The sequence below is a fragment of the Oreochromis niloticus genome, linkage group LG4 (assembly GCF_001858045.2).
Source record: "Oreochromis niloticus isolate F11D_XX linkage group LG4, O_niloticus_UMD_NMBU, whole genome shotgun sequence".
Taxonomy (NCBI): Eukaryota; Metazoa; Chordata; class Actinopteri; order Cichliformes; family Cichlidae; genus Oreochromis; species Oreochromis niloticus.
Genome location: NC_031969.2, coordinates 11,014,256 through 11,158,434, shown reverse-complemented (window position 1 = coordinate 11,158,434; position 144,179 = coordinate 11,014,256). Strand labels below are relative to the sequence as shown.

Sequence of the window (144,179 nt, the reverse complement as noted above, 5' to 3'; positions counted from 1 at the left end):
TGTTTAGGGTCATGTTGATTGGGTATAAACTTTTGACCATAATCTGTGGTGTATAGGAAAACTATACTGACAGGTTGAGATGTCTGAATATCTGAATAACTTCTATACACTGGCCTTCTGTTTATAACTCTACTTGCATGTTATTCCACATTTTGTTTGTTCCAGCGCATGTATGCAGTTCTTCTTGGGCCTCTAAGAAATCTATATACCTTCACACATCCACCTTCCTCATCCTCTCACTTTGTGTCCACAAGGAATTGTGAGTTATATAACAGTATACCTAATCCTCCTGGGTTTGCTCTTTCATTCTCTGGAAATGTGTTTTGTCGTTTTATTTGCATACATCAGTTTGTGCCTTTATCATCCCATATATGTGTCTTGTTTCCCCAAAGATAATGCTCACTGCTGTAAATATGAGCTTTGGCACACTTTATTATATTCACTCAGTGAATACTCAGTCTTGCCTACGGCTCTCTTACAGATTAGCTTGTTTGTAATAACGGATCAGTTAAAATGAGAAAGCAGCATGGTTGTGACTTTGTAACTGCTAAGAGGAATCCAAATGTACATAAAGAAGAATTTACCACAATTTTATCACGCAAGGCAATGACAAGGTCATTTTTTAAGTAAAAAAACTTGCTGTATCAAGCTATGCAGTCCTCAGAAGTCCCTTTTCGCTCACCCTAAAAGCAGAACAGATTACAGACTGATGTTTTGGCAGAATATTTATGAAGGACTACGGCCTGAGCAGGTTTCCTAATTGACTCCCTTCATCATGGCATTGCAAAACAACCTAAGTCTCAGTTCAGGATGTAGTTTGTGGGAGTAGCAAGAAAAAAAGGAGGTTCATTAAGAAAAAACTGTCTCCCTTCCTCTGATCTTTCTGTGTCTGGCACATTTCCCAGGCCCTGTCCTTTCCTTCCACTCTCTTTGGCCTGTTAACCTGCCTACCTCCCTTATGTGCTCACCTGCGCCAAGGATACGCTGTGTTGCCAAATAGTGAGTCAGCTGAGCGAGGTTGGGGTCTTTCCTGTTGTACAGCTCCCAGCGAGAGATGCCCAGGTGGAACCGCAGCCAGGGAGGGTGGGTCTCCACATCAGTTGTCCATGTGACTTTGTCATAGCCTTCCTCGTGACTGTTGCTTTGCCTTCAGGATAGTATATACACATAATACTGTAACACCGGCAGAACTGTTTAGTCACAAACAGAAATTCAGATATGAAACAAATTGCAGTTGTAAAATTTTATCAAGAAAATAAGTTAAACCAACTCTGTGGAAAGTTGAGCAACACAGTAATATAAAAAAAGAGCTTCCATTGCATAATATTCATTTGGCAGCATGAAGTGACACAAGCCTCATGGCAAAGAAATAATGGGATGCTGCATTCCTTTAATAGTTATGAAAGTGTGTTTCAAAAGTAATTTGTTGTATACTTTATTCCAATTTAAAGACAGTCAAGTACATCCCATGATTCAGTAACCTCGAGAATCACCTTCAGCTGTAATAACTTTAAGTAATTTGTGCTGTGCTTGGGATCATTGTCCTGTTGACCCAGTTTTAGCCAAGCTTTAGCTGTTGGAGAGACAACCTTATGTTTGACTCTAGAATACTTTGGTATACAGAAGGGTTCACGATCAAAACAGACTGCAAAACAAGCCCAGAATTATCACCCCTCCATCGCCATCGCCATCACCGTGCCTGACAGTTGGTATGAAGAGTTTATGCTGATATGTTGTGTTTGGTTTTCTCCAAACATGGCGTTGTGCATTATGGCCAAACATCTCCACTTTGGTCTGTGCAAAGGATGTTGTTCCAGAAGTCTTGCAGTTAGTTCAGCTATAACTTTGCAAACCTAAGCTGTGCTGCATGGTGATCCTTTCAAAGAAGATATTCTTGTTCACTCTTTTTCTCATCATACCGTCATGACCTTTAACATTTAATAGCTAACTGATGCTTGTAGAGTCTTATGTTGTCAAGACATTTGTCACTTAACAAGATTGTCTTGAATGTTTTCCACTTGTGAATGATCTTTCTCACTGTGGGAAGGGTTGTAATGCCATTTCCAACCACTTTGCTGTCCATTCCTCGACAGCAAAGTGGTTGGAACTGGCATTACAACCCTTCCCACATTGATGGTCAGACATGCAAACCTCTGTATTTATAGAGGCGCCTCAACTTGCTGATGACCAGTTAATAAAATGCATTTGATTAGCAGCACTGGGCTGCTACTTGCCCTCTTAATTCTTAAAGTAGCAGCAAGTGTAAATTAATTTTTTTTATTAAAAAAAAAAAAAAATAATGGTGTCATGGTGTTTGGGGTTGTATTTACTGCATTTTAAGCCCACTGAGAACCAGATTATTTTTATGCTGTCCTGTGCGCTAAACTTTAGAACTGAAAGAAAATGTACTTTCTATTTCACATGATTTTAAAATTCTAAGGGTTAAAACATTAAATGTTTACTTCTAATCGGTTTGTATTAACAGTTTAGTACTGACTATCTATCTAGAAAAACAGAATATTGTTTTTAATTTAGTTTACAAAATTTACAGATCTACACAAATCTAATTTATTATTATAAAATTAATAACAATCAAATCGTGGTTTTACACTAAAGACATGCATGGTGTCACTAGCTGATGAGCATAAAGGTCTGCTGGATGGGACCAATATTTCATAGCTACATCAGTAAAGAAAGTAAAGTAAAGTAACCTTTGAATGTTACCAAATGAAAAGCGGGCTGCTATAATTAGGGCAGTTTCAAGAAGAGCTAATCTTTTAGAAACCAGTGTTAATTATTCTAGGGGAGCTTCACAATGATGCAGAAGTTATTAAAGTGTTTTTGACATCTTTTTTTACTCACCACTCACTATCATCAGGAAAGATGTCTTCCTTCTCTTCTTCCTGACTTTCCGTATCCTTTGCATCTTCTTCTGTTTTCAGCCTCAGCAGCCAATCATCTTGCTGCAGCTCTGGCTGTGGCAGATTGTACAGCGGATGCTCGAACAGTGCCTCAAGCTTAGAAGGACCATCGACTTTCTGAATTATTTTTCCAACTCCAATCAGTTTCTTTGACTTCTCAGTGACCTCATTTAATGAGCCTCGGACTTTACGGTGTAACATGTTTGCAGTCAGTTTGTGACGCACTTCATCGTGGGGGCGCCTCTGCAGTTTGTTTGAGGAGGCAGCATCAGAAGCAGGAGACTGGGAGACAGACTCGTGATGCTGAGTATCTGTTCCGGGGATGGAGGAGGAAGAAGAGGGAAAAACACAGGCAGTCTGGAGGACTGAAAGGCAAAAAAATGCCAGAAGGACATGGAGACTGAGGGACAGACAAGCCAGTCCCAGATAGATGGAGCGAGTGGACTGACCCAGGTTCCGTCTAACCATGCTGGAAGATAAAAAGATAAATCAGACCAAGGAGGCCTGTCAGCATTTCAGACTTGCACGTGATAAAATATTTCCTACATATTGCATAATACACAGACACCCAGATAAACAGCAGCATGTATTTTATGCTTACTTGTAAAAACAGACCTGCCATATACCAGATTTCATGGTAACATGCTGTAATGCAGCTGGACTAGGCAAACTGCTGGTGCTTGCAACATCAGTGTGCTGCTTTGTTTGGTAGGTATGAGATTTACAACTCAAAACAAAATGACAGCCTCATGGTCCGTGTCGCAAGAGGGAAAGTTGGGTGATCATCATCTTCATTAAAATCTGGCATTTTGGAGCCACGAGGATGGTGAAATCCCTGCGGAATTGGGAAAATGTGATAGTTCCTCTAACCATCTGTTGTCAGTGCTTAATATGAGAGCCGCGTTAAAGTCATTAAGCTCAATGAATGTCTGTGTGGTTGTTTCCAAATATGGCAAGCTGACACCATTCAAAGTGTAGTAAATGTTTTTACATCATGATGATCCCATACACATGGACATGTAAAGAAAACAAAAGAGTTAGAAGGATTTCGTAACGTCTCGAATTGTAAAAGGTAACAATATGATTTATTTATGGCTTTAGCTTCATTAATATTAAACATGATATGTGCTTCATTCATGGTAGATTCATATATTTATGCAGTATAAGAGTAAAGCACAACTAAGACACATACACTCTCTGGACACTATATTAGGTACACCTTTCTAGTAACGGGTTGAGTCCCCTTTTGCACTCAGAACTACTTTAACTCTTCATTTCAACAAGATGCTGGAAACATTACTCAGAGATTTTGGTCCATATTAACATGGCAGAATCACAGAGATGCTGCAGATTGTAATCTCCAGTTTCACTGAATCCCAAAGCTTCTCTGTTAGATTGAGATCTGGTGACTGTGGAGGCCACTTGAGTACAGTGAACTCAATGCCATGGCCAAGAAACCAGTTTGAAAGGATATGAGATATGATGTGTTATCCTGCTGGAAGCAGCCATCAGAAGATGAGTAAACTGTAGTTATAAAAGGATGGACATGGTCAGCAACAATACTGAGGGAGGCTGTGAGATTTAAACTATGCTCAGCTGGTGTGAAGGAGCTCTAAGTGCGCCAACAAAATGTCTTCCAAAACCATTACGCCACCACCACCCTGAACCATTGGTAGAAGGCAGGATGGATCCATGATTTCATGCTGTTAATACCAAAGTCTGACCCCACCATCCAAATGCGTCAGCACAAATAGAGACTCATCAGACCAGGTAACACTGTCCAATATTTATTGTCGAATTTTGTTGACGCTGTGTGAACTGTAGCCTTGGTTTCCTGTTCTTAACACCCAGGTGGCCCTCGTGTGGTCTTCTGCTGCTTATCACCTAAAAGCAATTTGGTAATTCTCCTCTGCCCTTCGGCATAAACAAAGCTTTTTCCCCATTCAATGAATATTTTCAGTTTTTTGGACCATACTTTGTAAACATGACAGATGGTCATGTAGGAAAATCCCAGTACACAGCAGTTTCTGAAATACTCAGACCTTCTTGTCTGACACCAACAAACATGCCATGTTCAAAGTTAAAAAATGACCTTTCCCCCCCATTATGATGCTCAGTCAGAGCTCCAGCAGGTTGTCTTGACCATGTCTACATGCCTAAATGTGCTGAGGTACTGCCATGTGATGGGTTGCATTTCCAAGCAGCTGAAACAGGTGTACCTAACAAAGCAGTTAGTGATTGTAAGTCATATAAGAGAAACCAAAAGTATTTACTAAGTTTCTTCTTTTTTTCTCTTCATGTTGATACTACCAGAATCATACTGAACATTTAAAAATTCATGAGCACAATCACCGTTTTTAAGATGCTGTTAAACATCTGCTTGGGTCCTCTAAGTTTAAACATAATTGAAATAATTGTGATTTTAAGGAAAAAGGTGTGAAGCACATTTTACACACAGTAAATTTAAAAAGAAATCCCAGCAAACCCTAAACACAGCTTTTGTGAGGCTAGCTATTCATCCTACTTATTGTCACCAACAGTCCTTAATGCAGAGCACGTACTGCATTGTGTGATTGGAAAGGAAAACAGGTTGAGAGAGACATGCGTGCATGCGTTCACACTGCAGTAGTTAAGCATGAAACTACCAGGCAATCATTTGCATAAAATTCTCAAAGAAAGAAAAGTTCACTAAGAAAATCAATATATTATTGATCAATTTGCTGCTCCCAAATTCTTTATGTGGAGCAGCAGACTGGAGACTTACATCTCTTTCCTGTCAAGACCTTTTTTCTTCCCACTCTCGCTCCGTTCCACTCCCCTGCATGTGTCGACTAGAAAGAATTTAGTAGTAATTTTCTGGTCCTGATCTTACCCAGTAAGACTGGATTTGTGTGTTTGTTTGCTATCATGCGGTCACTGCAGCGCAAACAGAAAACTGGCGTGTTGAGGTGACCCGTGTCTCTGTGACCCAGAGTTACGATATTTTACTTTGGATCAATGTACATTGCATAATTAAGTCAATGCTAAACACAAGTCCTGTTAGAAGTGGCTCTGAGTCATGATGTCACTATTTGTGATTGGTACGTATCACCACGTATTCCAAAACTATGGATCCATTAGTTCTTCCATTGTAGCCCACCTTGCTTCTCTTTACATTTTCTTCTCTTCTCATAGGCCCTGACTTTAAATTAAAAAATCATTTTTGCCCCTGGATTTGACTTTCAAGAGGACACTTGATGCAGTTTGTGGTTTGTGTTTGAGGAGATACATATATATGTGTTTATATACATATACTCCAAGTGATGTCAAATGCAGCAGGCTAGATCCACTTTAGATTAGATTCTGGCAGTGCAGGTGCACACACCCACATAATGAATTGGTATTCTGAAGGAGCTCAGATTAAATCAAATATTCATCCCTTTAACACAGTCTCTTTTGTCTTCTTTCAACCTGCCTCTGTCCTTTATCATAAGCCATCCATCTTGTATTTCATCCCACGGCTTTAAAATCTCCGACTTTCGATATTCGGTCCCTTATGGGGATTGAAAAATTGTTCTCTCCTGCAATCTAATTAGCTAACGAAATGTTCCTATTAATTAGCTCACTTTGCTCTGAGAGACAATGTATTATTTATGTTGAGGCAGGTCCCAGTAGAACAGATTGATGTTTTCCAAGCCTGCGGCAGTATGCTGTGGCATTATAAGACGGTTCCTGCTGTTTCATTACTTGCAAACAACTCTTAAATGTCGCAAATCAGGTTACAGTTAAAACACACATACATAAACACTAGCATGAAGGAAGGGAGAGAAAGAGAATAGATGACTAGTTACAGTTCTCATACTTTAAAATGCATGACGAATTTATTCCAATTACTCATCGTGATGATAATGTCTTTGCAGTCATAAACTGGAATAATACTTGGATGTAATGTGGACTGGAGCCATTAAAGCTTTAATGATTCATGGCCTGATGTGCTAAAGTGCTGTGATGTTTTAATGCATTTTCAATGAAGCATAAAAGTAAAAGTGTGACGAGTGCATCAGAATCTATTTGGATGCATTTTCAGTGTTTGGAGGAGGCTTGCGCTGCACACTGTATGACGTATTGCAGATTAGCAGGGAAGCAAATGCTCTATCTGTTTTATTTTTTGAGCTTAAAAGTTCTTCCAGTTCATCCAGAGGGAAACATTACTTATTATAATTCACGGCTTTTTTTGTAGTGCTGTACAATGACTGTTAAGATGAAATAGCCCTGTAGGCCAATATATAACCCCAACAATACAAACCAGCAACTTGCATGATAACTGGTTTGTTTGCTCTTTCAGTTCAATTCAAGTCAGTTTTATTTATGTAGCACCAAAGCACAACAACAGTCACCTCAGAACGCTTTATATTGTAAAGTAAAGACACTACAATAATAAAGTGGAAACTCCAACAATCAAATGACCCCCTGTGAGCAAGCACTTGGCAACAGTGGGAAGGAAAAACCACCTTTTAACAGGAAGAAAGCTCCGGAAGAACCAGGAAGATGGATTACACGAGCAGAAGACCACACCTGCCACTCCTGTGCGCTAAGAACAGGAGACTGAGACTACCATTCACATAGGTTTCACCAAAACTGGACATTAGATGATTGGAAAAATCCTGCTGTGATGAGTGTTGTTTTCTGCTGCAACAATCAGATAGTGGGATTAAGAAACAACATAAAAGCATGAAACCATAAAAGCATGAAACAACATAAAAGCTTGAAACCATCCAGCCTTGTATCGACGGTTCAGGCTGCTGGTGGTGCTGTAATGATGTGGGGTACGGGAAGGGAACTCCAGGCTTCGAGAGCCAGTGTCCTGCAGGTTTTAGATGCACCCTTGATCCAATACAGCTTCAAATGGCTAAATTATCTCCTCAACATGTCATGAAGTTTTCCAGAGGCCTGGTAATGAACTAATCATTTGATTCAGGTGTGCTGACCCAGGGTGAGATCTAAAACCTGCAGGACACTGGCCCTCTCTTGAGGCCTGGAGTTCCCTACCTCTGGTGTGGGGGATACTTTCTTTGCACACTTTAGGCCCCTTAATACCAACTGAACGTTGTTTAAGTATCACCGCATACCTGAGTATTCTTGGTGATCAAGTCCTTTCCTTTATTACCACAGTGTACTCATCTGCTTCCAGCAGGATAACACACTATGTCACAAATCTCAAATCATCCCAGCTGGATTTTACAGAAACTGTGTGATGCTATCATGTCAATATGGAGCAAAATCTGTGAAGAACTGCTTCCAGCACCTTATGTCGAAAACTTCCAACCCAGTATTAGCAGTAGCATGTAACTGGACATTAGTTGTCATCCTCCAAATTATGTTAAATAGACCATTTGTTTGAAATGACTTGTTTGAAATTATTTTCTGAATGGATGCTAATACATTAGCAAGTATTGAAAGGATAATTACAGTGTATTTCATCATGCTGCACTTCTCATTGACATAGTTAGTGTGGTTCTATTGGTCATGCCAGCTTTTTACAGGGGCCTCCTGTGTAGCAACTTGCTGACTCACCTGTTCCTCTGCAGACAATGAGGAGAGGATGCTTTATAAGATTTTTAAGACTTCAAAACAAGAAAAACATACAACTTACAAACCACCACTGAAGAGGTTTTTCCAAACGGCAAGAGCACCTTTTAAAGTTTGGATGTTGAGCTGTTTCACCAAAGACATATGTGGAGTGCAGCACATTATGCCTGTGCCCCTGTGCCCTCTCGTCCCCATCAAAGGTTGCAGGGTCTGCTGCTTTTAAGGGAAGATTGTTGATGTTTTCAAAGCTGACACAATTCAATGAAATCCAGCACACTCGTTCTAACACTGCTCTGATCACAGGACATCAGCAAATCCATTTTAACACAACATATTTTAAATTTGTGTTGCGTTCCCTTACTTTAAAGCTCGTCCACCATTCTTTTATTGCTTTTCTCTCACTCACCCTCACATAAAACACACCCAAACACTCCCATTCAAACAGTGAAAAACATCCTTCAAAGCTTTGAAGCCCCGTTTCCCTCGCAGCAGTTGCGGCTTAATGTAGGTTGCTTGGAAACAACCCAGAATTTGGCACCTAATTGGAGCGTGCGTGTGCTCCATTCAGCGGGCAGGCGGCTGGCGACTCTGTTGTGCAAACTCAGGATAATTAGACAAAGTGAATTCTAGATCACATCTGCCACAGTGGAGGGAGAATAAGCAGCAGAGGGCCTGTTGGATCATGTGGAGTGTTGACCGCTGAAGGCCTCAGAGATTTAATGGGTCTGTTTTTTTGTCTATGCTTGCGTGCACTTACAAGAGTACTTGCAATTTTATTTGCCTGTGTCCTTATTTGTGTACTAGAGATAGCACATGTGTGTAAATTAGTGTTCTGTGGCACTACTGGCTGCAAAAACTGCTCGACAGGCCTTATGAACACCCAAGGGTGCAAGAGTTTGTGCTTTTTTGAGTACTGAATACAAAGAGGGTGATGTGTTTAATCACGTCGGTCGATGTCTGAAGTGCTGGAGGCGCTATATCTCCCTGTGGTTTTCTTTGTCTTTGTGCTTAACCTACACAATCTGGTTTTACGAGTGTGTGTCTGTGTGTGTGTGTGTGAGACAAATGCGAATGGTACGTTTCATCATGTGTTTCCCGGTGTTTGATGTAGCGTAGGAGCTCCTTAGTCTTTCACTCATCATTCTACTCCCTCTCTTCCTTTCTCACTCCGCCACAGCTCATCTCTCCACCGCTCTCTCTCCCACCTGCTTTCTTTCTGCCTTCACCTCTTCTCTCTCTTCCACCCACTACCTCACTCCCCCCCGCCCCCCCCCCCTCCGTAAGCTCAGAGGCCCGGAGTCTTTGAAAGCTTTGACTCCTGTGGCTCTGGCTGCTGCTGCTGCTGCTACACTCCCAGTATGGATGGGCATGAATATTTCATCTCTGGAGTAAAAGAAGGGAGTGAGAGGTGGTTGGGGGGCAGGGTTGGTCGGAGGCGAGGAGTGAATGATGTGTAAGATGGAGGAGAAAGGGCAGGGGGGAGGGGGGAGACGTGATAGAGCAAGACAGGTGAGTGCAGCAGGTACAAATGATTACAAAGATGAAGAAATGCAAATGTGGACGAGATGAAAAGCTGAAAACAGAGAGAGAGGGGAGTAAACACATGTGGAATACCAACTTGTGTTAGAGCAGTAATGTGTTTGGTGCACTGATACGCACTGTTTGTTTGTTCCTTTGTAAGCACACGTTCAATATCACAGAAAAAACACAGACAACACAGAGTCCCTCTGCTATCCAGTCATTTTTGTATTTGTCTCGAGTAACTCTCATCATCGTCCTCGTCTACGTTCCTTCACTCCTCTTTCTTCCTTTCGGTCTCTCTTTCTCTCGCTCCACGTCTCTTGTCGTCATCCATTTCAAGGTGACAGCTTGTAGGATAATCTAATCTTGCATCTCTCCACATGGGACAATCTGTCACTGGCTCAAACAAAGCATGTAGATATGTGTTGAATATTTGTGTGCATGCTATTGAGTGTGGATGAAAGTGAGAAGAAGAAAAAAGGAAAAGACAAAAGGAATTTGACTACACAGGAACATGATTTTTAATTTAGGGGTTTGATTCAATTTTATTTATGTAGCGCCAAATCACAGCAACAGTTCCCCCAAGGTGCTTTATATAATAAAAAGAAAACAGAGAAAACCCTAATAATTATATGACCCTTTATGAGTGAGTGCTTTGGCGACAGTGGGAAAGAAAAAACCCCGTTTAACAGGAAGAAACCTCTGGCAGAACCAGAGTAAGACAGGACAAAGACATCCGGTGGAAGAGAGTGAGAGAATAATAATAATTAATGATTTGAACAACACGATTCATTTATAACTGTAAAAATATTGCTCTAGGGTAGTGATGTCGCATACGTGACAATCTCCTGATACAGATAGCGTTTCAATATTTTCTACGTTTCTTTAAACACCTGAGCTGTTTGTAAAAATTCGTCATCACCTGTGTTCCTTGTTACTCTTCTCCCTTTGTGTCAAGTCATATCACATGTTTACAAAATAATTAAGTCTAACACTGGCATCAGTGACCATCTTATTTCTTGAGCCGATATAAGCTATTTGCTGATTTATCTGCATTCTTAACAGCTGATAAATGAGAAAAGAAATAAAAAGATGGACGAAATCCCCTTCAAGCATGTTATGTGTTGATGTTGTATAGTTTGTCTGCCAAAGAAACTCTGCAACTGTGCTCTTGGTAACACATATTTGGAATCCTATAAACACAATAACCCGGTGATTGGAGCAGAAAAATCCATGATTTATGACAATTAAACAAGATTTTTTTAACCCGCATTGTCATATTTTCTTCTACACTACACTAAACACATTTTAGGGCAATCTGTTTATGTTTTGTGTGTCTGGAAAAAACAGAACAGATATTTTTGATTATATATCTGATTTTTAAATTGCCAAACTCTGTGTTTTGTACTGTGCATTATTTGAGTTGCCATGGGATACTGTATATTCGCGTGCAACAACAGCTTACAAGAAAAGAAATATTCTCCCAAGGAAAATATAATTACAACATTGTAACAATGAATCCTGAAACAATAAAAGCACACATTCAGGGACTCCCCTGAGAGCTGCAGTTGTTAACAGTTAAATATTTAATCCTGGTACTGGAACACTGAGAAGCTCTAATGATCTACACCGGGAAGAATGCAAGAATACCTGATGTGGGACTAGGAGCTGTTATAACACCCCACCACCACCATGTCTGACAGACATGGTGGTGGTGGGGCTTCCATAACTGGTCATGCTAACGTGATACCAAGGGAGATTTTCTTTTACTATGTTCACTACAACTGCCAACAACTTCTTCTATTTGTCCATAATTAAAGAAACAACATAAACTAAACCAAACTGGGCAACTTATTCAAAGCTAAGCTAAAATCTTTTAAAGTTATTCCACATATTTGCTGTATTATTTGTTTAGTTTCTTTTAATCTTGTCACTCTACCCTTGGGTTTAAGCTAACTAGACAGCATGCTAAATTTGACGCGCTCAACAAAATAATAAATAGTAAAATCTGATTACAGCTGTTCAAAGTGCTGCATTACCTTCACTCTGCTCACACTGTTACCTGTCCCGAGGATTTGATAGCCAGCGCATAACTCTAAGAAAATTTAAAGGCAGGATTCTTTCTACAGAGCTATGAGAGAAGTTTGAGATCTTCACACTGAGCAAACAGAGCCTCAGGTGGTCCGTGATAAAGCAATATGCCTGTCTTTGAAGTGTCTGGCTTTCAGCAATGTAGCACACTCAATATGAGGACAGTGACCCTGGAGTGGGCTTCACTGCACTGAGGCAGTGGTTTCTTTCTACAGTGTATAAATTTCCCCCCAAAAAACATATTGTAACTCATCTATCCTGCCTTCAAGTAATGCAAGAAAAATGTTGTCCTCCCAAACTAAAATACAAACATTGGGGGTCTGCAAGCTAAGCTTACAATGCAGAAACAAAGTGGACAGAAGCTTGTACATAAAAATCATTACTGATGGAGAAACAGTGTTAAAAAAAATTGCAGGGCACAGCACGTAACAGACCACATGGCTCATGAGTCAGAATGCTCCAACTGTGCCGTACTACCAATACGTGCTCGTGATCCTTAATTAATGAGTTTACATGAAGGTGAGTGTGTAGTGCTATTGGAGGATCCATTGCTAATGAAGTGGCTTATTTGTGTCCACTTCCTCGATTGGAATTTTTGAATATGGAGACAATAGCTGAGAGGACTCACAAGGAGAGACAGAGGGAGAGAAAGAGAGGGTAAAAGAGGGAGTAATTTTTAATTTTCTCTGGGCACTCTTGTCAGGAAAAAGCCAAGACTGCAAATTGTGTGTTTGTGCATGCCTACCTACTGTATGATTGCGTATATCCTTCTACCCAGCACATAATTGATTTGGAGCAGATGGCATGAAAAGCCCTCAGAGGACACGAATGCTCGCTCTGAAAATATTTAGAGGACAAAGCAGAAAGCACAGAGATGGATTCATTTTTAAATGGGTCTCTTCAGACACACACACACAAATGCACCTTTTTTTATTATCATTATTCTAATGAACGGCATTGGAGGAAGAGGTACTCAGGCCTTTAGTTTTGTGCCACAGTGTACAAACCCTCCCCCTTCAGTATTACGTGTCTCCTGCCAGTTTGCATGTCTCACCCTTCACCACTGCTTGTACTCAGATTCCACTCATTTTCTCAGCTCTCCACTCATCTTCTGATAGTAATTTATCTTTACACCTCATTTTAGGAATGAGCGTGCAAGGCAGTTTCCAGAAAATTGTATTTAATAAAAAATGCAGGTGTTGATTATGCACAGACTAATGAGAGCATATCAGCTCCAAGCTTCATGTAGACCATGAGTAAGTATACCAGCACGCTACGAGAACTTGCGTTACAGATTTTAAACCAAAGGAACTGATTCTTCACAGATAATAAAGACAAGTGGATGTATGGCACACGTGATCAACTTCGAATGAAGATTTAAAAAGGAATGAATGAATGAAAGGAATGATAGTAAATCATTTAGGATTTCATGAATAAAAAAATAGAACAGAGTGAATTGTCACAGACAGGAAAGTGCGTTCGTGCATACCAAATCTTGTCAACAAAGATGAAGGCTCCCGAGTTACCTACTTCAAAAAATTATGATGCGTCTGCTCACCGCATCACAGAGAAAATGACAAGACAAAAAGATGAAGAAAGAAAAGCAGAGATGTAGTGGAAACATCACAGTGGGATTATGTCAGTGTGGACATACTGTACCTGTACTGGAAACACATTCTGACTCATGAGGAGCAGTTTTGATTCTGCAAGTTACAATTTATTTATTCTGGTGCTGCGCTGTTGCTGCTCGATCGACTGCTGGTCCAGAAGGCTCGGCTCTTAACTGGCTCATGCAAACCCTGATTGGCGTTCTGACACTCTCTGATCTCCTCGCTGATCTTTTAACCCTGCACTCGTGCTAGATCGTTGACATCTGCAGAGCAAATGCTCCTAACTGAGGTACAGTTTCAAACACAGAGGAGTTTGTTACTTTGCAGTAGCTCCTCCTAATTTGTGGCACAAACTGCTGCTTCACCTTAGACATTTTGAAAACCTATTTTTACTCTTTGACTTTTAAAGCAGACTGACATCTGATCATTTTTTTTATTTATGTTGTTTTCTTTGGTTTTGTTTTCTTTTTAAAATTTTTCTTTTTTTAATGTTATTTTACACTTTTATCTGTACAGCACTTCAGATCCAGAGCAGTTACTTAATAAAGACGTAAAACCCAACTGCACTCATAGATCATATTACTCATATCTATATTACTACTATATAAAATACACACCAGTACATTTTATATATATGGTTGTAGATTTATGTTATTTATGTTTTTTTCATCCTATGATTAAGTATTGCACTAATTTCGTGGTGCTTGCATAATAACAGAAATAAGTTACAACATGTGTACAGCTCAAGGATGCCGTCTTAATTACTACATTTCTCAGCAAGTTATTTTGAATATTTATGGTTGCGTAAAGCATGAGAGATCCATCTAAAGGTTTGAGCTGTTTGTGCAACTTATTAACAGAAAACGGGATTATCATGATTTATTCACGCTGCATTTATTCCACTGATGCTTGAAAACACAAAGGCATGGTTTATGAGCGTCGGGATCGCTAATAGGCTACAATTACAAGCATCTTTCATCGTCGACACATGAACCAAAAGCTGGCACAGCACCTAAACAGAATGTATTTCTTGTGGATATTTGGTTTCTATCACCCATCTGCTCACTCTTCCACCAAAATGTGGCCTCCAAAGGGAGCTCTGGTCTTCTTCTTTAAATGAATGCCATATGTACATGGTTTAATGACCAAAGCAATTCAAGTTCCACTGTCAGAAACCTGTTCCTACTTTCTCAAACAAGGGAAAGCAGCCGTTAAGTAAGTTCTTTCCAAAGTGCTACAAAAATATTGATTGGTTGAGACAGCATGGGTTACACAATCAGGTGGGAAACCAACAAATACATCCAGCCCTAATGCTGTGTTCAAAGCAAGAACCTGAACTAAATGAATGAAACATAAAGCAAACCAATGCCGTCTATTTAGAATCAAATAAGCCATTTGGTGTGTAGATTTGTGCCAAGTGCCTCCCACACGGTGTCATGCCTGTATATATTTTTAACGCGCGTTAAAAGAGGAAACAAAACCAACAACTTTGGCAGTATTACAGCTATATACAAAGCCGGTTGCCTGTATGTGAAAGAGTGCTGCGTTAACAAAGCTGTAAAGGATCGGCGAGGGAGGATATGGGTGACATAAACGGAGGAGGGGAAATGCTTGTTCCTGTCCAGATGGAGCCTCTGTGGGAGTTTGGCCTGTGTGTGTGTGTGTGTGTGTGTGTGTGTGGAGGCTGCGTAGGTGAAATACCTACTAAGTTAAATAAGGGAAACTGATGAGTACGCTGATATAAGGATTTCCATAGAAAGTAATTATTGAAATGCACATAGGGTATAAAAATGTTTCTGCTTAGTGTGAGTAAATATCATTTACTCTAAATATCAGCGAGTTATCAATTATTACCTTTAAAATTTTCATGAAGTCATATTTTGCTAAAAGTGTTCATTCATTCAGGACCAGTCAAGTGACCAGAGGGCTTCCTCTAATCAAAAATATGATTATTATTTTATATCTCACAAAACCAGTGCTGGGATCATTACTCAAAAAAGTAATGTATTACACATTACTCAATACTTTTTTTAAAAGTATGGATTACTAGGCATAATTATTCTCCAGAGAAAGTAATTCTATCATGTCTCAAATTACGTTGTCAAAAATGACTATTTAACAAACTAAGCCTGAGGCTACAGTCCCACACACTGACACAGATCCCCATCCTGATGAGGACACACTTTTATTTTTGCCGTTTAAATGCGAAGTCTAAACCACAAAGCAAAGTTGATGACCAGCCCGAGACAGGGGACGGGGCGGATATAGAGAAATTTATGGCAAAATCAAAACCATCTCTTTACACATATCCAGGTGTTACCTTCAGTAATATGTATTATATATGGTTAAAACACATTAAATGCAGTAAGTATACACGTTTCATATAAAAATAGTTTGTAACTTTTTTATCTGCTTTAGTCAAAATAATTAAACATTTTAGTTATGCAAAACATTTAGAATTTGGATTTTAGGTACTGTATAGCCTTTATAATAAATAAGCGTGTAGCCCAATACCTACAAAATCCAGAAAAACTACAAAACATGAGGTGAATCAGTGAGAAATACAAGTCTACCTTAAGTTTCACACTATTTTTATTAGAAATAATCTAACTGTTACATAGATTTACACAAAATGTCAGAAATCTGTCAGAAATCATTGATATGAACAAATTTTTCACCAAAGATTAAAACCTAATTCTTCATGATTTACTGGGTTAATAAAACTCACCTTCATTCCATTTACAAAGTGTAACAATGAACCACCTGAGTTAGAATCTGACATGCCCATGGTGTTGATTCAAAATTTGCTGTGTTGCAATCATAGGTGTTGGTTGCTACTGACAACAGGAAATGAAGCTTTTCAAAATGTGTTATAGACACGGTCAATTCAATTTTATTTATACTGCGTCAAATCACAACAACCTCAAGGTGCTTTATACTGCAAGGTAGACCCTACAATAATACATACCACCGTGTCCATTTCACGCTTTGCCTCTCCAAAACGTGAAGTGTACAGACATCCAGAAAATGCATTAACAGCAGGGGGAGATAATATATTTAAAGCCACGAAGTCGGTAGGAAGCAACAAACATATTAAGTATATAACAGGGTCTTTAATTATCAGAAAAGAAAAATTAAGCTAAGTGGTTAAAATATATATATGAATGTGTAAATAATGTCTGTTTAAATGCTTTCCCGTGATTATTTTCATGTATGCTTGAAATAAAATATCTTCCTCTGCTGTTACTGCAGATTACTGCAACTTCTGCATGTGTGTACATTTCACATTTTGGAGAGGCAAAGCATGAAATTGACACGGTGGACCGGCATGTCTATTACATGTTTTAGTTCGAATCAAACTAGCGTTGGCAAGAGATTATTTTAGGGTGTCACATGCCACCCCATGCACCACAGTAGATCCGCCCCTGACCAGCGAGACTCCAAAGCGATGGCCACAGTATTGAGGGTACAATGCTGCAAGCCTGACTGCTCATCACTGCCTTTGTTACCTTTTGAAGATCAGGCTCTAGGTGCTGGGCTCTGTATAAGCATGCAGCCTGTGCAGGTGTTTGTAAAGTTTCAGTGTTGTGTTAGCAGTATAATGATGGACACAGTTTACATATCACAGTTACATGCTTTTCCTGTCGTAGAAGAGAAAAATAAGAAATATATATATATATATTTGTCTGTGTGTGTGTGTGTGTGTATGTGTGTGTGTGTGTGTGTGTGCAAGAAGAAAAAAAGACAAATTTTAATTTATTTTCTTTCCTTTTTCTGGTCTTTGTCAATTTAGCCAGCTACATTCCACAGTATAAATGGCCATGTTAAATGAGCCAGTATGGCGTCTTTCCAGTAAATTGGTGGAATTTGATACTTACTTCAAAAGCTTAAATTCAGACTGATCACTGTCTTCAACTGCAATACTGAAACACATTTAACCACTTTCAGCATTTTTTAAATTAATTTCAGTGGCCAATGGGACATAAAAACTTAATTTAGAGAATATTATTTTAATCAGATAAGAAAAAATTGCCTAAAAGTAATGTTTTAAGGGCTTTTTCCCCTAGACGTTTTCTTTTTACAAGACTAAACGACATCATAATGCTGCAAATTATCCATTTCAACATGTACTTAATATTGAGTATAAACTTTAACTAACATAAAATGGATAAGTGGAAGGAAATGGATGGATAGAAAATGTCCGGGATGTACACTGCCAAATATCCAAATAACTGAAGCAGCACATTCAGCACTTAAAGACAAATTTAAGCCAATTAGGACATTACATATAAGCTTCAAACTTACAATATATCAAATGTCACTTGCCGAGCAGTCCACACCTTAGAGAAGACTCTGTCATGTTCTTTCTTACATCATTCTCCATCTCTTAGAGTAAAATTATCACACATAAACGTTTTTTTTTCTTCCCTTGAAAAAGTACAGTCACAATCTGTCTGTACTTTTAGCTAGCAGACAGATTGCGTGTCAAACTGCACAGAAGCTATTCGTGTGTCATATTTGTTGAGCTGTTTGAAACATTGAATTTGAAATTACCTGCCACTTCAAAAGAGTTCCTCTTTTATTTATGCTCCTCTTCAGCTTGACGCTGAAGTGAACACAACTTTCTCCCATCTGAACCGTGAACACGTCGCAGGGATGAGCTGGACAAAATCGTGTGTGCAGGTGGACTCGTGGCTCATGACTTACCTGCATCTGTGGCATCAGCTGGAAGAAACACCAAACTGCAACAAAAGCAAAATGAATATGGATGTGAATGAATTAAAAAGAATTTTTTTTAAATCAAGCTGCCTATGTTGTTCGAGATCGTTCCAGCCCAATTTTCACCGGTTATATCAGGTTATATTTGGCAGTATGACAAATATGACGCTTACTAAGTCAGAATCATTAAATGGGTTGCTAAGGGGCTTGCAGATGCACACAAACTGTGGACAGAGCTTGAATTTTCTGTATGTGAAATTACCACTTGGGTTTATTTTCCCCCAAAGACCCTCAAGGACACTCTGAGAAAAATAAAGAATCTGAATTGAATGAATACGCCTGTCTATTGCTTCAACTTGATATCAGGTTATTATGTAATGAATAAAAACATCTCCTCATGCAGACTATTTCCACATGAGGAAAACCTTGTCCTAATTTATCAATATTACCAAAAGAATGACAGGCGAGGTGATAGTTTACTTTAATGGTCCTTCACTCTTCTTATAAAAAAAGAATTGAGTTAATTTGTGCATTGATAATTTTTTATTTCTTAATATTCTGGTTTCTCTGTCTCCTGATCTGGTCACATATGCCTTTCCTCCTGTGCTTGCTGTCAAAGCTCCTATTTCCATGGCCACGGGAAGACCTGCATTAATTTAATCATTTCCACTGTGTTCAAGAGGCTTCAGTGTGATTCAAAAGGATTGTGAAAGACGATTTTCAATTTACACTTCAGGTTAGCGCAAACTCAGTGTCATTTGAGGTGAACAAAATGATGGGTTTTCATGGACACATTTTCATGTTCCTGACAGGACATAATGTAGGCACGTAGACGAGCAAATGATCTTGAAGAGTAAGCCTTCAAGTCTTTATCCAGCTTGTATTTCCAGTGTGACCTCGCCAGTTTGGCCCTTTATTTAAAATGCTGATTTGACAGCTGCCTGGTTTTTGTTATAGACTATGTTGTTTCTATATCTCTGTGGGTATCTTAGCAGAAAGACACAAAATATTCCATGGATGTCTTGCATGTTTATTTGCTCCAGTTTGCCTTCATGCTATATCTCGGGAGTGTTTTACCGTGAAGTATTCAACAGCACACAGAGGCCTAACTTTAGCTTTGTGTTTTCTGTGTAGAGTCTACAGAGACAATGTGTGGGTTCCTCTCACATTGCCAACACAGGGGAGTGAGTAAACAATAGCTTGAATCACTGCCCAGTTCTGCTGACAGTATTCGCCATCATTTGAGCTTCATTTTGATCAGCACTTTATAAACTTACTTTTGGATTTCGTCTTCACATTTAAGGTGCTTTCTGTTGTAATGACAGACCACAGCTCTGATTGGGTGATAGGCAGTGTACATCCTGGACAGGTTACTAGTCCACTGCATGGCAAAAAAGTAGTGGTGTGCGATACTGCATATATTGGTATTGATCCGATACCAAGTAAATACGGGCCAGTATCACCGATACCGATACTTTTCAATAAATAAGGTGGATGCGTCATTGAATTGCTTTTTTTTATTATTAAATAGTTAAAACCCAGGACATAATTAGGACAAAGTTTATAATTAAATAGAAAATGCTTCATTATTGTGGTGGGGTGTGGTCTAATGCCACTGCAGGTGAGATGGACTCACCTGCACGGCATGTGCGCAGCTTGTGTTGTTGTTTTTGGTGGTGATGTGAAGCGGGAGAGCTGCAGCTGTTGAATGTAGTGTTACAGCAACCGTGTAATTATTGTAAGAATAAATGATGCTGCGCAGCATGAAAATGCCATCGGGTCTGCCGTGGTGGTCTACAGTTACAGTTTTGTTTGTTTTTTTAGAAAAATCTTACATAAAAAGTGCACAGAAACCAGTAAACAAATCAAAACAAAAGAGTACTGTTGAGAAACTATAATAAAAAAATTACAATAAAATTCTCAACAACAAAAACAACTGGTGAAAATATAAATAATATGTAAACAACTTAACAACCCCCAAAGCGTCTAAGTCAGTGACAGCGCCACATCTAAACACAAGAGGGGGGAGGGGGAGCAAAGTGTGCCTCTCTGTGCTGACACCGGAGCGGCGAGTCCGACGCCCTGGCTGTTTCATCTTTGCCGAAACCACAGCACAGCAAACAAGAACGGAACTTAAAGCAAAGAATCGATCTCACCAGGCTAGTATCGATCCGATACCGATGCCGACTTGGTATCCATACAATCGATATTTGGATCGATCCGCCCACCACTACAAAATAGGTTGTCAAATTAATGTAAATTCAAAGTTAGTTACCTCTCAATGGAATAGCTCAATAAAGATTTTCCATGGCTGTAAATGAAACACATTTACACAGCTGTGAATGAGACACAGTCCTCCCAGCTGAAAAGAAAAAGAAACATGTTTGATCTCGAGGTTAGAAACTCAAGCTTAGAAAAGCCTGTGCAGTAACTTTAATGGGTGAACTAATGGGGTAGTTCACTTTGTAGCATGTCTGGCTAGAATTGGTACCAGACAAACTCTCCATCCATCCTATGGATTAGATTGGATTACAATCCTAGATGGAACATTATGGATTGGGTTGGGGTGGGTAATCCACTGGGGAATATTAACTTCTGACAGTGGATAATATGTGTTGGACTCTAAAGATGGTCAGAGTGAGAGGTTTAACAGCAACCACAAGGTCACGGGTTAAGTCCTCGCCAAAGCCAAAATATCCATTCCCGTCAAAGTGCCTTTTCACCTCCGCCTCGTGCTGCAGGCGTCACCGTGCTCTCTGTGCAAAAGCACCACTTTCCGAGATTGATGCCTTTGTTTGAGGTGCTAAAACAGAAAAAAAAGTGACAGAGAGATTTTTGAATTAATGTGAAAGAATCACACATTGAAATTGTGTCTCCGCCCACGTGTTTTTCCGTTTGCTGCCTCGGAGAAATGTTGAGAGCGCCGAGAAAGAAATTAACACCAAGCAGCCTGCCAAAAGCAGTTAGAAACTGGCTGTGACAGGCAATTCTGTTAAAGCTACAGCACCACAGCAGGTGTGAGACACGTCGCAACAACAGAAATTAGCTGAGAACATTTTCATATTGCATAATATGGTTCGCTATGTCTAGTCACTGGCTGTACCACTGTAACGCAACACAGCACAGCCTGTTCAGCTGCTACAGACCCAGCAGGAATATTTAGAGTGATGTACTCTAAGAGTTTTTACTTTCTTTTTTCAGTAATATTTAATTGAATATAAACGCGACAGGATTAAAGTGGTTTGTGTTGGGAATATTCTGACTGTGGCAGTGGCTACTGATGGATACCATCAGTGTTAAAATGATGTTCCAACCCAGTACTGAGTATAACCAGCTCCTTGCACACAGCAGCCACACAGTAACAAGGTTAGAGGGGCTTTGACTTAGTTAAGATCTAACTGTGCGACATCAGACAGCTGACTGTGACTGCCAGGCCCAAGCTGGAGAACCTTTAGATGTAAGTCCACCGCTGAAAAAAGAGGATTGTGTCAAAAAGCGGCGCTCAGCTGTGTCGTGCTAATTAGGGATTACAGATTTTTCTCTGTACCTCTCAGTGCCGTAAGCTACCTTCACCTGCAGGTATGATTGTTGCGTTTTTATTAGTAGTCTCTTGACAGATTGTCAAACCGTCACAGTGGTGGTACAAGCAGGCTCGAGAAAGACTCAGAAATGTCATACCATGACTTATGCCTCGAGGCAAAGAAGCATACATAGAGTTACTTTTTGTTAAATCCCTTCTCATGGCTGTGTTTTTACAAATCTTGTACACATGCCTCCCTCATTGTTTGCAAACAAGTCTGTAAAAATGACAGCTTTCTGACAGCAATCTTGAAAACTCGAGCCTTCATGCTGTGTAGGCTCCTCTCTCCCTCTCTCTGTTTTTTTTGGTGTGTTTTTTACAGTAAACTTGAGGGTGACTTGGCTTAGGCAGTGGCTGACAAATGGGACACGGGGAATGTGGGGTTTGGGGAAAAAAGCATGTCACAGTAAACAAGGGGAGAAGAAGGGAGTGTAAAAGAAAGGAAATGTGAGAGAAGGGAAGGAGGAGTGAGAAGATGAGTGGAGGGTGAGAGTGGAGGATGGCAGAGGAGAGGAAGAGCGAACAGTGAGTGAGATATAAATTCTATTCTAATACACAGAAAAATAGGCATTGGGATTGCACAGTTACATCACACGTACAGTAAGATGCACACAGGTGGGGTTTTATCCAATCCAGCAAAAGAGAGCTGCAGTGGAATCAATACTTTATTGGGGAAAGTTTACAGTGTTTATTTTCTTGACATTTTACCTGCTTTCTTGCTTAAAGTTACGTGAGAATAAACTGCTTTCATATCAGTTTAGACTGAAGTCTAAAGGGTTTGTGTCTCATTAAAGCTCACAAAATGTATTTATGTCAATCAAATCATTTAAAAACTGTTCATCTGCAGTGAGTGTTCCCAGAGATCACGCTGACTACAGTCCAGATCCACTTGGTGTCTTTTGCTATCTGGGTCGGCTTGTCAGTGCACTGTTTACCTCAGCTGTCAATACGCCAGGTGTGAAGCTTCCAAGTGTATTTACTCTGGAGGAGGCTGTAGAACTTTGTGAAAGGAGTCTGATATGGGTTGGTGAGTCAGTGATGCTCACTTCTGTCTGATGACAGCGACACTGAGGTGAGCTGTTCGAATATCCTGAACTTTTCAGTCAATAAGCGCCGCTGTTAGCTGCTGTTAGTGAGACTGTCATTGAAGTGGCTCTAACTGTCAGGATCCGAGTGAGCGGCTGTACTTAAGACCAGCGGGGCCATCACTCCTTCAGCTACCTATGGTGGTAACCAGGCCCCTTTGCTCCTTGTGTCTTTACTTTCAGTTGTACTTGTCACGTTTTCCTGTGTCTACAGTTCTCCTCACTGTGCCATCGCTACTCGGCTGCTGTCAATATCTATGGTCTGATCTCTTGGCAAGAATCTCCAAACAACTCCACTTTTCTTCTCTCTGGAATCTGAATATTCCCCGTGCTCACCAGCCTGTCCTCCTGCGCACTGCCTTCTCTGGATCGTCAGGTTGGAATCGCATTCATTCATTCACCTCTTGAACACTCATTTGGTCTTAGAGCCCTTCAGTTCAGGAGATGAGGCTTGAGGTGAGGAGGAAGAGGAGCACGTTTCATCTAGATGCCATTTGCAAAGTTTATTTCCTTCATGTTTTTGCTTCTTTCAAAGAGACCCATTTTCAGATGATAAAACATGTACAGTCAAGGTTTATTTATGAGCACAAAAGTCATTTTTTCTGTTAGAGATACTGAAAAAAAACTAACTGTATGTTTAGTATTAGTCACTACAAACTACTTGGTTAAAACAACTACTTCAGTGTGACAGCCTCATCTCACAAATGAGACAACCCAGCATTGTAACAAAGTAGCACTTTTTTTTCAGACCACAATTTACTAAATAAACATCATTCTGTATTAAAATGACCTCAATGCTATTGAGACCACACACTTCAAATCAAACATTTTTCCAGTTGAATGTGTTGCTCAGTGTTAGGAAGAAAGAACAGAGGTTGAAGGCAAAGCCTCATTGGCCTCAGTTTTTAAAAGTTTAATAAAGTGATTGTATTTTAATGATTATCTAGTAGCTTCTGCAGTCTAACAGCTGAGGGAACAATGACTGCTGTTATTCTCCTCCTGAAGTGAGAGAGGATTTAATCAGTTCTGTCTGTTTATCTCTCTCTCTGCCTGTTTGTTAGCAGTCGATCGTCCACATTTTTCAAGATATATTTTACATTTTGTGTGACAATAGATACCAAAAACAACTCCAGCTGATTTAATTTTGGTGAAAATCAGGTCGAGATCACACCAAAGACAGTAAAACTTCATCTTACCCACAATTCTTTCATTTTCAAACTTCACAACAATGAGCCTTTGACCTTGACCTTCACTGTTAGTGCCCAAGGTCAAAGTTGACCTTCAAAAAAAATTTCAAGAAACCATATTGAGTAATATATCATATGATAGGGCATGAAGAGAGCTGTACAACACAGTTTATTTTTTCAATATGGCAACCTGCGACGTCACAATGACGCCATAATAGCATAATAGCCTAGTAGTATTATAAGAAAAGCAGGCTGACATCAGCAGGTTGCCCTTCAGGGGGAGATGTGCTCTTTGAGTTCTCTTGTTCTTGTTAGATTTGTTACTTTTGGTCAGCACTAGACTAGAAACCAGCATAAAATATAAGTACATTAAAAGTCAATATAGTACCTAGTAAATATATATGGTGACATTGCAGCACTGGGGTATTTTCGCAATGTAACACTGAGAGCCCTCTAACAGCATTGGTTGAAGCAGCACCACGGGAGCCAGTGTGCTAAGTCAGTGGTAGATGTTTGTTTTTTTCTTCTTACAGATACAAAACACTTTCATGTTCAGGAAGTGCTATTGTTGGTGTTTCATTGTAATGAGGTCATAAACCCTTTATGTCTTTTTCCTACAGAAATATAATCTTTTCATTTTAATACTACAAAAACAAATGACTCACTGAGTCTCGCAGTTCCTCAGTTTACTCATCTAGCTACATACACTTGCTACACTTGAGACAAAAGACTCCAAGGTTTTTTTTTCCCTTGAACTCTCTCCTTTAATTTGCTTAAAAGACTTTTTTTGTGCATTAATTAACCTCGCAAATAAAGAAGGATGGTTCTTTTTTCTTCTTTATGGCTGGAGAAACAGTCATTTTTCTTCTGCATTCTGCCAACCTGTCTTACTATAGAATAGTCTGCTCTCCCAGCAGGTTGTATTACTGCTGCTTTTCAGGTCCAGGTGTGTTTGTGGGCTTGTGTGTGTGTCTTTGAACAAAATCTTCATATTTCTCATAGTTTCAATAGACCTTAACTACTACACTTTTGTAGAAAGTGTTAGATATGAAATGATGACATTAACTGCATCTGAAAATTATTACTTTAATAAAGATTTGAATTTTGTACAGGGCACATGTGCAGAACAATACAACACCACACAAGACATGGACATACAGTATTTCAACAACATTAAATCAGACAGATACCAATGCATACAATGGAAAAGAATCAGTTCCAGTAGCTGTAAACAATATAATTCCACACTGCTATCAAAAAGCCCAAACAAAGCTCAGGCGGGAGCTGAACAGACACCAAGCATGACATATAATATCGCCACTGCAGACTGAGAGGCATCATCAAAGACACTATTAGCCACAGCAAGATGATTCTGACCTGATTTAGCATCAGTTTGGCGGCACCGTGCAGACGTTTCAATTAGTGGTGGCGTTTTCGAATGTTTACTTAAACCTCTTACGTCTTCAAAAAAGCCCCGGGGAATTCACAGAAACACAGATGCTTAATTAGTTCAAAATATCTTGCGATGAGAATTTTACATCAGGACAATTCATTTGATGATTTGTTTACATGGGTACAAACACCCTGGCAGGCACTTTCCACTAAGGATCTTTTTTTTATGCTAGGGAGAGCCAGTGTTAGAGGAATGTTGCATCCAACAGCACGTCTCATACACCAGTTGAGAATAATGGTTAGAGGTGGATTTTTCTGAAACTCACTAAGGCATATTACAAACAACAGTACTACTCATGCATGGAATGTATTTCAGCTGAAATAGTTACTGACTGTATCTCATATCCCCGTGTTGTTAGCTTTGCTGCATCCTCATAATAATGTTGGTCCAGAATCAACATTGCAGCTGACTCATCAGGATGTTATGATGTCATAGCTTTGCAATATGGTGAAAAGAAAGTTTTGCTTAATGACGGGCATTTCTTTTTATGTTTTTTTTTTAATTAAGTCATAAAGTATAATAAATATATCATCAAGTTAGGTTTGCTATTTTCTAAAGGTTGCTCATGCGATTTTTTGTGATAATTTTTAAAAGCATTAGCTAACTTCTTGGCTAATGCTAAGAGTGACCTCAGAAAACGTCACTGGTCTGCTGATCCTGGACCGATGTTATTGTGACGACGCAGGGAAAACACCAACGCAGAGACATCATCCGTATTAATGTAGAATCCTTCATTTAAAGGTAAGAGTATAGCCTTTAAGCTAGCTAATCATAAGAGTTCTGGTTAGCTAACCGCTAACGTTACATAAGCTATATAATAATTTTAATTTTATATTTTAATTTTAAAAATGTACTATATGTACCTTAAAAACACAATCTGTTTGCAAACTACGTTTATATTTATCTTATATTGCACAACTCTCTAGACGATAAGAGCATCTGCTGGACCGTTAAGAGTTTCAGAAGTAACCGTAAAGCCCCTTCTCACTTCATATAAATGTATGCCATTAGTTAAAGAGCTTGGAAAGAAAGCAACTTGACTTCTTTAAATTTCACTGAATGCTCAGACAGCATCACTGGATCAACGTTATTATGATGATGCAGGAAGAACACCAGCACAGAGATATCAGATCACCCGTGTTACTGAGTGGCTGCATGTTTAAAATCAAAGAGTATCTAAGAATGTAGATGTGCAGGGCTTTATGTGCCTATCCATTTAAAGAAGATGAGGTATAGTATGATCATCTGATCATCTGAGATTTTATTGATTGGGTGTATTTTTACCTTGATTTCTCAATTTCTCAGGTTAAATAAATGGAGCAAAATTTTTTTCAAGAAATGAGTAAAAACATTAAAAACATTCTGTTTGTGCTGAGGATTTCCTTAGGGAAAAATATTTCTGTAATTTCAGGTAATTACGGGTTAAAACAGACCCCCCTGACCTTTAAAGACAGACACAAAGACAGCCACCTTTGCATGAATGCAAACGCTTCTGTCCTCTTCTGTGAAATCTGTGAGCAACACATTGCAGTGGCAAGACAATAAAAGCATATGAATACATCATGCAGAGGTGAAAACAATGTAGCATCACTTATAACAAGTATCCGATCCATCTCAATCCCCACCTTCTCTTTTCATTCTCTTTCATCATCTACTCCTGGCTGCCACCTACAGCTTAATATTCCTACCACTTTCTCCAGCATTTTTCATCACCTTACCTTGACTCTAAACTCTAAAGCAGTCACAGCCCTTAATTAACTCCTGCCCAACCCTGCTGGGTTTCTGCTGGCTTGACACAACTTCTGGCTTTCATAGCAGAGGTCAGATCTCTGAGACTGAGATCAACTCATTATTTTTCATACAACGTGGCAGCTTAAAAATAAATGAATAAATGGAAAAGTTGCTTATAAAGTAGCACTTTATAATACAGCCTACGACTAACAGTATTCCATTTCAAATGACAGTAAGGGGGTAAAGTTTTTAGAGAAAAGAATAAAGTAATAAAGTAAAGAATAAAGTAAGTAATTTTAGTGGGTGGAAACTTCCACGTGTTTCGGTACAAAACAAACGATATTTCTTTAGTTTATTCTGTGAGTATGCAGTACGTTTATGGATGCAGCCCACATTATAGAGTGGTTTAACCTTCCAACCTTAAATTGTAAATACATGTCAGTTTTTTGGTGCGCATGATGAATTTTTGATAATAGATGTACATATTCCACTTACTAAAAAAGAAAAAGAAAACAAGCATTGGATTATAACCACCCGTTTTAGTGAATCTAAGTATTTATAGGTTAAAAAAATTACATTATAATTTTAGATAAAATACCATATGGTAGAGAATTAAACTGTTAGTAACAGGCCATATTATAAAGTGCTATTGAAAAATTCAATTTTTGCACAGTTCTGACTGCTAGATGACATCATAACCACTACAGGGAGTGCAGAATTATTAGGCAAATAAGTATTTTGTCCACATCATCCTCTTCATGCATGTTGTCTTACTCCAAGCTGTATAGGCTCGAAAGCCTACTACCAATTAAGCATATTAGGTGATGTGCATCTCTGTAATGAGAAGGGGTGTGGTCTAATGACATCAACACCCTATATCAGGTGTGCATAATTATTAGGCAACTTCCTTTCCTTTGGCAAAATGGGTCAAAAGAAGGACTTGACAGGCTCAGAAAAGTCAAAAATAGTGAGATATCTTGCAGAGGGATGCAGCAGTCTTAAAATTGCAAAGCTTCTGAAGCGTGATCATCGAACAATCAAGCGTTTCATTCAAAATAGTCAACAGGGTCGCAAGAAGCGTGTGGAAAAACCAAGGCGCAAAATAACTGCCCATGAACTGAGAAAAGTCAAGTGTGCAGCTGCCAAGATGCCACTTGCCACCAGTTTGGCCATATTTCAGAGCTGCAACATCACTGGAGTGCCCAAAAGCACAAGGTGTGCAATACTCAGAGACATGGCCAAGGTAAGAAAGGCTGAAAGACGACCACCACTGAACAAGACACACAAGCTGAAACGTCAAGACTGGGCCAAGAAATATCTCAAGACTGATTTTTCTAAGGTTTTATGGACTGATGAAATGAGAGTGAGTCTTGATGGGCCAGATGGATGGGCCCGTGGCTGGATTGGTAAAGGGCAGAGAGCTCCAGTCCGACTCAGACGCCAGCAAGGTGGAGGTGGAGTACTGGTTTGGGCTGGTATCATCAAAGATGAGCTTGTGGGGCCTTTTCGGGTTGAGGATGGAGTCAAGCTCAACTCCCAGTCCTACTGCCAGTTTCTGGAAGACACCTTCTTCAAGCAGTGGTACAGGAAGAAGTCTGCATCCTTCAAGAAAAACATGATTTTCATGCAGGACAATGCTCCATCACACGCGTCCAAGTACTCCACAGCGTGGCTGGCAAGAAAGGGTATAAAAGAAGAAAAACCAATGACATGGCCTCCTTGTTCACCTGATCTGAACCCCATTGAGAACCTGTGGTCCATCATCAAATGTGAGATTTACAAGGAGGGAAAACAGTACACCTCTCTGAACAGTGTCTGGGAGGCTGTGGTTGCTGCTGCACGCAATGTTGATGGTGAACAGATCAAAACACTGACAGAATCCATGGATGGCAGGCTTTTGAGTGTCCTTGCAAAGAAAGGTGGCTATATTGGTCGCTGATTTGTTTTTGTTTTGTTTTTGAATGTCAGAAATGTATATTTGTGAATGTGGAGATGTTATATTGGTTTCACTGGTAAAAATAAATAATTGAAATGGGTATATATTTGTTTTTTGTTAAGTTGCCTAATAATTATGCACAGTAATAGTCACCTGCACACACAGATATCCCCCTAAAATAGCTAAAACTAAAAACTACTTCCAAAAACATTCAGCTTTGATATTAATGAGTTTTTTGGGTTCATTGAGAACATGGTTGTTGTTCAATAATAAAATTATTCCTCAAAAATACAACTTGCCTAATAATTCTGCACTCCCTGTATTTTTAGCTGATTTAAGTAAAAGTTTGATGGTTTTGAATTTTCTTTATTTGCTTTCTTGTTAAGACTTTGGTAAGAAGGCGATTGCCAGTCTCACACAATGTATATAATTAACATTACTGCAGCAGCTGGCTAACTTAGCAAAAGTGTTCGAAATACATCATCTGCCACTCTTCAAAAGTTACAGTATCTGCCTGTCAGAGCCATTAAACTCATTCGTATTGTATTTTGTACAAAATCTAGGGAGTGACTACACATCAAATACTTGTCTTACAGAGAAACCAAGATCTTTCACAATGCTGGATAATCATCAGGAGTTTGTTGCAAATCTTGTCACATCAGCTGTAATTCCTTTTTTTCTTGTTAATGTGGTAAATGGTCTGCATTTATATAACACAATTCTACTTTCATTAAACTTTACAATACACCCATTCACTCTTTGTGTTCTTATAACACTTTTACTATGCCATATACATACTAGCAGAACTTTTTGGAGTTCATTATTTTTCCCAATAAAATTTAAGAAGCTTGGATTGCAACCCTGAACTTCCAAATGATGGACAACTTTCTCTACCTCAACAAGCCACTACAGGCATTTTATAAAAACACTGAAATCCACAGAAGCTATTGGAACCTGATAACTCAGTTTCAAATAATACTCATCAGCTATTAGCACTTCTACAATATATGTAAAACTAAAAACTGTCAGTATTGAATGTATTGGCACTAAAATGTATTTCAGTGGTAATACATTTAATTCTGCAGCCTTCAGGACCTACGAAATTCAACTGAACTGAACAAAGTGATTGGGGACTTTCATGTCTGCTTATCTAAGTAAAGAAATTGTTTGGTAAGCTAAGTTAGCTGGCTGCTTTACAACATTCAAATACCCCTGCTCAAAACTCTCAACAAGAAAGTATGTTTTGTAAAATGAGGAGTCATTTATTTATTTAAAGATGGCAGTGTAGCATTTTAGCTAAGTAGTTTTACAAGTTCTAATTAGCTAATAGCTACTGTTATTGCTAACAGTAGCTATTAGTTACTGTTAGCTGCTGTTTTTAAGTGAGCAAATCTACACTGTAATGTTCATTTTATATTCTAATTTAAGAAATGGACTATATATACTTTAAAAATACAATCTGTTTGCATACTACATTTGTATTTATCTTGTACTGCACAACCCTCCAGAGGGTAAGAGCATCTGTTGGACTGTTAGGTGTTTCAGAAGTAACTGTAAAGCCCCTTCTCACTTCATATAAATGTATGCCATTAGTTTCTTTTTCCATGTTACACAACTTTTATCCAATGCCACACAGTTTTAGAAGTTTTTTACTGTTTAGAACGTCCCTTGTTAGTGGTAATACTGGAGATGTGGAATCTTTCCCTTCAAAACCTTCCTCTGTAGTTCACTGAGAACTCCTGCTGTGTTTACTGCAAGGCTCCCCGGGGTCTTTGGTTGCTCCACCATAAACATCAACTCCATTCTCAGCCCAGGGTACCACACTGCCCTGGGTTATTTTGCCACAGCGGGCTAAGCTGGCCACCTGGTTGGACGTCAGGACTCGGTCCCAGAGACCCACCTGGGACAACTCTCCAACCAAGGCTTGGGATGAGTCAAAACCTCCACCCAGGGAATCCTGGAGAAAAAAAAAATACACATACCTAAAATAAAGGCACTTTTATTTCTGATGCCCATGAGCACAGCTTTAGCGTTTTTGCTGCCTTTGGCAAGAGCGTGGATTTGAATTTGGGAAATGAAAAAGGTGTGGTGATCAGTATGAACACAAGCCAAGAAACAAAAGCAGACATGTGAGGCGGGATCTTTTAACTACCAGCTCTGTATCCATCACGCATACACATCTCATTCACAGCATCACGTCTTAGTGCAGTATCTGAATGCAGGCAAGCAGAAAATATAATTCATGGATTTACTAACTTTCTCAAAGTCACTGATGCTTTCATTTTCTAGTTTTAATTACAGCTAACAGAGAAGCCAATAGGTGAGCAGAGCCACAGCCGCAGTGGCTAAACCTTTGACTGCAGTGCTGTACTCAGGAGGACTCACCAAATGAACTTTTTTCTCTAAGCTTCTTGTCTGCTTTCAACCAGCTAAAACTTTAGTTACTTAATTATGTATTTTGTTCACCTGCTCTTGCCCAAGAATGAGCACTCCATCGGGTCGAATGTGATGTCCAGCGGCTAGTCCGTGACCTTCTCCCTTCAGCCTCCCCCTTGGTAGGCCTGCCACACTCCTCCCTTTTGTGTCCAGCTCACACAGATGTGCTGCCAGCTGCCCCTGGAGAGGTTCAGAGGCAACTGAGTCACCTAAGAGGAGGGGAACAAAAGGGCAGTCTGGATGAAGCAGATGTCATTGTGAGAGGTTTTGTGAGTGCCACAATTTTGAAGGTAAGACGGGTCATCAGACAGCTTGTGCTGAGATTGCATTTGCATGAAAGAAATGCAGCTCTAAAGTCATAAGACAGCCCTTAGACACCTTTTGATGCTAAAGTTCTAAAGATGGCTCTTATACAGCTTTTTACTACTACCAAAGACATTCTGTTACCTCCAAGGACACACAACTTTTTCTCCAGGCATCTATTACCATAATGACTTCATTGGATTGTGCCTAAAGCCACTGCACTGCGCTACACTACCCTGCCACCCAAGGTGGTATCTCAGTTTATCATTTAAACACATGAATGCGGTTATTTAGCTTGTCTAAATTGGCTGTTTCGTTTGATGTGTTCTGCTTATTTGTATGCTAATTCAAAGCAGTTTTTCTTCCTCAACAGACAGTAGAAATTCAAATTTAGGCTATAATTTTTTATCTATCCATCCATCTATTCTTAACAGCTTCCTAGCTGTCACAGGGCAAGAGGTGGGGTACACATTGGGCAGGTCGTCAGTCTGTAGCAGGGCTAACACACAGAGAGGCAACCATTCACACCTATAGCCGTTTTTGAACCACCAGTTAACCTAACAAACATGTCTTTGGACGGTGATTGGAAGAGTCCCTGAAGAACATGCAAACTCCACACAGAAAGGCTCCAGCTGACTAGTGGATTCAAACCACCATGCTTTTATTTTTAATGTACCCCACTCGTGGCAAAAACTGTACATGAGAATGAACCATACAGAAAGCAGGGCCTGGCTTTGAGTGCCTTTAAGGTTCTAATCATCAAATAGATCATGGCTCTCTTCCACGGTGTGTCTTTTATCTTGTCTTCCTCCCATCACCCCAAGCTGTCAAAAAATATGGCTGCTCTTCCCCTTTTCTTCCTGTTAAAAGGGAGTTTTTCCTTCCCACTATCACCAACTGCTTTTCAAAGGTGGTTGTTTGATTGTTGAGGTTTTTTCTCTGTTACTGTAGGGTCTTTACAAGATAAATGCATTTGGGTGACTGTTGTCTGATTTGACACTATATAAATAAAACTGAATTGAACTGAAAAATCATTTGAAAAATGGCTGAGAAGCTCCCTTGAAAATCCAGAGGACTACAGAGAAGTTGTGAAATAGATATTCTCTCCCCACACTGTCAGAGACTCTCAGTACCTTGTCATTGATGAGCAGCTCAGCAGGAGCGTGCAGGCCTTGCAGCAGCACCAGTTCATTCGGCTGTTCGGGGACAGCGTACGACACGGGGGTCCCGATGCCTCTCTCCGCGGGGCGCAGCCACAGGCAGATCGTGAAGGCCCGCAGCTTTGGCATGGAGTGCGTCACAACAGCGTACATGTAGTTTGTCCGTGTTGGGAAGGACAGTCTGTAGCCCTCTGGGAAAGAATGCCCTGAGAAACCTGGGGAAGTGACAGAGAGTGTAGAGAAACCAGTTAAGCAGATCAAACAGTTTCCCAGCTTTTATTATATAACTGCATTTTCGTCACAGCATCTGATGTGTTTTTTAAGCTGGGTATGAATTTTATAGTCTTTCTCATCTTTTTTTTCTTTTACACAAGTTGAACATGATTTATTCATTATAATGAAACCCCATGGCTTGATTTGATTAAAAGCAAAAGAAGGTCGAACCTCTAGGGTTATTTTTTATGCCAGATTATTTCTCATCATTAGTAACTTAATTCATTTTGTGAGTGATTAATCAGTCACTCGTCATTTCTCTCATCATTTTAAAATTCTTTTTCATTAAGGCACATTAAAATGCGCCTGCACACAAACGCGAATGTTCTGCTTTTTTCTTCCATTTTTTCCCCCCTTTGCAATGATGCCGTACCTTCCTCCAGCCCTGAGATTCGGTGGTGTAGTTTATTGATGCCCCGCTCGATTTCCTGATTGTGTTTCTCCGTTTCCAGCCTCAAGGCTTTTCTCTCTTTCTCGAGAAGCTGCACCTTCTTCTCCAGCTCGACCTCTAAGTCGTCCATCCTCCAGGAGCTGTCAGAACCAGCTCTATGCCCAGGATCAGGCAACCTTTCTGGGCCGCCAGACATCCCACCTTCCTCTGGCACTCCGGAGGTGTTGCTGTCTGTCTGGTTGTGAGGAAATGGGCCAATATCTGACTGCAGAGGAGTCAGTGGAAGAAAACTTGGTCAGAAAGTGGTTTGTACAGTCTAAGGATGAAATAAAAGTGCACAGTCTCTATGGAAGGGGCTGTTTAGTAATTCTAGCAGTATGGGTATACTGTATGGGTATGAAAAGAAAAGAAGCAGCAACAAGTTCTTCATCCAAACTTCATGTATACCCTAGCTCTGAACTCTAACACTAAAACTTTGTTTTGGGGAAAAGGAAAAAGACACTTCTGGAGAATTTAAAGGACTGATTTAATAAGGAGTCTTTATATGCTGTGGATATGTTTAACCTTTTTTCTACTTAAAAGGACACATCAGCATTTTGGGAAGCATGTTTTATGAGCGTGTGTGAGTCTATTTCTATCCTGTTGCATAGTTTGCTTGGTTAGCATGCAGGCGAAAATAGTCTGGCGCAAACTCCAATAAGAAGAGAAGGTTTTATTTTTATACTTTGGCTATTTATTGCATATATGTAACATACTGTATATCAATCTTAACGGGGGAGGACATCCTCCATGTCACTGCTTCCATCAAGGCTTCTGCATCTGTCCCTGCTTTACTCATATGTGTATGTATATATATGTCACTATCCTCGCCATCAGTGTCTCAGCTTCAGTATTTCCAGATGCCTTTTTTTGGATAAGTACAACTTTCTCAGTTCCCAAAAGGTTGATTCTGTTCATCTTGACGTAGCGTTTTCAGTGGGAGAAACATTTCGTCACTCATCCAAGTGACTTCTTTAGTCTCAGATAACTGCAGGTTTCCCCAACCTTATAAACAGTGCATTTGAATGAACAATGGGCTGTGAGGTCAGTTCCTTGATCATTAACATGCAAATTGTCTCAGTTCTTTGTAAGTTTACTCCAGCTGACTAGACTCATTTTGCATCAAGGTTTATTCTGCTTTTTTCCTGGATTGCCCGACTTTTTCATCTCCTCTCCCTGCCCACTCTCTGTCTGCCACACGCCCTACTAAACTCTAACTGCGAGCTAGTCTCCAGTTCCCCAAACACCTGCTTCAGTTCAGCCTACCTTCAAACAGAGCATGCCTCCCTTTTTTTCAGTCTCCAGACAGCCAGGTCAGTACAAAGCAGGCAGATATAAGGGAGTTAGATTATCTCAGCTCTTGGCAAAAATTCTAAATAAATTTATTTCTATATAATATTCCTCTAAACTGTTTCTTTTATATTGGATCTCTGCGTTTTAGAGGCGCCACAGTATAGTGATTTACACATTTGCCTAGCAAGCAAAAGATCCTCAGTTCAAATGCGGAAGGAGACACAAATCCCTCTGGGGTTGTGTGAGAGAGGGCATCCAGAGTAAAGCCTGCCTGCTGTGGTGACACCTTGCGAATAAGGGAGCATCTGAAAGTAGCTTTATTGAATCTCTAAGTTCACCGCAGCTAAACATTGACACGTTTTTCCTTCATTGCCCATAATTTATCCTGTCAGCTGCTATTCTCAGTTTTAAGTCTTCACTTTCCACAAAAAGAAACTGAAGCTTGAATAAAGCAGTCTAAACTTAATAGCACTTGTTGCTCCAGAGAAAACGGCAAAAAAAAAAGTTTATCGAGTTCCTAAATAAGGTGAGTCATCTCATGTCTAAGGAGAATTTTTTCTTTTCAGTTAGGTATTGCACACCAAATAACAGAAACTCACAATTCCATATTAACTTGATTCACTGAACACTCAAACCACAAAGGAAGAAGTGAAGTAAATAAAGACTCAGCAAGTTTCCTCAAACCTGCTTGTCCAGGCTGTTCCCCGAGCACATTATTACATGGTATATGCAGTCTAAATATACAGAGATGCCTGGGAAATATACTATACTCATGAGAGACACACTGAACATGTATATGCAGCTTTAATGCGTATTCTATGTTTTTGATGGAGCAAAGATAGATGACAGATGGAATTTCCAATGAAATGCTCACAGCATTATATTAAGATGTACTTTAGCAGTCACTCCAGCCATACAAACACCACTTTATAGGATTGGGTGCATTTTTTGATAAAATCAGCAATTAAACTGTCAGCAAGGCTTTTTCCAGAAAGTTGCAATATGCCATTATCGTCAAGCTAAAACAAAAAAAAGCTTTAATCACTGATTCTGAAACAGATGTGTCGTCATGCTTCATCTTTGTTAAAGGCATTGTCCTTAATAGTCCAGTGCAAGCTTGTACACATGCAGGTGTAAAGACGTTCAAAATAAACCAATAAACTTATTTGTTAATATGATGGTAAATAGTAACTGGTCTGGTTCTTGTATAGTGCAGCTCTACTTTACTCAAGGACCCAACAGTATTCAACATGTCACATTCACCCACTTACAAAAACACTTTTTTTTTCTCTATGCTTAAGTGTTTTATATCTAACATTCAGATTCTAATGTGTTCATTAGAATCTGAATGTTAGATATAATTCTAATGAACATATTAGAGAACAATTTCAGGTTCAGTATCTTGCCCAAGGATACTTTGGCCTGCGGACTAGAGGCTGGAACAACGAGAAATCAAACTACCAACCACTGATGGATCTAGAAGATTTTGCATGAGGGGCCAAAGAAGGAGCGAGAGGTCTAGTCAGGGTGGCAGTTGCTCCCTTTGCCTCCCTGGTGATTTGCCCCTCCCACCACCTTTAGTAGAAGACCTGCTGTACCACCTGAGCTACCCTAAAAAAATGATGCTCACATTAGTTCTGCTTTAAAAGTCTGTACTGCAGCTCCAACTGTAACTGCTAGTAGAGTTGTTGGCATGATCTCAGAGATGATTTGGAGAGTTTGTTTGAGATTGTTTGCCATATTTCTTTGTGTGCTATCTTGGCATTTCCATGAGAGTGGGTGTGTGAGTCTGTAGTTAAAAGCACAACAGTGCTTTGAGCAAAATGCAGACTGAGTTTCACATGTGAGGTTTTGACCTAATGTTGGTCACAGATGAAATATCAGCAGTGCATCCAAATTAGAGCTCATCCTGCAAATTTCAGGACATTCAGCAGTGGTTGAGAAAATAAAACGCACACAGTGGCACTGGAGCAAAAGTCAAGTCAGCCTCTGGAGTAATTAATATTTTTATTCATGCTCCTGGCACACTAGTTTAAGAGAAGAAATGTCTTCTTTTATATGATTAGTAAAAAACTGATGCTTACTGTATAATACAGACAATAATACCCAGAATGACAGGGCTCTTTGATTTAAATTTACAAGCACAGTGTGGTGCTTCTGCTGTGATATATTGAAGCTAATGTGTTAATGCAAATGGGATATGTTGAATTCAGATTAATTGCTCTCCTGATATGTGAGGAGACATCATGACAGTTTTTTTTTCTTTTTTCGTTTATTTTTTCTGGTTGTACAAATATTTGGGCATAGCTGGCTGTATTAGGAGCTGCAGCAGACTAGACATGATGCAAAACAACATCTGCAGACCACATGCAAGAAGAAAGCTAGGAAGGTTCAGGGGATTTAACCTGACCAGTGCTTTCCACCAGTTCACAAGGTCTGAAAAAAACAAAAACAAATCTGCCACAGAAGCAAAGCAAGTAGCTCCAGTATGTAGAAACGTGATGTGGATGATAGAAGAAACAGTTTGGGAGATACGTGGGTGAAAGAAAAAACTAGAGATAAAATAGCAACAGCTCAGGAATTCAACTCAGGCACAACTTAAGTTCTGTGAGAACAGGGATGAAAGCCGTCTGACAGCAGTGTAGGGTGATAAGGTTATGTGTGACAGATCACATGCATGCACCCTATAGAGGTTTTCTCTGACAGTGGCAATGCAGACACAACAGACCGAACAAAGGAAGTGACCCACCACACAAGCATGTCCTACATAAACTACATCTGAGGAGCAGAACTGCAGGGAAACACAATCAGCCTGTGCTTGCACCAAACAAACAGGAACCTCCTGAATTATTCATGTCATTTCTTTAGCCCCAAAATGAGGTTATCCATCATCTGAATCTGGTCAAGTAAGAGCGTGTTTGATGTCACTCTGCTGTCTTCTTTCCTTCACTGCCTCCTGCTCTCCCTGCACGCCTCACTCTTCAGTCTTTCCATTATTTTATCATTTCAGTTCTGGAATTAGCAACAGTGCATGTGGGCTTCATTACATTTATCAGGTGTGATGACATGGAGAAAATTAGGTGTTATTAACAATTGACACAAACACTGCAGCAGACAGTTCACTAAAAAAAATAAACCCCTTGCTTTCATGGGTCATATCCATAAATCCTAAAGGGAGCTCTAGAGTGAAGAAGAAATAAACAGCTAGGTGTCTTCACAGTGGCCAGCACGGAGGAGTGTGTTATAAATATTTAAAACAGCTCCCTCTCCATCAGTCTTACACTGTGGAGATTCTTCTTTGTGCCCTCAGGTCCCTGTGGTGACTAAATACTGCTCCCTGGGATTAATTACATCTCGATCAAGTGCTGCTTGATTTGTATGCAGAGGGTGGTTTGTGTGCTTTTCTCGACACTCTACCTACCTCCAGTTTCTCTATACGGTCTTTGAGCTGAGTTATAGCCTGCTCCAGTTCATCCACAGCTCGCACTGTGAGCAGGTGGACACCGTCGGAGGTCGCAGACGGGCTGTCCCGCACCATGATCCGGTCCAGGTGCGCCTCTTGCGCCGCGCCTTTGCCTCCTCGCAGCGCCGCGGAGCTCCCACGTCTCCCCGCGCTGCTGCTTCCGCTACTCCTACCACTTTTCCCGTCCAGCCCCTTCTCACACTCGGACAGCTTCCCCGTCAGCTCCCTGATGGTCCGCTGGTCTGTTAAGATTTGGTCCTTCTGCTGCAGAACGGTCTGCCGGAGCTCCTCCGCGGTGGTGCGGAGGTAGCCCCAGTCTTCGCCTGCGTACAACGACGGGTCGTCCGCTTGTTGCTGAAAGTTTTTCGGGTTGCACTCCCCGGCTGGGATCGGAGTGCAGATCAGCCGACTGACGGTCGGGTCATGTCCGGTGAGTCCGGTGACCCCGTCCAGCCCGCCGAGCCCGATGTTGAAGGTAGGCGCTTCTGAATCGGGCGTTTCAGAACCGTGGAGAGCACCCAAGGAGCCGGGCCGGGCCACGGAGCCCGCAGCGGCGGGTGTCTGCGCCGCGGCGTCCGGGTACAGCGAGTGGTTGTCGACTGCTGGTTGCTGTTGAGCCGCAGCAGCCTTGGAGGATCCGGTGTGGACAGCCGCGATGATGCAGATAACCGCTCCGATGAAGGCCACCATCCCGGCGGCCAAGATAATAACGATGAACTTCAGGGTGGCGGCGGGGGCGATCGATTATTAGAAAAATCTAATAATAATAATAATAATAATAATAATAATAATAATAATAATTATAACACTCCTTATCTGCAAGAAATTTAAAAAAAAAAATCTTTCCCCCAAATAAAGCTAAATAAAGTGTGAAATGACTGAAGTATAGTCTGTATAAAAGAGAGAGCGGGACAAAAATCACTCCTCACTTCCCCGCTTTAAGAGGAAAAAACACAGGCGATGGAAAAATGAGAGTTCCGCACCATAATTGAGTGATCACGGAGTCAACAGAAAATATCAGAAGCAGATCGTGTGTGTTTCACCTCCTCCTCCTCCTGTTCAGCGCGCATGTCCTCGGTTTTCAGGCAGAAAATCCAGCCTGTTAATGCCGAGACGGGGGAGAGAGATGGAGGAGAGAGAGGAGAAGTTAAATGTAAAAAAAAAAAAAAAAAAAAAAAAAATACAGGACACACCTGTCCCCCACCTGCACTGTGTTTAACAGCACAACCTTTGGGCACGGCGGTTTGGACTAGCGACCCTTTTCTCCCCTGTTTTCATAGATAAATTTTATTTTTCAGAATGCATGCAAAGAAATTTTGGAGGAGAGGTGGTTTTTGTTCTTTCCATTTTCACTTCAGCTTCCATCAAATTCTGAGCCAGCTTTGTCCTGCATACATACATAAAAAACTCCCATTACATGAGAAAATTAGTTTTTCGGCCCTTTGGCTACAGCTATATTTTCCAGCTCAACAACACATTACAGACCGGCTATACTGTAATGTGATGTGTGCAGAGCCATAATTCACCCCGGAGGCTCCCCGTGGAACAGCGCCACAGCAGCAGAGATGACAGAATGATGACCCTAGTGTGTGTGTGTGTGTGTGTGTGTGATAAAGACCCGGAACTAATAAGAGGTTTCATTACACCGTGTGATGCACACTCTTAATTAAAAAAATGTATTTATGCATGCACTTTAGATAGAAAATGGGAGCCAGCATATAGGCTGGTGTGGGAACAATCTCTCTGTGAGGGATGTCTGTCTTCCTGGTATGAAAATGAGCGTTGCAGCATGCATTCTCACACTTGTAACAAGGGGATTTACCTTAAGACTGCTCAAAGTCACAGCTATTAAAGGCTCAAACTTAAGATAGGTGAGGGAGATGGCATCCAACATGTCTGCAGTGGAAACAAGCTCATGGGCATCACTAGATCTAGAATATTAAAAAAAGATTAATGAGTCCTTTAGATATGAAGAGAAGTAACTGAGAAATGTAAATAGCAAGCAGTCACGTTAAGTAGCACATAGTAAGTGTCTGAGCACTGCCGCAGTAGCATGTGTTATTGTAGCTGTCTTTCCAGAACATGTGAGTGTACAAGTACTTCAACATACAGTGGGGGGAATAATTAGTTGATCCCCTGCAGAAAATGTTGCATGGCCAACACAGAAAGACAGACAACCACTCACACTTAAAATCAAGGACAACATGGAAACACCACACAGAAAAGCTGAAAAATGAAAGATTTGAACCCAGGACCGATCAAAAATCATTAAAAGAAGAAATATTACATAAAAAACTATCAATTCTTTTGCATGACATTTAGTGACATAAGTATTTGACCGTGAAGGGAAACATGACTTAGTACTTGGAGCAAACCCTTTTTGGCAAGTACAGCAGTAAGATGTTTCTTCTACTTGGTCACTGGGTTTGCACACATCTCAGGGGAGATTTGGCCCACTCCTCTTCACAGAAACTCACTAAATCCTTTTGGTTTCTTTGGTGTTGCTTAGCAACTTGAAGCATTAGCTCCCTCCAGAGATATTCTATAGTACTGAGGTCTGGAGACTGGCTAGGCCCCTCCATGACCTTGATGTGATACTTCTTTGAGTCACTGTCATGCTGGAAGACCCATCCACAACCCATCTTCGGTGTTCTGGTTCAGGAAGGATCATCTAAGATTTTATGTTCATTGACCAGTCAACGTGGTGAATATCCTGTAACCAGAAACATAGCTTCAAAGCATACTGTTTCCACCTCCGTGCTTGACTGTGGGGATGGTGCTCAGCATTTCTCTTTCTCCATGGCGGGTTGAGTTCATGGCAAACTGCTCGATTTTGGTTTCTTCTGACCACAGCACTTCATCTCAAACCTTCTCCGAATCAGATGTTCACTGAAAAACCTAAGATGGGCCTTCTTGAGCAGGGGAACTTGTGTGTGCTGTAAGTTTTCAAACCAATGTGGTTACCAATGGTGTTCTTGATAACTGGGGTCCCACTGTCTTCAGTTCATTAATAAGCTCCTCCCATGTGTTTTTTGACTTTTTTTAGTTTTATATTTCTTCCATTTCTGGATCATCAGACCAGCAGATCTCACCTTCTCACCAAGTTTCGTGTTGATGGTCTTATAGTCCATACCAGCCTTATGCAGGTCTGCAATCACATCCCTCACATCCTTTCACAGTTCTTTGGTGCGGCCCTTGGTGGTGGGGAGGTTGGAATGGAAGAAAGTGATTCTATGGATGGATGTGTTTTATACACACATCGAGTTGAGATCAGAATTGTGGCTGTTTTGTAGTGGATCAAACTGTTATTTCACTCAGTGACATGTAAATTGATTTATAACTTTTATGTAATGTGTGTTTTTTCAAGAATTTTGGCTGATATGTCTTTCTTCATTAAATTAAACTGCCATAAAAATGAGAGACTCTTCATTTCTTTGTACGTGAGCAGTTTGCAAGTGAGACTAACAACAGCGCCTTCAACATACAAGCATGCACAATATATTGCACACAAAACTGCATGATGTTGCCTGCAGTAATTCTTGTGGCTGTGAATGTTTTAAACGAATATGATATTATATTTTCTTTGGTTTCTTTTATTTTTTTTAAACAAAATAAAGGGTCAGCCCTGTAGCATGGTCTGTTTTTAGTCCATTGAGCTGTATTATAAAAGATGTGAGTGCATTAAGAAGGCCAGTCTGGGTAAAGCATGCTGGACTCTGCTGCTGGCCAGTTAATGATAGAAATGCAGTGCTGAACTATTACGTCTATAAAAGCTTTTGTGAGACTCTGTGCCCAGCATGTCTGAGCTCAGTTTATTATCTCAGTCACCCTTGACCTTTGTGTTGTGTGCTACTGCGCTGTTAGAGCTTTAAAGTTTTTTTTCTGTGATAGAAATGTTTCATTTTGCTGTTGCACTTTTTGCACGGGATTTTATCTGAAATCTACGAAGAGATTTCCTCAAAGCTTCTCAGTTTCGTCAGTAAAATATCCAAAAGTATTGCTTCTAATACAAGAATCTTTGCTATCTCTCTCTCTCTCTCTCTACATATACATATATATATATATATATAGATAGATAGATAGATAGATAGATAGATAGATAGACCAGTGATACCCCCCCAAAAATCACTGGTTTTAGAACGATGGTCTGGTTCTGGTCTCTGTGCCTGGCTTCTTCATCAGCATAAAAAATAGAAGACAGTCGATACCCTAAAATTCAATAAAAGGATACATCATTGTCCATGCAACACCCACACCTCTTTCCTGGGAGTTCATGGGGAGTTCACTGACCCTCACATGTTTAAAAAACAACCTACAGGATGACAATAATACATCCATCTGAGCTGCGAGATGAATGCAGTGTGTATTTCAGCTTGCCAGCAGGATGGTCGCGTACCAAAATGTGATAGTTGAAGTATAGAGAGGAGTCGATAACCTTCCTCCCACACACTTGAGATGTTGATCAAATATGGCAAGGCAACTCTGCCCCAGTCTTTCTGAACAATAGGTGAAAAGGTTTTCAAGTTTTCAAGTTTCTTTCCTTCCTTATGGCTATTTGTGGAAGAAAAGGCAATCATTATGTTTTATATACTTTATACTTATATATTTCTTCCATACAGTTTCACTAGATATACCTGATCAACTGCTGATTAATGCAAATATCTAATCAGCTGATCACTGGGCTGCACCTCATTGTGTTTAGGCATGTAGTCATTGTAAAGATGACTTGCTGAAGTTCAAACTGACCATGGTTGTTGGTGCCAGATGGGTTAATCTTACCTGCTGGGATTTTCCTACACAATCATCTCTAGGATTTGCAGAGACTGTTCAGAAAAACAGAAAATGTCCAGTGAGCAGCAGTTATCTGGGTAAAATGGCAGAAGTCAGAGGAGAACGGCCAAATAACCACTCGTTACGACTGAGGGATGCAGAAGAGTATCACACATTGAACCTTAAAGTAGATTGGCTACATCAGCAGAAGGTCACATCAGGTGCCAGTACTGCCAGCTAAGAGCAAAAAACTCAGGTTGATTTTCCAGTGGGCTCACTGAAATTAGAAAGTGGAAGGCTGGAGAAGTGTTGCCTGGTTCGAGTCTTGGTTTCTGCCAAACAATATGAAACCATGGATCCATACTCCCTTTAAGGGGATATTTTCTCCGCATACTTAGTACCAACTGAGCATTGATTAAACCACATCCTACCAACTATGGTCCATGCAGACACCAGAAGTATGTTTTTTTTTTCTCATATCTGATACGTGTTTTTTTATTTTTTCATTTTTTAATGACTTTGCCAATCAGTTTTGTTGTGTTGATCAGTGTTTTTTAAAAGCACAAATATTTTGAGGTCCCAGGGGACCCCATCAAAAGCATCCAATACTGCATATGGACTTTTAATAAACTGAACAATTTGCTCCCTTAATTTTTGCCATGGGTACTACATTAACATATCAGTATCAAGGTGGATATGAGCACTCTGTCAATCATTTTAAAAAAGAAATATTCAGATGACATAATAATATATTTCTTTCTTTCTTTCTTTTTTTTTTTTTTTTTTTGTCTGTCCCATTTGGTTCTTTAGCCGTCAGAATTGTTGTCTGAAGACCAACAAGGATACCAAATGGATTTATTTTGCCAAATGGATCATCATGGCATTGCCGTATTGGTCCATTTGATCAAACTTTGTTGTTATTATTTACTTTATTTTCAGTTGTTACAGATGGGACAGACATGACTGGGGGATAGGAAAGGGAGAAAGAAAGAGAGGAAGGAAAAGAAAAACAGAAGGGAAAAGGGACAGTGAGAAAGGGCACTTACAAAGACAAAGAGAAAAAAAAAATCTCCTGGATCACCTGTTGAGAGAAAAAGAAGAGAAAACAAGCAAAAAAAACAAAAAAACAAAGCAACATACTAAACACAACACCATCACGTTAATCTAGCTGAGTGTGAACAGCAGTAAATACTAAATATTGAATGTTGTTGTGCAGCATGCAGGACAGACAGCACACAATGTGCTTTGAAGTAGCAGCTAAGAAAGGTGTAGTTTATGTCTATGAACAGTGAACACCTGTGTGCACACCTGTGTGGATCAGCGCGCTTGTATACAAAAGGTTTTCCCATGTAACGGTCTGCTAGAGGGTGTGGAGGGCCATAGCCCCGTCCCCCAGGGCATGAAGCAGGCATGGAGGAGATCCAGGCTCCAGACATCCAGAGGCCCCAGAGTGCGAGAGCCCAAGGAGTACCACCGGAGGGGCATCCGTGCCACCCTCCTGGGAAGGGCTGAGGAGATCCCCAGACGAGGGGGTCACCCAGTAGCCACGGAGCAGAAGCCAGAGGGGGCTGCACCAGTGTGCCCGCCGGCTCTGCCGGCAGCCAGCTGTGCCAGAGTGAATCGAGTTGCAGGCCCCGAGGCCGGAGGCCCGAGGGCCCCTTTGCCCCGGAAGAGGCCTGACCGAGCGACAGGCACCAGGCCCCGCCAAGTAGCCACCGGGAGTGAGCTGGTGCATACCTGAGCGCCCAGCCCCGGACACCAAGAACCACCAATGCACCAACCCCTGAGGGCATCAGTTACCGGCAGGGAGTGTGGTGAGGGGAGATAGGCCTCCACACTTTGGAGGGCCTGGGAGTTCCCAGGGAGGTGGAGTCTAAGACCCGACCTGACATATAGACACAGACAAACAGGCATACACAGACACAAACATGCTTTCCCACCCTCATGCACACATATACAAACACTCAGCACTCACCCAACGTAGGGATAGACATACATGGACATGTACACACAAACATACTCCCCAAACATACTCTATACCCCGGATCCAGGTACCCTCGCCCCCAGAGGGGGAAACGGCACCCAGACCCAAGAGATGTGACCCTTTCCCCCGGGGTGGAGGCAAGCAGACCGCCCCAGGCTCCGCAGCAGAAGGGAGGCCAATCGGACAGCCAACACCTCCTCCCAGTGCCAGAGAGCAGCAGGTGTTAGCACGGCCCCTCCCGAGAACCCTCAATGTCTACATGGATTTAAAATTGACAGGCATTGGGCACCGGCGCCAGAGGTGGGCTTGAATACACAGAGCGTCCTCTGGACGCCGTTAACGTGCCCACCCTCACAGCCCTATATGTATGTGTGTGTTATGAGAGTGTGAATAATGTGGATGTCTAAGTTGTGGAATAAAATTGAGGCACAGGTGGCCAGAAGGGGACAGAGGGGGGGGAATGCCTCCCCTGCACCCTGGTGACACACCCGCACCCCAAGACCCTACCTGTGTGGGTGGGTGTGGTGGAGCGGGAAGAGGGAGGCAGCCGGGGATGGGGAGGAAAAGAAGGGAGGGGCAAGATGCCCCTCCTTAGGGCCAGCTCCCCCGCTGACCCCAGTAGGCACCCCCGTCCTCTGGTACCCACCAAGGCAAGGGAGCCCAGGCCCATCCAGACCAGGGCCTACGGCAGCAGCACCGCCAAGCCCCACAGGACCTGGGGAAGCCCACCCTACCCCACCGCAGAGGAAATTGTACCCACCCCAACATTCAATCATCTCCAGACTACACAAGACAACAGACACCCAGGTTAGGTTTATTCTCCACCTCTCCTATGTCTCTCCCCCACCTGCAGAGTGGACTTCTGCAAGGATGGAACAACCTCCCTGCCAGTTGAAGAGCCCCCCAGTTAGGCCGATGCACCAGAGGCCCCCTGCGCCAGGGCTGAGCCCCCGTGCACCCACCCGCCCAGAACCTCGACGACACACCGACGAGGACCGAAGCCCCAAGGCCCAGCCAGAGCCCCATCACGGAGACGAAGCACCCCCGAACCCCAAGCCCCCACGCCTGCCCCGGATCCACTCAGGGGCAGCCAAGCTACCAGGCCAGTAACCTACATCCGCCAGTACAGACCATCCCCCAGCCCCGCTGCACGCAGCCACGAGGAGAACACCCTCTAAGAGCGACCAGAGCCACTAACCAGATTATGACCTTTCTTATATCTTATATTTCTTTCTTTCTTTCTTTAAATGACATTAGTTGCATAACTAATAATGCTGCTTTGAGAAGAAACAGGTTATGATATGATTCGATCTTGTCGAATCATTTTCATAAACCCTAAAAATAAGAATCATCAAGAATCTTTCAACGCTTTTACAACCTACAAGGCATATACACTGCCAATATAAAAATCAACTGGTATATGTATTAATCCAAGAAGAAAAGGAGAAAAAAGTAGCGGCTGAAAAATGTTACTGTAAGAAATTGTAGAATAGATAAACTATCAGTAGGTACCTATGGGGAAACTGTTAGCCTTGATCTGGGGCAGGAAAGGAAAATCATCAAATTCCGAGAGAAATTGTTGGATTTATTCTGTTATATTGAAAAAATATGGTTTTATATGATAATAACAGTGTAATTTTACAGTTTTTTTCATCATTTCCAACACTTTGTGAAAGCAGATATGTACTAAAGTCTTGAATAAAACATTCACTTCAGGTAACACCCACCTGAGCACACACAAAGCATGTGTCAGTGTGTTTTATGGTTGGGCCCCGTTTAATTATTTACTCCTATCTTTCTCAGCCCATACCGGTGTTGATTACCACCTCACTGAGCTGCCTTCTCTCTTCAGCTCCACACCCAATCTAACTCTCATTTCTTTCAGAGGTTGCGGGACTTTTTCAGAGAGATTTAAGGCCTGCAGACCTTCTCTGGATTCAATTCACAGTTGCGCTATTCTGGATATAAACATGTCGGGAATGAATAGTGATCAGCTGCATCGCTCCACCTTGGGGATTTACTCGGTAAGAAACAGATACTTTGTAGGGGCCGCACACTTACATTAAACAAACTTGATTTCCTCTCGAGAGATTCTTCGGGGAACTGGGGCAAATTTTGGAACATGGAAACATTTCGTGGCTACTGAGGTGGAAAACTCGTGACTAACATGATGTGAATTCAGGAAAGTAATTTTCAAATTCAACGAGCATTCACTTTCAATCGATAGCAGCAGAGATTTGAGTCTTGTGTTGCAGAGACTCCAGTGTTGAGAGAGAGAGAGAGAGGGCGTGCTCATAAATATAAATTGAGTTCAAGATTAATCGTATTGATTCCTCTTTAAGTGGGTTCGTAACATTTTTTCTGGCTATCAATATTCAAAAGAAGCTGTGGTAAATGTGCATATGTATGTGTGTGTGTGTGTGTGTGTGTGTGTGTGTGTGTGTGTGTGCTTTTGTAAACAGAGCTTGATTAATGAGTTCAACCCAGGCCTACAGAAACTGGTTTCACTGGGGAACAGTTACATCCAAGCCTTCAAGGGTAAGTATTGAAAGAAAAGAACAAATGTATGGAAACTAAAACAAAGAAAAAATCTGCTGCTAATTTTTTTAAATGTTCTTTTGGGGAAAATTTACAAAACTATCTTTATAACTGCCATAAACTGCAGTTTGGAAGCTGCCAGGTATCTATTTGAGTGCAACTCCAAAGTTCATATGCTTTGGGAATATCCTGGTGCTATTACAGCCTTAGTTATGGGTCTGTAACCAACCAACGTTGTTATGACTACATTATCAGCAGACAAACACGCTTCCACCACTATATTTGATATGGACATAATGGAACAATGACGCTTTTGTTCAATACAGTATTATTGGATTTTTTTAGGTGTAGCTCTTTATGTTTTCTATAAGTCTTGTAAGAAATAGAAGAGCTCATTGCAGAGCCAGGACTAAACTCTGTCTTTCATCTCTTAACTACCTACATCATATTCATCACTCATCCCACTGCTGGTGCATTAATGTGAATATCTTTAAAATGATCAAATGTAAATGATATTCATTATATTATGTTAAATGTGTTTGTGTAGACAGCACAATTATTGTATCAAGAATTAATCAGTAATAGCGGTGGTGCATTAACAGTCCTGCAGATGTGAGAACTAGATTAAGATGTGTCTCTTTGTCAGCCACAAAGGGGGGCTGTAAACGTCTTGTGTGTGTACAGGGCGGAGCCTGAAACTTATAACATGTCACTGAGCTCTCACCAAGACCAGGAAGTGACAAAATTAGAACTTGTTATTTTTACTGTCATAAAATGCAAACTGACAGTAATAAAGCACAATCAGTCATGTTTCACTCTTGAAATGAGCCAGTCTCACACTCTCAGACTGTTCTGCATATTTTTGTTCAACCACTCTTTGGTACATTATAGGGAGAGGACCTGGGTATATAACCGTTACATCTGAATACAAATAGGGTTGAATATTTTCCATATCCTTATATTTAGCAGTTCTCTTTACCTGCTTTTGAAGTGTCATATCTGGAAAATGAACTGTGCTAAAGAAAAGCATCAAACGACTGTGCTGTGTATGTTTGTTTGTGTGTGTTTCAGCTCTTGCTGCGACAAGTGACGCTTACTTCAGCGCACTTTCAAAGGTTGGGGAGAGAGCCTTCCACACTGCATCATCACGCTCCATAGGTATGTGACAATCCACAGCTGATGAGACGTTTTTGCACCTCATCAGGATATGAGCAGTTTGTCTGTGATGTATTCATGGCCATTTATTAAACACATTAAAACATGTTTTTCCTCATCGCGAGGACCCCAGTTTTCCCTGAGGCAGCATTTTATTGCACTCATAATTGCTGTGCATGCGTAATGCGCGCGTGTGATTAGCATACCCTTTGATGTGTGTGTTAAACATAGTGTTTGAATTTATTGAAGGCACTGCATTTCACAGCATTTGCAACAGTCAGTGCATGGAGGACTAAAAGAATTTGCTTAGGCTCACCTAATATTTGCATTGGGCTCAAATCAAGTTGGGCTGAAGATCGTGGCAGAACTTTAAACTTTAATTTCTAATTCATAACAGCTGGATGGGTTCAAAGCTAAATTAATGTATGTTTCAGGGAGTTTTTATGTAAGTTAAGAATGTTGGCAGATGGGCGTCAGATGTCAGCGGGGGGACATGAATAATAGATGAAGACAGGCTGTGGGCCGTGCTCCGTTCACTTAACTGCTTTATGTCAGCGGTATGACAGTTTAAACAGTTGGAGTTGAAGACCTTGTAGGAACTGGATCATTAGTCTACTCTTACTGTACACTGTACAATGATATAGTCTCCCTGCTGAGGAAATGAATCCGAGCAAGAATTTCAGGAACAGTGACAGCCAAGCTGAATAAGTCGAACATTTCCAGAATGTACTGCAATGTTTCAGTAGGCTTGAAACTGATGGTGGAACTGGGTTAGAGCTCTTATCAGTGTTTAGGTCCATCCCCTACCCTTCACTCCAATAAATCTTGACAGCAGGAGCTGGCCTTTGAGGTTTCTCAGGAAGCAGTTGTGAAACTTTCAGGATGCTATTGCGATTACGCAGAGATTCATTAAAAAGGAAGTAGAGGTGTTGTAAGAAATCAATTCAGTATAGTAACAAGGAAACCATATAAAAAATGTAAGTAACTGTCAAATCACTTACACTGGTCCTCAAGCCCAAGAATCAAAACTGAAAGTTCAGCAGCCATCCACACAAAGTGGTAAAAAACGTTTCACTTCATAAAGCCACACAGAGTAGAACACTAGGAAAACTGTAATATACACAACAGCGTTAGCAAGAAAATAACTTCCAGAGCTAACAAACTACCTCATTTCACATCATCATGTCATTTATCATTAGACAGAGATAACTAGAGTCAGTGCAGAATGCAGTTTATAAACTATGATTTATGTTTTAAATAAATCATCTTAAATATATGGCGTGGCTCCAGAGTTAGCCGACCAAATGTGAAATAGGTCATAGCACTTTGGTTGTTGGACTTTTAATTTTATTTTTTAAAGTTTTAAAGTTTTACAGGTTTTTGCTACTGATAAAGACATTGGCTATGGCCGTTAATACTAGACTCATGTAATCACGTAATAGACAAATATTTAGATGACAGAAAAGTTCATTTTTATTTTGTACCATAGCAATTTATATTTTTGTAATACATTCTTAAAATAAAATAAAACTAAAACATAAGCAAAAATGTAGTTTTATTATTACAGGGCAGTTTGGCCAGCAATGTTCTTTTTCTCCATTTACTACAGCAGCATTTCTTTATCATGTAAAAAAACTGAGACATACTGTAAAATTGAAACTGCATATCAGTTTTCTTAGATGAAGATAATTGAGGAATTCAACACGTGGTTACACTGCTTCACCCTGACAGAAGGGGGACTTTTACCAGTACGTGGCCCACAATGGAAAATGAGTTTGGCTTTCCTGTAATAAGGGATAAAAGCTACCCAAACCTACCTGGCCCAAACACTGATGAAGACTGTCCAGCCATCAGTTCGTGCCCTACAGCTCAAGCACTCTTAGGTCACGCAACATAATCTAAAACACAAAAACAAGTCCAGCTCTGAATGACTCACAACAATCAAACAAATAACAAAACAGAAGGTTTTGGGATGAGGCAGTCAAAGTCTAGACTTAAATCTAGATGCTTTGACATGACCTCAAACACACCATTGATACTTGAAAACCCGTCAATGTGGCTGAATTCAAATAATTCTGCAGAGAAAAGTGTGCTAAGATTCGACTAGAGCAAATTTTTTCCTTAATAAATGAAATCATCATATAAAAACAGTATTTTGTATTTACTCGGGTTATACTGGCCTAGTATTGAAATTGGTTTGATTATCTGAAAAAGTGTAAAAATTATGAGAAAAATGAACAGGGGGGTAAATACTTTTCATTGGACTGTAGCTATGTACTTTTGGAACAGTCTCCTTTAATAAGTCCAGTTTCCTTATTGTTTTTCTGAATCACTGTTAGTACAGCCTTGAACACGTCTTTATGGATTCGCTTTGAAATAACTCTTACAGCATTTGTTACCTGCTAATATAATGGCAGTTCCATTGTCAACAGTGAAAGGTGGACCTTGGACTGATGCTGTCGACATTTATAGTTTCAGGGTTGGCTTACTCCTTCATGAGTCTTTATTCGGCTTTACTCTAGTCTGTATTCACAAGTGGAAATTGTCCAAAATACTGTCAAAGCCATTATGTTGGTTTCTCTCCATCAGCTGTGCAACACTTTGGTCAACATCTGCTATATTTTTAATGGAATTAGAAATACAGTTCCTTAATTTGGCTAGAGTTATCGTGTTATTACATGCACCTACATGTAAAAAACATAATCTGGGTTAATAAAACAATAAAAATAAGGAATATATTAGGCTGGAGCAACACAAAGCTGAAATCAGCCACTTGTGCAACAACTGAGTTGTGAGATCATCCAGTATCTGTGACACAAAAAGGACTTTAGAGTCATGATGGTCTGATCTTATATTAGCAACAACAGAACAGTATTTTACCTGCTTATCATTACTGATAAATCTGGTTTAGTATCTGTTGATACCTGATGAGTTTGGAAGTCAAACTCCACATTATATAATTTAATATTTATAATCCACTCATCTTTCAGGAGATGTCCTGATTCGGGTTTCTGAGAGCCAGCGAAGACTCGTCTTAGAACTAGAGGGAGTGGTAAGTTACATATTAGTAGACACTCATTGCTCATCATAGTGTTTGACTACGACAGAATGAACATGTTCCTGGTTTTTCATGTTTTTAGGATAACTTGATTTTCTTTGTCTCTTCTCAGTTCCGCTCGTTCAGTTTGGAGGTTCTTGACTCCATGGAAAAAAATGTCCGATTAGACAGAGACTACTTATTGGTGAGTGAGAACAAAACAGAAGGGACTGTAAGAGTATGACAGGATAGGGTAAACTGAACCTCTTATGCTTTCCCTCTTATATACGCGTACAATGGTGGTCATGCTAATCATGGCCAAAGCTTAAAATAATGAGGTCAGTGTATGTCAAAGTGAACCAGAAGACTTCAGACTGCTCCAACGGCTCAGATTATCTTCTCTTGGATCTGTCTGATGTCAGAGGTCTGGCTGTGAACGGCGCCCAACACACCTGCTGTTCAAACCTTCTGTTTGCATTTGGCAGCCAGTCAGAAGAAAGCTGGTTTTAAGCCAGGGCGGCCTAAAAAAGCAACGAGCTGAACCAGCTTGTTTCACATTATGGATGGACTGAGTGGCAGGGCTGTAACCTAGTATTTTTTTTTTTTAAAGGCTTATTTTGAACTATGAAACATACAAAGTTACTCTAGCAGAGTCCACAAAATTTAAAAAAAACCCCATGAAGCTGGAAATTAATATAACTTGAAAATTGTAGCTTCTACAAATAGATTTTCAACTTAATGTTAATACCTGGGTGATTGAGATGGTTTTACACAGGTGTGATATGCATTCTCATACAGGGCAGCAGGGAAACATATGAGGTGCAACTCCGCAGCCAGGCAGCAGCTCTGGAGAGACTGAGGAGGAGACCCAGCCAGGTTTGTGCATTTCAGTAGACTTTCAGTAGACTGGAGAGAAATTCAGCACTGCTGTTTGTGTATGTGTCCTTGTACAGTTTTCTGTATCCATGTTCTGTCAATTAGGCATATCCTCAGGGTGGTAGTGAGTATGTGGACTTCCTCAGGGAGAGCCATAACCAGGCTCTGCAGGAGGAAGAGAGAAGATACCGCTTCCTGGCTGAAAAGCACTGTGGCCTGATAGAGTCCTTCACCAAATTCATGAATAAGGTATACAACTTACTTCAAATAGCATTTGTAAATTTAATATTTATAGCTCACTTTGGCTTATTAACTGGAGATGCTTCGCAGATGAAGTTTACTAACGAATGTCAGGGAAACATAAGATAAGATGTAAGATATAATTCCCCAGAGTGAGGTCATCCTGTTTTATAACCATGTGTCGGACCTTTAAAGTTCAAGAGCAGGTTTCCTTCCTACAGCAAGCCTGGTTGCAGGTTGTCTTTGAACTCTGGACTCACTTTTATGAAATTTTTTTCACTTTTTATGATACCGCTCTACTGACATTTCATGTTAGTTGTTCCTGTTAAGTTGATGTCGGTTGAACCTTCTGAACTTATAATGTATGCTACAACAGGAATAGATAAATAGCTACTGCTGTACAAAACAGACCCTTGCAACATATTAAATATGACCTCATAACAACTAATCTTAGCATCATGTGAGAATAAGCAAGTAAGGTGTGGCCACTCCGCTATATGCCTTTATGATCAGCAGTTTGAAAGATGCTCAAACAGATGCTAAAATGGAGTTGATGAATAACAGAGAAAGAGTCTGAGGAAAGATGCTCATGAATGATCAAACTAATGAAAGTCAGATTAAATCGGAAGATGTAATGAAGCCGGAGCTCAACAGAGACACTGTTACTTTTTAACCACAGATTATCTCATGCAATTTAACTATTTGACATGACAGTAGCACAGTTATAGTTACTATTATGGCCGCAAAAATATGAAGGCTCAACTTATTTTAGTGACGTAAAAAAGAAAGAGGATGCAACACGTGAGTTTTAGTTTACCAGAAAACTGAAAAACTTAAACAGAAAAAACTATAGGTCTGGAGCCCTGGCAAAATAAACGGGGGGGAAAGGTGTAAGGTGTCTGGGACAAAGGACCGAGAACTTCCTTCCTGATACAAATATGGTAAGAAATCTAAGCTAACAAAGAAAGAAACAAAAAAGTCTAAAGGAAAAATCAAGGGTGTGAGGATAGCAGAGAGCTGTTTTGTTTGGGAGTCAGAGAACTGCTTTTCCTGAGCTCCTTTAAATAGGGGCAGGGAAAGGATCAATTACTCCCCCTGACATACCGGAGGAAGAAGGGGGAGACTAGTGAGAGAGGAGAGAGACGAGCAAAGGAGTAGAAGCAAAGAGGAAAAAACACAAGGGGAGGGGAGCATAAAATCCACCAAAGCAGCTTTAACATGATATGAATGAGGAGGCCTGAGGGTTTAGTGGCACCAGGGTGCTGCAGTGGATCCTTCAGGTCCTATGAGGGTTTGGCGCATGTGGAACAGACTCATTGCAGCTGATCAGATTTTGATCTGGACAGTTTGTTGTTTGGACCACTTGATACCTTCCAGTAGTCCATTTTGCTCAGGAAGGTTCCTAACTGAGTGAAGTGATGCGTAAGTGTCTGTGTGGCAGACATAATAAGAAGTGTTCCAATTCTCCTGGTGCCTAAGAAATAAGCTCCACTGCTTCCTTTATTACCCCCTTTAGCACAGAAAACACTGGGACCATCCTTTATGAAAGGAGGGGAGAAAATGCCATCCCATAACTGACAGCAACGGACAAAACTGCCCATGTGCCGCGTATCATGTAAAGGTGAATTATAACTGTGTTTCCCAGCTCAAGCCTTAACCTGCTGAACAATGTTGAAGTTTCAACAACAGATTGTTAAATGCACAGTTGAACTCTGAACATCACACTGCTGTAAAAAATAATCTTCTTGTCGTCCCATTGTTGCCTTACACAACATTGATTTATATCAACTTTCTAAATCATGATTGTGAGTATATTAACTGATCAAAGTGCGTTCAAGCATCCGTAGAATTTAGTTTGGTTTAAATGATGTTGTCTTTGTTGTCTCGCAGTATTAACCAGCAATCTACCAAGAGCAGCCCCAGACCCAATGAGGAAGCATGAGGGAGAGTAATCTAGGCCTACTAACCAAAATATTACAGTGCATAGGCGTGTGTATAGTTTCCACTCTCAGAAACCAGTGAGGCAGGTCAGATCAGTGGGAGGAGTCTGAAGGATATGAGCGATGACTCTTCTGATAGAAAGCGCTTGGCACTGGGTTTGAAGTCCTGAGGACTGAGACTGAGGCGGAGAGCTGGATTTATCCAGAGGAGAGCTGCAATATTACAAACTATTCCACTGCATTAAACTGAAATCTGTGTGGAACGGCTGACCTGTAGGATGTGTAGAGGAAAAAAACCCCCAATAAAAAACAACAAAAAACACAAATATCCATGACGTTCACAAAACTGTTACTAAATCCAAAAGCTTGTTGTGTGAGAAGGCTTTGCGCTGCCATATATTCTTTGTAAATCTGGCCCCATATGTTTTCTCTTTAAAGTTCCGACCTTTTTGATGAAGTGTTAGTTTTCACGTCATTCTCATTTTGAAGCTTCAGGCTAAGAACAAGTTGCGGTGAAGTAAGACGTGTGTTCTGTAGTTCATATTCTGCACACTGTCGATTCAACACAGGGACCTCACATCGTTTGAGGAGACAAGGGTCGTTTGGATGCTCAGCAAACTGCTCTTTTCATGTCCTACGTCCTTACGAATTCTCCTACCCACCAATTGTCATTGACCACAGTAAAAATGTCATCGAGGTCAAGGACAAGTGGTTAGAAAAGGAGATAGGAGGTGCTTTTGGAACATACCCAATCTCTTGGACTCCTTTTTCTGTTCCTCGTGCCTTACATGGTATGTGTGGCAGATTTGGGGCGTACTATGTCTGCAACATAGACTGCATATAAATCACAGATGTAGCAACTGTGGATCTTTGTCTTGAAGCTTCAAGTCAAACATTTTGAGCATCACCAACTTGGTTTTTAGAAAACACAGACACTGCACAGCCATTCAGTAACGACTAACCAATCGCAGGGCATTCCCAAAAGCATTCCTGGCATTAATATCTATTTTACCAAAAATGGGGCCATGATTTACAAAATAAACATCAAGCTGTAGTAAATAAGATCTGAAATTAAATATCAAGGTCAGAGACTCAAAAGTTTTTGCTGAGTTCATAATCAGAAGTTGGGATTTTTGCTTTCTTGTTTTGTCTGTCGTTTATGCTCAAAAAGTTGGCCCCATCTGGCAGTTATTGCCTAATGGGATAATTCCTCACAAACTTTTAATGCCACAGCTTTAACCTTTCCAGATGAAACAGATTTCAGTCTTGTAAGACTATTCATGCAAGACTAATAAAACTACTTTTATTTAAATACGAATGGTACGTGTAATAGCACCACTCTGAAGATTGTGTTCAGTTTTCTCTTTTTGGCCAAATGAGTATTAAAATAAGCTGCTGTGACCTAAGCTCGCAACTGTGTTAATCCTCACTTACTAATGGGGAAAAATATCTATCTGCATGTGTGTGTGTGTGTGTGTGTGTGTGTGTGTGTGTCTGTGTGTGTGTGTGTGTGATGATGTGTTGCAGAACGGGGTTACTCTCCAGCAGCAAGCTGCTGCCTGGACAGAAGAGGTCGATGCCACCAGACGACCGGAGGCCCACAGACCTGCAACTTTGGACAACATTGTGAGTTGAGAAGAAAGTGTGTCTATATCAGTGACTCACTCTAGCAGCTGAATTATTTATGCAAGGTTTGGAGCCACAGTCACATATGAAACTTCCACAGGTCCAAAAATATGCAGCTGTGTGGGGTATAATCCTGTCTTTGGGGTGGAAAACTGAGTGAATCTCTTTAAAGTCTATTTTGGGAAATTTAAAATTGAAAACCGCTTGAAAGTTAAAAAATTGCATTGTTGAGTAGAACTGAATTCATGAGCCAAATATTAGATAAGAAATCCAATTGCGATACAGCTGTGAGTTATCTCCACTGAGAAATTCATAACATCAGACCCAAGGCACACCATTGTGGGGAAAGCACAACATTTTTGTTACCAGAGTGCCCTCTGGTGGTTAGCATCGACTGATTTGAAATCTTCCAAATGAATCCCACTTGGTGCATGAGGCACAATTACAGAAACCCTTCAGAGGAGGGATAAAGTTGTAAACTGAAGAATGCGGCACACATTTTTAAAGCTATCTGAATCTGAACCCTGTGTAGCATTCAAATATGTGCACATTTTACTGTCTATGAGTTCTCTGCGTCCCTAAAGTGATTTAGACACAGACATACCACCAAAGATAATTGCACAACTCGAAACCACATTGTTCTTTGTAATGACAGCTGCAATTACTATTCAAGTAAACACCAAAGATGTCCCTGAGATAAACCCTGCTGGTCTGTTCCTCATTGGAAGGCGACATGCCAGTGAACCACCATATCACACATATCCTTTCATAATAACAATCAGAGGATTAGCATTTATCCAGTGTTTGTTTTGGTGTGACGAGGGATTTATCCCAGTGTATCATAGAGAAAAGCCTGTAAGTCAGGTTTGACAAATTAAAAGAAAAAAAAAAAGCATCTATTTGTATACTGACTTCAGAGCCACACTGTTCCCTCCACGTTTCTAAGATAAGTTGACTGGCTGCTGGCTGTAGTGTGCAATAAATCTTTTCATCTACCAATCAGTGAGTAAAGGTGGAACTATTCCTTTAAGCTCAAATGAATCGCTGTTTCCTGGCCCGCCGGTGCAAACTAATCTGCCACAGCTGCTATCACAAATAAACTACCTTCACAGGAAATAGTGAACACTCAACAACTGTAATTTCAAAAATGCCACAATGAATACTTTCTGGGTAGTGAAGTCCTAAAATAGAAATGCTATGACACTTAATTACTTTTTATGTCCAAAAGGAAACAAAACTGTAAAGTGTAAAATACAAACAAAAACAGAAAGCAATGATTTGTTAATCTCAGAAATTCACATTTTATTCAAAATAGAACAGAATAGACATAGAAAATTTACCATTATCTCATCTTGAATTTAACAACAAGCAACCCGTCTGGGATGGGTCGACAAAAAGCTAGAAAATGAAGTTGTACTGTGACAAAACATCTGCAGGAACATTTATCAGCCAATTAAGTCAACTGGCAACAGGTCAGTCACATGACCGCATATAAAAAAACAGCATCTTATAGGGGCAGAGTTTCTCAGAAGTAATGATGGCAGAGGTTTACCAGAATAATGTTTTTTTCTTCTCTAAAGATTCAGAGAATCTGTGGGTATTTGTGTTCAAGGGTTCCCAGATTTTTACAGACTGTCGTTAAAAGAAAAGAGGAAGATAAAGTGGTAAACTCAGCCTTGTCCCAACTTTTTTTGAGGCATGTTCCTGCAATCAAATTCAAAATCTTTTTCTAAAAAATGATGCAATTTAATCTCAACCTGTGTTCTATTGTGAATACAGCACAGGCTTGCAAATCATTGCATTCTGTTTTTAATTACATTTTACACAACGTCCCAAATCTTTTGGAATTGGGTTTGTAATTAAAAAGTCCAATATGTACAAGTGATTGGAACAAAGAACATATCGAGCAAAACAAAAAGCTCCCGCATGAGCAGAAAAGAAACCAAAACAGAAGCAAGATAAATACGAGGGACATAATATTAATGAGAACCTAGGAGAACTTTAAAAAAATGTATAAAATGAACATGAAAGATTCATTAAGACAGGTCAGTTATCATTTTAATTTTCGCTCTACTTCACATGGTAAAGTCTACATAAAACATCCAATTTTCAGCACATGAACTGAAAGGCTACCAGGCCTAAAATGTGTCATCTACATCCCCTCAAGCAATCAGATGCAAAAAATGCATCATACCTCAAATCCTGTCAGTCTACGTGGGCGGTGTTTCTCGAAAATTAGTCATCTACCAATCAGAGACACAAATGGCAGAGTATTCATTTTATATTGTGGAAGGTCAGCTTTGACTGCAACGACCCCAATTACTGCTGTCAGTATAGTTTGATTTAGAGGATCTCAAAAACCTTTGACAGATTAGTGATTGGATATCAGATTAATAGAAATGTTGTTTGTAGCTGAAATTCCAGCAGGTTTAAGCTTGTTTAGTCTACAAAAACAGCAGCAGTACCTCATGTTTACATGTTTATTAAAATGACAACAGATTTGAGTATTTTCTCAGTCTGTGCTTGTTATGTGTTCATACAGGTGGGAATGAGGGAGGAGGAAATCAGAAGGAGCAGAGACGAGATGCCCCTCGGCAAAATACCATCAAGAGGTGAGTAGTGGACTTTAAAAGAACTACAATACTTTGAAATAGACTTAAAATCTGCTTTTTAGGTGTTCGAGTGATGCAAAGTGTTTTTCTGCTTTCTAGTTTTTATCTGCGCCTAAGCACTTTTAACCTAAGATTCACTCACAATCCAAACAATGCATGAGGGGAAGCTCTGGGTTCAGGATCGTACCCACTTTGTCACACATGGTTGGAGAACCCACCAAAAGTCTGATTATTAGACAACACGCTCTGTTTCCTGAGCCACAGCCACTCCGAAAAACCCATTTCAGTGATCTGATGTTTAGTTCCACTTAAAAATAAATGTGTTCCCATCACGTTAATGCTTGTCTGTTAAATATTCACATCCCATCATGGCTATTCATCACTGCTTATTATGCTTACAGCTACCAGATGTTTTTATCATTTTTTTTTTCAGAGTTCTCTGACTGTTTATTGCCCTCTTAATAACGTTGCACATCGTGCACGTTCATGGCTCCTCATTTGTACTTTCAGATGAAAAAAGTCTAATTATTTGGTTGCTTAGAGTAAAAATAGACGGAGTAATGATTTATCAAAATAGAACATAAACAACAGTAGCAAAATAATGTAGGCTGTAACCAGTGTTCACTGGAGGGGAAAATAACATCAGCTTATTCAGTATAATTCAGTGAATTACCCTGCTGCTAAAACAAAAGCATTACGCCGGGAGTAAGACATTTAGTAGTCTCCTAACCCTCTGAGTTACACACACACACAAAAAAAAGTCTAGCCATTAATATTCTTTAATTAATCATTTCACCAGAGATTCTTCTTTGCCAAGAAGGTTTATCAGCTTAACAAACTGTTCTCTTCGTACCTTTGTGTTTCATTTGTCATTCCTCCAGCCCCATCTCCACAGGGAAGCGTTTTTCGCTTTGGAGCAGACTCAGCAGGAGGTGGTGGTGGTGGTGGTGGAGGACGAGTCATGAAGGCCCGGGTGGCCCACCAGCCTGCTGGATCCAACCCCACATTGCTGACCTTCAACAGGGGACAGATAATTAATGTGCTGGTCCAACAGCCCAGGAACGGCTGGCTGTTTGGACGTGCCGACAACAGCCCACGGTAAAAAAAACATCTTACTTTGTGACTGCGTGGAGACTGCATTTGTGTGGATGTGCAAAGTGTCTGTTCCTGTCATTTGCTTGCAGATGACATAGGCCAGTTTAATAAGAAAAATAAATAATAATTTTAGCATAGTACAAAATGAATGGGGTTATTTGTAGACATAGAGATAGTGCCTCATAAGCCCTTCTAGCCCTGATGGTGCTGAGCTCAGGTTTCCATTTAGAAATAAGCAAAAGCAAAACACACATTAAATCTTAATTTGTTTGCATAGCTCTGCTAGATATAACTACTTACTCATCGAGATTGTCTGTAAGCTACCTAGAAATCTTTTATCAGAACATACAGTGTATATGTTTTGCTGTTCTACTGCTTTTTGTTATGCAAGTTCAACAAATTTGGACATTTCTACATTCTGCATGTTGAGAAAATGTGTAGTCCTTAGAATTTGTGCAAGCAGTAGTTGTTAAAGTTAAGAAGGATCAGTTTCACTATGCCAACATATGATTGAATAGAAAATACAGGAATAAAATATTAGACTAGAAGAAAAAAAGAAAAATGAAAAAAAGTGCACTGAATTAAGCAAAGATAACAAAATTAAATATTTAGTCTGTACTTAACACAGATGCTACCCAAAGGCAAAAGTTCCAACCTGACTGACATTAACCACACAGCTAGCATCATAAAAACTACTAAAAGCATAACTCACTTGTACTAAAAGGCTCACAAGTCGTTACATGTTCCTATTTGTGTATTTCTTTCACTTAACACTTAACAACTGTAGCTTTTACTTTCTGTCACCTTTTGTTTTCAGTCAAGGATGGTTTCCCGCCTCATTTGTGGAAGCAGTGGACGATCCACCAGTGTCACCCGCCCCCAGGTAATAAACATCTCATTAAATTGACTGATCATCAGTGATCAGCAATTCTGGAGTTTTCTCTCCATTATGTTATATATAATCTGACACCACCAGCAGTCCTATAAAACAGCAGGTAAAAAAATTACTCTAATTGGCAGAGAGCACGTGCATTATGGTAATAATGCCCAAGATCAAAATGACTGAGTTTGAAGTATTAATACTGCAGCTACTAGCATCTACATTCTTTCAGCCTGCTAGCTACACTGACAAGTTAACTCCTGCTGTCCAGACACTCGACAAAGTCATGTTACATCACAAGTTAGCTAACTTGCTTAAACTTCGAAGTAAACAAAATAATTTGGTGGTAGTGGAAGTTACGTTATTCAAGTGTCTCTCACTCCTACATTCAAGGTTAGACTAGCACTAATTAGCTATTTAGCATTATACTAAATCATAATTATTTGCTCCATTCACCACTGTCTCCTTTTTTTGTCTCCTCTTCCTCGTTTTTCAGTCTCATTTCATTCTCAGAACTATAATTCCTCTTCATATTCAGTGGGTGTGGGTGGTTTTAGTTGTTGTTAATAAGTTTGTTTAAACACAATCCTACTTGCTACTTGTAGCTGGAACGAATGAAGTTCTAGAAAGGTCTTAGGTCTGCAAACTTTGGCCATGCAGTAGTATAAAATATATCAGCCCTGGTGGCAAGCAGTGCCTCTTATTATCAAATGTCACGTCATGTTGCTATAATTGGTTGTTGTTACAGAAGTGTATTGCTATATCATGACAAAAACAATGTATTGCTCAGAATGGAGGATGCTTCGCGTTTATTGCTTTTCAGTCAGCATATCTTTTCTTTCTGTAATAGCAGCAGGTAATAATGGATGGAAGCTAAACCTCATGCACAATGTTTGCCTTCAAACGTGATGCAGAAAACATGATGTAGTTGCCCCAAGGCTGTCCCTATTGTTTTTGGGGCCAACATATTTAAAAGAGGGTCAGTATGAAACTTCATGGTCTGAAATAATAGGTGAACTACTTAAAATATTTGGGTGGCCTATTGCTGTGGGGAAATTCAGCAAGAGCTGCTGAAGTAAAACTTTTTCAGTTCCAGTTGGACACACAGTCTGCCACAGCTAAATGTGAACGTTATCAACTGCACCAAAGCTAGGCCCTGTGAAAACTCAGTCCATCCATCCCTCAGCTTAAAAGTAAGACCTGCTTTTGTGAATAAGAGAGAGAGAGGGATCAGGTGTTGGGTATAAAAACAGAGATGCTGTATTTCTGTGGTAGTCTTGGGAGCTTAAAAAAAAGGCAACTGGACTTCTTAGTAGTGATGTTTTATACTCCAGACTTTGGGTCAAGTTCCTTGGTTTAAATGTGCTACAAGCTGTAAATGAAGCACACGCAGCAGTCAACACAAAAATGTTCAGACATTTTTCAAAGTCTGAGAATTTATTTAACACGGTTCAGTGGGCTACATCCTGAACTTAGAGGACAGAAACAAAGTATGGTTGAGATACCAATACCAGGTTTTATATCAATAGGACCTAAAAAGTCCAGGTGCTTTTTAAAAAAATTGTATTTCTAAACTAATTTTACTTTTTGTATAATTTCAGTAGAACAACTCTTAGGAGCAACAGCAGCATGAACAGCCTGCCTGTCAGCAGTCAGAGTGGGGCCGCGCCCCCTCCTCCTCCACCACCGCCGCCGCTGCAGTCACCATCTTTGAATAAACCACAGTCGCCATCTATGAATATGGCGCCACCTATGAATTCAAACTTGTCTAATTCAGAAAATAAGGTATGACAGTCAGTTATTAATAATCAGCGAGGAGAATATCAGTCAATCCTCTGTCCTATCATCTGTCATCTGCAGTCTTTGTAAAAGAGATTTACGCTACAACAAGTTATCTAATGGTTATTTTTTCCATCACTTAGTCCTTATAGATCGGTATCTGATCCACTGTGAATTGTACAGATCTAGTTGGGTGCTATCTTATTAAACGCATGTGTAATTGCTGATAATTTATTAATGATTTCTTATTTCCCCGCTTGCAAAAATCAATCTTTCCCACAGTTGTGTGCATCCCATTCCCATAAATATGTGGTTGATTTGGTCTTAACCCAAGTTTTAACCACAAAGTTCTAACCACCAGCCCACAGATTATTAACGATAAAGATCATTTAAAAACCACACTGGGAAAAAGTGTGGGACTCAGCAACCATGTAAAACTGCATGTGAGTGCAAAGATAACGGAGAAAATTAAGATAGGCAAGTGAGATGGAGCTTCTCATGGGGTGCGGTATTCGTAGACCTTTGCTACAAATGTGGCATTTGCCCATCTGTCCAGCAGGGGCACTGTGGCCAGGTGCTGTTCTCAATGACACCACATCCTTCTTTCTGGTGGATGCAGGGAGGAAGCTCGAGCTGCTGATGTGAGCCTGGAGTTTGTGTGCATGTGTGTGTGTGTGCTCCTCTTTTGCTCCTCTTTAGCACCCTGCCGTGATCTGGGAATAATTCCAGAAATGACCTTTTCACTTTGGTGCTACTGAGATCAGAAAGTGCTCTGAATAGCATTTGCGTTTTAGGAACATGCAGAAACAATTTGAGTGCCAGGAGCTGAAAGCATATTTTCAGACTGTCTTTGCTTGCTCTCGGTTGTTGTTGTTTTTACAGTCCATCACTACTGTAAAAATGTAATTTTGCACTTTGTGTCAACTGTGGACCCGCTGAGAAGTGTGTGTTGGGCAACCTGACACAGGTCATCAATCAGCCCCTTTGTGGGAGGACCAAGTGAAAAAGAAAGGGCGAGAGGGTCAAGAGCTTGATCTCGCTGAGCTCCCATTAGTGCATGTGTCTTTGTTTTGCGGTTTTGTAATGGTTCTCACTATCTCACACCGTACCTTCTTCATCATGTTTTCTCTTTTTCCTTTTTTTTCGACAGAGATCGCAAGTGAATGACTCCCGACCGCAGCTCTTCCCAAAGTAAGAATAATATAATCTCAAATTTGCTTTCAAAGTGGAGGCAGGTTGTTAAAATGAGCGCTTTTGCGTTCTCTTCTACAAAAGCTAATGATATTTTTTTGAAGTGTATCACGTACCCGTTCAATCGGAGAGCAACAGCTGAGGGCAGTGATTGAAATGGCAAAGAACTGCTTCCATTAGAGTTTGAAGTGCATTCTAGTGCTGAAACCATTTTAGTTAGGAGCATTTGGAAAACCATGACTATCCTTCTCATTTCAGGTTTGTGAGCTGATGTTTGTACAGTTTTCGAAATGTAATGCTCATTTCTCTGGTTATAACCTTCATACAACCCAGCTTTTATTTTCCTCTGCCCTTATCTCCTTGTATATTGCAGGGGTACCAATCCGTTCGCCACGGTTAAGCTGAAGCCCACGTCCACCAATGACCGATCGGCTCCACGTTTATATCGAAGATGACATCTTGACCCTGAAATAAATGCTTTTATTAGGCTTAGCAGTTCGTTATTGACCTTGGCAGTATATACTGTTAAATTCTGAGGTAAAATCGAGTCTTTTTTTCCCCTTTGTCACACAAAATGGGACAAAGAAGAAACAAGTCTGAATAAGGACTTGAGGTGTGTGTTTATGTCAGATCTTTTAAAACTTGCGTTAAATGGTTTGTAAAGTAGTAAGAATGAATCACTGTAACACAAACCAGTGGGTGCGTTGATCACAACGGGTCTTAAATCATCATTCCTCTCCTGTGATGTTTACGTCTTTCTGCCAAGAGATGACATGCGAACGCTTTTAACTTTGTCCTTTTTGGAAAATACTGATCGCTGTCTGTGACGTGTATATAATGTACAGCTGATGTTAGGAATCAGAGCCAAGATTGTGTTAATGTAAAGTGTATCTTTCATTATGGAGGATAACTCAGGGAGGGTGCTCGATGCCATGCAGCTGCTTTAATTATCTTTTTTTAATGTTTTTATATTGCACCTCCACCATTTTCCTCCACATGTTCAACATGTGATATTAAGTCCATTGCTAAATATTAATTGTACTTCAAATGTACTTTAGAAAATGATGATATAACCGCAGGCACCTAATGTAATATTTTATAAAAATAGGATGATGTTCCTGAGATGGAATGTACTGAATAATGTAATGTATTAAAGGATAATGTAATACCACCTTAATAGCATCGCATTGTTACTTTACCAAGTGTGTTTCAGTCCCGACTTCATATCTGGCCTCTGCTCCTAGCATCACTTCTTTCTACTTCCTTCATCTGTCATTCTCGATAAACAGAGCGTTTTGCACATTTAAGGGCAAATGAGCATCTACTGCAGCCCGGTCACAAATGGACCCTTAATGGTTTTAACAGTATTAACCCTCATCCGACAAAAACCACAGAGGCATACTTTTTTTCACAGGTACATATGAGCAGCCAGATCCTAGTGTTTCAGATGTTTTGTGCGTTCAGTACACACTCCAGGTGCTTTTACAATCCATAGAAGTAATAAAGCGCCTTGAGGCGACTGTTGTTGTGATTTGGCGCTATATAAATAAAATTGAATTGAACTGAATTGAACTGAACTGAATTCATGTGGTAGTTTATTCTTAGCAATCCTAGGTATCACATTATGGTGAAGGATTGTTAGGCAATTTTTACTTTTAGAGTTTGAGAACTCATCAAAAGATCTCAGGAAACAAAGTTATCAGGGGCACTTCATCCTGTGATAGAGGATGTCATTCCCACATACTTCTTTCTATAATTCCTCTGGTTTTGTCTTCCTCACACTAATCGTAACTGTCTGTTGGAACAAGCATTGAGGTTGTCTCAGCAGCACTGAGCTCAATAGTCTTATGCCTGCTAAATAAAGTGATATCCTTCGAGCTTCAGATCTGTGTTTATTTGCTCAGGCAGTAAAATGTTCTACTAAAGAAGATAAAGATTCCTGTGTTGCCTGTTTGGGTCCTCCGCTGGGGATACTTAACCCAAATTGAACCTCGGCATGAATCCAATTGTGCTAATGGCCCGACAGCATGGTTCTCAAACTAGTATTGCACTTTTGAGTAAAGGCTCTTTGGCAAATGGGAGATATGGTCTTTTAAACTTCCACTGGATTTACACCCATAATGTGGCCTTGCAGGAGATTCCTCTGTAATCTGTAATTGCGGCTAGGTTTTGTTTATGCCACAGATTATATCCTAAGAAAAATTATAAAAATGATACTGTGTGATCATTTTAACCCCTTTAGACACAGCAGTTAGTTTTTGAAAGTACACCTTCTCATACAATATTAGGTCTTTTCAGCTGATCTGCTTGATAAAGGAAAAAGTGACAGAATAGAGGAAGGGAGAAAGAAAGAAGGACAACGAGATTGAAAGTGTGAAATCAGATAAGAGTCACATCAAAGGAAGGAATTAACAGAAGAGACTTAGTGAGTCAGCCTTCTCAAGGCTTTTCTTTTTTCCACTTTATTTTATTCTTTCACAGCTTGACTTCTTTCTTCTTTTGGTGTGTTTTACAACAGCTCATTACCAGAGGAGAAAGGGATGGATGGATGGCTAGATAGATAGCTAGATAGATAGGTTGATGGTGTGGGAGAGGACAGAGGGGAGCGAATGCAGTAAGGGGCACTGAGCCAGACATGAGTAGAGAGAAGAAGAGAAAAAAACGAAACGTAGAAGAAAAGAAGGGAAGAGAGAGGAAGAACTGGTTCAGGGAAATTGAAAGCTAGGAAAGGATGCAAAGTCAGAAGTAGAGAAGGAAATGAGGGTCTTTCTTTTATAATCTCTGTTATCTTTATATATCTACTTTATGCTTTACAATGTAAGTTTAACTCCTGCAGGCATGTTTTTTAATCTATACATAAACAGAAACAAGAACAGTTTGTATAAAAAGGATTAAATAAATAGGGTGAATACGGCTAAAGGGGAAACTTGGGAGGTGAGGAGGTTGCACAGCACAGCCTACTTCAGTGCAGCATTGTGTTTCGTGAAAACTGCAGGTGGGAGGTGTTGAGGAGAGGAGTGATCGGAGTGGGGATCGGCTTCAGCCTGGTGGGAAGGAGAGGTGTAGGTGCTGGCGGAGGTGGAGGAGGAGGGGGAGGTGGGGGGATTGCCAGGATGTGGTGTTGGTTGCGACGTGATCCTTCGTTGCAGTGGGAGCAGAAAAATTATTCTTTCACAAGGGCAGTAAATTCTGAAAGAGAAGGAAAAAACCACAACCTGTCAGGAGTGTGCGAAAACAGCAAAACATCGAAACGCTGTTGAGGAGCACGTGCAGACAGGTTTATTTAATGCACAATGCCAAGTTGATACCATGTCAATATCAGAAGAAGGTTTTGAGACTTATCTGCATCAAACAAGTTATCACATGCATGCCTCTAAAAATCATGTCACACTGTTATCTCTGGGTGGGCAGTTGAATTTTCTTGAGCTTACAAAAGAAAAAATGTTTCTTTTCTTAAATACTTCAATCAAACACATTACAAATACAGAATTCTGTTTGTTTGTTTTTTATAGGAACAACTCAGGCCTTTAGAAAAGAACAAGACCTCAAAAATACGTAAGATAAGTAAAAAAGTGACTGTGATTTTTTTCGTTTTTCAAAGGCCCTGTCCACACGTACACGGTTTTTTGATACACAAATTTTTTCCATGTGTTTTGGACTGTCATCCACACAGAAACTGCAATTTAGATAACTGAAAACCAAGCTTTAGAGAAAACCTCTTCCAGGGTGAATGTTTTCACAACCTGAGATTTTTATCTTGCAACATCAAAGATGGGAACCTTTATCGCCTTTTTTGACATCAGGCTGCACACTGTAATATTGTTTCATCACCATCTGTTGCTTTGGCATGCTTTTTTTCCCCCAACGTTTCCATGTGGACAGATTTTTTTTGAAAAATCCTAATTTTAAAAAATACCTGTGTAAGTGTGGACCTGAGTTTTCCGTGAGTGGGCTGATGATTCCTATAGGCGGACCCACCGGTAGACAGACATTTGTATGAATTCTGCATCTACCATGGATCTCAGCTTTTACATAATCGTATGTTTTCTATATTCAGAAGACAAAAATCATATCTGTCAGTTCTGTATCAGGGTTTAACTGTACATTCTTGTCGCTGTAAGGACAAAGATGTTCATCCAACCCTTTTGAACCACATGCCCTTATCTTTAGTTGACTATTGTGGTTAAGGTGTCATTTACAGTGGCTACATCCCCCACTGGTTTTTGAAATGAACAGATATAATTACACCATGAAAAAAAAATGCAGTTTGACGGCAGAAGAAACATATGGCCAAGTGGATATCTTGTATGGGTGTATGGGAGTTCACTAGGTCTTCTAGGACATAGATATCCCTTAAGTCAGTTTTAGTAGTGGGTGTAAAAGTGTCCAGATGAGTTCAAGATTCAGGATAATAGTCTTAGAAGGCCATAGAGCGTGGTTGCTGCAGCAGAGGTGATATACAGTAGCTTCTGTTTATGGATGCGATCACAACCGAACTGCTACGGCCAATTTCAAGGAGCAAGGCTAAATTGTAGTAGTGTGCTTTACCCTGAAGTTCAGGGCAAAAAAATGGAAAAACTTTTCTTAAATATGAACATTCATAGCCTTATGCTTAAAATCTGCCCTGATTGCTTTTCCTTATGTTTTTTCCTCATGATTTTATCCATGAAGAACTAAACACATACATAGATGAATGAAAATGGGAATAAAAAAAAAACCCTGCCATTTGGGTTTTTGGATTCTTTGTGTTTGGGCCTTTATTCAGAATAATAGAATAATTAAATGTATTTGTGTTGCTGTTTACCATCGACTCCAATCTTGCCGTCTCCATCCTTGTCAGCTGCTTTTAAAAATGCTTTGGTTTCTTTGTCTGTCAGGTCCCTGCCATCTTTGGCAAAGCCCTTCAGGACGAATCTACCAGAGGAAGCAAAGAAGATTGGATCTGTGTCACAGAATGCTTTTGTGTGGATAATTGTTACTCTTTTGGGGATTTCTTTACACACACGTGTGTTTGAGTGCATGTGTTAGTTTGTCTCACTTGAGTTCTTCCTCCTCTATGAAGCCGCTGTTGTCCGCGTCCAGCACCGTGAAGACCTTCTTCACATCGTCGGCAGACTTGGACTTCAGACCCACCATCTCAAAAAACTTCTTATGGTCAAAAGAATCAGCAACTGGACACGCAGAAAAACACAGAAGCCCCCCCACATCAGGACTTTGACGATTCCATTTAAACTCCTCTTGACGCCTATTAAAACTTGATATTCCAAATAACAGTGTGATTTAGAAACAATTGGATCTTCTAATGTTTAAAAAAGAGATGAAGCTTTTGTTGGAAACTTAAAGGGCATCAAATTCCCGACATAAGTAAGTGTGAATATTCACAAACTGTCAGAACATGATGAAATACAATGAAACTGCTATTTTCTCAAAGTGGAGGAAAGTTTCTTATTCTAAGGAGCTTGGAAAGAAAAGCGTCTGGACTTCTTTAAGTTGCTTGAAGACGTTTCACCTCTCATCCGAGAAGCTTCTTCAGTTCTAGGGTCAAATGGTGGAGAGTACCAAATTTAAACCCAGTGGGAGTATCCCCCTAAAGAGGGACAAAACTGAAGAAGCTTCTCGGATGAGAGGTGAAACGTCTTCAAGCAACTTAAAGAAGTCCAGACGCTTCTTTCCAAGCTCCTTAGACTACGATGACCTGGATGACTGAGAACCTTCACAGACAACGTTTCTTATTCCGTGTTGGTCTGGTTAATGAAGCCCAAAGGTGGAAAATTATTTTTAATAAGTTGAGTGTAACAGATGTAGAACGACAGCGCGTGTCATTGCCAGAAGATCCATCAGTTTTAGGTCATGGAGTTTTGTCTACCACAGGTTAACACTTACTTCTTATAAGGGAAAAAAAAACAAAAGTTCTGGTTCCAGCTTTTTGGGGACTAACTTTTTCCCTTCACAGCTGTGCTGGTACTCACCTGCAAATGCATCTAGAGCTTTCTTGATGTCATCGGTGTTGAGGATGCTGCTCATTGCCATCTCGGCTGTTGGAGGAGGATAAAAAAAAAGTCAGGGAGAGAGACTGAATCAAAAGAGAAGGACCGAGAGGGGACAAGGTTAAAAGCAAGGTCGCCAGAGAGCAGAGACAGTACTGAGACATTCTCGTATTACACTGGTGACACTCTAGAAATGGAGCAGGAAATCAGGACATGTGAGAAGGAGGTGATGAGTGACAGAATGAATTAGTGACAGTAAAAGAGGAGTGATAAAGGGAAAGAGGAGAATGAGAGGAGAAAGGTAGCCTGCTGTAGTAGGGTGTTGAGAGAAACGGGAAGTAAAGGAGGTTTGTTTGTGGCGTTTCAGGATGTAGAGCCGAGGGTGTGGAAATTAAAACAAAAATCAGGATGGAAGGAGAATACCAGAATGATGGAGACGAGCGATGACAGATGGACACAAAAACAAGTGTGCCTTTCAAATGTTTTCCATTTTATCTGTGTCATATCTTTGAGGTGGTAGGGATACAAACAGGGCGAGAGGCCAAGTCAGCGGGGGTTTAACAGGCCATATGAGTCCTCTGCTGTGTTTGAAATATCACCGGAGAATTCAGTTTGTCAGCCCACTCCAGATGGAGAATCTTCTTGTGCCTCGTGCTATGAAAGGTGAACCCTGCGCTAAACTGCGCTTTGGCTTTTTACTGCGTGTGTGTGACTGAACCTGATCGCTGCTTATGAAGTTGTCACCTTCCCGCTGACTTTGACTGATGCCCTCTTTCCTTATGTTGAGAGTGTAAAGACACGTGTATGGGATGTATACATTAGACGGTAAACACAAATCTGTAAGAGTGGAGGAGGAAGTCAGAAAGCTAGAGAGGAGTGGTGCTAAGGGGAAGCGAGTTATGTGTGGATTAGAGGAAGTAATTCTCTGATTTCACTTTACAGGCAGGCGAACCATAATGGGGTTTTGTGGGCAACACATTATTTCAAGTAGCCTGTGTGATCAATGAGTGTTAGTTCACTCACATCCACACGAACCTTTGCCTGAATGGGCAAATGTACGACTTTCTGCTCTATTCACAGTTCACCAGAAAAGTGTCTTAGAAATCAGGTGAATAATACATTACATTGAAATTAGAACATTAAATCACAGCATTTCAGCATGTCAGGTGCCGGCTATCACACAGCACCCCACACAATAGAGGTGCAGTGAATTTTCCAGACAGATGTACCAACAAGACTAACTTCAAATCCACAGCAAAAAGCCAAAGGTCAGCAGAGGACACCAGCTGAAGTGTTTTCCAGAGACTAACTAGTTGAGGACATTTACTAGATCAAATACATTTTATCTAATTTATTCACCAATTTTATTCCCTACAAATCAAAAATGATGAACTGGAAGAATATGTTTTTCTTTGTGTCCCACAAAGTTGCAAAAAATGTTTGCCTAGAGTACCAATGACATCTCTGGGAGTTTAGATCATCATAAATCTCACATTTTTGTACCTCAGATAAAGCTGCGTCACAGTGGGAGTTACAAATACATCAAAAGCCAAAGACTGTGTAGCAGGGTGTAAAATGGGAAGGCGTGGGGTCCCTCAAATTTCTAACACACGTTCAGCAGTCATTTCATTAGGCACACCTGTACAGCTGCTCATTAGCACAAATATCTAATCAGCAATCACGTGGCAGCAATTCATTGCATTTAAGCATACAGATGTGGTCAAGCTGACCTGCTTGAGTTCAAACTGAGGATCAGAGTGGTGAAGAAAGGTGATTTAAGTGACTTTGAACATTGAGTGTGGTTGTTGGTGCAGACGGATATACTGCTAATGTACTGGGATTGTTCCACATAACTGTGTCTAAGGAAGTAGACTTAGTTATGTGGACTGAAACAGAGAAAACATCTAGTGATTGCTGGTTCTCTGAGAGAAAATGCCTTATTGATGCCAGACATCAAAGGAGAGACTGCTTTGAGCTGAAAGAAGGCAAAAGTGATTGACTGACAGATAACCTCTCGGTATAACCAAGATACAGAGAGGAACATCACTAAACACACAACATCTCAAGAATTTGAAGCAGATGTGGTCTACATCAGCAAAACACCACAGCGAGTGCTATTTCTGTCAGCTATGAACGGGGAACTGAGGCTGACATTTGCATGAGTTTAGCAAAATTGGACAACAGAGGATTGGAAAATCATGTCATAGTCTGATGAGTCTTGATTTGTGCTGTGACCCTGGCATAGGAGGGTCAGGTTCAAATCAGTGGTGATGGTGTCCACCCATTTTCTGAAGGCTGATTTCAGCAGTATAACACACCATCTCACAAAGCCAAACTGGTTGTGAATATAAATGTGGACTAAAATCTCTGAGGAATGTTTCCAGCACTTTGTTGAATCTATGCCACCAAGAATTAGGGCAGCTCTAAGGACAAAAGATGGTCCAACTGGTGCTAGCAAGATGTACCTAATGATGTAGCAGTTCAGCAAGTGTACACTTGCAAAACACTCAAAGCACTGCCCTTGCAGCAGTTCCTGTATATATTGGCGTCACAATCACGATATTTTCCTATGAGGACACAAAAACACGTAGAAAGACAGAACGATTATCAAGGTGAAAGCAATACCAGCCACACCGGAACGCACGTGATCCCTAACGGTGTCCTGACACCTTCAGTTAACGAGCAATTAAATCTGATGCGTAGTTTGATTCAGATGCAGATGCCATGGAGATAATCAGCAAATCAGAACGTAATGTCACCCCATGGCAGAGCAGAGTCTACACACATCCTCTAATACCTGTCATTCAGTCGCGCAAGCAGATGTTAATAATAAAGAGATTTTTTATTCAGCGTCTAGCTTGCACAGATGGGAGATGAGCATAAGCAGAGCCACTTTTTAAAGTAGGAGGTCATTTCGATATAAATGCAGTGTTTCAAACAGCTTAACAGCAGCTTAAAAATTTAAAAATGAACGTGTCACTCTCAAAGATGGAGAAAGAAAGAGGGTGGAGGACAGGAGGAGAAGAGATGATTTTCAAGGGTAAAAACTTGTCAGCAGGTGACAGGTGATAATAAAGTGAAAATTTAAATCATATTACTTTCAGTTTTTTATCCAGTGTTGTTAGGACTATCTGATTAATCCAGATAATGAAATGTCTGTGAAAAATATTAAATGATAATAATTTAGAAGCTATTTAAGAGTTAGACTGTCAGACTGGTATAGGGCAACCAGTGGTGTTCATTCCACTGCAGGTTAAAAAACTTGACTGAAAAGCTTTAGTCACGTTTAAAATTATGTTGAGTTTTGAAAATGAAAAAAACAGCTGAGATGAATTAGCCAAAGTAAGGCTACATCCAGATGTACACAAGTCTTGTAAAATGCAAATGCAAAGATAATTAAGAGTTTGTCTCAGAATAATAATTTGCAGTCTGTTATTGTTTATGGTCCAACATTTCTCACATTTCAGGTTATATCACCACGTGTTCCTTTGGCATTCTCTTGACACAGTTTGACATCGTTTGGGTTTTTTGCCTTTTCATATAGAAAATCTTTTAAAAATTAAGTGGGTTTTTTTAACTCCTGTGTACGTGTAAACATAGCTTAAGATATTAAGTCAAATCACTTCTAAGGGTTAGCAGTTATGTCATTACTACATAAAGAAAAACACCAGCTTGTATTTAAGACAATAAGTTTCTATTTTGTACAATATACTTGAAATCTTCAGCCCTTTCATTTTAATCTAGTTAAGGGTTCAAAATATCCTATTCTGAGATTGTCTGAAACATAGCAACACTAACAAATTAACCATAATGCATTCACCAATTATCAACAAGTGTGCTTAATTTCATGGTAATCCATCTTCTTAATTTTTTAACATGGAACACGTTTGTAAGAGTCTGACTTCAAAGATTGGTAAGATGCTCTGGTGGAGAACTTTGAGAGTAGAGGGAGTTGAAATGTCTCAGCTAAAGTCAGGAATGACACTCCATCATCATTTTCCTTGGACCGTCATCAACACTGTGTTCTCTCTGTTCAGCTCATGATGCTGAACTGGCCAATATCACCCCTCCGTCCTTCTCACTGTTGGAAATACGGTCTGTATGACCTATACATTTCCGCAGGTTGCAAATGACTCATGCCGCCTGTTCTTTGCTGCATCATGCCTCAGGTATCACTGTGATTAATAGCCACAATAAAACTAATGTTTAGCAGCTCTTTATGTACCTTTATGACCTTTAACGGTTAAGCAAGCCTATCTTCAGAGTCATTTTGATTTCAACTATATACCAGTAAATTATGTGAATGATGGTTTTACATGCTGACTGAGCCTGTCCCCTGAAAGACACAAAAAACTGCTAAAAACCAAAAATCCATCTTTGTGATATTTCCTGTTACAGTAGCACATTTAACAATTCACCTTGTGAGGATGGTAAAATACATCAGAGTTAATCTATAGCATCCCAGATCTCTTTTAATATTCTATTACATAAATTAGGCATTACCATGTATTTTTTGGAAATGTGCAGATTTTCTTCATTGGTATCATTTTATTTCATTTTTAACGTTGGTAATGTCCATGTGATTTGAGGACGTAGATCACATGGTATTCGTTTTCTTTCTCATCGAAGCAATGATCTAATCAGCCAATCACATAACAGCAACTCAATGCATATAGACATGGTCAAGTTCAAACTAAGCATATAAATGGGGATGAAAGGTGATCTAAGCAACTTTGAGAGTGGCATAGTTGTTGGTGCCAGACGGAGTGGTCCGAGTATTTCAGAAACTGTTGATCTCCTGAGACTTACCATCTCTAGGGTTCATAGAGAGCCGTCTGGGAAAGAGAAAATATCCAATGAAAAGGTCTTGTCGATGAAAGAGGTCAGAGAAAATGGCCAAACTTATAGAAAGGCAACAATCGATCAACTACTTGTTACAACCAAGGTTTACAGAAGAGCATCTCTAAATAGTAACAGAAGCAGAAGACCACACTGCGTGCGAGCCCTGTCTGCTAAGAAAAGGATACTGAGGCTACAATTCACACGGATGTGCCAAAACTGGATAATGCAAGACTAGAAAAAGGCTTCTTTAAAAAAAAAAAAAAATCAGCTTGCTCGACTTTCTTGCAAAGTCAAATGAGAACATTTGAAAGATCAGGCGTGCCTGAAGTACACGATACCGGAGCCAGAATAGATCAGAAGGAAGCGGATGAAACTTGTTCTTAGCATAAGAGAAATCCACATACCAACAACTCTGAAGCTTATTTATAGGCACATTATATATTTGTTTTGTCAAATGTACTAATGAGTGAGGAAGGTAATTAGCAGATTTTTAAAAATGTGGAAAGATTGCTTTAACTCTAAACTTTAATGTCAGGGGATTTCATTCAATACCACAAAATTAATCTAAAATGAACAGCTATGCCAGCCATAGTAGCACAATTATTAAGAAGTCAACATGATCCATGTCCACAACAAGCAAAGTCCATTATGCATTTATGAATTTATTCATGTATTTCAAAGTGTGGACTCAATGACTGCTTAATGTTTTGCAAATCCCTCTTTGTATATTATTTGCTTCTTATTGTCATTACTTTTCTTGTAGTTTATTAAAATGTCAGATAATGAACCATTTGTAATTTTGCCTATTTAGTGTATACAGTAACACATTTTTGTGCAGGCAGTTAGCTCATAATTGGTGAAATGTTTGATTATTATTAGATGACATCTTTTGTCCGACTAAATAAACAAATTTAAAAGTTATTCTACAAAGACAGAACTTTAGAAAACGCTTCGTATTTCTTGAGGATAAGGTAACATCTCAAAGGCAGTTCTGGTTTACACAAGGCTTGCCCGTGAACCTTTTAAAGTGGGGAAAGACTTGGGAAGTCACATGACTCTGATGGTCTTGCTAGGTGTGGGAAACCCAACTATAGTGCAGGAGTGCCAACTCTCCAGTTTACAGTAACAGCTGCATGGATGTGTGAATATATTAGCGTGTGTGTGCGTGTGTGTGCGTGTGTGTGAAAGTTTTTAAATGTGTTACTGAGGTGCCAGGCAGACTCGAGTGAAGAGGTGGAATACAGGAAGAAGAATATACTTGCATTTCAAGAAACCTGAGCTGTTTGTGCTCATCTGAGAACATGAATCTGTGTGTGTGTGTGTGTTTGTGTGTGTGTGTTTGTGTGTGTGTGTTTGAGAGGAACTCTGTTAAAAGCTGAGGTAATATATGTGTGCCAGTGTGTGTTAGACTTACATAGATAAACGAAGGCAAGGTGCCCCTTCAGTATTACTGCAGTGTGAACTGAAAATGAACCTTCTTCATTTCTTCTCTTTCTGCCTCTCTGGCATTTTACAGCAATCTAACATTAAACAATAAACACATTATTGTGGAATTATTGTTATTATGTGACTTAAACACCCCTCAAGCTTTATGCTGATTTAACGTTTCATTACGATCGCCAACAGCGAGGTTTATTTTGTAATTAAAAACTACACAATTTTTCATTTAGCCTATAACCATACAGTGCATTTCATATCCCTACAAAAGATTCCAGTATTTAACATTTGTTATTCAGTTCCCTTAAAGGGTGCCAGCAGCTTTAGCTACACCATTAATGTGAAGACAATGAAGCACTCTGACGGGCCATTTTTTCCTGAAACAAAGGGAGCCCTCAATGATTTTCTTTCTCCCTGAAAGCGTTTAATCTGAATCGCCACTGATCTGCAAAATTACCTCAACCAGAGCTATCTGTTAGAGTGCATAAGACTGCTTATCGATTGTATACCGCTCCTTATGAGAAGAGATGCTACAGTGGTGTCAGTTCCATAACTGAAACAAACACACTTGTGCGTGCATGCAGCCATGGGTGACTGCAGCGAGTAAAAAGAGGATTTGATAAGAGCAGCAGAGGCATGGGGATCATCTGGCTGTTATCACCACTGGCCACTGTCTAATCCGCTGGCAGGTACGGGAGAGGATAGCTTAACCACACAGTTACAGCTTGCCATCAGCAACAGCGCTGCATTTGTGGTTTGCATGTGCGTATGTGTGTGTGTGTGTGTGTGCAGAAGGATCTGTGCATTCTTTTACAAGAAAATATTCAATTGCTGGTCATAGGAAAACAAAACTTCTAATCTAATCATAACAATGATCACACAAATATAAAACTGTGCTTTTTTTAGACATTTCAGTGTGCTATGGGGTGAATCTGTTAGTCTGAAGTGAAGCTTTATATACATGGGATGTGTTACTGTGTATTTCAAGCAGGAGACATGCATCTTTTTGCTCTTCCTGTACAGTAACCTTTTAGAGACCAGTATATAAGAGATATGTCATTTGGCACTTTAAATTATGCCAACGTGTAATAAGAATGTCTTGATGTGAAGCAGATACACCATTAATGACGGCCCACGAGCAAAGATCGCCAAAGTTGTACCGCTTTAACCGAGGGGCACAGTCCTGTGTCGTGTTTGCACTAAAAAACATACTCTGCCTCCTCATTAATTAAGACTGCAACCACTAAAGTATTGTTCTGCTCATTAATATTCATGGCACAGTTTAGTATGTGAGTAATATGCGACATTTTAATCATAAGCACATGGATTTATTCTCAAGAGAAATTTCCCGTACTTCATCAGCATTTTGATACAGATGCATTACCATGGAGCACGGACAGGATACTGCTTTCAATCTCATTAGGTGGTAATTAAAATTTGACCTTGACAGATTTCACAGTAAGCCGTGTTGCAAACCTGTGTCCTTTAATTCTGGCAGCAAAGCGTTACTATCAGAAAGTGATTACTTTGTTGATATACTGTCGCTCTATCTAAATCTAATCAGACTCTATGGAGACAGTGAAAGAAGGCAAATTGCTTTTCCTGTTTAGTTTCATCTATCACTGCATTTTGATTAGAAAGCAAAGCCAGCTGTAAGCGTTCATCAGCCCTGCGAGGAAGGTAACTGAAAATCACTGTCAAGTGTGATCTGCTGCAGGTTACACTTAAAGCACTGGCCTTTGTTGTTTCATCTCTCATTTATCGCTGTCTTTTTCTTTCAGGCAAACCTTTTGTCTCTCCCTCATTCTTCCTCTTACCTTGTTGCTGGTGGACGGGTTTGAGGTGGGAAGAGGGGCGAGATGGGTTCAGGAGGGATGTCCAGTCAAAGATCAGAGGCTCTGCTCTTTCAGTTTTATACGTGTCCTCTCCAACTATTTTAGGATGAAAAATGGGCTCCGGGTTCAGTGTGGGGGCAGCGATGTTAGCCCGCTAGGTTGGGCTGTATCGCTTTCCTGACTGGACCCGTGCTAATCAAACATTACTATTAATAATCTTTAGTCAATCTCCACCCCTCGTTCCAGCCAGATTTCTTTTCTTATGCTCACCCTTTCTCACCCCTCCCTCACTCTAGCTCTCCCTCCTTCCAGCCATTCGATTTCTCCACCTAATTTTCTCACACCTCCCACCCGAGGGACCTTGCTCTGTCCTCTAATCCGTCTCTGATCCTATCACTCACTCCTCTACTTCTCTTTGCCTCTCTCTCTCTCTCTCTCTCTCTCTCCATTCTCTTAAACTTTTAATTTTCACTTTTAATTCTCCTCTACGAATTCCTCCTTTAAGGCATTCCACATCATCAGTGACAAATTACAAGGCCCTGCTCTCTATCACTGTTGTTTTCTATCTCTTTCTAATTTAAACTGTTATAAAGTTGGCATACAAAATCGTCTTTAGGGTATTTCTTATGATGCTTTGTCTAATAATTGTTTTTTAGTTAGTATTAATGCTCAGGATTTCCTGTATTGTTATAATTTGTTGTTTAAACCTGTGGTGGCAAAACATTTTTGATTTCTGTTTATATCCGATGGGAAATTTGTTATGTGGCTAGCTGGCTAATTAAGCTAACATTAGCCCATTGAGTTGGCTTATGCTAACATAAGCCCATGAGGTAGGTGCAAACAGGATACTTAACAGTACTAGTTTGGTTATCTAGAATATATAATTGAAAAAAAAAGAAAAATATATTTCCATGAAGGGTATATTGGGCCCAAAGCAAACATTCCTAAATCCAGTGTAAAAAGAGGGTACATGAGAGAAGATTTCAGACATGACAAAGCGGTTGCTCAAAAAAATGGTAAATGGCCTGTATTTGTATAGCGCTTTACTAGTCCCGCCTAGGGACCCCAAAATGCTTTACACATCCAGTCATTCACACACTGGTGGAGGCAAGCTACAGTTGTAGCCCCAGCTGCCCTGGGGCAGGCTGACAGAAGCAAGGCTACCATATCGCGCCATCGGCCCTTCTGGCCAACACCAGTAGGCGGTAGGTGAAGTGCCTTGCCCAAGGACACAACGACCGAGACTGTCCGAGCCGGGGCTCGAACCGGCAACCTTCCAATTACAAGGCGAACTCCCAACTCTTGAGCCACGATCGCCCCCACTCTTGGTACAGTTAACTCTGTGTGGCCTACATTGCTTTGGCTTATGTGTGATTTATACTTCTCCGTTGAATCGATGTAGCCCCTACAATGTTTCCAGCATTTATACCAATACTGGGGTGTTGCTTTGCAGCTTTGCTGCCAAAACAGTAGTTCACAGTGAACACTAGTTCATCCATTCTCTTTCGATTGATTTGAAAAATCGAATCAGAAGAACAAGTGGCCAGGAACTGACAGAAGCCAACAATATGTTTACAATTGGTAAATCAAAGCTAGCTAGGGTTTCAGAAGGGTTTGCGATTGCTATATACCTATAATGTAGATTTAATGCAGAGGCATGAATCTCACTTTTAGAAGAAACTGAAAGTTTGAAAGACTTGCTGTGGCTTACCCAGGCTGCTGATTCATACCTCGTTACTTCCTTTCTAAGGGAGGGGCTTTGTGAATCGTTAATTGTTAGGTTTTTTAAAATCAGTTTTCTGAAGTTAAGACGTGATCTAAGGAAAAGAAAATTGAACAGTATTCTGAAGAAAATTTGCAGTGAAGTACACCTGCACAGTGAACAGTGCAAGAGGACCAGGCTGCCGTTGATCACTCAGGCAGTGGCAGGCTATACATCTCCGGCCCAGCAGAGCACACCCAGTGCAGGAATTGTCCCTGAGGCTTACTTATAGATGTGAAGTACTTATAGCTGTGGAAACAGCTGTTTCCACTAAAGAATCGCTCACAGTGACCTTTAGAAAGACAGTCCAAGGCTTAGGCACTACTGTCTGTAAGAGCCGTAAACAGGTCTTATGTGTGTTTGGGACTCGTGCATGCATTGTGAATGCTGAGTGCAGGAGTGTGAGTGAGACATTAAAAACAGGGGCGTGTATTCTCTGTGGAGCGACTGTGGACAACAGGTACTATCATCCCAGTTACTCCAAAGATATTGTATTTATGAGACTGCTATCAATTTCATGCTGGGTATTTATTTAAGACAGAATAGTGTTTAAACAGGCAGAGCTCAGTAATCTAGTCACAGTTACTTGTAGGGTGGCAAAAAGCAATGATATGAAATGGAAGGTACTGACAAATTCTTATTATGTTCAGGTTTGGATCTGACGTGAGAACTCAAAACTAAAAATAACCTTCTTTTTTATTTCCTCTGCCCCTGTCTTCTCTGCTGTGTATTCTTCTTTTCTCCCCTCCATCTTTATCTAATTTTTTTGCAACCTTGTGACAGGAATGTCTATCCCTCCTTCCATCCATTACTTTTTTTTTGCTAGTACACTCTTTTTAAGTTATCACTTTGTCCAGCCAAAGTGCCGCAGAGGGAGTTACCTTGATTCCCTCATTGCCTGGGTGCTTCTCGCTGTTGCCTGCCAAGAGGAGTCAGCAGGGTGACAGGACGAAGGAGGGAAGAAGAGAGAGAGAGGTGATGGAGTAGTGACAACTGAAGCCAGGAGGGAGATAAAGTTGGGTGATGAAAGTGCAGAAATTAAAATAGTAATGACAAAGGAGAGATTTAAAGAGGAATGCAAAGAGAGCATTCTCTCTAGTGAAGGAGTGGAGGGCTAGAAGGTTGACAGTAGATGACGCAAAGGAATTTCGATGTAAGGCGGTATACAGAGGGGTTGAATGTTGTGGAAGCAAAAGGATTGAATGTGAGGAAGGATCAATCCCAGAGTTTGCCTTGTGTGTTTGGGTTTATCTCAAACCCCAAAGACCGCAGGACTCCAGGTCCATCATTGGCTCACATTTAGAGACAAAACACAAATCTTTGGGAGTTTTTCTTTTGTCCCATTACCATGGCAGCACAGACTCCACCCTCCTGAACAGCATCTGAATGTTGCTTCCAGTCGCCCTGCTGCTACAAATGATTGGTTTGCCGCTGCACCGTTTTCATTAAAAAAGATTTTTGGCTCGTGTTTACTTATGGGACTCCTATTTGTCAATGTTTGTTTGAGATTGCTCCAAATGGATTTGGATATGTTGTTGTGCACAGAATGGCACATTAAGGTGGAAAATTACAACCTACCTCTCTGATTCATTGACAGTGTTGTGCTATTAGCCACTGGGGCTTTGGCAGCAGTCATGCAGACCGGATCTACTCTTAATCATGCAAACTTGTTTGGCTCATTATTGGACTCTCCTGAGTTTATCTGGCTTTGTTAGTCAAATCATGATCAAATATTTGTATAAGTTATTTGCATTAAAAAAAATGCTCATTATTGAGTTGGGATTTAAGTCTTGCGACTGTGACTACTAATTTCCTCTCAGTTTATTTCTGTGCCCTCCTTTTTAAAAGGATTCTGAGCAAAACATGATTACTTATCACATCAGAACAAAGGGAGGTTATTCTTGGGATCAACTAAGGTGATAAAGTCTAAGGTAGAATTCCAAGGAGGAAAAGAAAAAGAAATGCTAATAAGAGAAGTTGGGTTGAGTGAGATTCCTTTGAGCGGGAATCCAGGTAAGCCAGCATAATGCAGTCACAATGTGAACCTAGTAAGTACAAAGAGAGACGGAAAAAGGAAGTTTGCTCCAAACTATCTGCTTCCCTGCATATTTTAAATGTATGTACTGCAAAAGAAAAGGGTTGACCTCTTTCTCTCTTGTCTTCATATTCTTCTGGAGGAGGTAGGTGTCATTATGTCAGCGTCTTTGTGAAAATCTACACTCAAGAGATGCCTTTGTAAATGGAAACATGCAGGGATTGCAGCAAACAACTGGTTACACTCCAGAACAAGAATCTTAATTCTTTGGGTACATCAAACCAAGATGCACTTTTACCAGAATGATGGGAAGAGAAAAGCCTGGAGAAGAGAAATAAATCATGACCCACAAGCATACCCCGACATCTGGAGCAATGTCATGGCATGGGGATCTATGGCTGCCAGTGGAACCGGGTCACTGGTGTTTAGTGATGATTTGACTGCTAATAGAAGCAAAACTGATGGGACAGAGCCTCACGGTGCAAAAGGATAATGACCCAAAGCAAAAGCAACCCAAGAGTTTCCTATTTTGATGCCTAGGCTGTCACTGATTGCAAAGGATATTTGTGATGTTATGATTATGATATTTATGTTAGTTTGTCCAATCATGTTTGAAGCTCTAAAAAGAAGAACTGTGTATGAAAATAGCTGTTTAGCTTCCTAAACAGTTAATACAATACTTTTGTTAAGTCTCTTGAATTAAAAGCCTTTGAGTCACATTTTGATTTTTCTTTTAAATCCACTCTTCATATATGGATGCAAAATTACCCTAAAACATGACACATGACCTTATGCACACTAAACTCAAATGCTTTGACATCCCAGACGTTATCCTATCTTGGTGTCATCTGATGAATATCGTCTTTGTGGATGATGCTAGTCTCATAACATGCTACTGTCTCACTCTGCAGATGATATCAGTGTCAACTTCTTTTTCCAGTCCATGACACAGAGGTCTAAGAATGGGTCTTGGTATGCCTGTCTGAAATATCCTTCAGTCCTATATAACCTTGTGATTCTTTTGGAAATCCCCACCCCCTCTGATTCTCTTTCTTCCTCCACTAACAAAACCAATGTGAAAAATATGTCATCTCCATTTAATGAAAATATATATATGTTGGGTTGTCACCGTGCAGTAACATTTAATATGGCATAAGTTTAAAAATGAGCTCAGCATTTATACAAGTCATCTCTGAGATCCAAAAGCTCCGGCTTCAGATTGCACTGAAAATTCAATTTCGGAGAGACAAAGAGAGGAGATATGCAGATACTGCTATTGCTACAAATTTTGCTGAGAGCGGCAGCCAATCCAAAGAAAGTGGCTGTCATTTGGAAAAGCGGCCAAAGATGGGGGAGCTTAAACAGCTTGTTTCAAGCAGTGGATGAATTGGAGGGTCACATCATTGCCTACCACAAAACAAATAAGGATTACATTGAATTATGAATCATGCAAAGCTACTACTGTGGCTGGAAGGGAATACAATAAGCCCCCTTTGAGATTTTTATGTGCTACTTGTATGCAAATCAAATCCAGGCCTCTTTTGAGGATACTTCTCTGTGCAAAAATCTGATGTGAGGAAATGAAATGTTTTACTTTAGAATGTCAATAAATGACATCAGCGACTGAAAGGAAGAAAAAATTCATTTTTATTAAAAGAATTAAGAAATAAATATGCAAATCAAGTACTCTTGTATTCCTTGACAGAGGCACACTTTTTTTAAATGTAACACCCCCCACACACACGCACACATATAACCTTTAAGAGTGTTTGCGAAAGTGACAGTTGGAGAGAAAAGCCATCATCTTTGTCCTCCGTGTGCACTGTCATTTTACTGTGCCGCAGCAGTGCTTCCATCCATCTCGCTCTCACATCGAAATGCAGAAAGAAAAGTAAAGTACACAGAGTTGTGAGACAAATTTGATAGATTGACGGGAAAAGTGGCAGAGAATCTGACAATAGGAGAAAAAGGGAAAAGATGTGCAATAGACAGACAGAATAATCCACCTGCTTAATCACTGTATTAATCTTCTTTCAGCTTAATTATCAAAGCAAGCAGACGTCCCCGCTTAAACTGTAAAACTGCATCCCGTAAACCTAGAAGGTTTCTGCAAATTTATAGATGTAAAGGACCACTCCTCGCTGCAGGGCCTGAAGATATTGGACAAAGATACCCAGAGACTTGGAAGTGTGAACGAATGATTGACCTGTCTCTACACACAAAGAGGATGATGTACCGATAGAGAAGACAGGTTGATGGAAGGGAAAAAAAGACAAGACAAAAAGCTACATCGAAGAAAAGAGGATTTTGCTAGAAGCGATTTAGGGTGGAAGATGTATGAGTGTGGCTGTCAGATATCCATCTGTGCGTCTATCTTTTGGTGTGGAGAGTTGAGAAAATAAACTTTCTCACATCAAGCCACTGTTGAACTATCCATGAGGTGACAGTGTTGTCATCAGCTGTGCCTTCATCCCTTTTATTTTTCATGTGGCCACGGTGAACATGGTAATTTTGTTGAAACAGTTGTCATGCTGACTTAACAAGATGAGGATGAAAACCCTTCAGCTGATTTTCAGAGATTCACCATCTTTCTTGTTAAAGGAAGTGATTTTATCTGGTGACACTGGCGCACACCCATCAGAGCAAGCTGGAGTAAGATTATCATCCCATAGACTTAAAAAACCTACGAATCGAGTTATGAGCTTAACAAGTTACTGTGATGCAAATAAGAATTTGTCTGGTGGATATGGTGGAAAATTAGTTTGAATTGTTAATGTCAGCATCCATGATCAAAATGACAATGCCTAAAATCATTAAGATGTTTTATTTGGTTGAAAGCGCGGAGATGACAGATTGTCCAAAAAATGTTATGGCAATCCTTTTTCTCTTCCACTGTGTGTCTTCTGTCCTGTCTCCCTCCCCTCACCCCCAACTGGTCACAGCAGATGGCTGCCACTCCCTGCGCCTGGTTCTGCCGGAGGTTTCTTCCTGTTAAAAGGGAGTTTTTCCTCCCCACGGTCACCAGGGTTTTCTCTGTATTATTGTAGGGTCTTTACCTTACAATAAAAAGCACAATGAGGCATCTGTTGTTGGAATTTGGTACTATATAAATAACACTGAATTGAAATGAACTGAATTTTTTGGCTGATATATCCTGATCTGTATCAAAGTGGATCAGACCAACATTGCGAGGTCAAGGTTTGAAAATTTCAGAACAATTGATTCTAATATAGTCTGAAAAAAAGCAGAACTTCCAAGAACTGGTCTGATGATCTGGAGTTCATTAATTACCGTCTGTTACAAGGTGTTGGTGGGTTCTGGTCTGTCCCAAAGGGTAAGATTGGCCCCTCAGCTAAATTTTACTTGCATACCTTTACATCTTGAAGTAAAATGAAGACATACAATTTGGTAATGAAAAAGTAAAACATTCAGCTCACCAATAAGTTAATGCACTAAAGACCAAGCTCATGCTAATTATTCATTTGACAGTAGCTTGTTAGGAGACCTGGGTGGTTGATTATTTTCATTATTATTGAACTTTGATTTTGATATTATTTATCATTTCTACTCTTTTGGTTTATTTGTTATTGTTCTCTGTCTTATGGTTTATGTCTCTGTGCTCTATAGTTGCCGTCTCCCCTATCAGCTGTGTCCCCCCTTGTCAAGTCTGCGTCTCTGTGTTATCTTTCCTGTTTTACTTTGAAAGTCTGTGTCTCATGTTAATGTATCTGGTTTTGCTTCCTTTGTCTCGTTAGTCCTGATTTGTCCAAGCTGTGTTTCCCTCCTGTCTCTCATTCACTGATTGCTCCCTCTGTGTATTTAAGCCCTGTGTTTTCATCTGACCGTGTCGCAATCTACCATCATCCTAGCTGTGTGGTCTGTCCAGCTGCCTGCCAGTTAGTTATCTGTGTTCTCTGTTTGTTTAGTTTTCTGTTCTGCCTTGCCATTCAGCAATAAAGCTGAGTTTGAGTTCACGCTCGCCTCCAAATGTCTGCACTTTGTGTCCTCCATACCACCACTCCTACCTGCACACAGCCTTTACCTGACATAGCTTAGTGCATCTGTAGCAATAGGTTGATCGTCGACACTGATTTTCCCTGACACACGGGGTTATGGAAGTTATGGAACTTCTCCTTTCTCTTATATGTGTTTAGAAGTAAAAAGATGTCACATATCAGCTCATGAGGCTAACTTTTAAAGAATGATCTCGCTTGAAAATGACAAAACAAAATGTTTTCAGTTTATTCTGCAGTCACAGTCGGTGACCCTTACCCATCCAGGAGTGTGATTAGTTCTTTAATCCACTTCAGAAAATGTGTCTCCTGTTTTGTATACTATAACTATAATTTTTCTTTGAGTGCACTATGAGTGTATGGGTTCAATTATGCACACTGGTTCACATTGTGGTTTAAAAGAGTTTGTTATAGCCTATAAAGGTGGGAGTTTTGACAAAGGTTTAGATTGCCTGCCTTGTTTGTTTAAGCTTCAGTTCCTTTTTATGAGTTTATTATTTTCTTGTGTGCTTAGTTGCCTCAACAGGTCTGTATTTGTTCTCCGGTGCTCCCTTGGATGTTTTGTGTTTGATAAGTGTCATTTCTGTTTTACTGTAACAGTTAGTCTTGTGTCCTGTTAGTTTTACTTCCTCAGTCCCATTTTTCTCTTGTCCATTGTCAAATTGTCTGTTGTTGCTTCACCATGCAAGCTCTTATGTTTGGGGATTTTTGCTGGTTTCACATTACTGGACTATGTTGATTATGGAGTTTGTTTTTGGTCTGAATAAAGGGCTCGCTCTCCATCGCTTAAGTCTGGCTCTTGTGTCTTGAATTTGGGTCCACAGCTCCACAGGTCAATGACACCATTGGCTAATCTGCTGATTCATGCAAATGGCCAACAGCATTGCCAGCATATATGCTTTTGCACGATGCATTACATGTTAATCTCCACGTGTTCACATCCCAGTATTTTATATGTGGTGTCGACCATGATAGAGAAACATTACTTTCTGAAGGAGTTTTATGAGGTTAGCAATAACTGTTTTTCCATGCATTATTAAACAATTAGGCATATAAACAAAACCATTGTGATATATAAACTTGGCATATGATTGTATCTAGGAATGGTGACGAGCTACAGTGCAGGGTGTTGCAGAGAGATGGGGTGATGTGTTTGATTCACACAATATTTGTGCCAGCCTTGGCCAGATGAATGGTGTGAACTCAGACAACAGGTGTCTGGGAATAGTTGAGAGTGACTTCAGAAGCAATATAAGTTCCAGCAACCAGATATGACAGGCTGTAGATATTGAGAGAGAGAGGAGAGTGAGAAAGGGGGAAAAAACCTCACTTTTTTATGTTTTCTTTCTTTCTTTCTTTCTTTTTTTTACTGTTTTCAAAAAGTTACATTTCCTCATTTAAAAAAAGTCCAAGTGTGAGAGCTGGAGTTTGTATAATCAGAAAAAGGGATCTTGATAAAGAAAGGAATGAGAAAGAGGAAGTATATCTAACATGAAATGTCAGAGGACACATTGCTGCTACAGAAAAGTACTGGAAATGGGGAAGTAGAGAGATTTAGGGGAAAAGCAAGCTAAACATCTTAAACTGATGTCTACCTGGAACTAAATGAGAGCTGAGAGAGCGTGTTTGTGGCCACTGGTGTCCCTGAAGGAGGTTTACAGTTTTTGCCAAGCACGATTTGAATGTAGCGCCAAGTAACCTGATCTCTGGCAAAATCACAGTGAACTAATTTTACCTTCAGCAGTTGGTTTACATTCAGTGAAGTTATTTAAATTAATTTCTTCTTTAAATGGAAGCGAGTGATACTGAGAGATGAAAAAAGCTTGAAGAGAGTTCACAAGGGAATGTTATCTCATTCTGATGGTGATATAAGTGATCTGTGAGTAAATCCATAAACATTCCCATCATATAACACCTCTCCTGCAGCTCTCTAAAGACAAAGCATGAAAATGGATGAGAGTTAGGATTTTACATCTTGACTAGTGTCTGATTGTTGTGAGATTTTTTACATTCACAGTCCCCAGAGGGATGTATCTGTCAACTCAAAGCATTGCAGAGTTAAATGTTTTGCTGATATATGGAAATATTTAAAAGATGAGTGTTTCGCCCCCCAAAAAACCTTTTTCTTTTTTTGTCTTGTTTTCTTCTTCTGAGCTGTGCCTGTGAGTCACCAAATTGAACTTTATTTTATCTCAACAATTCTTTTTTTATGATGGCCCTGAGGGATTCGAATGCACTGCAATCTAAGAAAACACCAGCAAACAGAAAAAGATTGCGAAAGCACACACAAACCAAAGTAGGAAGCTGAATAAAACATAATGGAAATTTCACAAATATCTCACAAAAAGCAAGAAATGCATTTTTTAAATGGCTTAAAAAAAAAGTGGAGGATTCATCAGTGTCGTGAAAGAGAAAAAGATGCAAGATAAAGTGTGTTTTAATCGCATAATGCACAACCTGTTCCAGTGTTGTGCAGGATCAACATTGCGACTCACGAGTCCTGATGTTTGGACGTTCACTTTGCATTAGCCAAGAAGTTAGCTAAGAAGTAAGCTAACTTGCTAATATGTATAAATTAATAAAGACAACACTTGAAACACTTACCAGCTTTTTACAGAGGACAGTTTCATATAAACAAATGGATTTGGTTTTTCTTTTTCCTCCATATTCCAACGCATTGACATCCCAACAACACAAATGTTGATCCTGGACCAATATTATTATGATGATGCAGGACACGGGGATGCTGTGGTAACCATGCTGGTTCACTGTGTCTTCAACTTTGAATAAATCTCCAACAGGGTCACCAGCAAGCCCCCGCTCACACCATAACACCTCCTCCTCCATGTTTCAAGGTGGGAACCATGCATGTAGAGACCATCCGTTCACCTTTTCTGCGTCGCACAAAGACATGGCGGGTGGAATCAGAGATCTCAAATTTGGACTCATCAGACCAAAGCACAGATTTGATTGGTCTAATGTACATTTCTTGTGTTTGTTGGTCCCCAAAAATCTCTTCTGTTTGTTGCTTTTCCCTGGTCCAAACCCCATTAAGAAGGCAAGAAATTTCACAAATGAACCCTGACGAGTCCCACCTGTGAAGTGAAAACCATTTCAGGTGACTACATCAGGAAGCTGAGAGAAGGCCAAGGGTTTGCAGCGCTGGCAACAAAGCAAAAGAATCTAAAATATAAAACATATTTAGAATTATTCATCATTTTTTTCTTTCTACATAATTCCAGAGACCTTGCTTCATATATTTGATGTCTTCAGTTTGTATCTACGACGTAGATAGTAGTAAAAATAAAGAAAACACATTAAATGAGAATGTGTTCAAACTTTTGACTGGTAGTTCACATGTTTGCTATTAGCCTTTAACAGTCACTTCGGCAATACTTGGTGTTGTTTGTACGTTTTTGCAGCATTTTTCAATTTTGCTGGTGTTTTCTTAAGTTGCAGCGTGTTTGACCTCTCGGTACTTTGTTCACCTAAGACATTTTAAACTTTAGATTTCTGTAAGTGGTAAATAGTTCAAGTGTTATCTAGACTTGAGGAAAGCTCAGTAACAAATAGGTTATGTATAACACAGTGTTACAACAGAAGTACACACCAAACACAGGTCGCCAATCCATCACAGGGCCTAAAAATGGCATCATCATTTATCTTTAGAATATGTTGTGCCCAACCCAAACCCAGATAAATGGGTTTTGATCAAAAAGTTGATCAGACAATGGAGGTACTGGGAAGATTTGTTGAAGTTAAGTTAAGAGGAGAGGTGAAAAAGAGAGTGCAGGCAGGGTGGAGCGGGTGGAGACGAGTGTCAGGGCTGATTTGTGACAGAAGGACAGCAACAACAGTGAAAAAGAAAGTTTACAAGATAGTAGTGAGACCTGCTGGGATATCATGTTTTGATTTAGAGACAGTGCTGCTGACAAAAAAAATGTCTGGCAGAGCTGGAGATGTTAAAATTTTCATTGGGAGTGACCAGAATGGACAAGATTAGATAAGAACAAATCAGAGGGACAAGCTCAGGTTGGGCAGTTTGGAGAGGCAAGGCTGAGATGGTTTGGACATGTGCAGAGAGTTAGTGGATATAGTGGAGAAAAGATGTTGAGTGTCGAGCTGCCAGTCAGCAGGAAATGAAGAAAGACCTCAGAGAAGATGTAGTAATTGTGTAGTGATCATAGATATAGCAAAGGAGGACTTGCAGGGGGATGGTGTGACAGAAAAGGATGCTGGGATAGGGTGGAGGCAGCCAAGCAAAGAAGAAGACAAAGGGAAGTGTGATGTGTCCCATTCACCTTTATAAAATTATGTCATTAATAAACTAAAGGAATGGTTTTCTTTATAAATAATATGAATAACAGTAATATATGTGAGAATATATTTTATATGAAAATGCACATAAAATCCAAAAATACACACATTATAAATCTAAAGTCACAGCTAGCCTGTGTGTATATACTCACCTGTGGGTTGCAGTATCTATCATTTTGGCACAACTGAACATTTTGTGCTACAGGTAAAACTCTTTTATTCCTACAAATTAGACAACCGGCTAATCTTTAAAGGAAAGAAAGCTGAAATAGCTGATAAAGGGGATGAAATTACTGAGAAAACTGCTTCACAAACACACATGCATGCATCAGTGCACTCCCATTCAGCATATTTGCTCAGTACCAGTTGCAAACTTTGCAAACACAACCTATATGCCAGCAGACACTCGTGTATATATATGCAATTATGCTCGTATATGGTATACCTAGACATTTACTGCACACGCGCATATTTTTATGTGCATTTTAAAGACTCCAGTATTTGACCTTGAGGTTCAGTATGAATTAGAAAATGCATTTCTTACAGTAGGTGTGGGGTAGGAGCAAATCACTAGTGTCAGGCAGTAAAGGCATCAAGGGAAATCTCTGAAGATTACTCAGCCTTAAATCCTCTAAAGCTTTAAATTACATCAGTGGAAATCTGCAGGTTATGATAGTGACCAACAAATATGCGCTTGTCAGACACAGCCTTATGTTTGTGCATTCCTTTTGTTAATCTATGGGCATGCTTGGCGTCTGCGCCTGCTAAACACTGCACATTACAACGACATTAAAGCGATAACAAGGCCACGTTTGCAAAGAAAACAGCACCTGCTCTGCAGTCTCATCCTGCAGATATCTTGCTTTATTTGCTTTTTATGGCCAGTATAAGTTCAAGAATCCGTCTTAAGTGAATGGTCTATTAACACACATTATGCTAGGTGGATAACAGCTTGCTGTGCGCTGAAAGCCAGCCACACTGCAGTCAAACACTTATTTCAGTCAAGGACTCTCCTGGGTGAGATGTTCTTCAGAGCAATGCTCTGCAAGGCAGAAAAGAGGGCGCGCTATCATTATATCATCAATCAGTTAAATGTTAAAGTGACGGTGCATCAAAAAGGTAGTGCACGTGCGTGTGCATGCATGAGACTATAGCTTTAGTTCAGTTGTGAGCCGCTGTCCTTAGTCTTTGCACGTTCATTAGTACGTGTATGTTCCTGTGCATTTACAGTTACAAGCTGCAAACATGGTGGCTATGAGTGGTGTTCTTTCTTTAAAGCCTCTTTCATATATTGAAGGACATCTGCAGCAAACTAGAACAGCCAACAAACTATGTTCACCAAGACCATCACTCGTCACTCTCTGAGAGAGTTTCAACCAAATGACTGCATTAGTACTACGCAGGTGTACCTAATGAACGGGCAACAGAGTATAGCAAATGTGTTTCGCAGGGTAGGAGGAGGAGGGGTCTGACGCTACAGGGACACTATAATTAAGTCAAGTTAATGCACTGGAGTCTCATGTGCATCGATCCACTGCCTGCTAATGTCCCAGGGTGGCATGAGTTGTTAGGCTTATTAGGTGCACACTTGGAACCACAGTATGATCTGATTAAATAAAAGAGCATCCATTCAACCTGCACACCTTGCTGTGTGACACAAGGCAGCAGCAGCGACAGACACAATGGTTTATGAAGTCAGGCGAGTCACAGAAATGCTTGTTTCAAGCTCAGAACAGCAAATTTCTTCTTATCTAACCGTAAAGCCAAAACGTCACAGCTATGTTTGATTTGATCAGCTACAAAAAGAGAGATCATTTTCATTTTGCTTGTTTCAAATGAGTCCAGTCATCACTGGCTCCAGTGCTTTTTATGGAGTAGATAATGGAGATTGCAGTTACAATTAGAAAGTTTGGGTGAGGCATCACCGAGCGTTTCAAGAGCTAGTTCAAAAATCCTTTATTGCTTCTCTAAGAAGCAGAGGCCATCAGTCTTTCTACGAATTACTTCCTCTTACTGTTCCCAATAAAGAAATTCAGGAACTCTTTGAATAAGGAACTCCAGAAAAAGTAATAGCTTTTACAATAAGCCGTTACAGCAAATGACTGTAAGCCGTTAATGTTGCTAATGTTACCCAGCAAATGGAAACTCTGAAAAAAAAGAAAGAAAAAGAAAAGGAAAGAAAAAGAAAAAGAAACTCCTGTGGGACAAAGGATATGCTAAATATTAATTTAACGAGTTGTGCTTTGAAAAATAGAGACGAGAAAAAGAGGAAAAAGCTTTAGAAAAATGCTTTGTGAGGGTTTCTCTGTGGGGGAAAAAACAAGCATGCGACAGCCTCGAGATTCAATTTCATCTTCCGTTTCTTTTCTCAGGAGTTCGTACATTGTTTGCTTTGGATCAAACATCTCCCTCCCAAACAAGCTGCCGCTGGCTTACCCCCTTTGGCCCGCTCATCCCTCATCCTGTGGTTTTACCCAGATAAAATTGGACATGGCGTTACATACCTTCTGTTATTACTTTTACATTAACCTCGGCTCCTGACACATTACAATAACAACAAGCCTGAACACAGATACAATAAACACAGAGTGACTATCCAGCCACTGCCTTTCTTTTCCAGCATCACTGATGTATGAGAAATCTTTCACATTTACTGAAACCTGAAGCTTGAAATTTCATGCAACCATCAAAGTTTTGGGGAAAACTGGGAGACGAAATCGACAAACAGCCAAATGGTGTTTTCTGATCTCTCACACTACAGTAAAGTGATGCTGAACAGTCACAGTGGTCGGTCCATTTAGATAAAGAACAAACAGCAGAGAAATTCTGTGCTGTTTGTACAGCAGGCAATACAGTATTGAATTTCTGAGGCTTCAGCACTTGCATACACTAAAAATATAGCACTGCGAAAGGCCAGTGGATGCTGGCAGAATGCAAATGGAAAGGACGTTACAGCATGCTGTCAATTTAACCTCGAAATCAAAGTCAGCAAGTGATTCACTCGGGATCACATGAGGACCAGCTCTGACCCAATCTTCTATCCATCTTTACAGCTGTTTTCATGAGCACCCTGCTGCGTTGGTGTTGTTTCCTTCTAAACTCACACTGTCTTTAATAGTTCAGTCCTTTCAGATTTCATAACAGTAGCCCTGTCAGCAATGAGAGCATTTTCTCTGGATGTCATTGACACAGTGGCCACAGAGAATGTGCTGAAGTTGGGTTATACTCTGCCCTCATTCCCTTTTTGCCATTACATGAACATCATTATCACAGGTGCTCAAATTTCAGTTTCAAATTCCACCACCTCTGAAACGCACTCGCTCTCCTCTGCTTTCCAGGTCTATCAACCCTCAGCTCGCCCGTGTTACCTGTGCTTTCTGAACAGCACTGGCAACAAGTGCGAGCACTTCATTGTGTGCAAGCAATGATGTCTGTGCAGAAGCTCTGTTTAACTTCTGCCACCTGTGCTCGCCAATATGCACTACAAGTGCATCAACTGTGCAAAATAGGAGTGAACTTCTACTTGTATTGTGAATAAAGAATGAGATTATATGATTTACAAATCATTGCACTCTATTTTTATTCATATTTTACACAGAGTCCCAGATTTTTGGAAATTTGGGTTGTAATTAAAGTGCAACATGTTTGCCATGAAATGAGGAAGAGACAGCTTACAAGCGTTAATGTACTTGTGTAGGCAAACATACTGGGATGTCTATATGCATATGTAGCTACGTGGGATTTGCTATTGTGGTATTGCCTGTGTGTGAACCTTTTAAATGTTGGCTGGGCTTTTAATATGATCAGCATTTGTACCAGAAGTGAAGACTAAAACGTACAATAGATAGATTGGTCCAAAAAGTCAGACAGAGAGTTTGTTCCGAATTATCTCTGAAATTTACTGAGTAACTCTGGAACTTTGACATTACTTTAAATAGTGATCTCAGTTTTGATAATCTTGTTAATAAGGTTGCCAAAACAGCTTTCTTCCACTTGAAAAAGTCAAAAGTCAGAAAATGGCCCATGCCTTCATAGCAAGCAGGTTAAACTACTTTAATGCTTCATTTGCAGGAGTATCCCAATCATCAGTAGGATGACTTCAACTTGTTCAAAAATGCAGCATCCTTACACATACATGGAAATTCGAACAAATTACCCCAGTATTGAGGTCACTTCACTGACTGCCTTTAAAAACCTTCTATTAGTTTATAAAGCACTCAGTACATCTCTGACTTGCTCAGGTCATCAGGTGCAGATATTTTCACTGATCCCAGAATTAGATCTAAGTGCTGTGGGTGCTAATGTGGTCCTGTTCTTTGGAACAAGCTGCCTTCTGACCTGAGGTTAGTTACAACTGAGTCAACGTTAAAAAAAAAGGAGTGGAGTGTGGAGAAGTAATCCGAGCAAATAAAGAGTGAAATCTGGAGCAAATCGGCTGAGTTTTAGACTCGAGCAGCAGAGCTGAGAAAGGCTACTTAGACCAGAGTGGACGGCAGATGATGAACTTTGGTTCCTTTTTTACAATAATAAATTTACTCAACATGTTTCTTATTTTGTCATAGTGAACTTACATAGTGAAGTCAGTTTTAAAATTACTGGTTCAGTCTGTTTCACAGTGAGCGCTCCGTTGTTGTACCTTCTTTATTTTAGCGCAGTTAAATGCGACTTTATTTTTTAGGTTTTCCATTATCCTGTTCTTCTACATTAATTAAATTGTTGTTTATGTTGATTCTTGCACCCATTGTTTATTAGTAAAATATATTTCACCATTCTGTTTTGTAATTAAATGATATGTATCATTTGTAAAACGAATAAAACACTTATAAATTCCTCTTAAATACTTATTTTGTCAAATCCTGCTTATATTTAGAAGAAGTAGAAGGAAAAACTTACAACTTCTTTAAGAAATTACTTCTTTGCTATTCCTGCTGTTTCTGCAGGACAGGAGCTACCGTTAGCCTAGCCTAGTGCTAGCCACTATGTGCTTCCAGGGCTTTTTGTGCAGTTGCTGACTTACTTCCTCTTTTTCTTAAATCACATCTAGTGCAGGAAAATTCCAGCCCAGGCAGGCTGGTGCCAGCAATGAAAGAAAGATTTATTGGGCAACCAGTCTAAACTCGATGGTGTCATTTTCTGTGGTTATTATGAAGAATATACTCCATAAATGTAATAATAAAACGTTAAAGCAAAAATTCTATCTAATGTCTCTCGTAATTAACATTAAACTGTAAATCTTCTTCCAATAACACCACTAACTTTTCTGAATGCAAGCCGTGGAGAGGAAGAGTGTGTCTGTGTGTGCTTCCCAGAGAAGAAAAAAAAAGTTTTTACTATCTCACACAGCTCCTGACAATGAATAATGATCAATACTTTGACCTTAGTTGTTACTCCCTGAAGGGTAGTTGCTGCACCAGAGGGAGTCAGTATTAAAACTTATACTCTTCACACCAGCATGTCAAAGTCCACAAGCTACTTCTGAGTGTGTGTGTGTGCAGAGATTCTTAGTTCCTCACTTCTGGCATCTCGCAGAACAAGCAGAGATGAAGTGAATACAGAGCAGATAAGATGGTGCATGAGGGGAGCAGCGAGCACAGCGACTGAGTATCAGAGAAAGAAACAGAGACGAGTGTCTGAGAGATTGCCTCTGATCCCCTCGTCCCCTTGCAAGACTTTGGTTTATCATTCATTCAAGAGTGGTTCGTCTGTCCTCTCTTCACGCTCGGCAACATAAACAGAAGTCACTGGGACTCAGGGCACAGACACACACAAACACACGCGTGCATCTTTTCCTCCTTATCTCTTAAATCACATCGCACCCACTGAAGCAGGCTTACATTAAGGATTGATGTTGTAGTAGCTCCTGAACTGGGCCTGCCAATAAGAGCTCCTGACACAGAATCAGAGGTGACAGATGAGGCAGGTGAGGAAGGGCAGGGTGGGGGGGAGACAAGGAAACAGACAGGGGGAGTAATTAGGAGAGGCATGCAATGCTGGAAAGAGGGGGTGCGGGAGGCTGAGGTATGAATGAAATAGAGTGTTGAGGGCTTAAAAAAGGGGCGAAAGAGGAATCACAAGCAGGAGATACGTACACGTGAGTGGCAGAGCTTTGATGAAAGCAGTCAACTGCTGTGCTGACAGTTTAATGAAAACAATAATAGACCAGCTTTTTTCACGCTTTCTTCCTCGAAAACAGCGCAAGTCAAGTCTTCCCCCACTCTGTTACAGACTGAAATACCTCAACGGCTGCTAGACAGTGCCATGAAATTTTGATCCCCTGAGTTTTACGTGGGTCTACAATGAAGTCTGCAATATTTTTTGCAGACAATCATGTTTCCCATAGGATGATCTGCGACGAGCTTTTGAAGATAAACGGCTGTGTGAGCATACTCAGTTTCTATTTCTCTCTTCCACCTTTAGTCCTCTCTCTGTTTTTCATTTCCCCAGCATCGGAACTTCATTTTCTCAGTTGTACATCCACGCCATCGCTTCTCTCCTAGGTAGCATTTGGTATCAAATAAAGTTTCTTCTTTGTTTCTTTTTTGTTGTTCTTTTCTTTTTCTTTTTGAGAAATATTTGTATCTTTCTCTCTCTCACAGTTGGATGTTGGCACCTGTCAGTTTTCTTGAGATCTATGATTGAGTTTCTCTTTTCATTATTACGCCACTTTCTATTCAGGCGAGACGAGACAGAGTCAGATGCTGTGCCTCAATGGGCATGTGTTTCTTTGCATCTCAAGTAGCTACTGAATGCGTTGCATCAGTGAGATGACAAACAGTCAAATGCAGAACAAGGTTATGTCCAAAATCATTACGTCCTTCATTACTTCCTGTCCCCTGTTGAGGGAGTTCTATGAGTTCTATTTGTTGGTTCATCCGAAAAACAGAAAACATTTATTTATTTATTTTTTTGATGAATACAAAATACACTGAGTGTATTTTACAGCCAAGTTAGAAGTTAGTAGCAAGTTGGAAGTTGGAAGCTGGTTTCCACTTAAAGATTTAATGCTTTGCCTGAAGTATTTCTCTCTCATTTCCTTTCATCCATCCATTTTCTGCCACTTAAACAAGTCTGGGTCAGGGGGTGGGAGTAAAAACAGAGATACCCAAACTTCCCTGTTCACACTTCCTCCACCTTGGAATCCGAGGGGACACCAAGGTGCTCCATAGCCAGTTTCAGAGTGTCATGTATCTACCTGGGGGCCTCCTCCATCTTAGTCAGATATCTCAGAACCACCTCAGCTGGTTTCCTTTTTAGCAGGGCCTCACCTAGATGGGTGAGCTCCTCACCATATCTACTAAGAGGGAGCCACAGAAACTTCCTTTTTCTGCTTTTATCAGCAGTCTCATTCTTTTGGTCACTAACCCCCTTGTGGGCATAGGTGGGGGTAGGGATCGGAAGGTCAGGGGTGTGAATCCACTGAACGGCCCTTGAAGTGCCCTTGAGCAAGGTACCGTCTCTACACACTGCTCCCTGGGTGCTGGGGTTAAATGCAGAGGACTACAAAATTTCCCACGTGTGGGACTATAAGGGGGACTAAAAGGGGTTTAAAATAAAAAAAATTAAATTTAAAACTAAATCAACAGCTTTAACGTCACACTCAGCTTTCTCTTCACCTTCTCTTCAGTGATGATGATTAAATTCATAAGATAAAAAAATATAGAGATGTTAACAATTGCTCTGTGTGTGATAATCCTTGTCCAAAGTTTGGCCCACACACATGAAAGAAACAGGGTAGATAAAGACATTTAGCATTTTTCTGATAGTACCTACTTGGTTCAACTTATTTTGGGTGATTTCCATTAGATGGTAGTACCTCATACCAGGTACTGTTTTAGGATCTACTCGTATGGGGTTCTAAGAGATCTGATGCCACCGATTGGCCAGTCAGTGACATCACTAGATGACTCACGAGAGCGACTCCTTCACAAAAATCAACACTGCATTTTTTGTAACCTAACAGTGGAAAAGAGGGAAGTAGCGACACAACAAAACAACACCGGTTTCCCTAAGTTTGACAAAAAGCCTCACACTGAGCAGCAGGCATACTCAACGTCCCTCATTGTTCTGGTTCATATAAAAATGACCTCACAGTGCTTTTGGCTGTGTTGCTATAACAACCCCACGCACATTAGGTGGTACTCAAGTCGAGTCAAGCTGCATCGACTCAAGCTGAGTAGGTACTAATGGAAAAGGGCTCATATACATACATGTGTTACGATCATTATAGTAAGATGTAAACCGATAATTAATTAAACTTAATAAATAGTCATTTTACTGTTAACCAACAGTGAGGCTCTGCAGATGAGTCGATGGGGCCACAGAAGACAGGCAAGTATGCTGATGTCTACTCAGACTCCCTGATGATATCAGCTCAGTGCACATTTGGATATCAATACCAAATAAATAAAGGGCTAGTAACGCTGATATCAATACCGATACTTTTAACTTCTAAAGGCAGCTTATGTGTAGGAGAAAATTGCCAAAACCAATAATTTAACACAATTCGGTGGGCTACATACTCAACTTAGAGGATAGAAATAAAGCATTGATCGTACTGTGCTAGTATTGATTCAATACCAGTTCCAGCGTTGTTATCAAAATTATCAATATTTGCATAGATCCGCCCACCTCTACCACTCAGACCCTAGCAGACCCCAGAGGACTTGCAGATGTGGAAACTATGATCTTAAAGGACTTGGTTATGAATGTAAACCCCATGTGAAAGTGACATTAAAATTGATCCCCAAAATAAGTGTGCAACATCGATCCCATCTGCCTCTTAATGTTGGATTCTTCAGTTCTTCCAAATATCCTTTGTTTGATATGGTTGAAAAGCCAGTAGGATCATTTAGTCGGAGGACTTTTTGGTGGAATAACTTCTCTGCATCAGTGAATCTCTGCCAGCTCTGCCAATTTTAAAAGTGCTTTTTTCCCCCCAGAGTATATAAAGGAGGGAGGAGAGGAGGCATGTTGAAGTAACTCTAAATCAGTGTTATGATATCATCTATTGGGACTGGAGCCATTTTGAACAGCAGAGTGAAAAGGTAGCAATACAAGAAGGCTTTCCTTCCTGTACATTCTCTGTGTCTTTGCTTCCACGTTTTCTTTTTTAATTTTATTTGCTTCATTTGTCTACGTGACTCCTCTCCATCCCCTTGAAGCTACAGAAACAATGTGGTCCTGCAACCTAAATTAACACTCTCATCTATCTCTCTGGCTCTCCATCCATCTCTTCCCTTTCATTTAGCCTTTATCCTTTCCCCCAATCTTCCCCTCTCTCTTTCTCTCTCTTTTCCTTTCACCTCCACCATTCCCACCCATAGTTTTCCACTTTCCTTTCCTGGAAGCGGCACACATATGTGGTCTCATATGTCCATTTTGAATTCCCCCATTCTCTCGCCCCTAAATCCCCTAAACCTCCTCTCTATTTTTTTTCTCCTTTCACACACCGGTCCCCCTCGAGATCATTTGGCCACAGCAAATGGGCCATTATATTCCAGGTGCACTGCATTGACCACAGAAGGACCTGGATACAGCTCACACAAAACATGCACACACATACACAAACGCACACACACACATCTGCGATGAGCAGCCAATGGCCCAATCATTGCACCAACAGTTCTGTGCCCAGCATTTCCTCTTCTTCCTTTCCTCTCTTTCCAGGAAGACTATCTGTCATGTTTTGCCAGTCAGCCTGCGTTAGAATAGCCGAATCAAACAATAGAGTCATTCTGTGTCTTGAGAAATTGACTTATAATCCATGAATATGTAGATGAACACACCGACATGGAGGTACAAATGTATACCTGCAACATATCATATAAATGTACATACACAATCAAACTTGGTACAGTCCCCCTTGAGGTTTTTGGCTCTGTGTGACAAATGTGTTTTCCCTGCCATCGTCCCAACCGTTGCCAAGCCATTACTCTCGCCTTCTCTCTTTTCTTCTAATTCCAAATGGATTAATTCATCTAGCTCATTAAATAGACAACAGCATCAATACTGTGCTGTCATAATTTTGCCTCTAGGCTCAATGAGGTGTAAAAATGGCTATTATAACTTGTTGGGGAAGACAGAAGAGTCACTGTATTTGGATGGAAGTGTCTGAATGGGAGTAATCTTTCATGGTAGAAATCAGTAAGACATTTGCAACCGCCAAGGAGAATTTCTGAATTAATTACTTTTTGGATTGATATTTGTGTGAGCCTCACTTGTGGGACAGATTTATGCGGTTTCTGCATTTATCAACAAAATGCCACCATTGTTAACAATTTAAATCAGGGAAAGTAGATAAGAGGTTTATGGAATGTGAAAGAAGTCGGGAAAACAATGTGGGGAAAATAAATTATATGTCTCATTTATCCAGTCTTAACCTCTGATAAGCATAGTTTTGGCCCTTACGGGGAGTCTTTTGCTACTTATGACAAAATGATTGCACAATCACTGCAAATTATGGTTAAGTTTCAGGTGCAGGTCTATTCTGGAGGAATGAACACTGCTATTATGTATCAGTGAGTGTTACCAGTGAGATGCTCTCCTCTGTCGAAGAAATAGATATTCATCTGAGGGTGTGTTGAGCTGCAGACACGGTAAAATAGAAGAAGTTTATTCCTCTTGTTGTATAACACTCTCAATCAAATAACAGAGGCTTAAAAGAAGACTAGCTATTTGAACCCATGGCACTATACATGCTATTGCAAATCCGCCTGCAGATAGAGCTTCAGTGCGGCTGCACTACCTTTATGTTTTAACCCTCTCGGTTAAAATTGTTCTCTCAAGTCTTGCAATCATAGAACAAAGGAAATTTTCATTCCAGCGGGCACCGATGAATCCCTCCCTCCTAAAATTAGGTCTTCCTTGCCCTTCTCCTTTTTCAACATGGTGGTTCAGTGGTTAACACTGTTGCCTCACAGCAAGAAGATCTGGAGCTGACTCCACCATCTGCAGGGGTCTTTCTCTGTGGAATTTATATGTTCTCCCTGGGGTCACGTGGGTTATTTCCGGGTACTCAAGCTTCCTTTCACAGTCCAAGACATGTAGTTAGTTAGGTTAATTGGTGATTCTACGTTGCTCACAGGTGTTAATGTGAGTGCAGGTTGTCTGTCTGTCTGTTGAATTGTCTGTCACCCTATAGTAGCTGGGCTAGGCTCCAGCCCTCCACCACGACTCTAATAAGAAGAAAAGGATGAATGGATGGATGAGTATAGACCAGAATGTTTGGACATGTGTGTGGTGTACCACAAGGTTCAGTGTTAGGACCAAATTAAATGTATATTAATTACAATTCTGTAATTCGGTCTGTCATAGTAAAGAAAGAGCTGAGCAGAAAACCAAAGCTGCTGAATTACTGGTTGAGCTACGTCCCTACCTTCACCTATGATCACAAGCTCTGGGTGGTGATCAAAATAAAGAGATCGTAGATACAAGCAGCAGGAATGAACTTTATCCAAAGGGTGGCTGGCCTGCCCCTTAACAATAGGGTGAGGACTTCAGTCACTCAACAGGGGCTCAGAGCAGAGCCGCTACTCCACCACACTCAGTTGAGCCATTTGATGTCATTTAGGCATCCGGTTAGGATTCCTCCTGGGTGAGGTGTTCAGGGCATGTCCCACTGGAAAGAGGCCCTGGGCAAGACCCAAGACATGCTGGACAGATTATATCTCTGGGAATACCTCTCTGTTCCCCCAGGTAAGCTGGAAGAGGGAGATCTGAGTTTCTGTGCTTAGGCTGCTGCCCCCAGGACCTGGCTAAGAAGAAGAAGTTAATGAATGGATGGATGGATGGATGGATTTGACATAATCCAAAGATAATTGTTATTAACATCTGTACTCTTTTAGATTTGCTTATCTCTTTGCATTTTATGTTCACATATGAAAGGGTAGAGAGCAGAAGTAAGATGCCCATACAAAAAAGACAATGCATCTGTGACGATGGTGATGACAATGATTAAGTCAGACTTTGCACAAAAAGGAAAAAAAGCTGGATTTGTTTGTGGGTTGCAAAGCTGCTTGCAGACGTGCAACAACTTACAACAACTGGATGACACCTGCCTAGATTAACAATATTAATAAAATAATATATGATTAAATAGTAACATTTTATCAATATTATTAATATATGAATAATGATATATGAAAAATATTATATGATTAAATGGTAATACGGCAGCACGGTGGTTAGCACTGTTGCTGCGCAGCAATAAGGTCCTGAGTTCAATTCCACCATCAGGCCAGGGTCTTTCTGTGTGGAGTTGGCATGCTCTCCCCGTGTTTGCGTGGGTTCTCCCCGGGTACCCCAGCTTCCTCCCACGGTCCAAAGACATGCAGTTAGTGGGGATAGGTTAACTGATCAATCTAAATTGCCCATAGGTGTGAGTGTGTGAGTGCAAATGGTGTCTGTCCCTGTGTGTTAGCCCTGCGACAGACTGGCGACCTGTCCAGGGTGTACCCCGCCTCTTGCCCTATGACAGCTGGGATAGGCTCCAGCGCCCCCCACGACGCTGAAAAGGATAAGCAGAAGCAAATGGATGGATGGATAAATAGAAATAATACACAACAGTCGAGTAGTCATTCCTGACCTGTCTCTGTAGTGTCACTAAAGCGGTCAGAAAAAATTGACAGGCTCATCTTCTGAATTTACATGGAATCTTTTATAGTGTGCCTTGTGTTAAATATGTCCATTGCAAGGACAGAAGGGTATCACATGAACCATCAGCACATTATGGCTGGCATTAGGATTGTCTATTATCAGCTCATCCTGCAGTTTCTAAATCCAAAGTGGATCTGATTATTTTTTCGGCTTGTATGAACTAAAACCATCCTCAAATTGAGGGAGTGTCAAAGCATTCCCAGCATGTGCTCAGCTAGAGTCTTATATCTACAGTGCATTGCCTCTGCTGAGTAAAAGTCAACTGACTGTGCACCAGTGTGTTACGCAAAAAAAAAAAAAACAATGAAAAAATAGAAAATCAGCTATGCTGCATTTTATACAAACTGTGCTTTAACTGTCTAGATAATCTAGCTATCAGCTTCTCTGCATTTGAGTTCTGTGAGCAGCGGCTGGGTGATACAGATAAAGAATGACAAAAGACTTTGTCATACATGCTGATGTGTTCACTGTTACTGTCCATGACCCCTGAAGACCAACCCCCACCTGCCAACACCAATTTTATGACTGTTACATGATACGTAGTAAAGCAAAAAGGAAAAAACTCTAAAGGTAACAACCTTAATGAAAACAAAAAAAAATTGATAGATAGCTAAAAGAATGATAAGCGGATTATAATATGCACTTCCCCAAGATCATTCCTATAACTCGGATGACCTTGGCTTTGACAGGGGAATCTCTGTTTTTAAGTTGTCTCTGTGATCACTGTTACCATCTCCGCTCCTCTGTCTCTGTACTGCAATGCCTCGTCCTTTTTACTGCCTTGTTCACTTGTTTTATTCAGCAGCATTGCAAGACAAAGACCCCGAAGGTCCGGATGCTGCCAAAACACATATGCACCCACACACACACGCACACACATTTTAACAGAGTTAAAAATCCAACCATGTATTTTCCTCTTATAGAATATGGACTCTGCACATGCATGCATAATTTACAGTCAACACACAAATACGAAGAGACATACAAGCACACACTCGTGAGCGACCCAGACAAGCCACTGACTGCAAGAGTTAAATCACTGTCATTGCATGACAAAGTTCAAGAAGCAGGTCTTCTGAGATTAATCTCTCTCACACGTTTGCAAACAGCTCTAACCGACTTAATCAGAGTACATTCAGAAAGTTTTTAGACCCTTTCAAGCTTCCTACATTCCCAGCTTTTTTTGTCTTGTTTTTATTCTACAGCCCTTACATGTCTGTGAAAATCACCACAAATAAACTTTACTTCCATACGTTCTTACATTTTTGGTATAATTCAGATAAAGTGAAGCAACTGGCAGATTGCAGACAGGTGGCCTCACATTTGACACTAGAATACTTTGATATACAGAGGAGCTCATGTTGGACTCAGTAGCTGCAAGATGTCCAGTTTCCTGGGACTGCAGAACAAGCCCAAATCATCACCCCTCCACCACCGTGCTTGACAGTTGGTATGAGGTGTTTTTGCTGGCATGCTGTGTTTAGTTTCCAAATGTGGAGCTTTGCATTTAGGCCCGAAATCTCCACTTTGGTCTTGCCTGTTCAAAGAACATTGTGATTTGTTCAGACACAACTTTGCAAACCTAAGCCATGCTATCATGCTCATTTTAGAGACAAGAGGCTTTTCATTGCCAACCCCTCCAAACAAGCCATACTTCTTCAGTTTTTATCTAATTATACTATCATGAACTTTAACATGCTAACTGGGGCCTGTAGAGTCTGAGATGCAGCTCTTGTGTTGTTATCCATTTCTCTGCGCATTGCACCGTTTGACCTTGGAGGGATTTTCCTGAGAGGTTCTGGAAAGACTGTGGTGTCTGTGATTTAACACACCTGAATCCTCCCGGTGCAGCAAACTGAGAAAACTTCTCCTTTTACAGAGGTGCTCACACTTGCTGATGCTCAATTAATCAAGTGATTTTGATTGTCAGCATCTAGCTGTTACTTGCCCTCTTACTTCCTACTTAGTTTTTCAGAAGACTGCATACTGTCTTTTTCACATGACTGTAGCTTAGAACAACTTTATCAGTAATGGCAGTCTCCGGTTTTTCTGGGAACGATTCTGCTGTCTTTTATGATATGAGTATTTTTTCTTCGTTTACTTTGATTCTTCATGACAGAAATGTAAAAGTGCACTATACATGATGCTGCTATCCCACACTGTGTGGCATTGATGGATATGGCTGATGAAAACATTTAAAAAAGCGAAACCAGGTGGAGGAGTGTTTACTGTGACCTTCAACTGAACGATTCACAGTGAAAACCCACTTCTACCTATCTCCGCTTGTGTCAGTGAATATTAGAGAGGCTCGATTAGTTTAATGTAGTGTTGTTAAAGGCAGGTGTGTGCAGACACACACACACACACACACACACACACTGAAAATACTGCAGTCCTCGTCATGCCTCGCTGGCTCACAGCAGCGTGATGTAAGGGCCCTTTTTTTTTTCCTTGGCTCCTTTAAAGTGATGGAGTCCAGCTTGGCCGGGCTTTGTGCAGGAAAAACCTTTAATCAAACAAGACAGACGTTGACTGCGCCACAGAGTTTGTGTGCATACTAGCTGGTGTGGCACTCAGGGCAACACAACACAAATATGGTTTGAGTCGTGACTAACTAGGGTCAGGGGGAGTCATGAGAGACGTGTCTCTTTTTTTACTCATGCAGACACAGACCTCTTCCAGGCACTTGGCCTTCATGGTTATACAGACATAAAAAAAATATAAAGCACAGGCGATTCACAGTCACACAAACAAAAAGCATCCCCGGCCTTTGGGTCCTGATTCCCCTCTTCATCCGTCTGCCTGTTCCCCTTTGTTTCCTCTGATGTTGGTGAGGAAAAACGGGAAGAGACAGCTTCGGTGAAACATTGCGAGACGTCCATCCAGCGGACAGAGCGAGAGATCCTTCGGGTTGAGTGGCAGCAGACCCCTTTCTGATGATTTTAATGAAGGTTGATGGACTCTGAGACCTGACTCACTGCATACTGTCCGTGAGGTACGCAGGACAACCCTGCCTTACCGAGAGTTATGGCTTGCTTCATGAGTGCCACGGTCTGTATATCACGAGTCTCGTCCTTGTCGGTAAGGAGAAGTCCCTTTCAGCGTCCTGCTCAAAGGCACTTCAGGCAGATGCTTGTTCATGCAGAAAAACTATGCACTGTGTCATACTGCAGTGCCCCGGAGGACTAAGCAAAGCAGGGGTGAGGGTTACACACAGGACCTCAAAAATAATTCCTTTAAGTTAGTGTTGGATTTTTGTCTTTTGTCAGTGTTAAGGGATTTACAAATTCTATTAATTTCCCCAGCTTGTCTAAAAAACACTGACGATAATCATCAGTTCAGATCAGTAAACTGGAAGGGGCACTTTGCTGGATTTTCCATTAGGAGTTCAGTTTACCCGTCCAGTGAAAAGACATGCAGAAATGTGCACTTCTTTAGGCTCTGTGGCCAAACCCTAAAGCTTCGTTAAGTAGTCAGGTACGCATTATGACAAAATCAACGGCCATTATCATCAAATAACTTTTGATTGTTTCTCAGGTAGACGCTGACAAATCAAAGCCCTGTTAAACAATATTTTGCATCTGAGCTTCAAGAATCAACGCACCAACTGCAGCTCTGTGCAGCTTTCCCAACATTTTGGCAGCGATTCGTGCTGTAGGCCGGAGCAGGCAATTGAATTCTTTGAAGTCTGTCCCGCTGCCTGCCTTTCATGGAGCACCTCCTATCTGCATTTTGCCTTTTTGTCTTTGTATCGTTCTTCATTGTCGCTAACTGCTCACACATCCTCCATTTACTTCTACTTTTCTCTCCCACCTCACCTCACCTCTGCCTCCTCTTCACTTCTTTATCCGCTCGTCTTTTTTTTTCTTCTTTTTTTTCTTGTCTGACGAGTTGCTTTAACGCCTTACAGCCACCTCTTTTTTAGCTTTGGTTGGACACTTTCACTCAAACTCTCATTCTCCTCAGCATTATTGAGAAGGCAAAAGAAAGAAAGAAAAACACAATTTGTATTCCGGGCCATGTCTGTGATGTGAGGGAACAGAGAGGGGGAAGGAGAGACAGGGAGGTGGGCAGCGAGGAGAGGAGGGCTTGTTAAAGTCACAGTTTGATGACTGGTTAAATGTATTTGACATAAAGGCAGGTGTCTGGGGGCATTCGCCCACATGGTAGACTGATTTTTTCCTTTTTTCTTTTGGTTTCATTTTAAGGAGGGAATTTGACCTTGAGTCAGCAAAGTGGCATGCACTGACGCCAGAGAAGGTACTACAATGCACCATCACTCACTTCCTAACATAACAATAGCTTGATTTTACTGCAGCGAGGAGAAATTAGAAATGCATCTTGCAGAATGTTATAATTCTGCCTGATTTTGTGCATCATTACACAGGTGATTTGTATATTGACACACAAGTCTGCATTGCGCTTGAGTTTGCCCGTGTGTGGGGTTTTTTTTCTAAATATAGACTCCCGGTGTATCCTCAGAGTTGGATAATGATGCAGTTAGAGGGGTGAGAGAGGGAGAAGGATGGCTATCCACACACGTGGCAAGTCAAGTGCTCAACAGTAGACTTTTTAGATGCTGGTGGCACGGTGTGTTTGGATGCATTTGAATTTGTACCTCCATGACTGAGCAATATTCCCCTGCACGAATGAGTGTGCGCATGGATGCCCGTTTATACATGTTGCCCTGTATCCTACCCTGGCAGCGATGCTTGGTCAGCAGCTGACACCCCCCACACACACACACACACACAAACCTCCCACCCCATCACCGACAGCAGCTCCTGCAGTGCTGCAAGAAGGAAAAAAGATGGGGCGGCAGAGCTCCACTGACCTTGCAGCAGAAAACCCTAAAAGTTCCAACAATACTAGCACACCCTCGACTGCTCACACGCTAAAGCGTGCTCGGGACGGCGCACACACAGCTCTCACCCCTCGCATCTCTTCATGCTCATTCAGACGCTCGGTCTACACTTTGGAATCACCTCAGGCCTGTTTGCCAGCCCCAGCCTTCTTACAAAGCATGAGGAAATGGGCAAGACAGAAAATGTGCCCGAGGCTGGTGGTTGAGGACAGAATATGCGCGTTCCCATATACTGAAGCAAATGTGCATTCATTTATAAAGCGACAAGAGACAGAGAGTGAAACTGAGTTCTAGCCGCAGGGAGGGAAATGAATAAACACGCACACACAGAGTTTTACACAGTTCTATGTATGCGTTAGCGTGCACTACAAAGTGCATTATGAATGTATGTAATGCCAATACACACGCTTGAAATAGAAAGCAAAACGCATCCTCAGCCCCAACTTCGCCTGCAGCTGGTAAAAGTCAGACAAGTTCCTCCTTTTTCCACTCTCTCTCTCTCTCTCTCTCTCTCTCCAGACTCTCTATCCCCACTTTCAGGTGGATCACCCCTCCTTGTTAGACCCGGTTGTGGGCGGAGCCTTCCTTTTTGGGCACTTGCCTCCTCTCTAGGCCTGTGCAATACTGCAAATTCTGGAATCGATCAGATACCAAGTAAATGCAGGGCCATGATTGTTAATACCAATAAAGATACTTTTAACCTATAAAGGCATTTTTTATAATGGAGAGCAGTGTGTCATAATTTATGAGATGAATCATCATTAATTTGCAAATTCTGAACACATATTACTTTCCACAATAATTAGTTAACAGAACAAAACACACCTTTGAGCTTTTTACTGCTTTTTGAAACTGGGTTTTTTGGAGACCTGGAATTTAAATCAAGCCTTTGGCACCAGTATAAATGCGATGCCAATACCAGCGTGGGTAGCAATAGTGTCGACAATTAGATAGATCCGCCCACCTCTACTCTCTCAGGTTTTATTTTTGTTTAGGTCAGAAATACTGAACCGATTCCTGTCTCTTTAAGGACATTGTTTCACACATCCAGTTCCACTCACCTGAGCTTTCCTGCCATCCACTCCACCTGTGACGAGTTACACTTACCTGCCTTCGACCTGCCTGCCAGCTCTCCACCCTCCTGAAAACCTATCCATCTGCCAGCTTCCCACTCCGGATCAGCTGCTCGAGAAGCTAACAAGGTCTCCAAGTTTAATTGCAAAATCTGCAAGATCACCTCTGACTCACCTTGGCCATCACTAATCACTCCCCTCCTCTCTGGCAGAGCCTCCTATCCTGTGCCTTAAGAGAAACCTCCACTTGCCAGTATCACTTACCTGCCCATAAATTACACCTTTATCATTGCAATAAAACCAGTGAAACTGCAGTCGGTTTCCAAGTCCTGCCTTTTGAGTCCAGTCCTTGGTTAAATATGACAAAACCATTGTTTCTCTTCAACCTAGTGCCTCTTACTGATAATACCACAGGCCTCAGGCTTGTGTCGCCAGATTGAATATGACAGGGAAGTGAATGGGTTTCAGCAAACAAGTGCATTATGGCATGAACACTGTCAGAGAGAGTTTTTGTCTGTTGCAGGGCTTTGTTAATCCTGCTGGGAAAACACTGCTGTATTTAAAGCCTAGAAATATATTTGTCTTTAATTAAAAGGCAGGTCTGTTTCAAATGCATCGTATAAAGCCAAATGGTGTTTTAGTTAGGTATCACACAAAGTAGAACACGGCTTGGCAAAGACAATTAATTAACTATAATGAAATGTTTACTTTTTAAAAGGGGGCTCGACCAATTTTACACATCAAAGTCAACGTGCAGGATGTGACAACGTGTACTCAGCACGCTCACCAGCATTTTGTCAGAAGTCACTGGCATTAAGAGGAATGCACAAAGATTCACGTTTGTCAGCCAAAACACAGCGGTTCATATCCCATTTGAGAGCTTTGTGTTTTGTTCTTTGTTCCAGTTTTTTACTTTTTTTTTTGTTTTATTTGAATTTAGCTTTCATTTGCTCGTTATACACCCAAAGTACCGAGCCAGTGTTCATTTTAATTGCTGGTTTGGGTTAATAATATTAAGGCCCCATGTTAACAGATGACTTAACCTCATTGACCTCATTGACTAACCTGTGCTTAAATATTGCATATGACCAATTCACACACAAATCCAGGATTAAACTCCTGCATTTGTTTGCACTCTGCGAAAAGATATAGAGACCCTTGGGTCATGCGTATGCACAAATAACGAAGACCAAGCTATCTTAGAAAACGTAAATGCACATCCTTAAACTCAACTATATTAATAGATTCATGTGGGTCATTCTTAATGCTTTAAAACAAAACAAGGCCAACCATTAGTCCTATGGTTCACTATCAATAAAGAATTAAATTACATGTAAAGTTTAACATGACATATTCTACTAGGCAGCACATTCACTACTAGATTTGACCAATAGGAAGACAAAAATAAACGTGAGTTGGTTTTCAAACTTCAAACTTTCAAACTGTTTTCTCATAAACTCATAGTTGCACTTCCTGACACATCAGGTACTCCTTTTCCTCCGCCTGCTTCCTTCTTTTCCTTATACTTGTTTTCTTTTCACATGAAGTTTGATGCCAGATATGTTGGCTTTTTACGTCTCTCAGAGGAGGCACAATTTTCACAATCTTGGTTATTGCTGGGTTTTTTTGAACACCCAGGCTTCCAACAAATTTACTGCTTTGCTGACAACCTCAACCTCAAGGTAAGTATGCCGCATTATAAAGAGAAATGGGGTCCTGGCGGAAGGCAGATTTCAGATACCAATATGCACATAAAGGCCAAGAACAGCATTGGTAAGTGTACACATTTCATCACTTCAGTGGAACTTGCATGTGCACTTATTTTAGAGAGGAATGTAAGAACATTTCTATGAACGTATTCGTGAATATTAGGGTCACATTTAGCCACAGTAACCCTCTGCGGTTAAATGTGAACCTCTCGATACACGAATGGTTTTGACAAAACTACAGCAATGAACTTAAGCAGAACTACATATGAAATAAAGATGTCTGAATCTCTTTACCTGGCAATGCAATAAACTCCAGGTGGATCTACAGACTACTAATATGGCACTAAAAGACTTGAAGTGTGAAGAGAGATCCTGATCAGGGAAAGTAATGCTAACGTTTTTTGGGTTTTTTAGACTTTTGTGTTAAGTGACCTTGTTGCAGATAAATGATGCTCTCTGTTCAATCTGAAGGATCATTCAGTCCAGTCTCAGAGTGCATGAGAAACACAATACCGGTACAGAAGAGGAGCTCTAATGGTAAAGCGCAGATTTGTCATCTTCATGTCAGATTTATCTTGGGTACCAACCAGGCTCATCCACAGTTATATTTCAGTATAAACCAGCAGGAAAGCAGGTGATAACACAGAGATGGTAGCAGAGAAGAGAGAGGATGGATGATTGGATAAGGGTTTGGGATTAAACAGAATGTAGCGTCAGGGAATTGGAAATGAAGGTCAGATGAAAGGGGAGTAGGGTACGAGGAAGAAGTGATAAATGGAAACTTATGCACCATCTGCATCCTTGGCTTTATTCCTAAGGGGCAAGATGTTGCCTGATATATGATAACATTCAATGGGGCTTGATGGATATTGTTCTAAATAAACAGGTCTTTACGAGGCCACAACTACTTTGTGGCCTCACCATGCCTCCATTTAACTACTTTTTCTCCACATTAGAGAGTATTTGAGATCAGCTTTCATTGTATTTATGCTGTTGGTGCTGTTGTTGTTTAATCAATTTAATGTTGATCTGCTAGATTTTGCTTTTCTTGAAGAAATAAGAAAGCCATTTACTAAAATGACTTTTTATAGAAGGATGTGTAATAATAGCAAAGCGAAAGTTCCCCATTGCTGCTTATGTGGAGTCCTCATCATAACTTGGCTGTAATTTCCAAATTATTTGTTGTTAATTGCTGTGCATATGTTAAACAGTGAATGTTTAACCTGAGGATTCACGGCATTCAATGCTTGAGAAACAGTTCATATATATATATATATATATGTATATATCACATATACGTGTGTGTGTGTGTGTGTGTGTGTGTGTGTGTGTGTGTGTGTGTGATAAGATTTGGCTCCCCATAGATGGAGGCTTTAAGTGACTTTGACAAAATAGGTCACATCATCATCCTATTAATGTTCCTTTTCTTAAAAAAGACACAGCTAAAATAATAAGAAAACTCTCAATCCAATTTTTGCTCACTCCTTCTCCCATCTGACCACGGGGTTGTTAATGATCTCATTTAAGAGGTCATGGGTACTCTAATTGGAAGTGGGCTGACTACTGTTTCTCTGGACTGACCTCTGTGATGGTCTAAAGTTAGCACAGACTTCGTGACCCCACTAAAAATAGTCAAGTTTCTCTCACCGACTGACCTTACAAGTCCACATCGACCCTTTTAATTGCTCAAATTACCTTTGGAGCGCCCTTAAGGAAAGCCTTCTCTGCCTTTGGAGAAATAGTGACTTTATGTGGATTTAGTGACATTACTTTGGATGGAGAAAAGCTGCGTGACGAGCTACACTGATAGAACAAAGAGGAAGAGGACCAATACACCCAAAAACCATTTAAAGTAACGCAAGTTTCCTGCATTGCTGGGCAATTTGCCGCTTGTTGCACCATGCTGTTCACTCTGGTAGCGTGTGACACCTTGACACAACCACACAGTGTGCAGCTGAGCACTGTCTGGCAGTACACCGCGCACTGCCACAATCCCATCACTTATTCAAATATTAGCCAAACCGCAACATCTGATGCTTCGATACAAGCTGTTCATTCCAGCCTCATAAGTCTTTGTTAGGAGGCGGCTCTGTTCCAGCACCAGTGCAGTCCACACACAGTCACAGTCCCACACATATACACACGCGACAGCGTCTACACACGTGTGTCTGCAGGCCAGCACACTCAATAATAAGCTGTAAACAGGCAGCATTGGGCACGTTTTCTTTTAATGATCACCCTGCGTATCATCGAAACCATCAAGATCTCTCCCAACGCAACCGCCACACACAACATCTGTCCTTGACCTTGGCAAAGAAAACCCACCAGTGTATAGCAAGCTGCTCCGCCTATCACAGCCTTCTGTCGGGTCCATTATGATAACAGGGCCATTTGTTAATGTGTCTCTGTGCTGTCTAAATGGAATTGCTTAGTTTGTGGATGCATTGGGGTATATGGGGGGTCTCTGTGTCATCTATGACTGGCCCAGCGTTACAGGCCCTGTTTCTGTGTATCTGTGTGCATCATACACTGGATAGGGGTGAGAATTAGATGACTGCAGTAAAAAAACTGACTGCCAAACCCCGGTTGACCTTTTTTCCATCTCTTCAGCAAAACCACGTGACTCCCTCTTCTTCAGTCATCTTTATTAAAATCTGTGTTTTAATTAACGCCGTTCAACGAGGGCCCTCTGAACAGGGGGTTAATTGTGCTTTTCGTGAAACCAGCTCAAATGCAAATTCTCTCTGCGTGACCTCTGTTCCATTCCTTGGAATAGTGTTTTAATTATCCAGACAACCTCTTAAGAAACCGTGGTGACAGGGTAACCATATGGTCAGTAGTCAGGTCTCATCCTCGAGATACTGCGGATCACAGTAAGTGAAAGAATGTGGAGGATCAGTGGAGGAATGTTCGGATTTACAGATATTCAGGAAGTAAAGCGCCAAAAATAAGGAAAAATGACGATAGTGATGCCTAAAATAACAATAAAAAATAATAAATAAATAAAGGTCTAGAAGAAATGTCAATATACTGCTCACCTTCTGACTATTGATTTCATGATGTTCTCTTATGTGCTATCACACGCTTCCAGAAACAGCTGCTCCTCTATCTTTCCCTACCCAGCCCTCTACCAACGGGCTTCCATCCTCCCTGCTCACATTTACAGTCATGTCTCCACAACATGTGGGCCGCAACAATGGGCAGCAGAAGACAAAAGATAGGCAAAGGGTGATTTGCATTGTAGGCCAAAGCACATCCTCCTCAGCAATACGCAGGAAAAAATAAAACCCTGAACATAATCATCAGCAGACATAAGTAGGCGGTGGGGTTTTTTTTTTTAATTATTATGCATGGTTTCACTTGGATTCACTTGAAAAAATAAAGTTGTTGTAAACCAAAGAGCACTTTGATGTTAGTCATGTGTTTCCTGCTTCTTTGTCTGTTTGTAAGCTGAGGATGTTAATGTCAGTTTGTCTGTGTATAAGTCCACCACTTTACCCGAGGCTGTAAAAGATGATAGAAAAGTATTGGATAGATTACCATGAAATGTATTACAGATTTTTTTTAGTCACCACAGGATGAATCATTTTGACCACACCCTCAATTTCCTGTCCCTCAATTTCCCGTCAATTTCCTGCTTGAAAGGTCAGTAGTGTAACATCATAAGTAATAATATTCTAAGACTTCAAAGCCGATTCAGACAGAACACCAGCATCCATATTCTTGCTAATATAGTAATGGCATCATTTCTATATGCTGTGTGTAACTCTACCACACAATTGAGCACAGTCTTCTAAAACAAACTCTCACTGTTAAACAGGTAGCACCTCATTCACACATTGTCAATATACACATAACTGCACTCGTTGATGTCCCAGTCATACTGTTAATGCGATGCATCAGCGCATCTGCCTACTGAAGGTTTGGAATTTCTACACTGGTTCCCAGTGCCTCCCTAAATCAGCCTGTTCGTATTCCTGGGGCAACAATTAATGGTGTTTTATCAAAGCTGTTGGCTTGGCTCATTTAGCACAAGGTGTCCTTAAGCAGCGGAGCTTAACGCATGGCATTAGTGAGATGGGACTGTCGATCCCAGCTCATGTTTCGTCAGGGTTACTGCTGTGAAGGAGCATGTTTTGGTACAGATCGCAATCTTTTCTCAACCTTAGAATAAGTTTTTAGCACCTAAACATAAACAAGCTTGTACCTCAAAGTAGTCTGAGAGTCAATTTTCTTTAAAACAGAGACAATATTGCAATGACCGGTGCAATGACAGGAGTTGAAGAAACGTGAAATCGGACAAAATTGCATTACAGATATACTAGATATACTATGCCGCAGTTTTCAAGACGTGTCCTTAAATGTGCATGCACATCATTGCTGTAGCTTCACACACACACATACACACACAGACATATAATGATCCGCACACCAATCTTTATTTTTCTTTCCCCTGTCACCCTCTTTTCATTTTCTTGTCCTGTCAAACATGGTGACAAAAGAAAAACATTCACTACCTCTTTTTGAAGCTGTTTCGCTCTCACACACACACACACACACACACCCTGCAACCCCGTCTCATGGTTTCCTCCCACAGAGCATCATTTCCCACCTGGGTATTTCACACTCCCCAGGGCCCTGTGCTTTTTAATTCATTGAATTTTCATGAAATCACAAGAAGATATGTTACCATGCATTGCGTCTGACTTTTATAGCTAATAGGGAAGTGGTGATAAAGTTTATTGGGATGTGTGAGTTTAGGAGTGGAGAGAGAGTAAGAGGCAGAAAGACATGGATGGTTATAGTATATGGCTGTATTTTCGTATTATCCTTTTTGTTGAAGTATTGGAGCAAAAAGAATGTTTTTAGAGGTTAATGTCACTCTAAAATGGGTTTTTTTGGAGGGCCGATTCCTCATCTAGAGAAATTACCTGTGGTACACATCAGGGTCTGATCTGGGCCCTATTTTCTCTTCTCCTTTGTCTGCATATGCACTTATTGTATATGCAGATAACACGAAATCGTATGTCCCTATAATTTATCTTGGTTTGTTTCATTTCTTGAGCCTAAAGATGAAAACTGACATAATTATATATGTAGGTATTTTACATTCCACAGGGCTCTATGCAGGGCTCCCATGAAATCACAAAAAGATATTCTACCATGCATCGCATCTGACTTTCATATCTAATAGAGAAGTGGTGTTAAATCATTTAGCGCAATTCAATTTTTTTATATAGTGCCAAATCATATGCAGATGACAGACAATTATATATTTCTTTGATAATTTGTAAGTGTCTCAGTCAAGCTGCAAAGTTATAATTTAAGGTAAAAAGCTAACTACTAGTGAAAAGACAACACTGTTTTATGTCTTTCATCCAACTGGATAATGGATGGACTGGTGAAGATGTTAGACATGCTTGGCTTACATGCCCCAAAACTCGTGATCCGCCTTTTTCTATGTATTTAGCAGAACACAGAATTTATTATAAAGTCCAAGAATAACATATCAGTACTGCAGAATTATATATATTAAATCTTCTTGTCGCTTTAGCCCAAAATTTTGCACAGGCTTTAAATGATTACCAGAAGATATGCTTTAATTGCTTTGGTGATCCTCTGTCTTTGACTCTTGGCCTCTACGGGATCCTATCGTTATCTGTATGCCTCCCTTTTCAGTCCAACTTATCACTCCTACACTAAGAAGGCGTCTGAAGTTTTCTCCATCCATTTTTCTACCCATTTTTGATCACCCCCTTCCACTTGAAGTGTAACAGACTCCCCCCCTCTCCTCAAACAAATGTCACTCTCTAATTGGCCAGAACTGGGGAGGCATGAGAGCGTCGCTGTTTGGACAGCTGTTAATCTCGAAGGGTTGGCAGCAGCAGAAAAGATTGTGACAGTGTTGGGGAGAGGGATGACAATCTGGAATGGCAATGTGAATGACGCAACGAGAGAGGAAGACTTTAAGTCTGGTTGCAAATTACTGCCATCCCAAGTCTGTGACCACATCTGTCTGTCATTGTGAGGCTGTGGTGTCAGTGAGAAAGTGCTTCCACAGATATATAATGCATTGTCACTGTTTGTCTCAATGCGTCTGCAGCATTGTGTAGTATGTACTATGGCAGTGCAGTTAATGTACAAGCACAGACACACACACACGTCCTGCACATTCATTCACTCTAAATCATCCCACGAACAGGGATGCACTGTGTTTTCTCCACTGCTCACACTCACTCTTGCTCCATATCTTCCTTTCCTTCGATCCCATGCTCACACACATACACACATTAAAGCACACATACACAGCGCTCAGGGAACCAATCACCATCGCCTGTTTTCAGGTCCTGTTTGTGAATGGGATTTTTACGGGAGAGGAGGAGGAGGCAGGCACCTCTGTGTTGTAGGCATGCAGCTGCTACAGCGGGGAAGCATCAGCATCCCATTCTCATTTTTTTTCCTCCACAAGGCCAAATATTTCTCTCATTTTCTCTTTGTGTTTCATTTTTAATGTTATGGTTATTTTGGTTGTTTTTATTATTGCAGCATCACTCTTTCCCTCTTCTTGAACTCTCTCTGACTCTTTTCATCTTTTTGTGGATGGTGCAGTTGGATGTGACTGCTGCATTGAAATGTCCCTCCTCTTTCACCATCACCTTCACCATCATCCACAGCTGTTTGCCTCTTCCAAATATTTTTCATTATCCTGTCCACTTTCTCATTTATTGCAGAACCTGCTTTCTCTACAACATTTTTTCCATCTGTCACTCCATCTTTCTCTTACCCTTCTTTTCTTCTCACCATCCCATCTGCATCCCGAGGAAGGTGCTGATGCGGGTAGGGTGAATGCCTAAAGACTCACACACACACACAAACACACAAGCGTAGACACTTACCTTCTGTGACAGGATCTTCCGTCCGGAGTGCTTCTGAATCTTCAGTGGTTGAAGATAGAGCAGCGAGCCTCTGTGAGCTTCTGGCAGATAAAAAAGAAGTGGAGGACAGACAGAGAGGAAGAGAGAGAAAGAGAGACAAGACAGGAGAGGGAGTGAGAGGTATAAAGAGAGAGAGTGAGAGAAGGGAAAAGTGGACTAGAGGGGCGGGCTGAAGCGATCCAAGTGGAGGAGGAGGATTCTCCGGCTAGCTGGAGGTGAGATGAAGGGGAGAAAGAGAGAGGGAGGGAGAGATAAAGGGAGAGGGAGGGAGAGAGCTAGGGTGCACTGGATTGGGATAGGAGGGGATTGTGTGATGTTTGAGAGGAGGAGGGATTGCAGCGGATGAAGGGAAAGTTGGAGAGAGGAGAGAGGAAGGAAGGGAACAGAGAGAGAAAGAGAGAAAATTGATGAGAAATGATGGAGGAGGGAGGATAAAAGAGTGAGATGCATGCGAAAGATAACCTAAAGCCAAGTAACCGAGGAGGACGGTAATGACAGATTAGAGGTAGAAAATGCAGACAGGGCAGCAGAACCAAAAGTCTGAAAGGGAGCCAGAGGACAAAAAAGCCTGACAGGAAATAGGTGTGTTCGGCTGTGATTTGATGGAAGAGAAGTGGAAGTGTGAGATTTCAGGGCACCGTTATGTAACCTTTAACAGCATCAAATAATACAAGAACAACTTATGTCAAGCCATCGCATGCATGCAGTCCCTGGAGACAATCAATTTCAGAGTGCAGAAAATGTCCTTCCATCCATTAAGTCTTGCTGTAATCCAATCTTGTGTTGATGTGTTGCAGTACGGATTCTGCAATTAACTTTGGAGCAATAACTTACCAGCGGATGGAGAACTGGGAGGAAAATAAAGCGAAAGATAGGTTCTTGATCTTTGTGAGAGGCTGGTGACAAAAATGGAATCTGGGAGGTGAGCATACATATACCTTTCAGGAACTTTAAGAAGAGTAATGGTTCACATGTGGATTCTAACATACTGTACAAAAAGCTGCAATGTGAGCAAACCGCATTACAGCTATGGATAGACTGCCTCTCTCTGCTCTCTTCTCTTTCCCCCCACCCCCAGCCAGTCATGATGGATGGCCGCCCCTCCCTGAGCCTGGTTTTGCTTGAGGTTTCTTCCTGTTTAAAGGGACTTTCTCCTTCCCACTGTCACCCAGTGCTTGCTCATAGGGGGGTTGCAAGATTGCATATGTCAGTTCAGTTCCTCCTTGTGGAGGAACTGAACTGACGTATGAAACACCATGCCACCGAACACATGAGCATATTTCGAGAAACCACGGGGCTTCCAGGAGTCTGAGTTTGCTGTTTTTACACTTTTATTTTCAAATTTGGTTTTCTGATACTGTTCAAATAAATTAACATAATAAAACTATCTGGTTTGTTTTAGTAAAACATCATGGTTTGGATTAAAATGATGTAGTCTCATGACTGAAAACTGCAAATCCTCTAATCACCACTTGAGGCCTGCTTAAAAAAGCGAGTCAACTCCTATAGACACCCATGGGATAGACTATCCTCTTGGTAATCCAACTCTAGCTTGATATTTTTAGGTGTTTATTTGACCAGGAAGTGAAACTAAGAGTCTCTTCTGCAAGATTTTCCTATACTGACATAGTCAAATAGACTGGTATTTTTATCTAACACTCACATACACATTAACACTCTGATAGATGCACCAGGGGCAACTCGAGGATACTTCAACATGCTGACTTCAGGAGCCAAAGTAAGAAACAGAGAGATTGACCAAGCATTCGTAAGTGACAAGTTAGGAGTGGCAGCCCGCTGGTTTTGCAGTGTCATTTTGTTTCTTTGTGGTTGCTTTTGCATCTTTTCTCACATCTCTTTGGGGTCCCTTCTCACTGGCTTCTAAAGGAGAGGCATCACTTCATGCAGATGCTTTGTCAGATATAGATTTCATGCAATTCTCTATTTGTGTTCAGTGTCAGAGGTCTGGGTCAGCCCGTGGTACTCTTAAGCTGGCTGGGATTCATTTTTTGTCAAGGTGAGAATTCATTTGCTCAAGGACACTTCAGCGGAGTGGATGCTTGCCAATGCACAGTTTAATCCTAGGATTTCTTGTCTCCCTTTCAAAAAAAAACTGTACTCAGCTATTTAGTGTACTGATAGTGTCTATTTTCATAAAAGACTGCGAAAATCAGCTTTGGCTGCAGTCTCTATGCACAGCTGTTTCCACTGCTTTCGTTTGTGTAAAGCTATATCATAGGTTATGTCTGCAATGTTTTCACCCAACAGGGTGTTTTCTCCATAGGTGTAGACTGAACATCCAAAGCAAGACTCCCATTGCACAAAAGCCACAACTAGTAATAAAAAAAGAAATAATAATACTACATGCAGGCAATTATTAGAGTCTATGCAGATCCAAACATTCATTTTCTTCAGCTTATTTCAAGGCAGCAGCCTAAGCCGAAAAGCCCAGACCTCCCTCTCCCTAGTCACCTCCGGTAAAGGCGTTTCCAAGCCAGCTGAGAGCTATAGTCTTTCCAGCGTGTCCTGGGTCTGCCCTATGGTCTCCTTAAAGTGGGCCATGCCTGGAACACTTCACCCAGGAGGTGCCCAGGAGTTACCTCAGATGCCTAAACCACCTCGACTGCCTCCTTTCAATGTGGAGGAGTATCAGCTCTACTCTGAGCCCCTCCCCAATGGCCGAACTCCTCACTCTATCTCTAAGGGAGAGGCCAGCCACCCTTTTTTTACACCGCTTGTACCTGCAATCTTGTTCTTTCGGTCACTACCCGAAGCTCGTGACCATAGGTGAGGGTAGGGATGTAGATCAACCAGTAAATTGAGAGCTTCACTTTTAAGCTCAGCTCTCTTTTTACCAAGACGGACCTGTAGAGCGTTGGCATCTTATACTTATATAAATACATATACATTGCAACACTGGTTCTCATAGGACTTTCCAACCTGGATATTCTGACCCCGGAGCTGGATATCCTCAGAGAAGTTTTCCTACAGACACAGAGTGACTGCGAGGACATTGCTTTCTACACATTGTCTGCAATGCAATTCTAGGCCCAGGGCCAAATACTGTGCTTCTATCATAAGGCGCTGGCATCACAGATATAATGAGGCCATAATATGACATGAACAAACACTGGGGTGCTTTTTTTTTCTTCTCCTTTATTTCCAGTGCCATTAAAAGACTTACAATAGCCAAAAATGTTACTGATTAAACTGATGAAAAAAACCCATACTATAACAAACACAAAAGGAGATATAAGATTCTGAGGCCACAATTGACTAAACTGAGCAGATGAAAATTGACAGCACATTTTGATTGGCTGAAATGCCACTGTATAAATGTAAAAGAAATTGAAAACCTTGAAAACAAATCAATCAAAACATGCAAGTAGAAGAGGAAGCACAAAAGAAGAAGCAGGAAAAAAATAATATGTAGAAGGAAAAGCAGGAGGAGGGGAACAAGAGGTCTAGCAGAACTGCTGCTCAGACGCCTTGAAAATCATTGACACATCTAGACTTTTCTTAATGTTATTTGACAGAGTCACTGGTATCATTGCTTCTGTTAAGTCAGGGATGTCAAACTCATTTAACATCGAGGGACACATACAGGTCGCTTTGATCTTAAGCAGGCCGAGTGAAATTCCACTTTTTATCCATGTAAAGACGTTTAACTACACATTTAATTGCTGAGTTTTCTTAACATAAAATAAAGAAGTGTAATGTCAACAGCACATCTATTTTTCTATGTGATAAATGTGCCAAATTACACCAAAAAACAAAAATCAGTGGTAGCTCACTGCCCAGACTCCCCCATATTTATAAAATTGAAAGTTTTTGTTGATTGATGAAAATTTTCTTATTTTTACCTAAATTTTGATGGTAGACGATAAAAAAACAGGAATCTTTCAGTCATTCAATTGTTTATCCATTACTTATCCACTTTAGTGTAGTATGAATGGCTATGGGGGAACAGAAAAAGCTGTAAAAAACATAAAAATACAGTTAAGTCCAAAGATTTATGCCCCTCTTAACATTTTCCAAAGCCATCCAGCAGGTCAGATTGGAGTCCCTGCCAGGCCGATTCTGGCCCCTGGGCCTTATGCTTGACACTCATTTTCTAAGTTTAATACTTAACGATGTTCATCTTTGAATATTAAAAGCACATGTCATATTGAGGTTTTAAACGTAATCTCAAGCTTTGATTTGAATTTACTTGTTTGCAAGTGATTTAATCAGGCAGTAATGCAACTGTCCGGCTCAATTACAATATTTGTTGTTTGTCCATTTTCTGTGCATGCCAATTGATTAAAAAAGGGGGAAAAAATAGAAGAAGGCACAAAAACCAAGAAGCAGTGGGAAGTGGCTCAGACGTGTCTCTTCCAGCAGGACGCAGCTCAGTTTTAAGCAGAAGTGCTTTGTAATTACTTTAATGTATCCTTATTGGGCACGTATGCCAATTTTCATAAGGAGTTCAGTAACTGACTATCTGCTTTTTCAGCTCTGGCACAGCCCACTCTGTCTCACACACTCATTAATTGATCTCATTAATTTACATTACTTTCCCATTTGCCTCAGAGATTACAACAGATTGGTCCATGCTTGTGTACAAATGCCCCGAGCGCTGATCTAACAGTTCGGGTTACAGCTACGATCTTATTGTTCGAAGTAAATGTTTTTCCTATTGAGAAACACAGCTGAGCTTCAATCATCAAACCTGTGAAAAGAGCAATGAAGCTGCTTTGTCTGTGGAAATCCACCTGCCTCCATCCATCCATCCATCCATTTTCTTCCGCTTATCTGGGGCCGGGTCGCGGGGGCAGCAGCCCAGGCAGAGAAGCCCAGACCTCCCTCTCCCCAGCTACCTCCTCCAGCTTATCTGGGGGAACACCAAGGCGTTCCCAGGCCAGCCGAGAGATATAATCTCTCGGGCATGTCCTGGGTCTGCCCCGAGGCCTCCTCCCGGTGGGACATGCCCGGAAAACCTTGCCCAGGAGGTGCCCAGGGGGCATCCTTGTCAGATGCTCGAACCACCTCAACTGGCTCCTTTCGATGTGGAGGAGCAGCGGCTCTACTCTCCTGAATGGCCGAACTTCTCACCCTATCTCTAAGAGAAAGGCCAGCCACCCTTCGGAGGAAGCCCATTTCCGCGGCTTGTATTCACGATCTCGTTCTTTCAGTCACTACCCACAGCTCGTGACCATAGTTGAGGGTAGGGGCTGTTAAAATCTCCCAATTCTTTTAATCTTTGGGCTGAAGGAAGGACAATACTCGGTGTATAAATGCTCAATCAACCATTATTTATTTCCATACAATTCAACACTTTTGAGCATAAACCATCATGATGGGGAGACCTGCATGCAGAGGGTCACAGCAAATCTCAAACTGGTGGAGGGTTACTCAGCCTCTTATAGCCTCTAGTGGCCCCCACCTAGTCGTAAAAGCCTAAACATTCACATTCTTTCTCTCACACGGCGCCTAAGTTATGACCTCGGCTCCTTGTTTTATCTCCTCCTGATGAGATGGGGCAGAAAACCTCTCCGGTATGTTCTGTTCTCTTCTAATCAGACAAATAAGGCCATGACTCTCTGAAAACGGTATTTCTTATAACTCAGCAGTATAATGCATCATAAAACAATATCATTCATTCACAATAAATCAGCAGTCTAATCTAATACAAATCAGTTTAATAAATCTAATAGTTATCACCTCTTCAGGAGAATAAAGCAAACTAAAACTACATAATAATTTCACAATCATTAATCAGGGGTATAACATGGCATAAGATAATATAATAATCTCACAATTCCCCCTTTTGATCTCTTTTTCAAAGAGATCACTTACATCTTGCAATCCAACATTACGAGGTCCATTTCTTCTTGCCCTTGAGGCCCTCTGTCCCCCTTTAACGGGTGGACCGTATGTGCGATAATCTCTGTGTTTGTGCAGTTCAGATTCAATAAAAACTATGATTATAACAACAATAACAGTAGTTACTGATGACACTCCCATCGCTCTCCAGTTCTCCCACAGCTTTATTTTTACATTGCAGTTTCCCACCCCCATTTTGGTGCTACCTTATACCTTCAAATGTACTTAGACTAGAACCTCTGTCTAAGGAGCTTTTAACCATTATTTTATTGCTGCAGCAACCAGTGTCTTCCAATTGGGTGATTCTTCTTTCTTCAACCTCAGGGGTTAGACCACCCTTTAGTCGGTTCACAGATCAGGGGATGCTTCTGCCCCGATTTCAAACAAAGATCTGTGTATTCTGGGGTCACCGCCATGTCCCCCTTTTTACCAAGAGCCTCTCGAACCTCGTTGGTCTGGTGTTCCTGAATTTTCGCCAACCCCTTCATGGTTATTGCTGTGCTTCTGGAATCCCTCCTCTTGAGGTTGACTAGTACGAGCCCAAACTGCATGACACTGGACCCCAGTTGCTGTCTCGGCAGTCCCTACGTCTGTCTCTGCTGGAAGGATTCTCATATATCTGTGACCTCGTCTGGTGTCTATTCCTTTCTCTGTAAGGCAGAAAACCAAAACACCTCTCTGCCTAGCCTTAATAATCTAATGTTGTTATCCATTGCTCTTCTAGTGATTCAAATTTGGTTTAGAATATTATGTTCAGGACTCTCTGACCCAGGGACTTATTCTAATCATAATCTATGTGTGTGTAAGCGTGTTTGCATCCTCTGCACTCAAAGTCAATACCTACAATATATCAGTCCGGACAGTCACGCCGAATGAAGCTTATGACCTTCAAAAGACTGAGTGCTAACTCATTATGAGCACATTTGCAATGTGTGTATGAAAATGATTATAACCACTGTCGGGGCGATCGTGGCTCAAGAGTTGGGAGTTCGCCTTGTAATCGGAAGGTTGCCGGTTCGAGCCCTGGCTTGGACAGTCTCAGTCGTTGTGTCCTTGGGCAAGACACTTCACCCGTTGCCTACTGGTGGTGGTCAGAGGGCCCGGTGGCGCCAGTGTTCGGCAGCCTCGCCTCTGTCAGTGCGCCCCAGGGTGGCTGTGGCTACAATGTAGCTTGCCATCACCAGTGTGTGAATGGGTGGATGACTGGATATGTAAAGCGCTTTGGGGTCCTTAGGGACTGTTAAGGCGCTGTATAAATACAGGCCATTTACCATTTACTTAGCTTAGTAAAAGAAATCAAAAACAAATTAACCGTTTTTAATTCTAACACATTATAAGCTTAAGTTTTACCATAGCTAAATTATTAAACACACAAATAAACTCATAGAAATTTTCATATAACCATTGTTTGATGTTCAAACTCAACTTCCCCCTTTTTGACACACTCCCATGTGTCAATTCACCGGAGCTAGAAAATTAAAAGAAAAGGTTAGTGACATCATATCTCAAAAAGCATCAGAAATTCTCCTCTCCAGTCTCTCTTATCCTCCTGCTCCTGCAAAAACAAAACAAAACAAAGCGAAGCATCCACCCTTCTCTTGCCGGCTGGGTGAATTGTTTGTCAGCATTTACTAATCCTAAAGTTCGTGCAGTCTTTGTCTCAGTATCAAGTCAGTCCATCACAGTCCAGTCACATGCATTCATTCACACACATTCATACCAGATGTTGCTGATAATGGAGTCTCCCGCGCAACCTATTCGAGCATCCATCACCAGCAAGATGACGTCATCATTTTAAAAGGAAAACAATTCCTTGTTTTTTGGACTGGATTGACTCGCTGCAATCCTTTTAGACTCAGGACTTTGCATCTCACGTGATCAGTGTCCCCTATAAGTGAATTTCTCCCAAGCCCATTACAATCATGGAGAAACACACTTTGCAACTATTTTCGGTAAGAATATTTCATAACACTTTAGATTTCAATTTTTCAGGCCTGGTTTAAAGAGCTGATTGTTAAATCATGAACTCACAAAATATCACCACCGGGAGATCACACCTCTCAGATGTTCTTATCTCAGTGCACTGTAACAAAAACGAAAACAGACGTAACCAACAAAATACTAATAGAATAACACATACTAGGGCCCGTTGCAGACATGTTCAAGCATAAAACCATCTCTCTCTTCTCTTAGAGAAAGAACACAACCCAAAGCTCACTGATAAAATCAAGCTAGCGCTAAGCAAAACCCAAAAATCAACCAGAAATTCACAGGAAAGTTTTGCTTCCTGCCGGGACAATATTGTGTAGAAATGAGAACCTCAGGTACCGTAGCACCTTTTGTTCCTCCTTGAATTAAATCTCAATCACAGAAAATGCGGTACTCCGACCTAAAACTTACTCTATTAGTTCATCATTTTCACTCTGTGCCACTGTTCCTCACCAGGGCTGTGTGAAGCACAGCAAAGAATTCAGTCAAGGCCTTGAGCCATAAACAGACATCACGCGCCGACATTGTTTTCATAACCAAACTGTTTTAGACCTTGTTCCTTAAATCTACATAAATGCTCTCTGGGTCACATAAAACGTATTCTAAGTAATCAATGGCTCCTCATAAAATTATGTACTGGGATGTTTGTGTGCAGCATTTTGCGTATCAGCATAAGCATTTGTTAGCAAAGCATTCTTCATTGCACCAGCGTGTGTGTGTGTGTGTGTGTGCATCACTCTTCATTGCACAAGCGTGTGCATGTGTATGTGTGTGTATCACTTCTCAGTGAATCAGCATTTCGATTTGTGTGTGTGTGTGTGTCATTTCTCACTCAATCAACGAGTGCGCATCTGTTCATGTGTGTATTTCACTTCATTCTGAATCGGTGTGTGTGTAGACATGTGTGTGTGTGTTCATCACTTTCCTGTTCTGGTGTCTTGGGTAAACCATGGCCTGAAGCATGCCCTGGGGTCCTGCCCTCCTCCTTTTCAGTCTGCTTGCCACCATTGCTGCTGCTGTTCAAAGTTCAGTCCGTCCTGGTTCTGACCCCAATTGGTGCAGTCCTTTTCTCCAGTGTCCATGCTCACCGCAGGTAAAACCTGCATCATCTTCTGTTGCTCTTCTCAGTTGCTCCTCCTGTGTCTGGCACGCCCTTTTTGCTGCCCGATCATCCATGTTGGTCCATCACTGCCCTGCACAGTTTTAATGCAGAGTTATCAAGGTGAGCATTATGATGCTCAGCCTTACTTTTCATCCGGGCTTATTGGGCGTCTCGTCACAGCTCTGTCAGCTGAAGCTGTCTGAGAATTTTCCCCCGTGTAGTGAAACGGGCCTTAGGTTTAGCGCTCTCCGTCTCCGCAGCATGAGATCGCTTTCCTGCAGCACTGTTGACATTTTCAGGTTGTTGTGGTGGGTGCAGCTGCTGCAGCATTTGGTCAGGGTCACGTCGAAGATGGTAGAGGGGAGAGCAGGAGTCCAGGTCAGCCTCGGCTTTCAGGGCCGGCAAAGCAGCCTGTAATAAACCATAAAGAGAAGAAAAAACAAAAACAAAACAACAACAGACGAACAGGAAAATGATGTTGTTTTGGCTGTGTTATTCAGAGAGGGGAGAAACACCGGGCCAGGCCCTGTGTCAGCCTTCTCTCCCCCTTTTTTCGTTTTTTCTCGCGATGTAATCAACTCATAACCCACCAAGTTGACAAGACAACACAGGTACATGTTTAAATTCTTAAGATCATGTTTAAAAGCACAAAAAAGGAATTTTCCTTCCTTGAGTAATCACTTAACCACTAAATTTGTTGTTTCATCACTGGTTGGTCTTACCAGTCTCTTTATTTTCTTTTTCTTTGAAGTTAAATTGTTGTCCTGCAACCCAGAGAGTTTATTTGTTAGTAATAGATAAAATTCATCCTTTAACAACAGGTGTATGTTAATTTTCGCTGCTTTAACCTTGCTGGAAAATCTTCACGTGTTCGTGAATGTAAGCTGCTTTTCATTGCGTGTGTGTTTTAGTTTCACCTTTTGTTGCGATGCTCCGGACGCCTTCCCAACCTCCACAAGTCCGTTGGCCCCAAATTTCAACCGAATTTTATGTGCTCTTAAAACCTTCATTTCTCCTCTAATTCTCTCCTCACTGCTGTCAGTTCCACAGCTGCTGATTCTTGCTGGGTGTGGTTTCCATTACTATAATTTTGCTTCGGCCGCTGTGCTTGTGGTGGGCGGTTGGTCCAGGTCCGTAGCCACCTGTATTAACACACTAAGAGATTTATTTAATATCATTTTCATCATTGTTAAATAGACAAGCAGGCAACACGCCCACCTTGACAGCATAAACTGCACGCCAGTCTCCCAACACATTCCTCTCTCTACTTCTCAATAATTCTCCACTCTCACTTTATTTCTCCTTTCTCTACGTCAGATTTAAAACCCAACATATTTCACACCACTACACGCCTCTTACTGCCTCTCTCTCTTTTTTTTTTATTACACCACAGAGTAATACACCCAATTATGCCCGTCTATCTCTATGTGGCTCCAAATTCCCTCTTTATTTAATTTCACACTGGTCAGGGGACAGGCACACAACAATTTCAACCACTGAAACGAGGAATTCGACCCTTTTTTATTTTTCACTAATATAGAACTCAACCTTTGATCTCAAAATGTGTCTTGTTCTAGTCCAGAATAAATGTAAACCCGTGATTATGCAGCAGTTTCAGTGTTATTCTGTTATCGTTTGAGGGCCCTCAGCTCTCAGGTGATAAACCTGGACCTCCAGACACCGCTGGTCCGTACGCCGCGTCCAACGCACGGTGGGGGAGCCAACCCCAGGGCAAAATTAATTTCCACAGGTACACTAGGCGTCAACCTTGGATCCTAAAATGTGTCTCCGCTCTAGTGTCCTCCTATTCACACATTAACCGTCACTGTCACCATGTTCATATTTCACACACAGAAACACACAAAGAGCACGTCTCACACGCAAAAACACACACAGAAACCTCTGAGCTCACCTTTGAAATGCAAGCGCACCACAAGCCAGACTCTATTTCACCTCTATTTCATATGCTAAACTTTGGCTGCGTCTTAGAAGTTTTCACCGTTTCTTGCAACAGAAGCCAGTCATAGACAAAATTAAATGTGGAAGGTAACGTGGGCTGCAACTAGACTCAACGTAGTATGTTATTAGTTTCTTGTTAGAGGCAGTTCCTATGACACACTGGAATTCAGCCTCAACTTATGATGTTAGTATCTTGTGCCGAAAAGCAGACACCGACAAATTTAATGTGAAAATACGTGTAACTCAGCGAACAGATTAATTTGGAAAGCCCAATATGCACATTTGGTATTTATAATACAACAGGCTGTGCTTACCTTTTTATGTTTGGACCTCTGTTCGCCTCGCCTCACGATCTCACCACAGGCCAAATCTGCCCTTCCTCAGCACACCAAAGATCCGGGTCATGGCACCAAGTTGTTAAAATCTCCCAATTCTTTTAATCTTTGGGCTGAAGGAAGGACAATACTCGGTGTATAAATGCTCAATCAACCATTATTTATTTCCATACAATTCAACACTTTTGAGCATAAACCATCATGATGGGGAGACCTGCATGCAGAGGGTCACAGCAAATCTCAAACTGGTGGAGGGTTACTCAGCCTCTTATAGCCTCTAGTGGCCCCCACCTAGTCGTAAAAGCCTAAACATTCACATTCTTTCTCTCACACGGCGCCTAAGTTATGACCTCGGCTCCTTGTTTTATCTCCTCCTGATGAGATGGGGCAGAAAACCTCTCTGGTATGTTCTGTTCTCTTCTAATCAGACAAATAAGGCCATGACTCTCTGAAAACGGTATTTCTTATAACTCAGCAGTATAATGCATCATAAAACAATATCATTCATTCACAATAAATCAGCAGTCTAATCTAATACAAATCAGTTTAATAAATCTAATAGTTATCACCTCTTCAGGAGAATAAAGCAAACTAAAACTACATAATAATTTCACAATCATTAATTAGGGATATAACATGGCATAAGATAATATAATAATCTCACAGGGCGTAGATCGACTGGTAAATTGAGAGCTTCGCTTTTACACTCAGCTCTCTCTTCACCACAACAAACCTGCATCACTGCAGCCGCTGCACCAATCCGTCTGTCGATCTCCCGCTCCCTTCTCCCATCACTCGTGAACAAGACCCCGAGATACTTGAACTCCTCCACTTGGGGCAGGGTCTCGTCCCTGACCCGGAATGGGCACTCCACCGTTTTCCGGCTGAGGACCATGGCCTCAGATTTGGAGGTGCTGATTCTCATTCCCACTGCTTCACACTCGGCTGCGAACGGTTCCAAGGCGAGCTGGAGGCCATCACCTGATGAAGCCAACAGGACCACATCATCTGCAAAAAGCAGAGATGAGATCCTGAGACCACTGAAGTGAAAGCCTTCCGCCACTTGGCTACGCCTAGAAATTCTGCCCATAAAAATTATGAACAGAATCGGTGACAAAGGGCAGCCATGGCGGAGCCCATCACCCACCAGGAACAAGTCCGACTTATTGCCGGCTATGCAGACCAAGCTCTTGCAACGGTCGTATAAGGACTGAATGGCCCATAACAATGGGCCAGACACGACACCCCATACTCCCAGAGCACCCCCCACAGGACCCCCCAAGGGACATGGTCGAATGCCTTCTCCAAGTCCACAAAACACATGTAGACTGGGTGGGCGAACTCCCATGCGCCCTCGAGTATCCTTGAGAGGATAAAGAGCTGGTCCAGTGTTCCACGACCAGGACGAAAACCGCATTGTTCCTCCTGTATCCAAGGTTCGACTAACGGACAGACTCTCCTCTCCAGCACCCTGGCATAGACTTTCCCAGGGAGGCTGAGGAGTGTGATTCCCCTGTAGTTGGAACACACCCTCCGGTCCCCTTTCTTAAAGATGGGGACCACCACCCCGGTCTGCCAGTCCAGGGGTACTGCCCCTGATCTCCACACAACATTGCAGAGACGTGTCAACCAAGATAGCCCTACAACATCCAGAGCCTTCAGGAACTCGGGGCGGACCTCGTCCACCCCAGGGGCTCTGCCACCAAGGAGTTGTTTAACTGCCTCAGTGACCTCACCCCCAGAGATTGGCGGGTCATCCCCTTCGTCCCCAGACTCTGCTTCCGCCACGGAAGACGTGCCAGTGGTATTGAGGGGATCCTCGAAGTATTCCTTCCACCGCCTGACAATTTTCTCAGTCGAAGTCAGCAGCACTCCACCCACACTATACACAGTGCAGGTAGAACACCGCTTTCCCCTCCCAAGTCGCCTAATGGTTTGCCAGAATCTCTTTGAGGCAGTCCGAAAGTCTTTTTCCATGGCCTCTCCGAACTCCTCCCACACCCGAGTTTTTGCTTCCGGCACTGCCCGCGCCGCATTCCGCTTGGCCTGTCGGTACCTATCAGCTGCCTCCGGAGTCCTACAGGCTAACCAAGCCCGGTAGGACTCCTTCTTCAGCTTGGTGGCTCCCCTCACCTCTGGTGTCCACCATTTGGTGGTAATCCAGCAGCCTGCCTGTCCAAAATTAGCAAAAGAAGTAGTTTGTTGCTGTATCATCAAATGAAATCCTACAGTCGCCATCATGAATTCACTGTTCTTAACACAACAAAAGGCAGGAGTTCAAGCAGAATGTTGCTGTTATTATTAAAGTAAGGGAAAAAAGTGAGACAAATAACAGAGACATTTAAAAATACTTCCAAAGAGTAAAAATGCACACTCAGAAACGCACACACACACACAAAGTAAATCCTAATGTGTTGTCTGTCTTTTACTTTATCTGTGCATTTGCCCGCAAGGGTGAACAGGATGCATAGCAGTTTGACTGCTGGTGCTGAAAAGGAAATAAGTTTCCTGTTGTTTTAGGTTCAGTCATGTAAATCATGTAAAATTATTTCGCTAGAGAAGTCACATTCCCACTCTAAGTTTTAACCGCTACGGTTCCTTAAACTGTAGTCAAATTAAACCAGACGTGCAAATATAGGGACCAAAGCACTTCAGATCTTTCTTGCCATGCATTTGTGTTGGTTAGTGTGACACCTTAAGAGTGCTTTAGCATTGGATGAAACTGTACCTGTGCCATAAAAAAGCCAGAGACAGTATGAAAGTACTTTTTTTTTTTTTAATTATTTCAAGTATTTAGTGAAGGATTGCAATAATTTGATGTAGCTCTATCACACAGCAATTGAACAACATCATTCAATTGCATCTATGTCTTAAGTTCGAAAAACACAATATACACTAAAGATAGATAGATAGACAGACAGATAGACAGATAGACAGATAGACAGATAGATAGATAGATAGATAGATAGTTTTACTGACTTTATATATTAGGATAATACCAATAGTAATCTAATAATCTAATTAAAAACACCACATTGTTCATTATTATAGATTAAAGCTATGGTTCCCAACCATTAAGTCTCCTCTTCATAAAAGAAATATAATATTTTAAGATGGAGTTGGGAGTGGTTCTTTCTAAAACTATTGGATAATTTCTAATAAAAACCTGTCTGAGCAAAAAACAGAGGTAAAGCATATTTATGTGCATGAATGAGCTTAAAGTAAGTAGTATGTAAAAAGTAAATCACACGTAACTGTTTACATATGTTGTGTTCAAATGATTTGGAAATAGTTACCTGGCAGAATTTTACCGGATAAACTTTCCTTCCACACTGGAATGTGCTCATGCGTCAGGTTTCTGAATTATGCATGAGACTGAATTCAATTACAATAGAAACATTTGGCACTTAGTCTGGGGAATGTGATTTCTGGGACTGATGTCATTTACTCGTCACTCAAGTAGAAACCAATTTAAAACCACACATTAATTTAAATATGTGTAATTTGCTGTACTGTGAATTTGTTTAGCTTAACAAATACTTTTAGTATTTAGATTAAGATCAAGTGACTGTTTTCTGTTAAGAAGACCAAAAGCTTAACAGTAACAGTCTCTTAAACTGCTCTTTATCCTCCGTCCATCCACCCTGCAGATCAACAGTTGTAGCTCAAGATCACTAGGGGGCACGGTCGAGGCTGAAATAAGCTGTGAGGAAAGCGACCTCAGAACCTGCAAAACAGAAAAAGGAAGAAAAAAAAGCATTACATGTAGATTATTCGTTTTAGAGTTGCGCTATTGATTATCTTGCCATATCAGGGGTGCAAAGTAAAATGTTTTAAAGCTCTAAATTATATCTGTATACTATTGCTGCACATTTTGCATGGCATGCTTTGAAAAGCAACACCTTTTAAAGTCACTACCAGCTACCAGCTTTCTTCAAACACTGATCTTTCTCATGTTATTTTTTGATCCGCTGATGACGCATTTCCAAAACAAAACGTAAGAATAGTTGTTATGTACTTCTTGTTAGATCATACTTCATACTCGTCTTTTCTTGACTCAAACCTCGGGGCCGTATGTGAAGTTCAGCATGTTGATTGGTGAGTTCCTCATCACTTCTTAGAAGCAAAGGGAGTTTTTTTTTTTTTTATAAAGCCTCTAGAGAAAGAAACTATTCTAGTTTTCCCATGTCGTCTGGACTCACGCCAAACCCACACTGAAGTGATAACACTGACAGCTCTGTATCAGCAGTCACAAGTGGTTGATTGCTCATGATAGCATTTTTTTAATGTAGCAAACAAGCTGTGCAAATTTATTGAAGACATTTAATTATTTTGACCCTCTTGCACATGTGACCTCTAAGAATATTTTGTGCATTGAACTCAATAAATTGTCCTTTTTTTTTTAGCTTTTTTTGTGAAATGTGTGAGTGAGTGTCATTAGCTGAAATGAGGAACTGGTCATACAGTATCTAAGCTCATCATCAACTTTGTTCTGACTGAGGTGTTAAAAACATTTTTGGCAGGAAGTTACAGTATGGGGCTAAAAAAGAAAAAAGGAAAGCGAGAAAGAAATAACACTAACTCTGTCACCTTTATATTGCTCTTGTCTTTTGACTCAAAAAAGTCAGTCTATTAAAATAAAAAGACGTCATTTTTGCATAAATGAAATCAATTGTGCAAAAAAAAAAAGGAATAATTAACAATTATTCTCCTGCAGCAAGATATTTACTCCTAAAGAGCAAATACCTACATATTAGATGACTGTTCGTGCTTAAGTGAAAGAAGATGTGAAAAGCTTGTGTGAGTCAAGCAGCTACTCAGTTTCAAATTTAGTTTGAGGAATCACTATTGGTAGGAAAGTGAAAAAGGTTGCGAGTGCCGATAAAAATTCAGTAAAAAGTTACTTTATACATATGTAATAGTATACTGGCAATGTGCACATACTGCATACGTACTTTTTATTTAGAGTGTGAAAAGTGTGTGTGATGAAGAAGAGTGTATGTGGGGTTTAGAAGTTTAAATATAAGTGATTTTGTAACCAGAGGTGGTTATTTGATTGCGTGTTTTGAGTCAACGCTGTAGAACAGACTAGAAAGAGTCTAGCTCAAATTAGTTTCAGTACCACAACAGGAAAGATCAGGAGCTTTTTATTGAAACAAATGTTATTACTTTTATTTTAAACTCATGTTCTCAGGTACAAACTGAACATTTCAATAAAGCTTTTTAAAATAATGAAAGTGAGAGTTTACTGTATATTTTAAGGGGTAAATATCTGTAACGTCATCTAATCTAATCTAATCTTATCTAATCTCATGTACATTTATCTGACAAAAAGATGTGAAACTCAGGAGATGTGGGCGTTCTACATGTTATAACACTGAATGATCATTATTTGACGACATCTTCATTACGCCCACCTCTGATTAAAACGGAGAGTTCCAAGTCACTGCAGGAAAATATAAAGTATGCGAAGAAGTAGCTCAGAACACATAATGCTTTAAATCAGAAAGCTTTAAAACGTGGATTCAGTGCTGATGGCGTTAGAAGGTAAAGAAGTGGTGGATCCTGAATGTGATACTGAGAGGCAGAGGTTTCAGGAGCCTGTGGTAAAGCCACATAAATAAAAATTTGCCATTATCTGAAGGGATGTGGTTGGTTAACTGCTTAAACGTTGGCTGGCAGATCTTGATAAAGCCTTATCGCAAAACCAGAATATGTACTGTCAAGATTTTTACTTTCTTTTGTGATAACGTTCGCCATCCTGAGATAAGTACCATTTTACACGTAAGCCAGATATTTGTTGCCAGAAACTTACTTATTACTTACTTATTATTGTGACTTGCTTACTCATTAGAACAGTGACACAGTGGAGGCTTTTGGTTTAGTTTAGAAGTTTTTAAAATTCAGAAACGACGAGTATGATTTGTGTTTTTGTTCCTGAGGACACAGAAAACATTAAAAACTTCTAAACTAAACCAAAAGCCTCCACTGTGTCTTCCTTCTGCACTTTGGCTTTTTTCGCAAGAAATGTTGCAATCCGACGGCATGTTTTTGGAGCTTGTCATTTAAAACAGCTGATTATGCATTTGACGTGAAGGTGACATTAAATGCTACTGTGGACAGAAAAGGGGAAATTGAACTCGTCACAGAGGAAACTCCCACAGACTTCTCGGCTGGCTGACAAGAAGGAAGCCACAGAGAGAGAAGGACAAAGGAAAAGCAGTCTTCACAATCTATGGTAGGTAAGTGAGCCATTTATTTTATACACCCTTGGCTGTGTTGGAGGTCATGGGTGAGATAGGAAAGGGGTGAACGCTTGCCTCTCACAAGTGCTACTTTTTCTCAGCTTGAAACTCTTGTTGCTATATTTATTTTAAAAGTTAATGACTTGTGATGTGTGAGCATCAGCTCTATTTAGAAATAATGATAAAAATCCACAAAAGTCAAATACACAGGTTTGCTGTTTGGGCTTCATTAGAGCTCATTTTAAAATGTGTGGAGCTCATGAAAACGGACATGAATTCCCAGCATATGTCATCCTGTGACTTCTTCTCCTTCGAATTGCTCAGAATTTTCGCAATCAGATGAGAAATTGTCTGAGACTCTTCAGAAACATGCGCACTTTTCTTTATGAAAGCTTACAACATCGCCCAGAAAATACAGTAAGAGTACAACTACTTGAAAAAAATAGCTTAATACAATAACATACAGGTGTTTCCAGGTGCTGTGTTTTTTTGGGGGGGGTTGTTTTTTTACATTTGTTGTGCTATTTTCTGAAAATCATTGTGTCTTTGATTTCTACTCAACTGATGGTTTCCGTTTCTACAGTGTGGCCTACTGCACTTCTGACAATAACAGGTTGACAAGGTTGTTTAGTTTCAGAGTGAATACTGGATTCCCACATTCTCCTGAACGGGGGTTCCCCCAACCTTCTACTGTAAACAGCAGCTCTAAAGGCAGAAGTAATGCCTGAGTGATCCTTAAAATCCCCCGTTTATATTCTAAAACAATGAACTGAAGTCTTTTTTTTCCTCATTTTTCTGTAACTTTATTACCATTTCAGGTTGCATTCATGTTTTTTATGATTGTACATCAAATTTTATTTAAACATGTTGCAGGATCAGTTAAAAAAAATGTACAAATGCATTTCACAAAATGCCATTTTAATTTAATTTGCATTTATTTGTCAAAAATTTACAAGGTTTTACAGTTTTTACATTGTCAAAAACTCAAAAAGTGGACGCAACATGAATCAATTGATATCTTTTTGCAATGTGGGTAAAAATTTGGCTTTTTTCTTTTGTGTTTTTTACATTTAGTCATCATACAGTGTTTACATCTCTTTAAAACATAAAAAATGAGACATTTAAAACTAAACAAACCACCCTCCCCCACCCCTCTCTCATACACATACACATATACAAACACCCACACATACGCACACAACTTAACCATACATATGTGTGGCTGTGTGTGATCCCCAGTGTGTTTATTTCTTTTTATCTGCGTCTATCACATGTGAGAAAAAGAGATAAGAGAGAGGCGGATGTGTGGTGACATCCCACAACAAGCAGACACTCAAAGCGGAAGAATGCTTGTAGTGTGGTCATGACTCATTTGTTCATTGTTTCTAGTAAATGAACTAATTCTTCTCCTCTCTCTCTCTCTCTCTCTCTCTCTCTCTGCCTCACACATTGCCCTCTGCTCCGTCTTGTCTACAGACTTCTTGATGATATCAGTAAAAGCAGTTGGGCAAGTTTCGGGAGAGCAGCTCATAACAAAAGGGCCACCTTGCCCTCACTGTCCGCAACAATGATGCCTCTCTTCTGGCTTCTGCTTTTGGCAAAGCTTCCTAAGCTGGCTCTTTTCTCCGGTTCAGATCATTGTGTAATCCAGGAGATCAGCAACTCACAAAATGGTAAATATATGCCCGGTGTAATCCTTCAAACAACTACAGTTTTTGTTTTTAATTTTTATTTTGCTTTCATTTTAAAATGCAGTGACTTTTGCATATTTAGCTAATAATAGTTTTTCATGCAAATCGTGCCATAAGCACCTAAAATCTGATAAAAGTTCTGAGGAAAACTAAAGCAAGAAGGCTAACTGTCATATGAAATGTATTTTGTTATGAAAGGTGAAGTGTAAGAATATCTTAATTGTTTTTTTTTATATAATTATAATCATTTTGAGAGACTGCCCGATTACCCAAAATGTTTTTCTTTTTCTGCTCAGTGTCTTCAATACTGGAATCATTACAATGCCATAATAACTACATGTCCCATGTCCACTGCAAGTGGAGGCAACACATAAACACACAGTTGGAGCTCTGGGTCGATACAGGAGCTGGAAGGTGAAAAAAAAAGGACAAAAGATGAGAAGAAGCAAACAGAAAAAAAAGATACATGGGACGCCTTTTCAAGGAATAACTCTGTGTTCATGTCCTTGCAGCAAGGTGAAATGCGAGCCTGAGTCGCTTGATCCTAGAGATGCGGCTAAGCACAGGGATGTCCGCTGTAGATATAAAGCCAATGCGTTTGGCATCGGCTTAAAACACAACGCCTTCTTCCTCCCAAACAAGACTTTGAGCGTCTGCTCCTCTGTCCGGCACAAGACTCTTCATCTTTTACAGCACCGTGAGTTTAACATTCATTCTGTTATGTTTCCTTTAGCATTCGAGTGAAACTAAACACTGGGGGGATTGTTGTGCGCTTTTGCGTTTTTACAGTGAAAGCACTCTCACCAGCGAGTCTCTCCACGCACAATGCAGCTGATGGTGGCCGAAAGCTCATTTGGTCCAGCCCCTACCCTCCCTCCTCATCCCTGAACAAAAACCTCACCTATCAGCTCAGCTACAGGACGCACAGAGAGGACAACTGGGTGGTAAGCATCGCGCATGCAAGCTCATAACTGGATTGAAAACGCCTCATCTTTGTAGCACGTCAGTTTAACTGAAAGGTCGAAAATAGAAACCGAGGTAGCATTTAACACTCTTCATACTTCCTTGCAATATATTTAGCAATAATAATGAAACCAGTGACCTGATGCCTATAAATCACTTTTTAGATTTCCTCTCACAGGAAAGCTTCAAACCCACGAGACCCTTGAGTCAGAAGCCTGGCAGCGTTAAAGAAATAGAAAAAACAGATTAGGATACACCTGGGGAGGTTCTGAATTCACACATAAGCATACTAACACATTCACAGTTTGGATTTAAACAAATAACACAAACATACATTTACATTCTAGGTAGCTAAAAACCTGAAATATAAAATAAGAATGCACACAGAACTCAGTAGCTGATCCAAATACTTCTTTAACCTTGAATAAACGTCAATAAATAAATATTCTATAGCCACTCACAACACTTGATTCTCTTTGCAGACTGTGAATGTCACAAACACCAGTATGACACTTGAGAGGCAGCTGTTGCATCCAGGTCACAGGTATGAAGCCAGAGTGAGGGCCCGGGCCAGCATGAGCCTGTGGAGTGACTGGAGTCCTGTGGTGACCTGGCACACTAAAGAAGGTAAATTAAACAAACCGGTTCAACTTCAGCTCTGAATAAATGGTTTGGCATCTTTAATATATTGAATAATTTTGCACAAGTAGTGCCTTTTCCTTCTTAAGGAGACCCACACTCTTATCTGCTTTCCTCACATTTCTAATCTTCTCCCTCTGTCCAATTTTATTGGAGTTAGAGATAAGTCTGGGGCTTTGAAGCTGTTGTTATTAGCTCTTTTTTTCTGTCTTGGGCCACAGACTTTGGGCAGCTTCCCACTTTGCATTGTGTACTGGACGGAGAGAAGGAGGTAACGTGTAGTTGGGAAGTGAGCAGAGAGCTGGCTCACATCATTACCTACCAGCTGGCCTGTCGACACAATGAGAATGCGCCGTAAGTTGAGCGTGACGCTGGCAACACCACCTGGCTGGAAATGAAAAATGCACCTTCATCATTCGTCCATCCATTTATCAGACCGTTCATGTCATTTCCTCTGCTTTTAACCTCTCCTTTCAGGTTTAAGAGATGCTGTTTGAGCCAAACAGTCACTTCTGACCTCACCAGGATGATGCTGAGGTACAGCTGCACGCTGTCTGTCACAGACCCAGAACATCTGCAGCTGAACCTCCAGCCAACACACAGTGCCAAGATTTTTAAACTCTACCAAAACAGTGAGTAAGCATGACTGGAGCTACAGCATTCTGGTTGGGTGCTCCAACCTGGGAATAATGCTTGTTCTTCTAAATTCCAAATCGACACTCAAGGAGCGCTTAGAAAAAAGGGTCTTGATTGAGTAGCCCCACCTACTGTTTAAATAGCACTATTGCACTCATTCCGTCTAAATGAATTATCTAGAATTCAGACTATCATCATTCAGCTATCTGCTACTTATATACCTCGTCTCTATATTGCCTCTGGTATACATTAGTCACAACAGTGTGGTGACTGCTTCTTTTTTTTAGTAAAAATGATTTCCATCCAAATTCATTCATCCATTCTCTATACTATACACTATACACTACATGTGACTGTACTCAATATATATATATATATATATATATATATATATATATATATGTATCTGCCAAAATGCTTAAGACCCCTTTTGGTACTTTCCACTACAGTCTGTCATGACAAAACAAACAGGCATACACACACACACACACACACACACACACACACACTAACCAACTACACCCTGTGGGGCTTATTCATTGGCATAATGCATTCCCTAAAGTTATTCAATGAACTTAACAAATGGATGCCTAATCTCTGCCCAGACGTGAAATCTAAAATCTAATTTTACCCTAAAATTTAATATTACCTTAAAAAAAATAGCGTGGGCTAATTTTAGTCTCCACAGTAATACAAGTCCTTACGGGTTAGTGGGCAGTAAGATTAAAGTCCCCACTTGGCAAGATAAACGAGTACAGACACTAAATCACAAGGCAAAAGTGATACCACACACAGCTGTTAAATATGCATAAAACTTTCCACAATAACTTTAGCTATAAACGAACTTCTCTGCATTGCTCTTATTTCACAGTTCGTCCCAACCCCCCACAGCATGTAAATGTGACGGAAAAAGACAATAACTGGATCGTAAAATGGACCGAACCAAACAAAAGTGAAAAACACGGCCTGTATTATCAGGTCCTTTATTACAGGAAACAAGATGAGGTAAGAAGCCTTAATATCACTGTTCATTTGTTTTTAATCTTGATAATTGTATTGCAACTCATTCCCATTAACTATAAAAGACGTACTAACTTAAAGGTGACGTAACTGAAACAAACAAACAAAAATCACGTACACATATATATGTGTACGGTTTTTTAGAATTCTTCTACGCTACTGGAAGTAAAGGATTTCACTTCCTGGACCCTCCTTGGAAAATCTTTAGCCCCGCTCCAGGTTTACCAGGTCAAAGTTAGGTCATTGGTTGTCCCTGGATCAGGTTCAAAGTATGAAGGAATCCCATCAGAGTGGACGGATCCTGTGGAGTGGACCACTAATGAAGGTTTGTGGGCTTTATTTCCAATGGTTTTTTTCTCTGAAGAAGTAAAAAAAAAAAGCATATCATGATTCATGTCATTCCCCCAATAACACGATCATTAATTCTGTTTTCCACACCAACAGTCTGGTCCCCCACAACCTTGATCTATACATTTATCACTGCAGTAGTGGTTGTAGTCTTCCTCGTTCTGTACCGCATCGTTCCAGCTTGTCAGAGGTACATTATTTGTGTAAAGCAAAAATTAACTACTGCCATCAAAAGTATAAATAATGCATTTATTATGTTCTAATTTCATAAGAATGATGTTTTAAATGATAAATTCAACCCTATTTGCATAAATTTTAACCACTAGGAAGATAACTGTGTGGGTGGACTCAGTTCCTTCTCCAGGAAAAAGCAAAATCCTGTCAGAGTTGATGGTAAGACTGGTTCAGTTTACAGTTTGCTATTTTTTTGCTACTTCTTTATCTTTATATAAATGTTGCACACTTGCTGTTTTTATATGTAAATATGTATTTCCTTTTTTTTTCTACATCTATTTGCGATCCAGTCCCCCGGCAGTCCGACCCTTACGCAGACTGAAAAGCCGTATATTTGTAAAGTGCAACAACTGGACGTCTTATCTACATGGTAATATGTTTCACACTTGACCTGTCCAGAGGTCTGCAAATTTTTTTTTAGTAAAAGAAAACGCTTTCAGCATGAGTGATAGTCTATAGCTGTTCCCTTAGATAACTCACACAGACAGACTGTTCGGTGCTCCTGAATGTCACCAATCACTGGGTGTAGCTCCCGGAAAGTGAATAGCAAAATGACGAACTGTTACATAAATCAATAAAATCCTTATTTTCTCCCCCTGCAGCTCATCACAAGCTTCGCTGTGGCCGACCAAGGACACAGAAAAAAAGTACCTGGATCAGGATGAGGGTTGCTGGAGCTGTGATAACCTGCCCTCTCCTACTGAGGAGGTTAACATCTCTGACACGTCTGCGATAAGCTTCACCGGGCCATACATCCTCTGTCGGGTCAGCTGCTCAGAAACTCTAACCAAGTCATTTGTCATGTGTCCAGGGCCTGAAAACCAAAAACATTAAACTCTCAATTTAAACTTAAACTAGCCTTAATCAATTTTGCATGAACACATACTGTATGGACTACTTTACTTAATAGAACACACTTTACACACTATATCGTCTAGAATTTTAGATAATTTCTTAATTAGGTGCAATGATAGAAAGTCTCTGGTCCTATTAAAACAACATCCCTGTAAGCTATATATGAAAACTAGATACAGCCACTGTGACATTGCCCACTGGTTTATCGACTGATAGCCTGAACCTTTGAGTTTTAACTGCAGCAGTTGTTGCATCAGTAAAAGCACAGCATGCAGTTCTGGCACTTTGTTTTTATTTTTTCCAGAACAGACACACAAAACAGAATGTCACCTATAGCTGTGATGGGAAGTGCCAGGTTAGCAGTTTCCCACTGATTCCGGTGTTTGTGCTAAGCCAAGATTTTTGGCCGCTTAATTCACAGAGATAAAAGTTGTACCAGCCGTTTCATCGAAACAGAAAGTGAAGATGTAGATTCGTAGAAAAACACCAAACTGTGCCCTTCATGAATGTGTCAAATACAACTGTGTTACTTGAATCTATGTATAGCAAACCATAAATGAGCAAAAATCAATGGTAAAGATAGAAAAAAAGAAAAATTAAGGCATTTGATTGAAGACTAAACAGCACTGTTTCTTATCTGACAGTCGCCGGAGCCAACCCCCGAGTCAGTGAGTGTCAACGATGAAGAGATGGACACAGAAACCCCGTCAGATGACTTGGCATCGCCGTCTCCTGTAAATTTCACTCTTTACGGCAAAGGCTATGTGTGTCTGCCCAGACACAGCATCTCCAGATCCACACAGGACCTCATGTCCCACTGTGATGAAAACACGAGCACACACTGGTGTGACAGTGCTGAGCAGGACCAGCGGTGCAATGATCCAACACTGTGGCTCGTTAACTCGGACATCAAGCCTGGCTTTAGTGAGCCCACCATTGGGGGCAAACTGCCAGAATACACGTCGGGACCTTTCACCAACTGGCCTGAAGGGGCCACCGTACAGGCGTCAGGGTACTGCCACCTCCCCACAGCCTTCATGCAAGAGCAGCGCACTAGCCTGCATAATTCATAGGAAGATTTTATCAAAAGAGGACCTATCACTTTCTCTGCACAAGAAACAACTTTCTTTTTGGATAAACTTTTCACTTTATTCTGAGTTACTGATGCTTCAATGTGAAAAATATTCCTTCTAGCATTTTTGAGAAGCTTTGTGCATGTTTTTAATCTTAACTGACAAAGTGGCTCCATAGTGTAGTGGCTTACAGTGTCACCTAAAAAGCAAAAGATCTCAGTTTTGATCCCAGAAGGAAATGTAAATGACTTTGGAGTTGTGTCAGGAAGAGTATCCTGAGAAAAATCAAATATACGGAGGTGTAGTTTAGTGTCTCACCATTTGAGGGCAATAGTGAGCCAGATTTTGTAGGTGGTCTATAAGCTTATGAGGGATAGAATGCAATATTATGGGAAGCAAACTAAGCCTTTTCTTTGAACTTTTTTAGATAATTTCCTGGCACAGACTGGGATGGTATGTAATCCAAACGTAATCCAAAAAGCAGCCATGCACAACAGCTTTTGTGATTCTCAATGCGTTCAATTTTTGTTCTGCCTGCGTCTAAGCGTTGCACTGTCTTTTCAAATGCATGGCACCATCATTTTACTTGCTTGTGTAATGTTTCAGCGTAATGACAGCCTTTCACACAGGATGTGCACATTTAGCCGCAGACTCTAAGAACTCAGTTGAAATCTAGTCTTCTTTTATTACTTCCTCTAATTCCTTGTTGCTTTCACAGCTGAAGGGAAGCAGCTATGTGAACTTCACATCATGGAAACAGTGTGTGCTGTATGTTTGCCAACTGTAACATTCACTGTGGTCATGTACAATATGCGTGTTTTGCACAGAGGTGTCTGAGTTGAGACCTTGTTGTCAGTGTTATAGCCTAAGTGTTGCCAAAGGTGTGTAGAGCACGCCATCTGCATTGTGACGTGCTGATTGTGCTAAGATAAGTCTAACAAGTATCGTGTGCAAAGGTTTTACTTTAGAACTGACGTCAGCAAAGGCACAGAGACGTAAATCTAAATACATAAAGTCTATTTTAGTGTAGGTAATGACAATCAAAGGTGAAGGAGCACAGCTCTGCCTGTAAATACAAAAGAAGAGAAAATAAGAAACGTTGGGCTGACAAACTATGTAATATATATAATTTAAATGCACTGTCTGTGGATGATCTTTATGCTTAAGGAAATAAACTTGTGTAAACTGCTGTCAGCTGTAATTAAAAGAATATTCTATTTTTGCTAGGTTTCTGTCTTAAATTCAATATAATGAAGATGTGACCGAAGGTCCTTAAGGT

The 144,179-nt window shown here is 40.7% G+C and overlaps 5 protein-coding genes across 9 annotated transcripts in view; 2 read left to right on the top strand and 3 right to left on the bottom strand.

The window, feature by feature from the left end:
• The window catches only part of LOC100708249 (extracellular serine/threonine protein kinase FAM20C), a 15,526-nt gene extending 9,688 nt beyond the window's left edge, over positions 1–5,838 (bottom strand). Inside the window, exons 1-3 of one of the 2 annotated variants that reach the window (XM_003443236.5) lie at positions 5,686–5,838; positions 2,863–3,390; positions 969–1,147 (exon numbers count right to left, since the gene is read on the bottom strand). In XM_003443236.5, the coding sequence (XP_003443284.1) occupies positions 969–1,147; positions 2,863–3,389 (706 nt within the window). In that variant the 5' untranslated portion in view covers position 3,390; positions 5,686–5,838. Of the gene's footprint in view, positions 1–968; positions 1,148–2,862; positions 3,391–3,522; positions 4,041–5,685 lie in introns of those variants that run through there. The other variant, XM_013270125.3, reaches the window with a different exon arrangement.
• Positions 5,839–29,771: 23,933 nt separating this feature from the next.
• On the bottom strand, positions 29,772–41,402 carry nptxra (neuronal pentraxin receptor a). Its single transcript, XM_005468344.4, is given in 7 exon segments — positions 29,772–31,359; positions 31,869–31,948; positions 31,951–32,047; positions 33,275–33,516; positions 33,948–34,230; positions 38,719–39,506; positions 41,312–41,402. Coding segments are annotated over 7 exon segments (1,812 nt in total). The 3' UTR covers positions 29,772–31,128.
• Positions 41,403–46,629: 5,227 nt separating this feature from the next.
• Positions 46,630–65,655, top strand: baiap2l2a (BAR/IMD domain containing adaptor protein 2 like 2a). 2 transcript variants are annotated; one of them, XM_005468345.4, is made up of 14 exons: positions 46,630–47,538; positions 47,977–48,052; positions 49,124–49,210; positions 52,198–52,259; positions 52,378–52,449; positions 53,043–53,120; positions 53,226–53,369; positions 56,828–56,926; positions 59,469–59,538; positions 60,420–60,636; positions 61,451–61,516; positions 63,115–63,298; positions 64,443–64,483; positions 64,857–65,655. In XM_005468345.4, exons 1-14 carry the CDS (start codon positions 47,485–47,487, stop codon positions 64,936–64,938), a joined length of 1,332 nt encoding a protein of 443 aa, XP_005468402.1. In that variant the 5' UTR covers positions 46,630–47,484; the 3' UTR covers positions 64,939–65,655. The 2 variants fall into 2 exon arrangements, with proteins under 2 accessions (XP_005468402.1, XP_013125580.1); XM_013270126.3 differs by having other exon boundaries at positions 63,118–63,298; positions 64,857–64,951.
• A 1,253-nt stretch (positions 65,656–66,908) lies between these two features.
• pvalb6 (parvalbumin 6) lies at positions 66,909–118,180 on the bottom strand. 2 transcript variants are annotated; one of them, XM_003443136.5, is made up of 5 exons: positions 117,908–118,180; positions 70,453–70,518; positions 69,522–69,654; positions 69,288–69,397; positions 66,909–67,672 (listed from the first exon to the last, which is right to left on the bottom strand). In XM_003443136.5, exons 2-5 carry the CDS (start codon positions 70,511–70,513, stop codon positions 67,647–67,649), a joined length of 330 nt encoding a protein of 109 aa, XP_003443184.1. In that variant the 5' UTR covers positions 70,514–70,518; positions 117,908–118,180; the 3' UTR covers positions 66,909–67,646. The 2 variants fall into 2 exon arrangements, with proteins under 2 accessions (XP_003443184.1, XP_005468403.1); XM_005468346.4 differs by lacking the exon at positions 117,908–118,180 and adding an exon at positions 78,567–78,735.
• A 17,126-nt stretch (positions 118,181–135,306) lies between these two features.
• On the top strand, positions 135,307–144,122 carry csf2rb (colony stimulating factor 2 receptor subunit beta). 2 transcript variants are annotated; one of them, XM_019358117.2, is made up of 15 exons: positions 135,307–135,434; positions 136,918–137,114; positions 137,429–137,546; positions 137,645–137,829; positions 137,922–138,076; positions 138,578–138,722; positions 138,956–139,088; positions 139,212–139,366; positions 140,242–140,375; positions 140,535–140,715; positions 140,835–140,928; positions 141,065–141,131; positions 141,263–141,342; positions 141,575–141,737; positions 142,472–144,122. In XM_019358117.2, the coding sequence occupies exons 2-15, from the start codon at positions 137,009–137,011 to the stop codon at positions 142,898–142,900; spliced, it is 2,145 nt and encodes a 714-aa protein (XP_019213662.1). In that variant the 5' UTR covers positions 135,307–135,434; positions 136,918–137,008; the 3' UTR covers positions 142,901–144,122. The 2 variants fall into 2 exon arrangements, with proteins under 2 accessions (XP_019213662.1, XP_003443281.2); XM_003443233.4 differs by having other exon boundaries at positions 135,332–135,438.
• The last annotated feature ends 57 nt before the right edge of the window (positions 144,123–144,179 follow it).

Excerpts from the sequence above, each read along its gene's own strand:
- pvalb6 (XM_003443136.5), bottom strand. The coding sequence starts at position 70,513 with ATGGCAATGAGCAGCATCCTCAACACCGATGACATCAAGAAAGCTCTA. Across the intron at positions 69,398-69,521 it reads ATAGAGGAGGAAGAACTCAA|ATTCGTCCTGAAGGGCTTTG; the intron begins GTGAGACAAACT and ends TTCCTCTGGTAG. Across the intron at positions 67,673-69,287 it reads CGGCAAGATTGGAGTCGATG|AATTTACTGCCCTTGTGAAA; the intron begins GTAAACAGCAAC and ends CTTCTCTTTCAG.
- csf2rb (XM_019358117.2), top strand. The coding sequence starts at position 137,009 with ATGATGCCTCTCTTCTGGCTTCTGCTTTTGGCAAAGCTTCCTAAGCTG. Across the intron at positions 139,089-139,211 it reads CGACACAATGAGAATGCGCC|GTTTAAGAGATGCTGTTTGA; the intron begins GTAAGTTGAGCG and ends CTCTCCTTTCAG. Across the intron at positions 141,343-141,574 it reads CTGGACGTCTTATCTACATG|CTCATCACAAGCTTCGCTGT; the intron begins GTAATATGTTTC and ends CTCCCCCTGCAG.
- baiap2l2a (XM_005468345.4), top strand. The coding sequence starts at position 47,485 with ATGTCGGGAATGAATAGTGATCAGCTGCATCGCTCCACCTTGGGGATT. Across the intron at positions 52,260-52,377 it reads TCTTAGAACTAGAGGGAGTG|TTCCGCTCGTTCAGTTTGGA; the intron begins GTAAGTTACATA and ends GTCTCTTCTCAG. Across the intron at positions 61,517-63,114 it reads CCAGTGTCACCCGCCCCCAG|TAGAACAACTCTTAGGAGCA; the intron begins GTAATAAACATC and ends GTATAATTTCAG.